The sequence below is a fragment of the Polyodon spathula genome, chromosome 18 (genome assembly GCF_017654505.1).
Source record: "Polyodon spathula isolate WHYD16114869_AA chromosome 18, ASM1765450v1, whole genome shotgun sequence".
In the NCBI taxonomy this organism is placed as follows: Eukaryota; Metazoa; Chordata; class Actinopteri; order Acipenseriformes; family Polyodontidae; genus Polyodon; species Polyodon spathula.
Window position 1 is genome coordinate 35,703,952 of NC_054551.1, and position 128,200 is coordinate 35,832,151.

The following is a 128,200-nucleotide window of genomic DNA, read 5'->3' on the forward strand; positions in this document are numbered from 1 at the left end:
GATGCTGTGCACGCCTCAGACCTCCCCATTCCACCCAGGGTTGGCTAGGAGGAGGAGGAGGCTGTGCACGCCTCGGACCTCCCCATTCCACCCAGGGTCGACTCGGAGGAGGAGGAGGAGGCTGTGCACGCCTCCGACCTCCAGTTGTTCTGTTAACTGGGTTTAATTACGAAATATCACAGGCAGGGCCGGATTCAGTGTCCTGAGTTGCTTCGGAAAATGACATACGTGGGATTGTGAGCGAATGGCAAAATCCACGACTGCACTGACAGATGCCAGCCACGGCAGGGCAGAGGGAACGCTCCTTGTGATTCTGAACGAGAGGAGCAGGGTTACTGCTGCCCTTGATGCCGCTGACAGGACACTCATTTCCAGTCACGTTCACAAGGGATGCCTTGGCGAATTTGTTTTCCCTTCTGCCCACCATATAAAAACATGAGTTGTGCTTACGGGTTGTATCTTATTTGTCCTTCAGATGGCCTCTAAGGGTGATAAAGTGAGAGTCATCCGATCCACCTTGGGCAGAAATAGGAAATGTTTCTGCAGGAGCAGCTGGTGCATAGGTCGTCTGCTGCACCCACCCAGCTTGCCAGCACCCGCCTTTCCAGCTTGCCTTCAGCCTACATGTTGTTGATTTATTTTATTACTATCATCACTATCGTCGTTAAACACCAGCATTATTATTTAACTGTGAAACAAAGCTTTGTACCATTTTTATATATCTATGTTTTTACGCTTTCTTCTTGTATATTTAAATCTTATTAAAAAGAAATGTGTCCAATGCCCTCGGATGGTTTTCTAATAAAGATCAAAACAGAACACTATTTTTTTTTTTTTTTTTTTTTTTTTACTCAATGCATATATCCAGTCTTCAAGGCTTGCACTGAAGCTCATTCAACACCGTGGATCTTAAAAACACAAACAGGAAAACATGATGAGCAGATGCAATAGCATTTCTTTAATAGTCACAATGCAACACAATGGCAGTGGGAGGGCTTTTGTGGTTGCAATTTGTACTTTAAATAAACAACAAAAATAAAATAGGTTTTTACCTTAATTGAGGATGGATTTCAGGAATTTGTAACTGCTTCCAAATTGAATCGTGGTTGTGGAGCTATTAAGGAGATAAAACTTACAAATAAATCTCTGTGAAACTACAATGTGCAAATTAGCATGAGTCAGGTGCAGTAAATGAAGTGGGATCTACAGTGAATACAATGTTCCTCCTAATGCAACAGTCATTTCTGCTTAATGCAAACCATGCAGAACAGATCAAAACTGTGCAGCAGCACAGCCAACAACACGGCACGCTTGCTAAATGCTGTAACCAGCTGAAAACACAGCCAACAACACGGCACGCTTGCTAAATGCTGTAACCAGCTGAAAACACAGCCAACAACACGGCACGCTTGCTAAATGCTGTAACCAGTTGAAAACAGCCGACAACACGGCACGCTTGCTAAATGCTGTAACCAGTTGAAAACAGCCGACAACACGGCACGCTTGCTAAATGCTGTAACCAGCTGAAAACACAGCCGACAACACGGCACGCTTGCTAAATGCTGTAACCAGCTGAAAACACAGCCGACAACACGGCACGCTTGCTAAATGCTGTAACCAGCTGAAAACACAGCCAACAACACGGCACGCTTGCTAAATGCTGTAACCAGCTGAAAACACAGCCAACAACACGGCACGCTTGCTAAATGCTGTAACCAGCTGAAAACAGCCGACAACACGGCACGCTTGCTAAATGCTGTAACCAGCTGAAAACACAGCCAACAACACGGCACGCTTGCTAAATGCTGTAACCAGTTGAAAACAGCCGACAACACGGCACGCTTGCTAAATGCTGTAACAGTTGAAAACACAGCCGACAACACGGCACGCTTGCTAAATGCTGTAACCAGCTGAAAAGGAGTTCTAACACTGGGGAACTGCGATTCTCACAACAAAACTGATGCACTGGGTATCTGATCTACTGCATAACCTCAGTGAAAAAAGAAATCACATTTCTTTTATTAGATTCTTACGGAATCTTTCTTTAATATAACCTATTAAAGCTGCCATACAAATCTCTCACTCCACGCTCTTATCTATTAACTGATCAATTTTTATAGTGCTGATGTGCCCCCTTTCCCCTCATTTTATCATCCAAAAATTCATATTATATAGGATTCTCCCTATGGAAAAAGCACTATAAAATTTGTTACAGCTGGCAAATGTGAATGAGTCAGTATCAGCGTGCGATTAAATGCTTCACAGAGACTCAAATCTGTTTCTGCAGTAAGCAGAACTGTTTAAATGTTATTTATTTTTATGCTCCAAAGAAAATATATTGTGAAGTGCAACATTGATTCAGCACATAACAATGTCACTGTACATGCTGTAGGTGGAAAATTTATGAAACCTTTGCACAACTCCTTTAATTGAATTTTCCAAATCTCTCACCACACACAAATAATCAATACCTTCTGCAGAGACGCTTGCTCAGAATTATTAGTCTTTCTTTTCAATCCTGTTGTCATCAGCACATAGTGAGCACCTGGGTCTCAGGAACTCCTGGACAGACCTGTCATTTATATCTACCACAACCCTAACAGCTCACCAGAGGGAGAATGCTTTCCAAGCTTCTGGTAACAAAAAGAATGGCTTCAAGTATGATCAGTTTACCGAATAAATACCAAGATCCAGGATTAACTCTTATTACAGGAGTTCATTGCCTTTATAAAAAGAAAACTTCTGAAAGCACTTCAGCTTCAACTCAGTTACTCTTAATGACCATCCGTGTTTAAAAGCCACATTCATTAAACAATCGACCACAGACCATGCTGCTGCTTTTAGACAACAGCCATGCAGGGGTCCGACTTGTGTAACTCATGCTTCTAGTGGGAAAATATTTTAAAAGTACAGATAGTAACTGAATCAGTCACATTCAAATTTATGGAAAAAATAAAACAAAATGTGACACACAGGATTTTAAACATTTTTTTTTTTTAATGTGGCAAAACATAATGGAAACCTGTTTAAAATATAATAGGTAATGTAACAATATTAAGGCAGGACAGGCAGCAGATTATCATGCGACAGCCAGCCCCCAGGGCATCATGAAACACGACAGGAGCAAGCGCCTGGGACTAGGATTCTCATGATAACCATCTCCTGGAGTCACCTTGCTGCTGCCATGGAGTGCACTTTCTGTTACATGCTAGGGCTCTAGGTGAATACCTGAAGAGATCAGAAGAGAGCATTGCTGCCAAATCACTGAAATACCTGAAGAGATCAGGAGAGAGCATTGCTGCCGAATCACTGGAATACCTGAAGAGATCAGGAGAGAGCATTGCTGCCGAATCGCTGGAATACCTGAAGAGATCAGGAGAGAGCATTGCTGCCGAATCACTGAAATACCTGAAGAGATCAGGAGAGAGCATTGCTGCCGAATCGCTGGAATACCTGAAGAGATCAGGAGAGAGCATTGCTGCCGAATCGCTGGAATACCTGAAGAGATCAGGAGAGAGCATTGCTGCCGAATCGCTGGAATACCTGAAGAGATCAGGAGAGAGCATTGCTGCCGAATCACTGGAATACCTGAAGAGATCAGGAGAGAGCATTGCTGCCGAATCGCTGGAATACCTGAAGAGATCAGGAGAGAGCATTGCTGCCGAATCGCTGGAATACCTGAAGAGATCAGGAGAGAGCATTGCTGCTGAATCGCTGGAATACCTGAAGAGATCAGGAGAGAGCATTGCTGCTGAATCACTGGAATACCTGAAGAGATCAGGAGAGAGCATTGCTGCCGAATCGCTGGAATACCTGAAGAGATCAGGAGAGAGCATTGCTGCTGAATCACTGGAATACCTGAAGAGATCAGGAGAGAGCATTGCTGCCGAATCGCTGGAATACCTGAAGAGATCAGGAGAGAGCATTGCTGCCGAATCGCTGGAATACCTGAAGAGATCAGGAGAGAGCATTGCTGCCGAATCACTGGAATACCTGAAGAGATCAGGAGAGAGCATTGCTGCCGAATCACTGGAATACCTGAAGAGATCAGGAGAGAGCATTGCTGCCGAATCGCTGGAATACCTGAAGAGATCAGGAGAGAGCATTGCTGCTGAATCGCTGAAATACCTGAAGAGATCAGGAGAGAGCATTGCTGCCGAATCACTGGAATACCTGAAGAGATCAGGAGAGAGCATTGCTGCTGCTGAATCACTGGAATACCTGAAGAGATCAGGAGAGAGCATTGCTGCCGAATCACTGGAATACCTGAAGAGATCAGGAGAGAGCATTGCTGCCGAATCGCTGGAATACCTGAAGAGATCAGGAGAGAGCATTGCTGCCGAATCACTGGAATACCTGAAGAGATCAGGAGAGAGCATTGCTGCCGAATCACGGGAATACCTGAAGAGATCAGGAGAGAGCATTGCTGCCGAATCGCTGGAATACCTGAAGAGATCAGGAGAGAGCATTGCTGCCGAATCACGGGAATACCTGAAGAGATCAGGAGAGAGCATTGCTGCTGCTAAACAAATAAAAACTAAAAACAAACAAGAAAAAAGCTTGCAACGTTTCTCTCTACTGGAACTCAAACCTGTTCAATGGGTTTAAATCCTTTAAACACAATCTGTTCAGTTGTACATGCTAGAAGCAGCAACTCTACAAAAAAAATGTACAATATATATTATTCATTATTACTGTCTCCTGAAGCTTCCTTTCTGATTGCTATCTGTATATTAATTTATATAAAAGACAGATGAGGGTGCAAGTAGGAAACAGAATCACTTCCCAGCTGAATGAAGCTGATCAGAACTTGAAAACGTTACCATTCACAATTGTTTTCTTGCAAACGAAGATCAGGCCATACCCAAGAACTTTAAACAAACATTTTAGCCTGTGCAAGCGAACGTCTTGCAGACATGACAGGATTTGGATTGAGACTATCTGGCCAAATTTCACGCTTTAACAAACACTGCACTGTTTCCTTACACAGTCTCGAAAAACTATTTGTTTACTGTAAATACGAGTCTCAAGGCAACAATGGCTCTATTTTGCATCCTGGTAATGGGAAAACGAGAAACGGGTCCTCACGTAGCGCCAGTCATTGAGTGGAACATGTGCTACATTGTGCTGCTTGAAGTACATGCTCTTTATGTAGAGTAGATACATTTCATGCCTAGCCATGTGATGGAAATGTGACATTCCATCTGGGACTAGCCACAAACAAACCATATTTTAAGGCTCTTGAGTGTAACTAATTAAAACAATTTCATAAAAAAAAAACTCACCAAACTCACAATCATCCCTTCATACATTTTTTTTTAAACCAAATGATCCAGTTGAATCACAAGTATAATTTGGCTAAAGGCATAGTCTGCCTGAAACAATTCAATGAAATCAATCAACCCTATAGATAGCTAGACACACTTACAGAAACATGTGCACATACAGCACTTGCTTATTTCAACTGATTTCATTTCAAGGTTAACATGTTTCAGTGTACAAAGTCATGATGTATAACCCTAAGCCTGAGGTCATATATATAGATAGGTAGACAGACAGACAGACAGATATAGTCTATTAACTAGGGAAGTAATGACTTGTAATAGCAGCCTAGCCATTTCAATAGATTACAGGTATTTGGATGAGACAGACATGGTTAACAGCAGTCAGTGCTTTGCAACAACCACTGCAGTTTTGCTCATTCATTAACGATACCAGTATTAAAAAAACACAAGAAAATGAAATAGAATAAATAAATAAATAAATAAATAAATAAACAAGCATGCATTTTCAGTTTGGTTTCGTCTTTTTGATACAGTAAACGTTTGAAAACTTTTTTTCAGCTGAAAACACATAGCTTTTATTAGGCAGCTCAATATGAAATTAACCTTTACCATCTGAACAACCTTTACATATTTTGGGGAGAAAATTCAGAAACAAAATGACCACTTTGATGCACAGCTGTGCTACCAGAAGAAGAGTCTACTGTGAGCAGCAGAACCTTTAAATGGAACAGCTCTTGAACGAACAGATTCCATTACGTGCTGCCTGTCAACCTTTAACCCAATGTAGGAATGCTTCTAAAATGAGGGGAGAGTGATCACATACTGCAGTGACGAGATTGTTCTCCAGTACCCAATGTAGGAATGCTTCTAAAATGAGGGGAGAGTGATCACATACTGCAGTGACGAGATTGTTCTCCAGTACCCAATGTAGGAATGCTTCTAAAATGAGGGGAGAGTGATCACATACTGCAGTGACGAGATTGTTCTCCAGTACCCAATGTAGGAATGCTTCTAAAATGAGGGGAGAGTGATCACATACTGCAGTGACGAGATTGTTCTCCAGTACCCAATGTAGGAATGCTTCTAAAATGAGGGGAGAGTGATCACATACTGCAGTGACGAGATTGTTCTCCAGTACCCAATGTAGGAATGCTTCTAAAATGAGGGGAGAGTGATCACATACTGCAGTGACGAGATTGTTCTCCAGTACCCAATGTAGGAATGCTTCTAAAATGAGGGGAGAGTGATCACATACTGCAGTGACGAGATTGTTCTCCAGTACCCAATGTAGGAATGCTTCTAAAATGAGGGGAGAGTGATCACACACTGCAGTGACGAGATTGTTTTCCAGTACCCAATGTGGGAAGGCTTCTAAAATGAGGGGAGAGTGATCACATACTGCAGTGACGAGATTGTTCTCCAGTACCCAATGTAGGAATGCTTCTAAAATGAGGGGAGAGTGATCACATACTGCAGTGACGAGATTGTTCTCCAGTACCCAATGTAGGAATGCTTCTAAAATGAGGGGAGAGTGATCACATACTGCAGTGACGAGATTGTTCTCCAGTACCCAATGTAGGAATGCTTCTAAAATGAGGGGAGAGTGATCACACACTGCAGTGACGAGATTGTTTTCCAGTACCCAATGTGGGAAGGCTTCTAAAATGAGGGGAGAGTGATCACATACTGCAGTGACGAGATTGTTCTCCAGTACCCAATGTGGGAAGGCTTCTAAAATGAGGGGAGAGTGATCACACAGCAGCTCAGGCAGAGTTCATCGCCTCGTCACCTTTCGGGGGTCCAATCCCAGTCTGTCTGATCCCTTTCTCAACTTGTGCCACTAAAAAAAGAAATAAAAAAAGCTTTATTCTTTTATTTCCTGGGAATAACGTTACAATTAAGCACTGCTGTACAGCGTTGATTATTTCCGTGACTATAAAACTACCTTCTGGATGATATGCAAACTTCCTACTTCAGCCCCAAACGCCTCCCCCTTGCATGCTTTACAGGTCTTTGATCGCTCGCTGCATGCATCATCTGCATCCAAAGTAGCTGCAGTTTTTGTTGCTTCTTTAAGGGACTAACAGGCGTGGAACTTTACCCAGCTCTCTGTTTCTGTGGAGTTCAGCCTCCAAGTCAGCAGACCCTCTTCTGAAGGAATTCCCCAGCTCGCTGCTGCCCTCCAGTGCCTTCCGAAGAAAATTACAAGCTTAAACCATACTTCTTTTTTTTTTTTAACTTAGGTTTGCTCTTTGCAAGTGGAATGCATGTTGTAAAAATAGCCTGGGCTGTTTTCTCTTTTGACTGCACTTTTTCTATTAGTGTTTCCATCGATTCTGAATGGAGACGTTATCACTTCATCCCTGGAAGGACACACGCATTGTAACGGTATAACTGTGGGCATCGAACACGTACAGGAAAACCACACAGTTGTACTAACTGGTTAACATTTTTAAATACCACAACATTTTATTAGATATAACAATTCCGTTTTTTTCTTTAAAAAGCAGGTTGTGTATTTACATTACAGGAAGTCATTTCTCCCCCTCAATCTTTAAAAAAAAGTAAAACAAACTGAAAGAACACAGAATAATAACAGTAAAACGTGTGCAGTGATTGAAATTCTCATTACAAAGCGCTAACACCCATTCAGTAAATGAAACGAAAGCCTGGTTTATTTACTGTGCTTTTGCAAAGCTTCACCGTGCTCATATGCAACTTCTCATGTTTTACTGCACTTTGTAATGCTGTATAAAGCTTTATAACACTTCTTTTAAAAAGGGGTGACACTTGCTCTTGTATAAATACTTGCAAGTGCTTCAGCTGTCTCCTGGCATTCTGAAACGCTTGCACACACTTTTCCACTTTGGATCTCAATGCATTTAAGCTGTGTGGGAACAAAGTGGGCTCACTATGGAAATACTGAATATAATCTGGGTTTATTTTCAAATACTCATTAATACTCACAAGAGTACATTTTAAACCCTACAAAGAATGTGCACACTGGGGGTTCAGCATGCGCACTGAACACGATTCCAGTGGAGCTAACCATGCAAACAATGCAGACGTGAGACAAAACCACGCAATGGATCCACCACACCTAGACAACATGCAAAGCCTTTTATTTCTTTGGACAATATGTCATGCAAACCATTTGAGACACACGGCCTCTCGGAATGACTTCAGTCAGCTCTGAGCTGCACTGACCTCTGCAAATCCACAAACTAGACACCACTTTGATCTGCTGACCTACGTGTCCTGTCCTATGACTCCTGCCATTAAACTTGGATTAATAAAGTAAATAAATAATAAACAGAAAATAAACTAACTGAAGCTCTAACTGAAGACAGGGAAGTCGGCACATTTTTCCTTGCGTTTCATAAAACCTACAAGGAAACTGTTTTATAAACAGCGTCGGCTTTGTTAACTATAACAAACGGCCAGCAGTTAAGAGGTGTGTGTGATTCAGCCTTCTCTTCAGAAATACTCACTCGTCCATTTGTGACCTGTGGTCCACGCTCCTTGACTGGGCTTCATCGACACCTTAAAAAGAAAAGAAAAAAAAAATTAAAATGTGAGTGAATTCTGTTTCTTTCAAAGGCTCTAAACACAGAAGCAGTTTGTTCTTGTGAGGAGCAGTGCTGTGTGACACGCTTTGTGTGGTTCATAGACTTGGGGTTTGATACAGCAAAGCTGGCTCCAACTAGGTCTCCTGGAACCAGGTTTCAAGCACAACACACAGCCATGTGCACACTGCATTCAACACCTTGCTAATCACAACACACAACCATGTGCACACTGCATTCAACACCTTGCTAATCACAACACACAGAGCCATGTGCACACTGCATTCAACACCTTGCTAATCACAACACACAACCATGTGCACACTGCATTCAACACCTTGCTAATCACAACACACACAGAGCCATGTGCACACTGCATTCAACACCTTGCTAATCACAACACACAGAGCCATGTGCACACTGCATTCAACACCTTGCTAATCACAACACACAGAGCCATGTGCACACTGCATTCAACACCTTGCTAATCACAACACACAGAGCCATGTGCACACTGCATTCAACACCTTGCTAATCACAACACACAGAGCCATGTGCACACTGCATTCAACACCTTGCTAATCAAAACACACAGAGCCATGTGCACACTGCATTCAACACCTTGCTAATCACAACACACAGTGCCATGTGCACACTGCATTCAACACCTTGCTAATCACAACACACAGAGCCATGTGCACACTGCATTCAACACCTTGCTAATCACAACACACAGAGCCATGTGCACACTGCATTCAACACCTTGCTAATCACAACACACAGAGCCATGTGCACACTGCATTCAACACCTTGCTAATCACAACACACAGAGCCATGTGCACACTGCATTCAACACCTTGCTAATCACAACACACAGAGCCATGTGCACACTGCATTCAACACCTTGCTAATCACAACACACAGAGCCATGTGCACACTGCATTCAACACCTTGCTAATCACAACACACAGAGCCATGTGCACACTGCATTCAACACCTTGCTAATCACAACACACAGAGCCATGTGCACACTGCATTCAACACCTTGCTAATCACAACACACAGAGCCATGTGCACACTGCATTCAACACCTTGCTAATCACAACACACAGAGCCATGTGCACACTGCATTCAACACCTTGCTAATCACAACACACAGAGCCATGTGCACACTGCATTCAACACCTTGCTAATCACAACACACAGAGCCATGTGCACACTGCATTCAACACCTTGCTAATCACAACACACAGAGCCATGTGCACACTGCATTCAACACCTTGCTAATCACAACACACAGAGCCATGTGCACACTGCATTCAACACCTTGCTAATCACAACACACAGAGCCATGTGCACACTGCATTCAACACCTTGCTAATCACAACACACAGAGCCATGTGCACACTGCATTCAACACCTTGCTAATCACAACACACAGAGCCATGTGCACACTGCATTCAACACCTTGCTAATCACAACACACAGAGCCATGTGCACACTGCATTCAACACCTTGCTAATCACAACACACAGAGCCATGTGCACACTGCATTCAACACCTTGCTAATCACAACACACAGAGCCATGTGCACACTGCATTCAACACCTTGCTAATCACAACACACAGAGCCATGTGCACACTGCATTCAACACCTTGCTAATCACAACACACAGAGCCATGTGCACACTGCATTCAACACCTTGCTAATCACAACACACAGAGCCATGTGCACACTGCATTCAACACCTTGCTAATCACAACACACAGAGCCATGTGCACACTGCATTCAACACCTTGCTAATCACAACACACAGAGCCATGTGCACACTGCATTCAACACCTTGCTAATCACAACACACAGAGCCATGTGCACACTGCATTCAACACCTTGCTAATCACAACACACAGAGCCATGTGCACACTGCATTCAACACCTTGCTAATCACAACACACAGAGCCATGTGCACACTGCATTCAACACCTTGCTAATCACAACACACACAGAGCCATGTGCACACTGCATTCAACACCTTGCTAATCACAACACACAGAGCCATGTGCACACTGCATTCAACACCTTGCTAATCACAACACACAGAGCCATGTGCACACTGCATTCAACACCTTGCTAATCACAACACACAGAGCCATGTGCACACTGCATTCAACACCTTGCTAATCACAACACACAGAGCCATGTGCACACTGCATTCAACACCTTGCTAATCACAACACACAGAGCCATGTGCACACTGCATTCAACACCTTGCTAATCACAACACACAGAGCCATGTGCACACTGCATTCAACACCTTGCTAATCACAACACACAGAGCCATGTGCACACTGCATTCAACACCTTGCTAATCACAACACACAGAGCCATGTGCACACTGCATTCAACACCTTGCTAATCACAACACACAGAGCCATGTGCACACTGCATTCAACACCTTGCTAATCACAACACACAGAGCCATGTGCACACTGCATTCAACACCTTGCTAATCACAACACACAGAGCCATGTGCACACTGCATTCAACACCTTGCTAATCACAACACACAGAGCCATGTGCACACTGCATTCAACACCTTGCTAATCACAACACACAGAGCCATGTGCACACTGCATTCAACACCTTGCTAATCACAACACACAGAGCCATGTGCACACTGCATTCAACACCTTGCTAATCACAACACACAGAGCCATGTGCACACTGCATTCAACACCTTGCTAATCACAACACACAGAGCCATGTGCACACTGCATTCAACACCTTGCTAATCACAACACACAGAGCCATGTGCACACTGCATTCAACACCTTGCTAATCACAACACACAGAGCCATGTGCACACTGCATTCAACACCTTGCTAATCACAACACACAGAGCCATGTGCACACTGCATTCAACACCTTGCTAATCACAACACACAGAGCCATGTGCACACTGCATTCAACACCTTGCTAATCACAACACACAGAGCCATGTGCACACTGCATTCAACACCTTGCTAATCACAACACACAGAGCCATGTGCACACTGCATTCAACACCTTGCTAATCACAACACACAGAGCCATGTGCACACTGCATTCAACACCTTGCTAATCACAACACACAGAGCCATGTGCACACTGCATTCAACACCTTGCTAATCACAACACACAGAGCCATGTGCACACTGCATTCAACACCTTGCTAATCACAACACACACAGAGCCATGTGCACACTGCATTCAACACCTTGCTAATCACAACACACAGAGCCATGTGCACACTGCATTCAACACCTTGCTAATCACAACACACAGAGCCATGTGCACACTGCATTCAACACCTTGCTAATCACAACACACAGAGCCATGTGCACACTGCATTCAACACCTTGCTAATCACAACACACAGAGCCATGTGCACACTGCATTCAACACCTTGCTAATCACAACACACAGAGCCATGTGCACACTGCATTCAACACCTTGCTAATCACAACACACAGAGCCATGTGCACACTGCATTCAACACCTTGCTAATCACAACACACAGAGCCATGTGCACACTGCATTCAACACCTTGCTAATCACAACACACAGAGCCATGTGCACACTGCATTCAACACCTTGCTAATCACAACACACAGAGCCATGTGCACACTGCATTCAACACCTTGCTAATCACAACACACAGAGCCATGTGCACACTGCATTCAACACCTTGCTAATCACAACACACAGAGCCATGTGCACACTGCATTCAACACCTTGCTAATCACAACACACAGAGCCATGTGCACACTGCATTCAACACCTTGCTAATCACAACACACAGAGCCATGTGCACACTGCATTCAACACCTTGCTAATCACAACACACAGAGCCATGTGCACACTGCATTCAACACCTTGCTAATCACAACACACAGAGCCATGTGCACACTGCATTCAACACCTTGCTAATCACAACACACAGAGCCATGTGCACACTGCATTCAACACCTTGCTAATCACAACACACAGAGCCATGTGCACACTGCATTCAACACCTTGCTAATCACAACACACAGAGCCATGTGCACACTGCATTCAACACCTTGCTAATCACAACACACAGAGCCATGTGCACACTGCATTCAACACCTTGCTAATCACAACACACAGAGCCATGTGCACACTGCATTCAACACCTTGCTAATCACAACACACAGAGCCATGTGCACACTGCATTCAACACCTTGCTAATCACAACACACAGAGCCATGTGCACACTGCATTCAACACCTTGCTAATCACAACACACAGAGCCATGTGCACACTGCATTCAACACCTTGCTAATCACAACACACAGAGCCATGTGCACACTGCATTCAACACCTTGCTAATCACAACACACAGAGCCATGTGCACACTGCATTCAACACCTTGCTAATCACAACACACAGTGCCATGTGCACACTGCATTCAACACCTTGCTAATCACAACACACAGAGCCATGTGCACACTGCATTCAACACCTTGCTAATCACAACACACAGAGCCATGTGCACACTGCATTCAACACCTTGCTAATCACAACACACAGTGCCATGTGCACACTGCATTCAACACCTTGCTAATCACAACACACACAGAGCCATGTGCACACTGCATTCAACACCTTGCTAATCACAACACACAGTGCCATGTGCACACTGCATTCAACACCTTGCTAATCACAACACACATACACACACACACACACACACACACACACACACACACATATATATATGGTGGTAATTGTGACTATACCCGTTGGTTGCTGAATACACAAACTGCTGTAAAAAAAGTAACACTCCACACAGTATTTAACTTACAATGCCCTAGACTGGCCACAAGGTGGAGCCAGAGGCTATAAATCAGCAGCCTGGAGACCCTCTCGCCTGCCCTCATCCCTTTACTGATATTAAAGGAGCGTTTAAAGGATTGCTAAACAATTTTACATGTTCTTCCTTATTATTAGACGAATACAGCCTGCTCCACACGTTTATTGCTGAAGATATTTTGGTCGTTGGGTATAGTGTACAGTGCCTACATTTGTACGCAGATGTTCCCTAAAGAGAAATCTATGGATGAAAGTTCTCTTATAAAAATGAGCCACAGTAAAAGCATCGACAAGTGTAATAGATCCTAGTGAGAGAGCTAATACTAATGTGACCCGGCTGCCTTTGATTGAGACCGTGCAGGGGGCTCGCTCCCGCTCGCTCCCGCTCCGGCTCCGGCTCGCTCCCGCTCAGGCTCGCTCCCGCTCCGGCTCCGGCTCCTCCCGCTCGCTCCCGCTCCGGCTCCGGCTCGCTCCCGCTCCGGCTCCGGCTCGCTCCCGCTCCGGCTCCGGCTCCTGCTCGCTCCCGCTCCGGCTCCTGCTCGCTCCCGCTCCGGCTCGCGGCTCGCTCCCGCTCCGCTCCTCGCTCGCTCCGGCTCCGGCTCCTGCTCGCTCCCGCTCCGGCTCCTGCTCGCTCCCGCTCCGGCTCCCGCTCAGGCTCGCTCCCGCTCAGCTCCTCCCTCCGCTCCGGCTCGCTCCCGCTCCGGCTCCTGCTCGCTCCCGCTCCGGCTCCTGCTCGCTCCCGCTCCGGCTCCTGCTCGCTCCCGCTCCGGCTCCGGCTCCCGCTCGCTCCCGCTCGCTCCCGCTCCCGCTCCTGCTCGCTCCCGCTCCCGCTCCGGCTCGCTCCCGCTCCGGCTCCGGCTCGCTCCCGCTCCGGCTCCGGCTCCTGCTCGCTCCCGCTCGCTCCTGCTCCCGCTCAGGCTCGCTCCCGCTCCGGGGCGGGCGGTATTTCGGGGTCGAGCTCCTCCTCCACCCCCCTCCCTGACAGAGAGTGCGGGGAAGCGGTGGACTCGGGACGCGCAGTGGATTTAAATAACGACGCCGTTAACAAGAGAGTAATTATAACAGCAATAACAGTAGCAGCAGCCGCTGGTTTAAAGACGCGCACAGACAGAGCCGCTCGGCGTCCGCCGCTTTGCCCAGGTCGGTGTTGTGTGTTATTTTCCCTCAGGCTGCTGAGTGGCTGGCGGGACAGGGTTCCTCGCCGGTGTTATAACCGCGTTATCGAGCCTCAGTGCTGCTCGCAGGGAGGGGTTGATTTTTGTTTGTGCTTGGTGGTTTCTTCTCAGGGCTGCAGTAGGCTGAGTGATTAGCGCCTACGGGGTCGTTTCTTTTCTTCTGTCACCCTGTGTCGTTGTCGTTTTTATTTCAATGCGTGTGTCCAGTGCCCACCTGGCCTCGGTTCTCGGGCTGTGGATGTGCCCCGGTTTGGAGTCGCCGAGTCCCGCCCAGATCCGGGGAGTGTCTCGGGAAGGGGGGGTTAGAGCTATTTCGCTGCGCCGGGTACTGTTTAAAATGTGGAAAACGGCAATACTTACTAAAACGTAAACAAAATCGGGTAACCATCCTACCCCTTGTGTAATTTAAATAAACAAACAGGTGGCATTATTTTTTAAAAAAAATCAGCTTCCGCCTGAATTAAGCAAGGCGGTGTTCAAATTAAATGTATGAATGACTTAATAAAAATGTTACGCATCAGGAGTTTAATTGTAAATAATGTTCAGTCAGTGACTGTAGTATTTATCTGAATCAGCCAGATTGGTTCCGGTGGGTTTGCGAGTCTAGGTGGTGTTTTAGCAGCGCTTGCTTCTCTACGGTCACTCTTTGAATAGACAGGAGTGTATGGATGGCCTGTAGCGGCAGGATATATTCGGGTGCACTGCACATGAAATACCAGCGATCGGTTGGTTTGATTTATTTATTTATACATACGTGTTGAAATAGCACTCCTTAATCATTTACATGCCTTAGCAACATGTTTGCTGAAACGGGACAAACTATCTCTTGTAATTTGGTGCTTCAGATATTACTTCAAGTGGCATGATGTTGGTCCTCAGACCCTGAGCTGATGCTGTAACAGTGCTGTGAATGGCAGTGTTGAGCTGATGCTGTAACAGTGCTGTGAATGGCAGTGTTGAGCTGATGCTGTAACAGTGCTGTGAATGGCAGTGTTGAGCTGATGCTGTAACAGTGCTGTGAATGGCAGTGTTGAGCTGATGCTGTAACAGTGCTGTGAATGGCAGTGTTGAGCTGATGCTGTAATGGCAGTGTTGAGCTGATGCTGCAGTGTGTGAATGGCAGTGTTGAGCTGATGCTGTAACAGTGCTGTGAATGGCAGTGTTGAGCTGATGCTGTAACAGTGCTGTGAATGGCAGTGTTGAGCTGATGCTGTAACAGTGCTGTGAATGGCAGTGTTGAGCTGATGCTGTAACAGTGCTGTGAATGGCAGTGTTGAGCTGATGCTGTAACAGTGCTGTGAATGGCAGTGTTGAGCTGATGCTGTAACAGTGCTGTGAATGGCAGTGTTGAGCTGATGCTGTAACAGTGCTGTGAATGGCAGTGTTGAGCTGATGCTGTAACAGTGCTGTGAATGGCAGTGTTGAGCTGATGCTGTAACAGTGCTGTGAATGGCAGTGTTGAGCTGATGCTGTAACAGTGCTGTGAATGGCAGTGTTGAGCTGATGCTGTAACAGTGCTGTGAATGGCAGTGTTGAGCTGATGCTGTAACAGTGCTGTGAATGGCAGTGTTGAGCTGATGCTGTAACAGTGCTGTGAATGGCAGTGTTGAGCTGATGCTGTAACAGTGCTGTGAATGGCAGTGTTGAGCTGATGCTGTAACAGTGGCAGTGTTGAGCTGATGCTGTAACAGTGCTGTGAATGGCAGTGTTGAGCTGGTGCTGTGACAGTGTTGTGAATGGCAGTGTTGTGAATGGCAGTGTTGAGCTGATGCTGTAACAGTGCTGTGAATGGCAGTGTTGAGCTGATGCTGTAACAGTGCTGTGAATGGCAGTGTTGAGCTGATGCTGTAACAGTGCTGTGAATGGCAGTGTTGAGCTGATGCTGTAACAGTGCTGTGAATGGCAGTGTTGAGCTGATGCTGTAACAGTGCTGTGAATGGCAGTGTTGAGCTGATGCTGTGACAGTGTTGTGAATGGCAGTGTTGTGAATGGCAGTGTTGAGCTGATGCTGTAACAGTGCTGTGAATGGCAGTGTTGAGCTGATGCTGTAACAGTGCTGTGAATGGCAGTGTTGAGCTGATGCTGTAACAGTGCTGTGAATGGCAGTGTTGAGCTGATGCTGTAACAGTGCTGTGAATGGCAGTGTTGAGCTGATGCTGTAACAGTGCTGTGAATGGCAGTGTTGAGCTGATGCTGTAACAGTGCTGTGAATGGCAGTGTTGAGCTGATGCTGTAACAGTGCTGTGAATGGCAGTGTTGAGCTGGTGCTGTGACAGTGCTGTGAATGGCAGTGCTGTGAATGGCAGTGTTGAGCTGATGCTGTAACAGTGCTGTGAATGGCAGTGTTGAGCTGATGCTGTAACAGTGCTGTGAATGGCAGTGTTGAGCTGATGCTGTAACAGTGCTGTGAATGGCAGTGTTGAGCTGATGCTGTAACAGTGCTGTGAATGGCAGTGTTGAGCTGATGCTGTGTTGAGCAGTGTTGAGCTGATGCTGTAACAGTGCTGTGAATGGCAGTGTTGAGCTGATGCTGTAACAGTGCTGTGAATGGCAGTGAGCTGATGCTGTAACAGTGCTGTGAATGGCAGTGTTGAGCTGATGCTGTAACAGTGCTGTGAATGGCAGTGTTGAGCTGATGCTGTAACAGTGCTGTGAATGGCAGTGTTGAGCTGATGCTGTAACAGTGCTGTGAATGGCAGTGTTGAGCTGATGCTGTAACAGTGCTGTGAATGGCAGTGTTGAGCTGATGCTGTAACAGTGCTGTGAATGGCAGTGTTGAGCTGATGCTGTAACAGTGCTGTGAATGGCAGTGTTGAGCTGATGCTGTAACAGTGCTGTGAATGGCAGTGTTGAGCTGATGCTGTAACAGTGTTGTGAATGGCAGTGTTGAGCTGATGCTGTAACAGTGCTGTGAATAGCAATTGTCAGAAGTATTTTTAGGTTGTTGTTGGGTCCATACAGTAGCTGAAGAGCCGAGCTCCTGATTGGAAGGAGAGCTCCTCAGTTTGCTGTAGCAGGAATGGGAAGTGATCCATACAACACTGCCATTCCTGATGATGATGTACTGTTTAATAAACTGGTTTCAATGGAGCACATGTGCATTATGTAATTCATGTTTGTATCCCTTCTTTTTCTTTTTAGAGTGATTGACTTTGTTGGTTATAATCATGTTCTGTTTCTGAAATAGGTGTTTGTTAAATTGAGCTTTATAAATGAAGTTTGAATTAATTGCATTAAAAACTAACAGAATTGTGTACATGCATTTCTAATTTCCCAGACGTCTGCATCTGTGAATAATGTCTGATATACATTGTATATTCCACTGTTCCACCAACAGAGCGGAGACTGAATTGATTTTTACCCCACAGTGCAAACGTGGGTATAGAGGCAGCTGCAGGGCTATTGGCATCCCCACTCTTGGCAGCTGTGAATACATAGTATGATGTGATTGGGTAAATATCCAGAAGAGGGGGATGGATTGAGACATCCTCAACTCCTCTTCCAGCCACTTCTCTACCTGTGAAAGTACACCGTGTGATTTCAGATGGTGGTGTCACGTTCTAAAACTAACAACTGCAAAGAGATTCTCTTGGGTGGATACGCAAATGCCGTAACCAAGAATGAAGCATTTCATTGATGAAAAGGATTTTAAACTTTGTAAGCAGAACATGTATTTCACAGTAAAAGCTGTCCTGAAAAAAAAAAAAGTTTCCCTTTACATGGTTGTGATGTACTGACATTTAGTCATTTTGATGATCAAAAAATGCAGATAAATGTGAAAGTAAAGACAGACTCCATTCTCAACCATGCCTGTGCTCTTGCTGTAGCCTGAACGGAGAACCCCCTTTGACAGTTCGTTTTAGATGGACAGTGTTGGCTTGCTGTGGGTCTGACCAGTGAAGGGGCAGTATCCAGAGCACAGTGAGTGCAAGGTAGATTGGTCTGTCGACAAATGTGGCATATCAATTGATAAATGCATAGCAGACCTTTCTCATTGCTTTAGTTAAAGTTGTTAGTCTTTTAAAGTGCAGATTTGCCAGCTTTTTAATATTTTACAGACTGAACTGTTGTAGTTCTAATCTCTTGCTTGAGCTAAATCATTGATCACGGCTTTGCTTTGCTGGCTATCTGGTATTGTCCCACAGTTATAATCAGATATACCTGTTCTTGTAATCTGTCCTTCATCTTAATTGCAGAACTGCAGATTGTGAATGCTTTCTATTTACATTACTTCCCTCCTACCAACATTCTGCTTTTAAATGTTAGGGAGAGTGTGAATGGAGAATAACAAGATTTCTCTGCATATTGTTTTTTTAGCTAAGTGCTGCATGAACCAGTTAAAGCTGTGTGCAAGTATTCATGTGCGTTTTCAATATTACAGACATGATCCTATTATCTGCAGCAGCGGGATGCACTCAACGTCCTCTGGAGATGCCGATTTCTTATTTTAATGTTTTAGGAAAAGACTCTGAACAAGGTACTGCATTTCTTAAATAAGAACAGTTTAGAAAAAACCTGTCCAAAGCAGGAGTGCTCAGAAATGGCTTGCCTCAGTGAGCTGACAAGTTTGAAGTTATACCTGATAAACAACCTAAATCCCCCTTTGAATGCTTTTTTACTTTTGAGCTTCAAGTGGGTGCTGCATTAGATTAAGCAGCCATTCGCTTTCTGTTGCAGTATTTGCCAGCTGTGTAAGGATCTGCCAGGTACGGAGTTTAAAAGTAAATTAATTTAAAAATGACAGCGTTTGATTGTTTTCCCCGATCCACTGGCTGTCCTTATACATCACAGAGGAACTGTGTGAAGCATTGAGCATTGCACAGCTTTTAGTTTGTTTTTATACTGAAATAATGTTTGTCAACATCCTTGTAGCTGTTTTAGGTTTCAGATTAGAAAGGAAGTAAGGGGAAAGGGGTTAGAACAGGGCTTTCCAACCCCGGTCCTGGGGACCCCTGTGCTGGTTTTCATTCCAACTGAGCTCAATTACTTAACTAAACTCTTAATTGAACTGATCATTTGCTTAATTAGACCTTTTTACTTGTTTTCAGCTCTTAAACAGTTGCAGATTTCAGGTTAGCTGTAACATATTTTAAGTAAACTGAACTGTGCAACTGTTTAGGAGCTGAGATCAATTAAAAAGGTCTAATTAACTAAATTGAGTTCAATTAAGGGTCTAGTTAAGTAATTGAGAGCTCAGTTGGAATGAAAACCAGAAGACACAGGGGGTACCTAGGACCAGGGCTAAGAAGCATTGGGTTAGAAGGTAACTACATTCACATGTCCCTCTTCACACACCCACTGTTCTCTGGTTCAGTTAAGAGAGTTTGCTACAGTATGCCCACATAAAATGTTTTCATCCATTAAACCGCAGCCGAGATTCATGGACTGATTCCACTCGATTTGTTGTAAGGCTGTCCAGTCATTTCTTTATTCATGTGAATGCAGTGGTTCTTCAGGGCATTGTAGTTGTGCTAGTAGTGATGGGATGTGTATGCTGCTAGATCCTCACACAGTAATATTGTTACATTACACTCTGTATTGTAAAAATAATGCTTCTCTTGTACCTGCTTGTGCATATGTTGCCCTCTTGCATACAAAACAGTGGAAGAGAAACCAGTCAGGATAAATACATCTACTTTATATTCCAGGCAAATATTTCTGGTTAATCAGTAAAACAGTCGACTTTTACAATTCGTTTCTTTTATCAAAGGTTTCTGATGTGTCTCACAGGAGCTGAAAAGAACAGTGCCTATCAGTTCCTATTAAGCAGCTTGTACTTGTAATCTGCTGGCTTTGCATTCTGTTGCTTCTCCCTCCCCATGAGTGAAACCTGGCAGGTGAAGGCTGTTGATGAGCAGCTTGATGCTAGGATCACCAGCTCGGATCATGGAGGAGTCCGCGGTGACGTCTGTGTGTTATTGCGCTCGCTGCTTTACGTGGGCGCTGTTTGTCTGCAGGACTGCTTCTATCACAGTGACGTCACTCGATAAGAATGGGTGCTGCAGACAGAGGTGCTTTTCTTTATCCACAGCCGCAGTTAAGTTATTGACTCGTAATTTAGGAACCCTGATCTGAGCCAAAAGTGCAGCAGACTGATGGTGTTCCAGGGGGATTTGCTGCCCTTGACCTGAAGTTTATGTAAAATATGAATTTAACCAGATGCATTACTATAGTAGACTGCTGAGAGACCGAGCTGAGAACCTTCCATTTCAAAGAAGGGGGAAGGCCCTTTGCACTCCATTATATTAACCCAAAAGAGGCCTCTGTGAAGAGGGGCGGCTCACACCTCTGTTTAGAGTGCGTAGGCTGAGCTGATGAGCTCTGGGGTTTCTCTGTGCCACATACAGTAACGCTGAGCCGTTTGTGGTTAAGGGTGTGATACACTTTCATTCTGGGTTTGTGAGTAATGTTACACAACATCCTGCTCATCTGCAGAGACTGGAATGCAGGCCTGAAGCAAGTAGCAACCTGTGTGTGTGTGTGGGAATATTAATAAAGAACAAGCAGAATCGAGGGATTGCTGTGCCGTGATGTGTTGCAGTGCTTCTCCTCTCCTCTGTTATCAGACTGTTTACAAAGATTAGACAGCTCTGCTTCAGAAATGGAGCAATGCCAGAAATACTGTGTGTGATTCAGTGGGGGGAGGAAAAATACAGTATTTCATTGTTTCTTTTGGGCTTGTTCTCCCATCCAGAAATCTTACATACACAATATAAGAAAACAAACATAATATTTAACAGGAATACATCTACAGAAGGAAATATATGTTACTGTGATTGAAGCCTAAAGTCATCTTTTTAAATGATTGTGTGTATGTGTGTGTATATATATATACTTTTAATAAAAAAAAATTCTTTTTTTTTTTTTTTTTTTAAAGGGCAGGATTTGAAATTAAAAAGATGTGTAAATGCAGTGCTCCCTCAATGATGTTTCTCTTCTTTTAAAGATACCTTGAGGACTATCAGTTATGCAGATGGGTTATGTACACATTCTCATCTTACACTGCATAGATCTGTGTTTCTCTTTTGAGAAGTCTGTGACTGACACCAGTGCAGAAAGTCTGATCTCCAGCAACATGATCTAGGAGTGTCCTACCCACTGCTCGAGCATGTTTGAATTCTCCAGAACAGAGGGCATCCTTTTCAGATTGCTAATGCAAAGATGTTGAAGTGTTGTACTGAAGACCTGGGTGACAGCAGGCAGAGTTGTTGGTCTGTTGCAGTATGTCCCAGTTAATGCTTGCACTTGTATTCATGCTTACAGAAACACTATTGAAGCTTTCAGGGAAGCTCTTTTACATGCTGCTGCTTTTTTACGAAGCCCAGAGACCTGGCACTATCCTGAGCAGGAAGACAGGCTTTCTTTTTTTTTTTTTTTTTTAACGAAGAAGAAACATTCAAGAATTGTAACTGTAAGTCTATTCCAGGGATGGAATAAGATTCCTATAACATAGCAGTTTTACCCATTCCAGGTTTTACTACAAGCTTGATTAGCCACAGTGTGTATAGGAGTCTGACTGCTCAGTGCTTGAGCTCAGCTTTGCCTTGTATGCGCCTCTTTGTTTGAAGTGCTGTAAATGGTGGTTTGCCGAGCTCGCTATCGTTTTGCATTGTTATGGTTGTGTTTGTGGTGAACTCACACGTGTGGAGACGTGCTTTGCTCCTGTCTGTTAAGCAGTTTGTTTAAATAGTCACAGCAGGCAGTTGGAGGGACTGCTTAACCTACATCTGTGCTGCACTGTCAAGCCCTTTTTATTTTCAATACCAGTTGTTTAAAGACAAAAACGCACAAAGAAAAACGGTACTGCTGCTCACTGATTTTTTTTTTTCGCTCACTCAAGCATGTGAAAATTCAGACTTTATACCAAAAGAATTCATGCCTTTTCTATATAGTAGATTGAAATAGTTTCTACATGTCTCTATTTCACTGCAGCGTAGCAATGATACAGATTACCTTTTTTCCCCAGCTTCACATGTGTTGGTATTCATTGGGAATAGAACTGTGTTCATATTCCACTCATCCCACTGTGTTACTGACCTGCAGAAATGTGGGATTCATTATCTGCAGTGATTGTCATCCACAGAGGCTGGCTGTGTGTGTGTTATTTGGAATGCAAATGATCTGGTATTTGGTATTGCTTTAACTTCAACATGGAAATTATAGTTGACCTTCATGCTGTGACTCGAGCGAGTTGTATTGCAGTGGAGTAGCTCCCTGTGGATGGAAGTTGCCTTACTTTTTATAGTGAATCAACCTCCTATCAAGAGGCTCATTTTATAATCTTCAGTCTGCTTGTTTTATATGTCCTCGTACTGGACAAAACTTTAGTTCAATAACCCTCACGTTTGAAACTGGAAAATGAATGGTTACTATGCACAGGCATGATGGAAAATACTGTAAAGTAACTGCATCTATATTTGTCACCTTCTTCTTTTATAACTCTTTTGTGCAAACTCCATGGCCGAACATGTATTTAGAAAAATAAAACTGGTCTCGGTTCTTCTCAGTGCTGTAAAAAAGCGGGTTGAAAATGTCTGCTGCGCTCCAGCAGCTACCCCTCTCCGCTCCCTAGTCATATTGAAAAGGTGGTTGACCCTGTTTTTCTGCCATTTCTACACAGTTAAACACCTCTCCTGCTATCTTGTTCTTAAAGAAACTCTTAGTCTGAATCATTCAAATCATAATCCACACTTCCTAAATATTCAATGCCAGTAATCATGCAATGAAATGCCTAGCAAGATTAATAGAATTGAAGATTGACCTGGTCCCTTAATACCTGTGGCTCAGTTCAGTCGGCCCCTCAGCTTTGACCATCACTAAAGAAAGTAAATGCATGTTTATGTTGTAATTTCTGTTAGATCAAGCTGTTTATATTGGCTGCAGTGCCCTGTTTACTGCGTTTAGTTTTCATATTGTGGCAAGTAATTGCACTTTTATTATTTCCACTGTGAATGTATGATGAAGTTTTGATCTGGTTACTTAGAGTGTTTTACAGTATGATTAAAACAAACTCACTTGAATAACACATTCCAGCTATATCTTTTGTTGAGACATTTGCTTCAATGGGGAGGATATTGGAAACATAAGCAACAGATCAGTCAGCACAGTGACCGGGCAGGGCAACAAATACAGAAGTGTGAAATGAGAAGGAAGGAGGACTGCATGGTGTCAAACTGACTCTAGTTAAAGAACTGCTTGCTGTGATAGTTGTAGGGATGAAGAAACAAAACTAAACTTCCACTTTTACCACCCATGTTTTACACACAACTACTTAATTGTATTGTAAAATATAGGCTGGCCTATTTTGTTTACATTTGAAATCAGTGTGAATATTTGTCAAACGGGTTTGAACAACCTATGGCCTTGCCTGGATAAACCACAGCTAATATTTGAGCATTTTACTGCACCAGGGATTCTCCCTGGATTACAGAAGTGGTTGGTGCATTACAGGATGATTCCCCAGTTCTTCAAAAACCAGCAGTAGTTTAACCTGGCTGTTTTATAGGTTGATTAAATCAACCCCCTGATAAGATTACTCGTAATAAAGCCATAAGAGCGCCCTTGTTGTAAGGTAGTGTAGCACTACTGTAAACAGACACAGGACAATAAGGAGTGTGAGTTTGCTCTTTTTAGGAGTAACTGAGATAATGGTGTCTGAAATGTGGAAATCCATCTCCTATGCAGTCAAAAATGGGCAGCTCTTTCCACTCCCACAGAATTGTTTTCCTTTTGTGTACAGGGGCCTTTAACCTCCACTGAACCCATCTCTCTGCCGGCTCCCTGGCACTGCCTGATAGCGGCTTGCTTTCTGACCTCTGATGCAGATGAAGCAATCCCACTGGTTGCAGTGTGGAGAAATCAATAGAGGCACACACAACAATCGGACACAAGCTCGTTTTCATCAAGGCCTGATAGTTGCTAAACAAATGATGGTCAGGTTTGTGTTTCTGTGTATCAAATAACTCAGTGTCCAGTTACCAAAAATACATTATTTTAAATTCTAAGCAAAATATAAGTACACAGATCCCACGTGATGTACATATTGGCCTGTATGATTTTACAGTCATTGCCCTCAAGTATTGCGATACAGGAAGGTTTGTTTACATTTTGTCTGGTACAGCAGTCTACTCACTGTGCAACAAAACCTGCCTTGCAAACAAAGAACTACCCAGTTCCGTATTATTGTTTTGCACATCTGTAGTGTACCGGGAGGGACATTTCCCAGTACTCTTCTTTTGCAATGCGTAATAAAAGTACGCATATGTATGAGTAATTAAAAACGTGATTCACTAAATGATCCCAACAAGTTTACTGCCGCTCCTAATGAAAGCATTTTCAGTACAGCCTTGATGATCCAGGACGCCTAATTATTAAAATACAAAACTTGTGTTGAGAGAAGAGTTGATGAGTGTATAGCGATTTGTTTATTTGTTTATGGCAAGAAGTCTCAAACTAGTACACTGCCAAATTCCACTACATGTTGCCGCTTGGATTACTCTGTGTTTACAATCGGACTGTGTATCTTCTTTGCCACATAAGTACACTGTAGTTCAGCTCCATTCATCTGGAAAAGGTCTTGTATACAGTCCTCTCACACAGGACTTATCAAATAACTTTCAAATATTCATACATGCTCTTTATCCATCAAAGAAACTCCCTCCTCATATACAATCACACAAATATGTGTAATGATATTGATAAACCCCAGCTTCTATTTCAGTTATTCTTCATTTTTGTAACAAATTACATTGTATATACCATGACCTGAAGCAGCATACTATCATTTCTAGAGATGCAACAAAATGCTGCGCTTTTATCACGCATATTTACTGTTTTGCTATGTGTTTGCTGAAACAATCTCTGTGTTATTTAAACTCCTTGCACTGAGCTCCACTGTATCTCGAACAAAATGTCCGTTAAATACAGAGCCAGCTGGACCATAACTGTCAGCTGCTCCGCCTCCGGTTACATTCCTAACCATCTCCAGACACACAAGTGCATTTCATTCCCAGCATTTCTCTGTCCGTGCAGAGCCCCTCGGTCAGGTCAAGAATCCCGTCACAGAGCTCTCTGACTGGAGCGTTTCTTTTCTGCCGGAAGCTCAAACTTCTCTTGTAGCCTGTGAGGTGTAAAGCTAGGCTGAGGGTGAAGAATCCTGTTTCTGGCTCTTGAGACACAGCAGATGATGGGAACGCCTTGCCATAGCAGGAGCTTGCTGGACTAATTAGTTAACTGTTCTGTTTCTATTTCTCGTCTCTCAATAGAGACATGTGATTAGGCATTGCTGTGAAGGAAACCAATCTTTCAGCCACCCAAGAAATCCTAAAAGATTTAGACTGCATACAGACCTAGGCAGAAAAGTAGTACAAATTTAGGATCCAAATACCAAATGGTGGGTATAGAACTGGAAAAGACTCCGCAAACAGAATGCCCAGGTATATAGCCAAAAGTGTAGAGTACAGATCAGAGGAGGTTATGATGAGGTTGTGTAATGCACTGGTGAGACCACTGTGTGTCCATTTCTGGGCACCAAGGAACCAAAGAGAATTGTGGCCCAGGATAGAGTCCAACGAAGAGCAACCAAACTAATTCCAAGGCTTCAAGGAATGAGCTACCAAGAGACTGAAAGAAATTAATGCATTTTGTCGAGACCAAAGAAGATTTAGGGGTCAGTGATATGATTGAAGTGCTTTGCAGTGCCTCAGTCTGTCCAGTCTGTAATGATAGTGTCATCTGCTGATGAACCACTCTGCATGTAAGTGACAACAGCCTGACTGTGGCAGTCAGCAGGGCAGAGCTGGGTTTGCAGGGGAGCTTACGAAGGGTTTTAGGGCAGCAGTTTTACAGACAGTGGTGACAAATGCAGTGGGTGTGGGTGTGCCTATGACTGTAGTACTGTAGCTATGTTTTATATAAAAAAAACAAAAAACAGTACAACAGAATTGAAGTCATTAGGCAAGACAAACTATTGAAAGTGTGCAGTGTACTGGCTTAAAGCTGTTGTAGCTAACAAATTCTTTTGCTATGTATGAGTTTTGAGTGAAACACAGTTTGTTGCAAGCATGACCATTTACAAATAAAAAACAATAAAAAGTACTGCAGTCGTATAAAACCTGAGAATTTAAAGTTAGAACCTGATCACGCACCTTGACTAGAAGAAAAAATCTTCTAACCTGAAAGAAAAATGTTGTGGGCTGAGCAGATGCAGTTGTATCCAGAATGTACTGTAAATGGTCAATATGTACACTATCAGTGAGGAAAGACAAGAAAGGCTAGGATTGGGATGGGTTTGATAGTGGTTGTTTTGTTGTGGGTTGTTGCTGTAGCCATTATCCAGAACAGTTGTGTGATTTTGTTTTTGGCTGAATCATCATCAGTGAGCAAAACAAACCCTCGGAGTCACCCACGTCTCGGAGCAGAAGTGCGAGGGATTTCCTCTGTGTTTCCTCTTTCAAAAACAGGAGCGTAAACATTTCTTATCTACCTCTGTAAATCTGCATGGAAAGGTAATCTCTTACTAATACCATTGTTTACATTGGCTATCTTTACAGCAATATGCTTTCCGCTGTGATAAATGATGCCAAAAAATGTATTCGGGGAAGGAAGGTAGTAGCGTGTTCAGAAATGTAAAAGCTAGTTTTTTCTTTTCAGAATTTTGTCAGCGGGATAGTCCCCTGCCTCGTACCTAATCCTGTCAAGTTAGGAGGGTGGGGTATTGGCTCCTTATGGCATGTAGTTTATAACACTGGTTGTCATTCAAGCCTTGATTGTATTGGGTAAGGTGTGACTGATGATTTGTTTATTCACAAGGATGTTTGTGTTGCTTGGTCATGGTTTCCCACTGGCTTTTGTCTTGTTCATTGAAACATAAAAAAGAAAAGAAAGAAGTACCCATCAATTCAAGTACTCCACAGCCCCAGTACAGGGATTGGAGAGAACGGATACTTTGCTTAAAGGAAGAAACGTGACCTTTTTCCTTGGCAGACGTGCTGTGTCTGAGACGGAGACGTAGAGAAGAGACACTCGCTGCTTCCTGACTAGTGGATGGGATTCAGGACTTCGTAGATTTAGTACTCATTCTGCTGAAAGACACTAGTCATGCTGTTTTACTGAGAGAATTTATTACAAGGTAATATGTTTGTTTTAAATTTTTAATTGAACCAGGGGCAATAACTCCCATCTGTTACTTATAAGAATATAAGAAAGTTTGCAAACGAGAGGAGGCCATTCGGCCCATCTTACTCGTTTGGTTGTTAGTAGCTTATTGATCCCAGAATCTCATCAAGCAGCTTCTTGAAGGATCCCAGGGTATCAGCTTCAACAACATTACTGGGGAGTTGGTTCCAGACCCTCACGATTCTCTGTGTAAAAAAAAAAAAAGGGCCTCCTATTTTCTGTTCTGAATGCCCCTTTATCAAATCTCCATTTGTGACCCCTGGTCCTTATTTCTTTTTTCAGGTCGAAAAAGTCCCTTAGGTCGACACTGTCAATACCTTTTAGAATTGTGAATGCTTGAATCAGATCGCCTCGTAGTCTTCTTTGTTCAAGACTGAACAGATTCAATTCTTTTAGCCTGTCTGCATATGACATGCCTTTTAAACCCAGAATAATTCTGGTCACTCTCTCTAGAGCAGCAACATCCTTTTTGTAGCGAGGTTACCAGAACTGAACACAATATTCTAGATGAGGTCTTGCGAATGCGTTGTACAGTTTTAACATTACTTCCCTTGATTTAAATCAACAATTTTCACTATATAGCCAAGCATTTTGTTGGCCTATTTTATAGCTTCCCCACATTGTCTAAATGAAGACATTTCTGAGTCAACGTAAACTCCTAGATCTTTTTCATAGATTCCTTCTTCAATTTCACTATCATATGGTATTTATAGTGAACATTTTTATGTGGTAGCATAGCCATGTTGTTCGATTGGATCGGGCCAAGCATTAATTTGTTCAGGCCCAGTCAAAATGCAAAGTGAAAAATTCAACCCTTTTATACTAAAACAAAACCCTTGCAATACTGCAGGCTTCACCGACTCCAAGTAGTGCAAGATTATTGCTAATCGGTTGAACAAATACGATGTCATGCTGCACAGCAAGCCAGCACTGTGACGGAGTTTCAGGTGGAAAACGTGTTCATACGTGGGGTTGCTATTGCTGAGCTTCTTACTTGTAAGCCCTGCTTCTTAACTGTAAGGAAGACTCTTCAGAGTGATTCACAGAGGTTGTGTTTTGTGGGCTAAGCTGCAGAGTGGTTGCTTTTATTTCTGTGGTGCTTGGAGGATTTCCCCAGGGTGTTTCCTGAAGGGAATGATGTCATTTCAGGCAGCTAGCCCGCTGCCCTGTTCCAGTTACTCTGATCTGCCAGGTGCAGCGGGCGGGGTGTGTAGAGGTGTATCTGGTGCGGTCTGGCCGTGTTCACTAAGCTGTGTTTTAATTTAGGTCTTCAAAGCCTCCATGGCTTGACCTCACTGAAGCTATCAGTATACAGTAGGAGCAACTTGCATATAGGTTTCAGGAAGCACGTGGGCTTTAATGTAATAAACAGATCTCTTTATTGTCTGCCTCTTTACAGCTTCCCATTCCATTAAGTGTAATTTAGATTATAAGTTGTATGATTAATGAATCATTTCAGGGGCATTTACAGACATGACTGCTTCACCTCCCTGTGACTAGTATCACTTTAGTTGTGTGTACATGGGTGACTGGTCTTCCTTGGGCTGAATCTTTTGGAACAGACTGCTAATTTGGTCTGTACAATTTGTTTTATAACATTTTTTCCCATTTGGATGCCATATGAGTTTTGTTTGTTTTTTACAAGCAGCACTGTCCACTGATTTGTTTCTATTAGAGCCTCAGTGCTCCCGCCAAACACAACGTTTGTGTCTCCCTTCTGCACTGGAGCTGTGCACCACACTGCAGTTAAGACTCACGCTGGCCTGAATAGATGCAAAATCCTCACAGCTTTTGCCTGTCGATAGCCACCCCCCTTTCAGCACTTGGTATTTGGCTGTAGGGCTGTAATGGGCACTGACTAGATGTTTTTAAGCTTGCTATTAGACACTTGTGGTCTTTTGTTCTTTAATGCCTGGAAAAGCCTCGTGTTCGTCATCTTTTTATCACTCCAGTGGTTGCTTTGTGTATTGTACATATTCTTTCCCTTTTACATTGCTTTAAACATTACAAAAAAGTCCCCTTAAAATGACTTACTTTTAAATACACACATGACTATTTATTGAATGTTTTTCATTCATTTTAGTTTCTGTATTTCTGCTGTAGTTGTGATTGTAAAATTTCACAACAGGTCCTGACTTGTACCTGCCATACATCTGTTTTCTTCAGTGTAAAGAGTTGAAAGACAGAACTGGGAGTGGAGTAAATGTGACTAATGTTTAAAGGACATATGGGGGACCAGGGAATACTGGGCTTAGATCCCCATCTCAGCTGCTGACTTACTGTTCAGCTGGAAATACGATCTGAAAGGGGTGTTGGAACAAAGATTAATGCCGGTGTCATGTACACCTTAAAACTTGCTTTAATTTTCTGCAAATGTACCTGGTAGGTATCCTGTTGTTGCTTCAAGCATTTCAGGTAATGATTTACAAAAATGTGACTGACAGGAGAACTGTGCTTTGATTTATTAGAGAATTTCAGTGCTGTGTTATCTGTGTGTCCCTGAAGTGTGTTTGAGGCTGATGAATCAGCTCACTATTAGAGGACAGGTAAGCACAGTTGACCCTTCAGTGACTGGTGATCGAGAGATAGGTGGTGTGCATTCTGTAATAGACACTGGAATTGCAGGTATGAAAGACATTGAAGAGAGACAGACAGGCACGTGCTTCGGAAGGGACTGCATGGTACCAACAGGCTGCTTGCATATCAGCTGCGTGACATTCTTTGTTAGTTTTGAAGTGTTTTATATTAGTGATGTGAAGTTGCATCTGACAGTGAGATCATTGGCAGCTTTTCAAGATGAGGTTAACAACAATATCATGTTACAAAGTGGCTGCAAGGATTGTTCCCGTTACAAAAGGATATTCTCCTTCAACATGTTTTGATTCATTGCAGTTTGTTCAAGGATAACTTACCATACATAGCATTGCTTTACTGTGACAGCCCTTGTTGTGGATTAGATTGTACAATGAGCAGGAGCCGGGATGAGTTCAATTTAATGTCAAAGTGAATTGCGGTCAGCAGGTGGCGCTAATACATGCGTTACAAAGCTACCACCTGAAAACAGGATGATCTATGACAGCAGTGCTAGACAGTACCAGTATCCTTCCTAACAAGGAGATGATCTGCTGAACAGTTCCACTCAGGCTGTTTAACACATTAGGAGATTGCCTTCTACATTTACTGTATAACGCAAGTTACTGTAGAGGGTAACCATCTTTCATGTAGGTGCATCGATCGTATCCCTCCTGTAGAAAAATACATACTCTTAAAACACACTTTGAGTAAACCAATTGTCGCATTAAAATGCAGTGCAAACTTTAAAAACAAGCTAGTGCCTTCAGAATCTTCACCTGATGCAATGCTTATAGAGATCTGTGCATGAGGCATCGGACAGCGCCCTCTAATATTATGTGGTTTACTCTTGGTTGAATCTGTGCATATGAGCAAGAAGAAAGTATATTTGAGACTAAAGCGTTCTTAATTACTGAATTGCTTTTACTCCTGTAGGACAACTGGATATGCTGCCCTGACAATGAGTTAACTGGTGCCCTCTTGCTGTGATACAAGGACACTGATGGTATGGGAATTATGGACCAAGCCAACGGGCAGTCGAGCGTTGTCCACTTCAGTGCTGCTGCTTCAGAGGTAAGTGACAGCTTTTAACAGGTGTGCAGCTCCTACCTCAGTAGAAAGAAAAGCCACTGAGCTGATTTAATTAAGAAATTAGAAAAAAGGTAGGACTGTAATTGTTTTTAATCCTGTAAAACAGTTTGTCATTTTGTATTTGTCTTGCCTTCTTGTGTTTAATCCTTTTTCTCCTTTATCGGAGACTTTGGAAATCTGCAGTTGCAACATGACCTCTGTGCTGTGCGGTAATTTTAGATTAGAAAATGATGAATCCCTTGGGACTTTACAGAGAAGCAGCAGCTCCGAGTCCCTGAGTGAGAAAGGGTCTTCTGAGCTGAAGAAGAGTTTCGATGCAGTGGTGTTTGACATCCTCAAGGTGACGCCAGAGGAATATGCTGTAAGATTTCATTTTTTATTATTTCTACTATAAACCAAGTTACCCAGTGTGTAGGGGTTCGAGGGTTTCTGTCATTCTTCTGTCGTGTGTGCATTTTCCTTACTCTGTCCTCAATCCCAGCTGGCTTTCCGCACTCACTTTTTGGAATGGTGATTGATACTCTGTTTTTGTGTTTTTTTCTCTTCTAGAGTCAGATAACTCTGATGGACGCTCCAGTTTTCAAAGCTATTCAGCCTGAGGTGAGTGGCAGGAGACTGGGCTCATCTTTCTCTCTGTGTGCTCATTAGTTTCCCGAGGCTGCCTGGTGAGCAGCACCGCAGTGCTTAGGCTTCTGCAATCTGCACAGCTGTTCAGCATGCTGATGTTATTCCCAGGTCATCGTTCACGTGAGTCCTGTAGAAGTCAAATAAACCAAGGCCCCAGAATGGCTTTCCTGGCTTTTATAGGCATCACTTGACCTGAGACCTTTGCGACTAGTCTTGATATTAAAAAAAAAAAAAAAAAAAACAACAAATGCTCATTCACTATGAATTCCAACCTAATTGTTTTGAAAACCGCATCCAGTAACCCAGAGTACTAGACCCTGCCTGACTGTTTTCAATGGCGGCTGTTGTTCTTGGATCTACCACTAGAGGGAAGTACACTTCAAGACTTGATGCACAGCTTATGAAAGGCTTTCTGCTGCTGTATGAGAGCACCAGCAGAGTTGCTCAGCTGGACTGGGATAGTGTAGCAGTTAGCCCTACAGCTTTAAAGAATAGCTGTGCTTCGTACATACAGAAACCAAACTAATCAGCGAACTAACCAGTCTCCTGATTGCTTGAAGTTGCAATGTGTGACATTATTTATACTTCAGCATACAAGGAATATGTTTAAATAGAGCTGCATTAGCGTCTGCTAGCAATGTTACTTCTAAAATGGCTTCTAATACCCACGATTGGTAGACAGTGATGACTTTGGTTTAGATGACACAGGCAGACTGGATAAGGAGGATGAAGACCCAGCGAGCAATGAGGATTTGGATGAATCCTACACACATTTCTGGTTTATACGGGATGCTGTTCAGGTTCTTAAAGGACAGTCCATTCTGTTTGTGGCGTGCAGGCTTCTGCATTCTTCAGTGTTATTGAGGGGTAGCTGTAGGCACTGGAAAGTATACAAGACAAAGCTGGATTTACAAGCCGATAAGAACAGAGACAAATGCCAAGGTTATTATCTCGTCAGGAGACTGGTTATTGCTGAGTGTTCTTCATTGGCTCCTGTGGTTATACTGCAAGTGACCGAAAAACCTTGACTGTCATTTTATATTTTAGTTTTCAGTTTAGCTTGCTTCAGAGGATGTCTTGTTCTGGTTTGTTTTAATAGGCTCTTATATTACTGTCGCTTTACAAGATGTCTGTGTTGCCTTCCCAGATACATTACAAGATTGCACTGTTTGTACTGCTCACACAGATTTGACTTAAACTGTTGGAACTCAACCTTTTTATCTGATAAATACTCTTCTGTAAACATATTAAACCCTAGAACTATTAATTGCATACTTTATGTGTGTTTTTTGTTTTTGTGTATGTGCACAGTTTTCAAATTAAACACAGCAGACTGTATGATTTAAACTAGGCCTTACTGGCACAGACTGCAACCCCCTCTTTTGCTGAAGGTCACACACATGGTCTTGTTGCCGCTAGGCTGGAGTAAGAGTGCCCTGCAGGACATGGAGGGAAAAGGTACCAAGAATCAGCAGTTCAAAGCATCTGCGTATCTGAATTAGTGAGAAAAGGAGGATCGTGATGTTTCTAAATTGAATAACAAGTATGAAAATGGTCCTGGTCAGCACTCCTTGCAAATGCAACTTTAGGTAGGAAACAGTCATTTTTATCCTATAGCAATATGATAAACCAAAAATATGGCTGTAATGTTACAGTAGAATTAGCGGTTTGAGAAATCATTACAGTAGGCCAAACTAACTATGATCGAGCTGGCTGTGTTACTGTGATCCACAGTTACTATTCGAAGCTGATTTGACTATAGATAATACAGCCCATAGCTAAGCTACCCAAAGTAGTGCCTAAATTATCAGGTCTTTACTAAGCCAGATATGTGGTTTTGAAATGTGTTTTGCTTTCTGCATGGATATCCTTGGCCAAACCAGCACTGTAGAGAAAACAAGAAGACTTCAACAGAAATGTGAGATTCATTGTAGCATTCTGGAATAAGGAGAGACTATTTAGTGTTACTGTTATTTGATGTGGTTTGAGGCACATATTCTTTTGGGTAAGAAAGTGTGCTTTTACTACAGTAGCACTGGTAGAAGTGTCCCTTTTTTCTGTTATCATCTAGCTGCCAATGAATGATATGAGGAACTCCTTTGCACATCCTCAGAGCAGGTATATAGAGCTCCAGCTTACTGTGGCAGTGTGTTCAGATGCACATATCCATTTGTCTGCTACTAAATTCCTTTGGGAGACCAGTGTGTGTGTTCAAGCACACAACTGCTATAGGGGGTTTCTGTTTTATTTATTTATTTATTTATTTATTAGATCTTGAATCATCTATTAATTCACTTTACTATAGCACATATTTTGGGACCTGTTTAGTCTCCTTACAGATTAGAGAGCAGTTGTAATTTTTTTCTTTTCTTTTTAATAAAGAGCTCCCTGGTTTGTAGTCTCTGCTTTCTTCATGGATAAGTAGTACAGTATGTTACATCTGTGGACTTGGCTGGAGTCCCTTTCTGTCTAAAAAAAGAAATGCAGTCTATGGGAGCATCCATGCTTCAACAAAACTAGGCTGACAGGGGTGAAGGAGCTGTGCTGTTCCCTCAGCTGTTCCACGAATCCCAGATTGCTGACAGCAGCCAGTGAGTGTGCCAGGACGTCTCAACAGTGCAGTATGATCCTTCCCTAGAGAGAGAGAGAGAGAACAAAATCAACTTCTTTTTATTATAATGCGTAGATCGGAAAGCTGACATCAGTGGATTATGGGGGCATTTGTGATTAACATGCATGACCAGGACCAGGGAGAACTAATCAAATAGTAATAATTCTACTAACCCATGGCAAATTGAGTAGTACATTTCCTAAAAAAAAACATGTGGAATTCCAATATAGACGAGGTAATCTTGCAGAACAACAGTTACAGATGCAGAGTCCCTTTTTTATTTTTCCTCCTGTGCTTTAGTGAATAGGGGTTAAGAATACTGGCAGCAAACTCTGCACATGATGTTTTTGTTAGGGAATTTTAAAAGCGTTCCCCCGCTTTCTCATGGTGGAGCTTGCACCGTCTCTGGCTAAAGTTTCCGATCCTGCTGCTCTCTGGTTCAGATTTATAATGGAAAACACACATATGTATTAAAGTACTGTGATATTACTTAGTGTCACAACATCATATAGTAAATAATAAGAAAGCTTTCCCAGGTCTGCAGTTACCATTACACACTGTGCATTCCATATTGTTAAATATATAGGTGCTCTGCTACCACTCTGGAGACAAACCACTACAGCTCGCCTTTAATACCAGCAGCCTCTTTGTGCTTTTAACATTGTCCTTAGGTTGAACGGATGTTCAGCCAACAAAATGATTGATGGCCAATGACTATATTGCTGTATGTGATGACAAAATTAGTCTTTAGGTTCCATTCCAGATTTCTCTTCTATGTTGTCATATTTTGGGTTGTGTTCTGCTTTGTGTCTGTGGACCTTTTCAAAGGAGGATTGTTCCTCCAGGATGGATCCTCGGTGGACAACCATACCCTGAAGACTTGACTATTTTCAATAAAATGCATTTTTTCCAGACACTGCAGTCTCCTCTGTCTCAGACCTTTTGTTAGAGAGTTACCTACATTAACCAAGATACACAGACATATATGTGAACCCCTGAAGGATGGCTGGCTTGTCATCTTTTTCTGGGGGGGGGGGGGGGGGAAACATTTTGATGATGGGGGGGCACAATTACATTTTTTTTTTTTTTTTTTTTTTTTTTTTTTTTCCCCCCCGTCTGGGTTTTTTCATTTGAAATCTCATAGAAGCGGTTGTGGATAAGTGGCGTGTTTTTAGTAAGTGCCGTCACGTTGTTAACTGTAGCAGAATCACAGCCGCTGGGCACAGGATGTAGCCACTCGTGAATGTCTCCAATCCAAGTGGTGTCCGACTCCCCAGCAGACGGTGAGTCATTTTTATTGCTCCAGCCCTAAAACTGAAGACAGTGTTACAGTCCTGACTTGCATATTGATCTTGTTTAATAAAACGGAGAACATTTTATCACGGCACCGCAATCTGGCGTTTTTTATTATTGGGAATCATGTCAGTTTTGGCAGCGGCGCAGCACAGCATTTGTTTGCAGTTTCATGGTGTAACCAATGAAACATGCTGTAAACAAACGTCGCTGTCATGTCTCTGCATGTTCTAGGAGCTCTGGGAGACAGATTGTCTGCTTCCATGGAATTAAAGGTGTCTGCCAGATGCCTCCTTCTCTAAGCAATAGCATATGCCCTAAAATAGGAAAAAGCTGATTTATAGTAATCTCATCAAACTAGTTTTGTAATGGAATAAGTTTATCTGGAATTGAATCCTGGTGCAAGTGTGTTTGTAAGATTTAAAGATTGGCGCATAGGAGCTAGTGATGGCTCATGAGGTTATGCAGCACATTGAACTGGGTGAAAGGGGTGAAACAAACTGCTTCTGCCCTTTTGCAATCCTATCTTGAGTTGAATGTGGGTCTGTCATGATCAGCTGATTTACAGAAACTGCCGTCTGTCCTTCCCAGATGTAGAGTGTGAGCTAGTTGGCACAGCCCGTGCACCATGGAGCCCCAAGTCAGTGTGATTGTTTAAAGTCTGTAGTTTTGTTCCAACTGATTTGCATGTTGTTCTTCAGCAGTCTTTTACTGTTCTTTATCCTAGTTACAAAGTGCCTGCCTTTTCACTTGCGTTTCATGAAATGGGAAAGGACTCTACCTTGACATTTGTTCTTTAAAACCCAATAATAACACGTAAAACAATCACAGGAGAATATAACAATTAGCTCAGTAAAGGAAATGTGAATAGCATGGTTTCCTTTTTGTTAATAATATAAGTAAATGGATTTGCCTTCACTTTGTTATGCAGAACATCTTCACCTGGAATGCATTCAATAAGTAAAGTGATTGTGAAATTGCAGTCAAATGTTGTTATATTCTGCAAAAGCAAACTAAACTTACTTTCAGTGTTGGAACTGGACAGCTATCTGATGATCCCTCAGAACCTGCATTCTTCTCCTGCTTCCAATATTCCCATTCTCTGTGTCGATGTTGGAATGCTTGCTCCAGTGTCTGAAAGGTGACAGCACTAACCTTTTCATCCAAGTCCAGATCACTTTTCCTTGCAGAACTTGAGCCCACAGTAATTTGTACTGGAGAAATTGTAGTAGTGTTAAGATTTTTGCAAGACACATTTTGAGTCTGTGAAGTGGGCACCCAGTATTGAGCAAATCTTCATTAATGTTTGGTTAAGGTGTAGAACACAGCCTGCTAAAAAAGAAAGAAAGGGATTCCACCTACACAAATGCTCCAAGGCTCACGTTTTTGTACTTTGGCAGCAGATACAAGGAGCTAGTACTGGGAATACTTATCTAAATCATGGGGTTTATAGCTGCAGTCAGAAGAACTGTCACATTTTCATATGAACTACATCTTTACATTTACTCTGAATTCATTCCGTTGTCAGCTCTCTAACCCTTTTAGATCAAAGGAATGTTTTGCACGCAGCATCGCTTTGGAAATATTGTATGCCACCTTTAAAAAAAAAAAAAAAGAAAAGAATAGGCTCAGTGAACTGGAACTTTTTTTCTGTACTCTTACTTTTTTTTACCCATATTTTGAAAATCACTCAACCAAATGCTGATGCTTCATATCGAACTGATTTTACAGTTACTATGGACAATGTGATGTAGGCTACAGTATGTTGACTGAGTTTCACAGTTACTACAACTGAATGTCTGACCAGTTTAAAGCCAGCCAGTCTAACTCTGAAAACTGGTTTTGAAGACCGTCTTGGAAACCAGCCTTTGCAAATTCAGTTTAACAATGTGTTCGTAAGTTAAGAGGAGTTGGCTGGGCCAAACTTAAGTAGAATCGTGCTTTTGGTGTACAATTCATCAATCACTTCCACTGTGTGCCAGTGGACAGCAGGTCCAACACTTCCCCTTCCAAGCTCCTGAGGCTCTGGGGAAGAGCATGGCTGAAGATGATGAATTCCGCTTAGATGAGATTTTCCTACAGTTACATCACTGCTGTGTCCTCAGATGTTTGGCTCTTTTCCCTGACAGGATTGCAGGCAGATGTTCGCCCTCAGCGCAGTGGATCTGGCCACTGCAGCTCTTCTTTGTAATATAATGTGACTTCGTAACCTGCTACTCTGGGGCTGGTTATTGCATTGAAAATGTATTTTAACACTCTGGGAAACTCCAGCCTGAAACTTTCGTGGAGCAATTGTGTATCCTGCCAGGCTCCACATATTTGATATCCATCATTTTAGAATTTCTATTTTTAAAACAAGCCTAGCTATAAATATTGAGATATTAAGTGCAATTCAGTGTTGTAAATGTTATTCCTGTTGAAATTGGGCTGATGTGTTTGTTTGGGTGCTTTATTAATGGAAAATAAAAATCTAAGGACATCCATACTCCTGTGGAGTAAACCCTATTGAGCAGGTTAAATAAATAAATAAAATCAATCTCGCCACTTATTTCTTTGACCTCAATGAAGTACAGGCCGTCTTTCAACCACGACATTGCATCACAATGGGTCTGTGCCCAAGCTCTGATCCCTTTGAGGCGTGAGTGCGTGTTCAGAGGGTTAGCTGCAGAGCAGTGTTGTAATAATACTTCGAGGCTAAGGATGTACAGTAATAGCATCTCAATGTGCTGTCAGCATATTAACAGTGAGTTATCAAATCCTGAAATAGCGTGGGAGAACAATAGTGAACTGTCTTTGTTTCTAATGTAAATATGATATATCTTTTTCAGGAGCTGGCGAGTTGTGGCTGGAATAAAAAAGAAAAGTACAGTTCTGCACCTAACGCTGTCGCCTTTACAAGGAGGTTTAACCTTGTAAGTGAAAGCTTTCATCTGCTTTGTTTATTTATTTATTTTTTTATTATCTATTCCTGGCTTTAATTCCCTTGGACTCCTGAAGTGTGTGTGTGTGTGTGTGTGACATTTGTATCTCTATATCTCATTGCACATATTTTTATTCACATTCAAGATCAATGTACATTTTGTTTTCTTTAGCAAACAGCCTTTAATGCGTGGTCTCCAAGGTAAACGTGACGTGGCGATGAAAGCTACAGTATGTAAGAGCTGCATGACTGCTTTCACCAGTCCTTTCATCTACACTGGCGCACTGCCACCCGGAGCTCTGAAACCTTTACAAGTGCCGTGGCCGTGTGGAAGGCTTCGGACTATTATTTATTCGCTCAATAACTGTATTATAGGGGCCAGCCCTGGACCCCTTTTTGCAGGGTTATCCAAAATGAATGGGATTCAAGAGTGCAGTTTGAGATGGGCAGCTGGTCACATAACTGCTGCCCAATAAGAATGGTGAAAAAGGGGCTAACAGGTACTTTACAGCGCCTTGTTGTTTCTTTTACAAGATATGCTTACATTTGAAACCTTACCTTGTATTACTAGTAAGAATGTATTTTTTTTTTTTTTTTAATGGAACCAATATATCATTTAACATGCTTGTTTTTATAAGTCTATAAACATGTTTATTACTACTTTGAAGGCTCAAAGTATAGCATTTTTTTCTTTCACATTAAATTTTATTAATAAAGTATGTGGAACCAAAACCAGACTGCATCAGCCAATCATTGCTTTAGAGCTTGCAAGAAACGGCTTCATTCGCCTCTGCCTTGCTCTTTCTATTTCTTTCTTTCTTTGGATACTTGAGAAACTGAGTCCAACACGGTTCTCTGTATTATAATAGTTTGGAAAAAGAACTCTTCCCATTCCTCGTCACAGATGCCTTTTATAGAGCAGGGGGACAGCCCCTGTAGGTCTAAGCTGCATACAGTATGTCGGCTGAAATTGTTGCCCAAGTGTACCTATGTGTGCTGCCTCCTCACTCTCCCTTCTCCACCACAGGCTGTCCTGTGTCATATTCCTCTAATTATTACTAGTTTTTCTGAAGAACTGATCTCATCTTCACTCAGCCAGAACTCTTCCTCATCCATTACTCGGATAAATCTTCTGAGATTTGAACATCTCTCGCCCCCTCCATTGGCTCCTGCCAGCTGTTCCACATTACTCACATCTGGTTTCCTTTTTCAAAGTATTCGCACAGCATTTCTGCGTTCTGAGCAATTGGAACAGATTTTTCCTCCCCCTGATGTTACCACATCAGGAGACATGTTCCTTAGCGACAAGAGCCCGATGTTGAATTTAAGTGTGGAATGTAGCTGTTGCACAAAAGTAAAAAGTCAGTAACTTCTAGAAAGTGCATAACAGTAGAGTTTGACAGCCTTTGGGTGAAATCAGCTGTTTGAAAAGGCTGGGAGTTTTCCTACTTGGCTTTTTACTGATAAAGTATCTGTCTGAAAAATATTTGAACATGTGGCTCCTTAAAAACACTTTGTGCTGACATCTGTATAAAACCCAGGGGTGCTCATGTGTTAGTTAAGACTGTGGCATTCATGTAGCTACATTTAGTTTTTAGACAGTCAAAACTGTGGCAGGCCTTTACTTGGATTATAAAAGTTACCCCTGATGCAGTAATGCAGGTGTTAATGGAAGCAGTTTCCTCGGTGCACAGGGAGTGTAAAATCCTTGAAAAGGTTCTCTTGCTGTAACCCATGATTAACAACAAGCAGCAGACAGTGTCAGTGACCTGGGCAATACAATGAAATGGTACATGATGTCTGGCTGGTAAACCGATAATCTGAGGTCATCCTGCCCCAGGAGGTTTTCAATTGGCCACAAAGTTTACCACTGTGTGTTTTATCCTGCAGGTCACCTTCTGGGTGGTTCGGGAAATTCTTCACGCTCAGACACTGAAAATAAGAGCAGAAGTGTTGAGTCATTATATTAAAACAGGAAAGGTAACACTGCTTTTTTTTTAAATGACTAAATTAATTAAAATGAGGAGATATTGACTATCCTGTGCAGTGAGCTTTTTCTGCATTGTTTTCATGAGGAAGCTTTAAAACAGTATGTTAATATTGTTTACTTAACCTAACCCTTTAGACATATTGGGCTATGGTTTGTAATTGTTCTTGGAAAGTTTTTAAGTTGTTAATTGGTGTTCCTATCAAATGCCCTATATGTACTGTGTCCCTAATAAGCACTCTGCCAGTACATCTCATTGTGATCTGTTTGTATCTTTCAGAAACTCTGTGAGCTCAATAATCTCCATGCACTGATGTCTGTAGTGTCTGGTTTACAAAGCGCACCGATCTTCAGACTAACCAAAACGTGGGCGGTGAGTACCAGCACCATGTTTCATTACTGCTAATGTTTGCTCTGTTTCCTGATTATAATGTGTGTGAACCGAGGCATGTTCAAATAGTGCATGCCTTGATTCCAAGCCTGGCAGTGCTTTGATTCCACCTGCCTCATGAGCTCACTCCCCCGCCCCTGTGTTACTGCCCCCCTCCTCGGAGCTCACTGTGGATCAGCTTCACTCCCCTGCCCCTGTGTTACTGCCCCCCTCCTCGGAGCTCACTGTGGATCAGCTTCACTCACCTGCCCCTGTGTTACTGCCCCCCTCCTCGGAGCTCACTTCACTCCCCTGTGTGTTACTGCCCCCCTCCTCGGAGCTCGCTGTGGATCAGCTTCACTCCCCTGCCCCTGTGTTACTGCCCCCCTCCTCGGAGCTCACTGTGGATGCAGCTGTTTTTAAATAGCGCTGCTGCCTGCTAGAGAGCTGTCCCTGGATAGCAATGTAGTTCTTGGTGCACACCAGCAGCACACTGCTTTTGTTTCTGGTCCTTTCCAAGTTTTAAGGGCTACATTTGTTACTAGTTTTATATTGTCATTTTATTTAAAAGTTTTCTCCTGTATTCTTTTTCATTTTCAGCTCCTAAGTCGGAAAGATAAAACTACCTTTGAAAAATTAGAATACCTGATGGCTAAGGAAGATAATTACAAACGGCTCAGAGAATACATCAGCACCTTGAGCATGACTCCCTGTATCCCTTATTTGGGTAAGATCAATGAAGCAATAGAATGTTTCAAATGATATTTCCACATCATCCTTAGGGGTCAGCTGTACCAGCTGTGCTCAGAGCTATGCTGTATCTTCTTATGGGTAAGCTTTAACGTTGAGCTCCAGCAGGCTTAAGCAGCCCTCCTGCTCATATAAACAGTAGAATATGTGTAACATCAGCAATTACGAGAACTGTACCCGGCTTGTAAATACCATCTCAAATCACACATGCACAGAATGAGTGCAAGCTGTCATTGCAGTGGCTGCTAAGTGTCATGTTAACTTGGTGTGAGGAGGCACTGTACTGAGGAGGGGGTTGCTGGAGCGTTAGTGTTCTGGGTCCCTCGTGTTTCCAGCCCTACTGTGTTACATGTTAGGAGCTTCGCCTCTCTGAAATTGCTTTGCCGTGTGGAGTGCTAAATAAATACATGATTCATGGAGAAGTAGTTTGCAGGTTTTTTTTGGGGGTTTTTTTTTGGTACTGTGGCAGCACAGCCTATGTCCAAGAGAAATGCATAGAAAAGCACAGAATATAAAATAACAAAAACCCATTTTGGTAGATATTCTTAAAATGCATATACATTTTTTTTTTGTGCTTTTTTGTTTTTTTGTGCTACATTCATAACTCCTGCATCTGTATAGAACAGGAATTTCTCTGAAGGCTGTTTGGGAGGGCTTAGTCAGTCTGGCATTCAGGAGAGGAAAAAGCTGCTCTCCCTGTCGTGCACCATCTCTGAAATGCATTAAAATTGCTGATTTATTTTTGTCATAAATTTGTTATAATCCTATAGAGACGATCAGGCTTTTGGCAAAGTCAACATTTAGAGCCATGTGTTTCTTCTACTGACAGGACAGCTGAGTTTTAACTGAGGGACATGGTTTTAACAGGTAAAGTACAATTGTGTGCGGAGTGACTCTCACTGGCAGACAGCTAGTGATCCAGTAGGTAACCCTTCTCTTGCAATGTACGCTATCGTAGATATACATGTGGTTCTTACCTTTACACTTGCACAAGAGGTTGATGTCAGCTTACTTATCACAGCGGATAAACTAGATATCTAAATAAACAATATGTATTTAAATAAATGTGTACCATAAGTTATTATTCATTAAAAAAAACTATAAGGCATTACCTATTGGTCTTGTTTCGTTGGATTAATTAACAAAGTAACTTAAGCGCCTCCGCTGAGGAGGTGGCTGTGCTCGCTCCAGGCAGCAACTTATTGGTTTGCAGCTCATTCTTTAATGCTGTGTGAAATACTGTACAGCATGTTCCTCCTAGTATTACTGCATTGCATCTTCTAAAAACAAGTATGTGTGTCCTGATCCTTCTGGTATGGAATGATTGCTTCCTGTTGTTGAGTGCAGTCAGATACCAAGATGCAAAGTGTTCAAAAGTGTACACTTAATTCAGTTTGCACAATCTTTTCAGTACTTTGGCTGTAGGCTTTTTGTTTGTGTAAGGCTTAGTGTACTTGTTTGCTGGCCATGTCCAACCCAGGAATATTTCTGCGGTGCAGCGACAATGGCTTTAACATAACTGGTCAGTTCATATGCATGGTTAACACCGGGGTGGGGGGGGGGGGGGGTGACTTTGGTATCTTTTAATACTGTGTGTTGCTGTTTGCATTGATGCATTTCTATAGGAGGCACACATTGAGTGAGGTCTCATACATATTGGTTTTACAAATAGAAGAAAGTAATACCAAACTGTATCATGCAGAGGTTTAATTTCATGACCCCCAAAAGAACAGAATGAAGAAATGGGATGTTTGTCATTTAAAAATCTTTTATTTTGTGATTGTATGTGGAGGCAGAGTTGGCGTTTCCGTCCATCTCCTGTCTGTGGGGTCTCTGGCTTGTTTGCTTGTGGGGGAGGGGAAGGGGGGGGGGGCTGGTGGCTGTGACTGGGTTGGAAATTCCGATTTGCTGTAAACTACGTTTACAGAATTTACAACATCACCGGAACAGTACAAACACAATCAAGCATGAGCTGATAAATAACTCAGAAAGGACGATTGCAAGCATGACAAACCAGGCCAAGTATATTAACATACCAAGCCTAGCATAATGTAGTTGAAAGTGCAGAACATAGTTTGGGATAAAACATTTAGTATTATTTTATTTAAATATTAGACGTTTTAAGATACTTGAATATAAAAACATCAATACATCAAATGCCCGTTTTTTCCTCAACCTATTTCATTCCTAGGATGAATTACAGGTGTTTTAATCTTTTTGAAAAGCATGTCACAAGCATGTAGGAATATTTCAGTGTGTGTGTGTTTGTCATTTCCTCTAGCAGAATGCTGGACGGAGGCTCCACAGCACCCAGCCCTGGGTGGGAGTGTGGAAGTTACTGTGATAATGAGCAAAGGCCAGTTGCTTTGCTTCCAGCAGAAGAGCTTGTAGCCTGAAATGAAGTTCTCTCTCTGGAACAGTAATCCAAACGTATCACATTTCCATCAGGAGGAGTACATACATTTATTCATTTTAATTTCTATTTTTTGAGGATGGTTGTACTTATATAAAACATGTATAGAGGAAGGAAGGAAGGGGGTATTATTTCAGCAAGTTGATGCTGTTGGATAGTCTCCACTCTTCAGTCAATGGGTCTGATCATCATTTGAACCTCCCTGAGGGAGTAGGACCCCCCTCGGTACTCTGCCCAGTAGATCCCGTCCTGGAACTTGCTGCGGTAGTGCCCTCCGCGGTACCACACCCCGTTTAGATTGGACTGCGCACATGAGTTGTACCACCAGCCGCCCTTGTGGAAATGGGCACAGTTACCTAGAGACAAGGAAACCGGAGAAACGTTAGGGGTGTGGTATTAAATGAGCAAACCTGAATACACAGAGGTTACTTGCAACATAGTCTTCTACAGCATGATTCCAGAATGAACCAAAAGGTTTTTATTTTTTTTGTTTGTGTCACACGTGTGTAGCGTGGGGAAGGTTTCACCCTGGATATTAGGCTAACGGAGGATCTGATGTGTTTTTACCTGAGAAAGCGTCCTTGTCCCTGTCCAGCGTAGTGAACTGCTTGCCATTGTGCAACATGAGCGAGTCCCCGGCGTTCCCTTGGTACGTGCCCAGTCGCAGCCGATAGAAATCGCTCTCGGGCTCCAGGTGGAAGCTGCTGTACTCGGCGTACACCTTCTTGTCTGTCCAGTCCTCCAGCTCGATCAGCAGCCTATAGCTCCCCTGCTTTGCCAGGTTGTAGATATTCTCCAGACCCAGCCAGTATTCATTGTCGATGTTACCAAACCCTTTCTAAAAGGAAATAAACGCTTAGTAGTACTGTACAATATCTGGAAGTTAAACTTGTTGTGAATTGATTCATTTATCTTACGTATTTAGTATTGCTATTTAATGTGGGCTTCAGTGTAACACACAGGCACTCAGTTATCACTTTAGTATATTTTGGCTCTGCACTAGGGCTAACGCTCCACTTGTGATCTGCAGTGACTGGTATGTAGAGGGTTAAAGCATACTGTTCCCGAGCCAACATGACCTCTTTTTCTTGTAGCCTTTTTAAGTGTTTTGGTATTGTTTCAATAGGTGTTCCTCTTTGTTTGGAAACTTTGATTGTTGAGATAAATGTTTCAGTGATTAGCACATGCTGTTTTTAATTTTCAGAATTATGGTTTGTCATGTTCCTGCCTGTGTTGTGTTCTAAACCACTCCATTGTTGATGATAAATAATGGAATCATTCACAAAAGGAAGGTCACAGACTTTTGAGAAGCTGTGGAAACTTTAAGTAATCCGTCTGCTTGACGAATCTGCACTGGTTACTGTTTAACTTGTTCTCGTTCCAGAATATATTTATTTGACATGTTAGTGAAAATTAGAGGGTTTTTTTCATGGTCTCATAAAAATGTGATCCAGTAAAGAACTGGACTCTTAACTCTGATCCAGGGTCAGAGAATAAAACAGATGGTCTGCTAATTCTCATTTATATACATTAGAGGCGCTCTGTGACTTCAAGGTCAGGGAATCAGGAGGGTTTAACAGTGCAGAAGATTAGCAGGAAATGTGCACCCTCAGGCAGTAGCTTTACTGACCAATGCTTAGTCCTCATTCCTTATTCCCCTAACAGCACCCCCAGAAACATTGCCCACTTTGGGAAATAATCCCAAACACTTATTTTAATCTTAGAGGTAGAATGTATTTAACTTGCTAAAATTGTGATTTTTCAATTGGTTGTCTGCTTGTTTTCACTCATTTGATATGGTTCGCTCCCTGAAACACTAAGCACAGTGCTTTGGCAGTTGATTGCAGGGCAGACCGTCTGTTTAGGCCAAGTAGTCGTACTGTATTTACTTTGGTATTTTGTACAGACTAGTTTTACCATTTTATTATTTATTTATTTGTTTATGCTTTTTAAAAATTGTAATTTGCCATCGCTAGTCTTTCTCTTTACACTGCGCAGATGGGAAGCTGTGTGGGTGTTCTGAAGAAACCACGATAACCACTAGAAGAAAGAATCCCACCTCCCCCCAAAATATGACTTCTCAGCCTGTGTAGTTTTCTGACATGAAGCAGGTGGTTTGTACTGATGTAACACAGTGGGTTCTTCTGGTATAGTAATGTCTGTGTAGTATTGTTAGTTGACCCGTTTCATGAGAGTATAGAGCAGTGTTACACATGTCATGGTGTCGGAGGGAGGAGGTAGTACATTTACCTTGTAATTGTCCCAGTTCCTGAAGAAGTTGACCGAGCCGTCCATCCTGCGCTGGATGACTGTCCAGCCCCCGTTGTCCAGTCCGTGCTCGCACCACACCTGCATCCGCACATCACTGTTGTCAGGTTTGATCAGATAGATCCCACTGGTTGTATAGCCAGCCTTACGGACGTGGTAACAGTCTTTAAAAGGGCCTGCAGGACATGGAGAAAGGGCTTCAGAAAGACAAGCACCGGAGCCACTAGTAATTAAATAAGCAATACTTTTGAAAAAGTGTCGATGCTATAAAGAAACCATGTTCAAGACTTTTATGAAGCCGGTAATATTCGTTAGCCCTCTGTTTTGGGAAGAATGGAGAATGTTGACAGTGTGGTTCTCGCTGTGTCCTCTTTTCATTTCATGAAAGACAGGAAGTAGAACTCAGTGCCAGCACTTGTTCATAGCTGATTAAATATGATATGTTCTCAGCTCGTTTCTGCAGGGGGAGTACTTTCACAAGCAATCTCATTCAATTAATACTGCCTTTGGTAAGTAAGAGCTGGTGGGGTGATTTACTCTTTTGCTTTAGAGGTTATTTCTCATACTATCCTGTCTTTACAATCTGCACTTCTCTTTACAATCAGTAGATCTGTGGAGTATACAAACGCTGCACTTCTCTTTACAATCGGTAGATGTGTGGAGTATACAAACGCTGCACTTCTCTTTACAATCGGTAGATGTGTGGAGTATACAAACGCTGCACTTCTCTTTACAATCGGTAGATGTGTGGAGTATACAAACGCTGCACTTCTCTTTACAATCGGTAGATGTGTGGAGTATACAAACGCTGCACTTCTCTTTACAATCGGTAGATGTGTGGAGTATACAAACGCTGCACTTCTCTTTACAATCGGTAGATGTGTGGAGTATACAAACGCTGCACTTCTCTTTACAATCGGTAGATGTGTGGAGTATACAAACGCTGCACTTCTCTTTACAATCGGTAGATGTGTGGAGTATACAAACGCTGCACTTCTCTTTACAATCGGTAGATGTGTGGAGTATACAAACGCTGCACTTCTCTTTACAATCGGTAGATGTGTGGAGTATACAAACGCTGCACTTCTCTTTACAATCGGTAGATGTGTGGAGTATACAAACGCTGCACTTCTCTTTACAATCGGTAGATGTGTGGAGTATACAAACGCTGCACTTCTCTTTACAATCGGTAGATGTGTGGAGTATACAAACGCTGCACTTCTCTTGTCAGACGAATCACATTCTGTACCGTTTACTTCACAACAGATGAAGGTACTTGATGTAATAAGTGATTTAATGCAATGCAAAGTCTCTTTTTCTGCCCTGTTACAAAAAGTTCAGATATAACAGAAGTCTAGATTTGGAACACATTCCTGCCTTTTGGCATTGCAATAGTAAAAGAGATTCAATGACTTTGACTTTTCCAATCAGTTTTATAATTAGTGTTTCAATGACATTTGGAATTTCCTTCTGATTGAATTCTGGTCAGGTTAAAGGTTTTACATTTTTGAAAGAACCCACACATCTCTGTAGTTTATCTTTTTAGGTGTGGTTTTTCATATTTTCACAATGACCTTTTTTTTTTCAGTTTTTTTTTTCCTTGAGTACCTTTCCAGATGTTAGTCTGAAGGTCGTGAATAGAGCTGGGCGTCGGCCCAAGACAGTCCAAGAGTTTTCTTTGGAGCTGCGTTTAAGAGCCTAACGCAAGGAAATGCTTGGCTTGTTCAGGCTAATGATTAACTTTTTTCCAGCTTGTACAGTCTCTTAAAGGGCCTCAAGATGGCTTCCCATGCACCTGCATGGACCTCTCAGAACTACATTTCCCATCATCCTCCTGCTCACACGCAACTGAGATGGATTTACTAGTGAGCAGGAGGATGATGGGAAATGTAGTTCTGAGAGGTCCATGCGGGTACACGGGAAGTGATCTTGAGGCAGGGAATGCAATTTAAAAAGTTAAAGTGGTCAAAATGTAAAAAAAAGAAAAAAAAAAGATTTTAAAACAATACACACAGCTTACGTAAACAATTGTAGCAACACATGGGAACATGTAACTCAATAAAATAAAAAGGTCCTTATGTGCCTTTTAATGTGCTGTAGCGACATTGCACAGCAGTTACTGCTGTCTTTGGAGCCAGCACTGAGGCACAGACTGAGACAGCCTGCAGTTACACCCAGCCTCTCCCAGCAAGCTGTTGGGCTTGTGAGTCTATTGATAATGGTATTAAAACTAATCAGAAGTATAGATTTGCATGTTTAAAGTGCTTCAGGATTGATCAGAGCATCTCCTTGTGTCTCATCGAACAGAAAGGGCGCGTGTGGTATGAGCTTACCATCGGAGATGGCCGTCCCCTGTGCAGGGGGGATCCCCAGAGCCACGGAGGTTGGGGATGGGTCCATTCGGATCCCCATGTCCCTGTAGTAAGCCTGGTTCTGGTCTCTCTGGATCTCGTTGCCACCATACAGGCTGCTGCTGTAGCGATTGTTTGGGGGGATGTGCTCGGGCACCACCTGCACCAGAGGAGGCATGGCAGGGAGGTCCTTCCTGGTGTAGGTGCGCATGCACTGCTCCTCCAACATGGTGATGATTACTGACTGGTTATTGACCAGCCCAGCCAGCTCCGTGTAACGCTGCTGCAGATCCTTGTAGCGGCTGCCCATCTTGAGCATCTCAGAGGTGACGTTGAGGATCTTGTTCTCCAGCTGGGAGATCTCCAGGGAGTTATCCCTCTTGCGGATGATCTCGTGCAGGAGCTGCATGTAGAGTTGGGTGACCCTGGAGTTCATGTTGCGGCTCTCCTTCCTCAGCAGCTTCATCTCGTTCACAATGTTTCCGTCCACGTCCACCACCAGCTGCAGCGTCTCAATCTCCCTCTTCTGCTTGGACAGGATCTCTTTCAGGTCCTCCAGATCCATGCGGGTCACGCGCTCCTTGTCAGGCACCGGCCCCTTGGCATTTGCGCAGATGGGCCCTGTGATCTTCTGCTGGGGGATCAGGAAGGTGTACGAGCATTTCTTATTGATCTCCTCCTCGTCGGTTGACCTGGGGTTCCTCCTGTGTGGTGATGCACCACTAGTTTGTAAATGCAGTTTTCTACATTCTACCCAGGCTGACAGATAAAATATTGCAAAAAAAGTCCATGTCAGTGGCTTCATTGTTTAAAATTTTTTTTTTTTTTTTTTTTTTTTTTTTTTTTTTTTTACAAAATGATATACTGTAGTTGGGGAATGATAAATCTGAAATGGAGAAATAAATACAAATCAGCAAATGTATTTGCTAGTCAAAGAACATGCAGAATTTGCTTACTAGTTGGGTCTTTTTTTTGTTTGTTTTGTTTTTTTTAAATAACTCTGCATGTGCCATTTAAAAAACAATTGTACTGAAAGATCAAATAAGAAGCCTGAGTAAAACCAGGTGTAATCAAGATGAGCTGGAGGCATTTATCTGTGTGGTGTTGTGCTTCACCAAATAACAGCTTGTAGTGACCCGAATCAAAAATGTGTCTCTACCAAAGGCAGTCATTGCACAGTATTTTGCTTTTATTTGGTCTTCCTCCCCCAAACACACAAATGATTTAACAGCTCGGACCACACTGCGGTGGGAACAGCTGCCATGCAGCAAAACCCAAATAAATGCAAAACACATCCAGCCACGGGCATAAGACCTCAGGATAATTCATATTTTTACACTATTAACAATGCAGATGTGAAAGCCTCCACGTTGAACATGTGTTAAAGTACTGATTCATTGTTTATTTAGAGTGGAAGGCTTCTCTTAGGGTAAATAATTCTTGTAATTGGCTGCATAGTCCATAGTTTTGATTTGATAGGCTTGGGTTACAGCTCATTTTTATTACCACACAAACTCAATTGATGGCTGGTTCTGCTGTTGTTTTTCCAGTGAAATAGATAGCTAGCTATAATATCTATCTGTCTATCTCAGATCTCCTGAAAATATGAATTTTACTACTTGAAATTTGAATAAAAACATACAGATCTAAAAAGTAGAATTTTCTGCTAGACAAGAAACAGGGACACTTTTTTTTCACATTACTGTTTAGTTTCAAGTTTGGTTGTCTTGATTTTGTGAAATAAGACTTTTTTTTATTTTATTTTTTTTCCTCTCCTACCTAACCCCCCCAAGAAAATAACATCCTCCTATGGGAGCTCCCTCATGCATGGTTTAATTGGAGCTGACAACATATTGAATGTAGTGGGAGAGCAGAGTCAGAACTCTGATGGGTTTTTAAAACCCTTTGGCACTGGCATTTCAGTAGAACACACTGTGAATTCCTAACAGATGTTTCAAATTCTGTGCTAGCCAGCTGGGGGTTACTTTTAATTCCCGTTTCTGAAGCATCAATATTCGCACATGCTTCAGGGTTAGAAACTAACAGAAGTGTGGTACTAGTCCTAAGGAGTAGTACTTTTTGAAACTTGCTAGTCCTTATGTGAAGTTCCGGAGTCGCAATCAAACAGCTGTTGGGGTCCCTAAAATAATAGGCTTGCATTTTTATTTTCCTAAAAATTGAACACACATATATAATTTTTATTTATTTATTAATACAAAAAAGATACAATAAAGATGAGTGCTCATTCCCAGATACATGGATTAGGTTTCTGCATCTGCCTTCCCCACATTCCGAGCCCTGATCACTGCCTCAGTAATGGAACTATCTGTAGATCCATCCCAGGTAACAGACACATATTTAGCATATATACAGTCCTGTGCCTATTTAAAATTTCTATAGGCTTTCCCCACATTTAATCCTTTTACCTCATCCAGGTCACACCTCCTTCAAAATCAGAATACAGCAATGCTGCTTTGCAAGGGTGGGAGCTGTTCTAAAAGCACTTCTAGCTTTAGAATCACAGAGGAGTTTCCGGTGTGTAGTGATTGTCGCACTTTTGTTCATCGTTTTTATATTGTTTTGATGTCTAAAAAGTAAATTTTGTTCATACCGAAAGTTTATCTCAAAATAGTGCAAAATTCGGCATGACAAGGGGAGATGAAGGGATGTTTCAGTTCTGAGTGACTGTTTTGTAAGCATTGTGAGTGTTTGTTCACCACTGCAAAACCTCGTTAGAATTGACTTCTCCTGCATTTTTTAAACGCAGTCCTGTAAATGAGTATATCTGTGCACTTTTTTTAAGCACTCGCCCACAGCACTACAGAGACACAGACATCAACTAGTCCTTATCTGTTTTAGTTTTGCCTTGGGCGGATGAGCGAGCGTTCGTTTCTAACCCTGTACTTGAATGTGACTGAGAGCAGCAATAATTCTGCATGAAAACAGAGTTTTAAACACTTTTTTTTTTTTTTTTTTTTTTTGTCTGTCTCCTGAGAGTAAAATCTCAGTGAAGAAACCATATTTAGGGTTCCTGTATCTCCACATGTGCCCGAGTCCAGATGCCATATTGTACAGTCTGTAATGCTGAAACTGTGCTGTGAGGGATGGGAAAGAAGTCAAGTCTGTCATGCTGTATGCAACAGGAGTCTGCAAACTAGGGCTGTAAAAGTCCGATTGCCTGGTCCTATCAGCCTCATTCCTACCAGGTAGCAGTTCATAATAATGTTGAATAATGAATCAACAACATGAATTGAAAACTCAAAACAGTCTCTGTCCATAATGGGGTACAGTTAGCATGTGAAACCTTCCGGTAATGCAGGCTAATGTCTCTCTAGTTAAACATGCGTGAGAAACCTGTGATAGGACTCTATAATAGGATCGTATTTTGACTTGGGATCCTATTGCGCATATATATATAATCTATATATACACACACACACACACACAGTTCTCCCTCGTTATAAGGCTCTCGATTTTATAACGCGCCTCGGATATAATGCTCCTATAGCATATCCCCCAATTCCCTGTACTAGTGAGTCATGCAATATTAATACAGTAAATAAAGTACCAGTGTTGTTCAGACTGTAAGCAACTTTTCAGTCTAAGTTAAGGACATAAGAACATAAGAAAGTTTACAAACGAGAGGAGACCATTCGGCCCATCTTGCTTGTTGGTTGTTAGTAGCTCATTGATCCCAGAATCTCATCAAGCAGCTTCTTGAAGGATCCCAGAGTGTCAGCTTCAACAACATTACTAGGGAGTTGGTTCCAGACCCTCACGATTTTCTGTGTTAAAAAAAAAAAAAAAAAAAAAAAAAGTGCCTCCTATTTTCTGTTCTGAATGCCCCTTTGTCTAATCTCCATTTGTGACCCCTGGTCCTTGTTTCTTTTTTCAGGTCAAAAAAGTCCCTTGGGTCGACATTGTCAATACCTTTTAGAATTGTGAATGCTTGAATTAGGTCGCCGTGTAGTCGTCTTTGTTCAAGTCTGAATAGATTCAATTCTTTTAGCCTGTCTGCATATGACATGCCTTTTAAACCTGGAATAATTCTGGTCACTCTTCTTTGCACTCTTTCTAGAGCAGCAATATCCATTTTATAGCGAGGTGACCAGAACTGAACACAGTATTCAAGATAAGCTCTTACTAATGCATTGTACAGTTTTAACATTACATACATCACATCATAAGTTCTGTTTCTGTCTCTCCCTTTTGATACAGTATCTGAACTGAAGAAAAGCTGCGCTGGCACTTTATAACAGAGACATCTTATTAAGCATTTGTTTTATAACTAAGTAAATATTAGGCCTATAATGTGGTTATCTTTCCTAATCTATTTCCTTTTTTGCTACGAGAGGAGCTCTAGCTATCTCCGGGAGACAAGACGCTTCATCCCCGCTCTGGCAGCCGAACCTGGGGCAAGCCCACTCCCTCTTTCCCTCACCCGACCTGCTCTCCTCGCACTTGGTTTGCTTGTCTTTTGCTTTGAACTGAACTCCCGATCGCCGTTTAGCCAGGATAATTATAGTTTTAAAGCTGCTATTAAAATGGTCCATGAGTGGGAATGTTACCTTTTTATTATTTTTTTTTTTTTTAATAGCGTTGATTGCATGGTGCTTTTATGCATGGTTAATTCGGGGAAAGTTACATTTTTGCTTCACTGTGCATTATAGAGAGGGAGTTATTTTGTATTTGTCAGATGTGTGGTGTTATGCGCCCCCACTCCCCAGTCCCCCCCGTTTCTAATGCTCTTCGGTTATAACGCTCACATTGTGTGTCCCCCGAGACCCGTGTTATAGCGAGGGAGCAGTGTGTGTGTATATATCACACATACTGCTGTGCAAAAGTCTTAGACATGTTGCATTTTTCTACTCTGATGAATTGAGCGTCAATAATTTACTCAAAGCCTCCACTAGTGTTTTCTACTATTATAACAACCTTGACTTGCATAAAGAAGGAAAAACATTGAGTGGAATAGCTTGCTCTCGACCAGCTCGGATGATGCTTGACTGTTTACTGCATTGCTCTCGACCAGCTCGGATGATGCTTGACTGTTTACTGCATTGCTGTCGCCCAGCCCGGATGATGCTTGACTGTTTACTGCATTGCTGTCGCCCAGCCCGGATGATGCAAACTGCTTTGAAGAGCTTTAATACAGTGCAGATGAAAGGAGCCACAGAATACCGCAGGAGTGATGGCAGCACAGGCACATGGCAGACCACAGAGAAACGAAAAAGACTCAAAACAGCCCAAATAACTGATAAAAACAAAACTAAAATAACATTTAAACAAGCAAACTGCATCTAAAAAAACATTTACTGGATAGCTGATGGTGTTCATAAATGTTACCAAACTAAACATATTTTTGGGAGAGGGGTGACACACCCCTTCATTCATTTCCAAGCTGTCAATGTTTAAGTTTGGTTCACCCCCTTCGTTACCCTAAATACAATATTATCCATGTCCTGGTGTGTCCAAACATCCTGAATGAAATCATTCATCACATTGTAAAATGCTTTCAAACTCACGCACACCTGCTATCCACACACGTGACAATGTGTTATTGTTGAAACATTATCCTCACAAAAAGAAACAAACAAAAGTATACTGATACGGGCCACTGTGGGCTGTAAAGATGATGTTTGTTACCAAAGTAAGAGAAGACTATGGATTTCCACGTTAATTGTTACGTCCCTTTTTTTCCGAAGCATGTTTTAAAGATATGCTCGTAATGTCTTCATTATTAAGTTAACATAGCATGGATTAAATCCACATTGATTTAATGCACATACCATGTATCTCGTGGCGAAGTCCGATGTGATGATCTGTGCGCTATCCATCTTAGAAGGAGCTACTGTAGTCTTTCTGGCAGTTAGAGAATCTCAGGAAATCCGAGCTGCTCTTCGGAAGCTAAGCAATATTCATATGTAAATATTTGTATTCATTTGAATGTTTAACTAATAGCTTTCCTGGCTTTGTGGAAAAATCTGGAGCAATGACATCAGATATAATGGAAGAACAGAGCTCCACGTTTGTGTTTTTGAAGTCTACACACATTTAGTTCATGAGTGTATGCTGAGCACAAGTATTTCTTTCTCTGGTTAGAATGCAATTAAAAGCATATTTTAATTGAATCTTTCTTAAAATGGAAACTGTCCTTTTAAATGTCATTCTGCACATGAGTGGTTGCTCCTGAGGAGTGGAGAGCTGTGCAGTGTTATCCTTTAATATTGCACTAAAACCAGGTAGCATTGGAAGCATTTACAATTACCAATTAAGTGTAATGAGGCATGATAACCAGTACTGTCCAGATACATGAACGCCAACAAGTCTTGTCAGATTACTCTTAATCTGAAATCTGGTAAATAAAATAACCTTTTCTGTTGAGGGTATTTGTGCTTGGCAAGACTCCCAGACAGTGGTCTTTTAGTTTGGTAATGAAAAGTACAAAAGTAACAGATTTTCAGGTTTCAAATTACTAATTGGATAAGTGACAGGGTGCTTGGATAGAACAGGAGGAATTGAATCCCGAGGTGTATTTCTGTTGCGGTCTGCTTTGTGAATAGGACATATTAGATGTATGGAGATGAACGGGTGACTGGAGTGTGAAACTATAAAAAGTAACTGTTCAATTTAAATCTTTGAACCGTGAAACAGACACAGTTGTCACAGTAAGCGCTGGTATCCATTTTGTGCAGTACAGTAATAGTGTACATAATTTTGCAGGGGAAAGGTGAAAACCTGCAAATCATTTTTCACTGAATGCTACAAAAATTCTTTCAACATGTGCTTCCAGTTATCTTGCTGTGGTGGCGCTTTTTTTTTTTTTTTGCAGAGAATGCAGCAAATGTCACATTTGTGCTTCTATTTCTGAGAGACGTTGTTGGGTTGCACATTAAGAACCCTTACAGGACAATCAGATATTCAAGGTGAAAACACAAAGCATGCAGTGTTAGTTAAATCAGAAGAAAATTGTACCTAACAGTTTCAATTATTGGTAATTAAGTAGTTTAAAACAAAACATTTTATAGCTTGTTTTATAAAGCTGTTTCGAATTTCTTACTTAAATTTGAGAATCCTCAAACAACAACATAATGAGGGATGAAGAAAATGAAACTGTGTAACTGCGTGCGGGTCCTGGTGATCTTAACAAATAAATGAAACTAAAAACAAAACACAGACCATACGTGGTGTTTAGAGTTCTAGAGAGTTCATTCTCAACACAGCTGCTCCTGCCTGAGAGGGGAAATCCAGGCCACAATGCCTTACCGGTCGCTGGAGATTTCTCGGGGATCTCTGTCCCCCAGTCAGCAAACAATTGACTCCTGCTGACAGGACAGACCCACTGAGCCATGACACCAGATAGTGCTGGATATATAGCTAGATAGATATAGCATTATGTAGAAGCTTGCGATATTACATTTAAAAACACGCTGTTCAGTATTCTGTGCCACTTGTAGTAAAATGACCAGTAGGAGTGCGGGCTGTTTGAAAGTGAATGTGTCTGGGAATGTACACTGCCCTTTGCTGCAGAACTAGTCCTTAAACACCCAGCACACAGGGTTTTTATTTTATTTTGAAAGCAAAACTACAAAGATACAATCAGTCGCACTAAGACATGAGAGTAAGCAGTTAATAATTTTATTTATTTATTTTTTTAAATTCTCACCCTTTTAATGAATTTCTAAAATACATTTAGACAAAAAAAAACACAGATGCTGATGTTGATAAATCCCTTTCAAAATAGGAATCATATGTCCGGAATTGGTTAATAATTCCATTAAAAGATCTGTCTGTGCATTGGCATTATTGACCTGGCTCCCTCTCTATGTGCAGACAGTTATAAACAGGGCTGTTCAGCACTGCAGGTTAGAAATGAGAATGGGTGTTTATTGTTTGACCCGGAGTACATATTTCAACCAAATAATAAGAAATGCGCTTTTTATGTAAAAGAAGCTCTTTTAATATGAATAGAAAATCAAAGCAAATTGATACAAACCTGTCTGTTCCCCCAATTTATTTCACTTCTGTTTCGATTTCACAATGCAGACTGCTCCAGTGATATATGTTTGCTAGTCCCATACTGTCAAATCCAGTAAAGCATAGTGTTTCATAGCGTTTATCCGTACAAGGTGGAGGGGATTTGGAGAGCTTGAATCCACCGCAAAGCAGCGGCACTGGGCTGCCTTCCCCCCGGCACTGCAGAGATCCAGACGTGGCTCTGGGCATTCACTCAGTTATGCTGACATTGTTCTCTACAGGCACCTTACGCTGTGCAGGGCAGGAGCCGGTATTGAAGGGCTGAGCAGGGTTTCTTGGTAACAGTGTGTTTTTTGGTTTTTTTCTCCTTTAAAAAGCTAAAGCACAGGAGGGGGGTGGGGGGGGTGTTGAGAGTTCGGACCGCCTCTGATGTCATTACTGCTTAAACTGATCCTGCAGGAGACAAAAACAAACTCCTCCTCGAGTTCCCGAAAAAGAACCCGACTCTGAAACAAGGAGTGATTGTATACACGTCAGAAAGGGTATTGAATGGGCAGGGGACTTCCTTTTCTGCTGTTTTAATGGAGTGCCTCTTGGACTGGACTGGTCTGGACTGGAAATTCATGTCATGTGCTCCATTCTTATCTTTCACCCTGTCAAGTTTCTGATTTTTTTTTTTGTTTTATTATTTTATTTTTATACTCCTAAAAAGAGGGTAGAGACAGTCATTCTTCACAGACAACAATAATAATAATAATTGAGCGTTGAGAGAGAGACCTCTGGGTGTGCAATAGCAGCGTGTTTCTGTATGGGTAAAGGAGAAACTGGTGGAACAGCTGCAGTTGTTTGTTTTCTAGTGGCCTAATCCAAAGTACATTTGTCCTATAATGCAAGCATGCTTGGCAGCCTTAACTTCAATATTGTATCATTTTTATGGTTGCATTTGTACATACTTTTAGGTTAAACATTTTTTTGTCCTTTTGAAACTAGTGCTTAAATCACGCTGGCTGTGCTTGACCAAAATACTTTTGCTGTATAAAGAAAACATAAAACAAGTGGAAATTCATTTAAAACTAATTTCCACCAGAGTTTGTTATGCTTTCTGCGTACAAGGTTATAAGAAAGCCTTTATTAATGATATTGCCAACACAAGTGCAATTGTTGTCAGCTGAAATACCATTCATGACACCCTCTAAGTACCTCTGTAGAGAACTGAACTAGATGTGTTTTAGTGTGCTAGCCCTGTGTCAGCTAGGGTCAGCCCCTTGGCTTAAACAGCAATCGTTCACACCACAACCCAGCAACCACAGAACACCTCAAACCCCTCCTGCCTCCCATGCTGGTCCAGGACTCTGAGCTTCTCAAACCCACAGTCTGCACAAAATGCAATGAAGTTGTTTTTCAACGAGATGTCTGTTACACTTTCAGTAAATTCTGGTTAGCGTGTACCGTAGGCGCTGCCAATCTGGGGAGACGAGGCTTTACGACAGAGCCCACTGGACAGGACAAGTTTATTTTGAAACCAGCCTGTGGGGGAAAATGAGCTATTCACAGGGAGCCCTCAACACATGATTGACAGCTTTAGCAAAACATTCACTTTCTTTTTTTTCCTAAAGGTGTGCTGTACTGCCTTCAGCACTGGGTGGATGCCCAGCAGAAATCTACAGCTTTGAAATCATCCTTGGGCGTGGCCTGCATGCTGATATTGCTTTGTCTGTTGCAGGGATGTATCTGTCGGACCTGACCTACATCGACTCTGCCTACCCCTCCACAGGAAGCATCCTGGAGAACGAGCAAAGATCGACTTTAATGAACAACATCCTGAGAATCATCTCTGACCTGCAGCGATCCTGCGAGTATGGTAGGTAGAAAAAGGAGAGACCAGTCCTAAAGGTGGAGACACACTGGGCAGCACCAACAGTCCCTGTTTTAAAGTGGGCAGCACTAACGGGTCCCTGTTCAAACTGGGCAGCACTAACGGGTCCCTGTTCAAACTGGGCAGCACTAACGGGTCCCTGTTCAAACTGGGCAGCACTAACGGGTCCCTGTTCAAACTGGGCAGCACTAACGGGTCCCTGTTCAAACTGGGCAGCACTAACGGGTCCCTATTTGTCCTGCCACGGTGATTAGCCAAAAAAAAAAATTGATTCCAAAAAATGGAAAATTATTTCAGAACTGATTTTCATAATGTTTGACTGATCATATGAAAAATAATTGAATGCCCTGTAAAATAAATAATTCAAGAGTAACAATTTCTTTGGATTGGAACCAGTATCCAGCTGCTCAGTTTGTTTTCGTTTCCTCTTCCTATATCCCTGGGCCTGGCTGCCTTTCTGATCCACACACATCTACCCTGCTGGAGATACTCCCCTGAACGGGTACACTTCGTATCTGTTTCAGTGAGCTTGTGGGTGGCAGCATGGGATCTGGGAGTCGTCCTCGTTTCTTGGCTCTCCTGGGATCCCAGCCTGACCAGCGGAGTCAAGATTCTGACACAAGCCTCAGTTTTTGTTCCACGATTGCCGATGTAGGTCAAGAGGATATATTGGGCTTTGGCCAGGGTTACTGGAAACAGTAGTTCTGGTCTGTTCAAACGTAATGAAGTCAAATGTTCAGTAAACTGCTGAGACACTCAAATTGAATTTATTCCTGAGCATAATTATTTATTTGTTTCCTTCTTAGAACATGCATTCTTACTGCTACACCGTGCCCTTTCCTTAATGTAGCCATGCTTCAAGGAATTCTTATTTAGGAATTAAATCAAAGACTGACCTCTGTTTCATCCTTAATCTAGATATACCAGTATTGCCTCATGTTCAGAAGTACTTCAACTCTGTCCAGTACATTGAAGAACTCCAGAAATTTGTAGAGGATGACAACTACAAGTAAGTCATTATTAGGCAACTCCTCTGGGGAGAGCAGCATGCACATTTGATGGTTCACCACCATTTACAGCTGAAAACTATATATTCACATGTGTGTCCATAAAAAACCTTGAACCTAGAATTGTATAGAAATGTAAAATGTCATTCCTCATGGGTGGGGGGGGGGGGCTTTCTGCAGCCGCTCATCAGTCACTGTTGATTCAAATCAGCTTGTGTTTTTGAGGCATTGTTAATTCAGTATGTCTATTCCTATTCCTGTGTTATCTGAATTGAAAGTGAAGTGAGGCTGACTGGTCCCTGGGAATATAGAAATTCAAACCCACTGTACACCTCTGAACGGCACCAGTTTCTACCGGCCTTGCTGGTGACCCTGGCTCAGTAGACGGGTGTGCCTGGGTGAGGGGAGCTTGTCCTCCTTCCTGCAGGGTGCCCTGCTTGTGGGCAACAGAACCCACATCTAAGGGAGAGGAGAGAATACCTGTCATCACTTCCACAGATCCTGTAGCATGACAGAGTGGGACTCCCTTGTGCGAGTCATAGTGCCTTTCACTCTTGAATTGGACATCCTGTCAGCACAAAGAAAACTCATCACTCTTTCCCTCTGCTGCGGTGACTACAGCCTCCAAGTGCAATAGTGTCTTAGTGACTTAGTTTAAATCCATACTGACTATAATTAAATGGATACTTTCAAAGCCTTGTCTGTGCTGCTGACGACAAGTTACCCCTGACAGTCGAACACTGATAGGACTGTATCTGTTCGTTTGTCCCTCTGTTTTTTCTGTAGTATCTAGATATCTGCTTATCAAGTTGCGTGGAAGCGTTCTTTATCACTGTTCTTCCTCCCTCTTGCAGGCTGTCCCTGAAGATCGAGCCAGCCACAAGCACCCCTCGTTCCACAGCATCTCGGGAGGATTTAGTAGGTAAGGCATCGGACATTTTAACACAGGTTTATTTAACTTGGTATAAAGAATAGAAAGGAATCCTCTGAGAACTGGAGAAGCTATATAGCAAGTCTTGATGAGAGCTGGGAAACAGGTTGGCCTGTTGTATTATAGGTGCAGACTGGGAGGTGGGATTTGCATTGTTGATGGAGCAGTTTTTAGGCTGTTTGGTGTTAGACTGGATCTTTGCAGATTTTTTTTTGTTCTTGGTTTTTTTATGAGGATGTTTCTGACCTGCCGTCATCTGCTCTCTGCTCACCCCCAGGTCCCGACGCAGTGGCCTCCCCCCAGAGTGGCCGGCGTAATGTAGCGGGAGAGGGGGGCGCCTTATCAAAAGTGCCCCCTACGCCCCCATCGCCCCGAAACCTCATACCCTACGGACACAGGAAGTGCCACAGCTTGGGATACAAGTCAGTACAATCTCTTTGCCTGTCCGTCCAGATGATAGGCTTTTAAATATTTAACATTTAGCTTGTGCCAGAATCTCTTGCTTGTCATTTTTTCCTGCTTGTAATGTGGTTCTAATTGATGGATTATTAATATACTCTGTTGGAGTCGCCCCCTTAGCAATTTCATTTATTTGACAGTTTTTTTTTTGTTTTTTTTTTTTTTTTTCATGGCTTGGCCAGCATCCTGGTGTTGCGTCTTGATGACCAAGTGATTTGTGTTATTTGTTACTTCGCCCCCTGTTGATGATTTCCCTCTGACTCAGGTTGCATTGTGTGTGTTTTGTCTCCCAGCTTCATTCACAAGATGAACACAGCAGAGTTTAAGAGCGCAACCTTCCCCAACGCTGGCTCTCGACACCTGCTGGACGACAGCGTGATGGAGATCCACACCCCCTCACGGGGGCAGGCTGAGAGCTCCACCCTCTCCAGCGGCATCTCGCTAGGTAACGGGAAAGTGGGGGCAGGGCAGAGAGCTCCACCTCTTCAGCTGCATCTCGCTAGATAACGGGAGAGTGGGACGGGGCAGAGAGCTCCTCCCTCTGCAGCTGCATCTCGCTAGATAACGGGAGAGTGGGGCGGGGCAGAGAGCTCCTCCCTCTGCAGCTGCATCTCGCTAGATAACGGGAGAGTGGGGCGGGGCGGAGAGCTCCTCCCTCTGCAGCTGCATCTCGCTAGATAACGGGAGAGTGGGGCGGGGTGGAGAGCTCCTCCCTCTGCAGCTGCATCTCGCTAGATAACGGGAGAGTGGGGCGGGGCGGAGAGCTCCTCCCTCTGCAGCTGCATCTCGCTAGATAACGGGAGAGTGGGGCGGGGCAGAGAGCTCCTCCCTCTGCAGCTGCATCTCGCTAGATAACGGGAGAGTGGGGCGGGGCGGAGAGCTCCTCCCTCTGCAGCTGCATCTCGCTAGATAACGGGAGAGTGGGGCGGGGCGGAGAGCTCCTCCCTCTGCAGCTGCATCTCGCTAGATAACGGGAGAGGGGGACGGAGCAGAGAGCTCCTCCCTCTGCAGCTGCATCTTGCTAGATAACGGGAGAGGGGGACGGGGCAGAGAGCTCCTCCCTCTGCAGCTGCATCTTGCTAGGTAATTGGGCTGGAGTCCCACTTCTCTCGTAAACGCATACAGAAATGTGTAATTGATGATGATTTCATACTATCAGGAACCAGCTAAAATACTGTGCTTGTTTCTACTGCAGGAAAGAGATGGGGTATTTTTAGGGTTATATGAACTGCAGTGAATCAATAACACTGCTCCTAACACTAGATTAGCAGCCACTGTTTAATAATATCAAGAGACCCCTATGGTGTTAGCTTACGGGTATCAGTAAAGTTAGATAAATAAATAATAATGTAAAAGTGTATTTCTTTAAACAGACTTTCCCATGTATTCTTGTTCTTTAAATTTCCTTGAAATGTTTCTGGCAGTAGACATTTGAACAGGGTTCATTATTCTAGGTGCATTTAAAGGGTTCATTATTCTAGGTGCATTTAAAGGGTTCATTATTCTAGGTACATTTATGGCATTCATAAAGCAGAAGATTGATTGCCTCCTTGTGTGTGAATGCATCTGACTGGCATTATCACATTTTGTGTGTGCAGGGAGCAGTGAAGGATCAGAGCTCAGTGAAGAGACTTCTTGGCCTGCTTTTGAGAGGTAAGGATAACAGCAGCCTGCATTGTATCCCTCATACACAATACTGACGGGCTCAGTCAGAGAGAAAATAAACTGAAAACTGGCATCTCAATACTAGAGATCCTGGAGCCTGCAAATTCAATGTAAAGTACATAAGAGCCAGCGGAAATCAAATACAGGAGACGTTAAGAACAGGCACCTTTCAGCCAGCAATGGAATAGACTGGAACAGTCATGTCCTATTCCAAAAGAGCAGAGTTTATCATTTCATAAATTGTGGTGGTTTGAAATGGGCAGGATTTTATGTTTTGTAATCAAGAGGAAAAAAAACTAATTAAGATTCTTGATCCTGTATTTTGAGAAGTACATGGAAATTCACCCTATTAAATGTTGTGTTTTTTTTTTTTAATCATTGCATTGGAATGTTGCCATATGCTATATTTCATATCTCAAGGACCTACGAGCAAGTGCATATGAATACGTATGCATTTTAATAACCTTCAATTCTACATGTATTTGTTCCCTTCAAAACATATCCTGAAATCCAACAGGCACCGCTTCTATCACTCGCTCGGCCCTGTAACAAGGGTGGCAAGGAACCCCCACCGAGGACACCAGAAAGCCAGCAGGTACAGCCCCCCCAGGCTGGGGGGAGCCATTAGTAGGGTGCTGGTTTGTTTGGGGTGCAATGAGGTGGTGGTCTTTCTCCTGTGTGATTCTGTTCCTTGTCCCTCCCATTAGTATCCTGCTAATAGTGGTGGAGGGCTCCATGCAGTGCCGTCACTTTCCTTTCCAAATGTGTGATGTTGGCTCTTTTCCTCCTCGCAGATTCTTCCTGCTGTTGCTTTTCAGTTTCAGACTGACCCGTCCCCCATTTAATAAAGGACTTGCATCCCTGAGACCAGGTTACAAGACTAGAGCAGAAAATGTGTACTCTTTCTTGTAGGAGTCAGCAGCCTTGAATTAAGCACAAAAGCTTGGCAGCACCCCGCTCTCACACTCACTCGCACACACACACACAGGCTTGACATGAATAATCTTTGCTTACTGGGTGCTGGGCTCAGATTAACCCAATATATGCAAAGTGAGGACCGAATGAAACCAGCAGCACAGCGAGGGCACGTTGGTGATGAGAAAGCAGCTCGAGTTGAATCCCTTTTGTAAGCAAAAAACCAGCAGGCAGGTAGGTACAGTGTAACAGATTGAATGCACAGCTCCTCATTCTGAAAGCAGGAGCACCCAGCGTTTTGGAGAAAGTGATTCCCCCATGCAGCTGGTAGAAATGGGGTTTAGAAGTGTACTAGTGTGAGGTAGGAAATCCGTACTTAGCAATGCACTGTGCTTTAATACCGTTCTGTGCTGCGGAAGGTTTTAAAAGTAATAATTCATTAATTCACTGCTGAAAATGTGTGTGTGTTTTGTTTGATTTTTCAATTAGTGGCCCAGACAGAACAGCCCCCTGAGATGTATGGTAGCTGTGTGAGAAGGGTCTGCTGCACAGCCACCCTACTTCTAAACAGTTTGGAGTGACTGGCAATGGAGTGACATCAGCGTTACTTGATTTTTCTGTGTCGAGTCTGCTCAGAAATCTAATCATTTCTTGGCAAGCCTAGCGAAAGTAATTGCGCTTTCTCCGCTGGCACACAGAGTACGATTCAGTCAGTTACATTCTTTTATGGTGTTATTGCACAGGCTGTTTTCTTTTTCGTCTCTTATTTTTCATTAGTTTTTTGTTGTTTTTTGCCAATCAATTCTGGTAGCAAAGTAATGTTTGACTAGGTCTTTACTTCAGCCTGGAAATGAAGCACACAGCACAAGCGCATGGGTGAATGGGGATGGGGGAGAGTCCATAGGGTAGACAGAACCACGGAGCTGTGCCTGTAGAGCTGCTCTGTTCCCTGTCCTTAAGCGAGTCCCGTCTCACCAGCTCTGCAGAGTCCGAGGACCTGGCAGTGCATCTGTACCCGGGGGCCGTGACCGTGCAGGGGGTCCTGCGAAGGAAGACCCTCCTCAAAGAGGGGAAGAAGCCAACGGTAGGACATCCCATTGAGTCACAGACTGAGTAGCTGCTGCACTAATCTCAGAATACCTTGCCTAAGGTAAGATAAAATAGTCAAGATTAGTGAGACCAGCAGAGAGAAATACCCAACATTTAAAATAAGCTTGAGCAATCCATTGAATGAGTGAGTTGTTGTAAAAATGAAAAAGAACAAAAGTACTGCCTTGACCCAGACACACCTTAGCATTATTAACACAGTCCAAATTCTGTGTTTTTCTTATAGAGACCGATGGTAGTATATCCCATCCGAAAGTACACCATGAAACAACATTTTCCTAAAAAATGTACAATTACACTTCATAAAAGGAATGAAACCAGCTCTGTTGAAACCTGGCCAGTTTTGGAGAGCAGGGCCTGGTGCACCTCTTTGAATTCAGAATCCCGTGCCATGCAAACCTGGCTTTGATTCACATTTCTAATTGCTCTGTGAAACGGGGATACTGCGTCAGCCCTGCAGTTAGTTGAAAGGTGTGCCGTAAAACAGGCTGAGCTTTTCAGTAGAACTATTTCTTATTTTTACTAGTCCCTATGCAGTTGTGCAGGAAAGGGTATTTTATGGTTAATATACTTTTATAGAAAGTGCTATCCAAACACTGCACATTTTCCAACTGGGAAAGTGTTTTGCACAGTTTTTTCTTCTGATAATAAATACAAACCCTGTCGGGCAAAAAGCACTGGTGGAAAATTGAAACCGTTGATTTACACCTGCTTTCATTTCTTAATGAACATCTCAAAGAGGATACACGGGACCTTCACGTGATCCTCTCTATAGTCATGTATTCTTTATCATGTGCTTGAAGAATAATACGAATAGGGTTTATTTCTTGTATTGAAATGTGACATTGCAGGTTGCCTCCTGGACAAAATACTGGGTAGCTCTGTGTGGGACTCAGCTCTTCTACTACCCTGCCAAGTCCCTGAAAGCCACGGAGAGAAAGCATGTAAGTGTTTCACTGCTGCGCTGCACAACCAAAGGCACAGACTTACCAAATCAGCATTCATTCCAATAAAAGCAACCCACTTACAGCATGTAGATTTATCTTCGTGTTCTGCTTGAGGTACAGTTAATGGAAAAAGCATGAAGTCCTCGCTAGGGAGAACATCTTCTTTATACATTAGACTGTGTTAACAAAGTACTGCAGGCCACACAGGGGGCTTGTCCTCCTCGGTGTGTTTTTTGTCTAGTTAGTGTTCAGAAATGACATAATGTTTACAGGGTAAGCAGCTTCAAATGAAAAAAAATATGTATATCCCCTGTGTGTGTGTGTCTGTGTGTGTGTGTGTGTATATGTGTGTGTGTAATATATATATATATATATATATATATATATATATATATATATATATATATATATATATATATATATATATATATATATATATATATATATATATATATACTATATATTAAATATTGATATATATATACCTACTGGACCGTACCTCGAAGCAAATATATAATAAAAAGAGGCAGTTAAAATAGATATATAAATAAACATAAATGTAATTTGTTACAGTGGTTCTTTAGGACAGAAGTTAGCAATTAGTGAACTTTTCCCAAGGGGTTGCCTAGAAAAATGTCAGAAATACTGTAGCTATGTTTTTCATTGCTAGAAGAAATGTATGTAAAAGAAAGTGCTCCATTTAGCAGGAGTCAAAACACAACTTTCCCAGCTGGCATGGAAACGGTTGAGTGCCTTACAGGAGCCTCTAGGGAGCAAACAAGGCAATTAATAGAGTGGTGCACTAATCTGCTCAGCCGGGTGTCAGAGTCCTCGAACAGATGTCTTTGCTCGTGCAGAATAAAGACCCTTACAATAACATCATCATCATAGTCATAGTCAACAATGTGCCAGTTTCCATTCCCAGCGTCGCTGTGGGTTAGATTACCAAGCCTGTGCGTGATCACAGTAAGCCCGGCACCCAGCTCTTTGACGGGGGCTGCTTCGCAGTAAAGCCCTTTCTCCTCATAACTGGATGATTAAGTTTCCATTCAGAACGGGGTACAAATGAGCTTTTATTAATGCACAGTCACTAAAGCATTCCCTGCTTCCTGTTTTACTTGAGCTGGAGAATAGCAATATTTATAAGCTCCAAACACCGTGTACATTATCACAGCTGCCAGCACGACACTAGCCAATTCACTGTCCTGTTATACATTAACCAGGTCAGCCAGCCGGCTGTATACAGTGTGTGTGCGTGTTTTCAAAACTGTTTATTTCACATATAAGCCATTACTGTTTCTGTAAGTTTAATGCTGTTTAATTGCTGTGGGTCTAAAATAAAAAAAATAAAACATACCTTGAATGGATCGGCAGAGTTATCCAACAGGTCTGCTGTACTTGAAAAGGCAGAACTATCACTGTGTGTAATGAGTGTTGACGTACTGAATGTACACACTGAATAATGGCTCTGATTGTGCTAATGCCCGCACCACTGCCTTGTAATGTGTTAACACTATGAGCCAGGCCTGGGGGAGCAGGGACAGTTACTCAATACAATACAGTTTCTGTACGCTGCTCGCTGCCTGCTCCATGTGCCTCTTATCCCATTGGATACGCTCAACGGGACCTGCCCACACAACCCACAGCAAAGCTCCCCAGAGCTAAGCTCTCATCATATTTAGAATTATACACAGCATTTTGTCCACCAGTCACGGTGTACTTTTAGTTTTCAACCTCTTCAGCATATGCTATACTTAGTCACATAAACTGCACATGTGTGTGGTGTATTTGATCAACAATAATGAACAATGTGTCAGTCTGTTACTGGCATGAGTGAATGCAGTGTTGGACTTGCTCCCCAGCCCCCAAGGTGATGATGCTGGCATTTAACTAACTCTCCAGTAATGGACTGGACTGTGTTTCCTGTACCCTACCATTCTCTAAAGTAATATTTGGTAAGAGGATCAGTTTCGCTGTAGACACGATTCTCAAACTGAAGCAACTTGGGTCTGCTGCACAGAAATACAGGTACGGTACATGTAGATTTGTTTTTTCAGTAAAGAATTGTTATTCTTAACCGGATGGTCTTTTATAGCACAACTCTCTGCAGCTGATTCAGCGGGTAGTTTTAAAGTGTAAATGATCGGCCGAGTTGGTGTGCTCTAGTGCTGATCCGTTGAGCTTTCAGTAGGTTGTTTTATTTTAATTTTGTTGTATTTTTTCCCAGTTCAAGTCAAGCTCCAGTAAGAGCACATCAGTGCTGGGCTGGATGGCGATGATGGCAGATGACCCTGAGCACCTGGACGTGTTCCTGCTCACAGACTCTGAGCACGGTGAGTCAGTGTGGAGCCAGGGGACGAGACTCTGTACATGGGACTGCATGCAGGACCTGGAGAACAGTGCAGACGCTTAGAAATCTGTCACACCCCTGCCACTCATCATGCACTTTAAATACAGCACATAACTATATGAACAGCCTCTGCTAACAGTGCATCCAGGCCCCAGGAGCTCCTGCATTGAAGAAGCTGATTCTATGAATACCTCCTTCACACCACGGTCTATTTGAGATTTACCTTAGGGAGGGTAACCCTGAGGCAGTTTCGTTGATATTGATAAACCCTTCTTTTAAAGCATCTATGATTTTGATTTGTTTTCTGTGTGTTTATAAAATAAATTGCATGCTGTTAATATTAAAATAATTGTAAAGTGAAACGCTGTTGTCTTGAATGTGCCCTTTCAGGAAACTCCTACAAGTACCAGGCAGGGAACCGGATGAATGCCTTGCTGTGGTTTAAACACCTGAGTGCTGCCTGCCAAAGCAACAGACAGCAGGTAACCAGGCCCTGCCTTCTCGTGCTCAGCCTTGTCAGAACAGCATGTTCAAATGGGTTGGTTCAGACTTCAGAGTTGCACCAGATTAATGCTTTTGAACTGTGTTCTTGTTTCCCCTTCTGAAGGTTCCGACAAATTTAATGTCTTTTGAGTAGCTTCTGTGAACGAAGGACCAGGTGAACTGCTGTACAGAAAAGACTGTAAGGATATTGGGAGAGACTGAGACAGCAATCACTAACAATGTGCCACAGCAGAGCCCAGCCTCGCTGAACAAGGCAACTAAAAGCACTAACATATGAAGGGGAGCTGAGCCCTGCAGCTTTGGAGGGGAGACACTGAAGACTATATCAGAACTGCCATGGACTCTGTGCCCACTTTGCACTGAACGTGACCTGTGGAACCACTGCCTTAAGGAATGAGAGGGAAACAGAACAATTAAAGAGACTTGACACCAATTAGTGTGCATGTCTGTTCCAGCAGTGCAGGTCACGGGTGTGTACGTTTACTACTGAATCTGGAGGACCTTCTCTTCAGCTCCCCTCCCTTTTTGAAGACCTGGGTGTTTTGTGTTTTAACAAAAGGGAGGTGTCTTTGTCAGACTTCTTTTATTTTTTTCTTTCTATCTCTGATCATTTGGTTGTAATCCCCATTATGCTATATTCTCCTCTGTGAATTTAGTTTCAAGCAGTATGAATGCTGTGTTGGATTTCATTTGCATTTGACACGACCACGTAACAGGCCTTATTGAGCTGGTAAGCTAACAGTCGACCCACATTCAAGTGTCTGATGGGTTCACAATTAGTGTTTGTTATTTTACATGGTTAAAACCAAGAAGTCTAGAGCCAGCACATGGTGCAAACATGTGGTTTGTGTTTTACACCAGACTGCCCTGTTTTTTTAGTTTTTTTAAGGAAAGGTTATAGGGATGGCGGGGGAATGGTATTTGATATTCAAAAGGGTTCGAATCTTACAGGATTTTATAACACATAAATATTTAAATAGTTTTCAGTTTTTGAAAACCTTTTTGTGAGCACAGGTTTTAATCACTAATGTTAGCAATAACCTGCAATCACTCACGCTGATTCACCCTCCCAGTGCAGAGAAGCACCAGGAGCTTTAACTCAGTGGGTGTTTGTTGTGAACCTCACTGTACTGTGGAGACACTAGACTGCTGCAGGTTCACTAGAGGGACAGCACTTCCACTTCTCATTGTTAACCAGCAAAGCAGATACAGGCTGGGTCTTCACTTTCCCTTTGTCTACTCCATAACTCCTCTTTAGCGCAAACTAAAAACACTTTGAGGAGTAAAAACCAATTTGTTTTCCCCGTAGTTGGCAGTATTACTGTGTAGAAGTGGTTGCACATGTCTAGGTTCTTTTTGGTTTTTTTAATGACCTGTTACAATTGATTTCCCAAGTGTTGGTTCTGATGTGTTTTGTAGCCTTCTGTTTCTCTTCTGATTGTTTGATCTTTGCTCAGATGTACCTGTAGAGTTTTTTTTGGGCCACACTGCTGCAGCTCATTTGGATTTCCAAGCTCTATTGGTGCACGTCAGCAGGGTGCTGGGTAATGACTTTGCAAAGCTTCATTCATAGAATTACTAACGCTTCCCAGGCATTCCAGCAGTGCAGTGCAGTTACATTGACATCACTTCATCTGTTTACTCATTTACCCGTGAAAGCTGAATCTATTAGCAGACACCATTCATGTTCTTACGCTGGTATTCAAACTGCTGGAATAGAAATGATTTTCACCCCCTGGAGACCACTGCAGTAACAGTTATCAAAAATACAAGCAACTGCTTGCTTCTAAACTCTGTTGTTTTTGTTGTTGTTGTGGTTGTTTGTGCGATTCACAATGTCTAGAATCCAAAAGAATTGGATTAAAGATAGAAAAGCAACTGCAGTGATAGTGGTATCCAGGGTTAATAAAAGAACAAGGTGGTCCTCATCACTATGGTAGTATGTACTTTTTCTTTCTTTGTGCCCCCCCCCCCCCCCACACACACCCCCCACACCCTCCCCCCCCCCCCACCCTTTCTGATGCTCAACATTAGCTGTGCCGTTCAGCAGCCCTGGAAGCACCCAGCTTCAGCTCTGACTTGTGTTAATATACTTTCCACTCTCACACTGACGAGCTGTTGAAACCCTGAAGAACTGAAGGACCCAGTATTGGCAAGGATGCCGTGAAATGAATTCACCTTTTTGGTTTTGTTAATTTTGACCTTTGTTGGGATTGGTGATGTGAATGTTTATCAGGCTATGAGTCTACGTAAATAGGAGGGACTGGGATGTTTTGTGGTCTGTACCTGAGAATAGTTCAGATAAGGAGAGATTGTACAGTGTTTTATGTATTGAGTGGTACCATCCATGCTAAAGTCTAATGAGACTTTGACTTTTGAGTAAGACAAGAACAATGTGAACCTGGTGACTCTGTATTCTGAATAGGCAGGTTAGAGGCAGAGGGTGAGGGAGAGAGGTGACGCATTAAGCACAAGGAGGGAGCAGCAAGAACAGTTTACAGAGCAGTGAAGTCCTGCGCTGGTCAGCCTGTCGTCAGGGTTTGTGTGTATGCGAGTGTAAATAGTTATATATAGATTTTTTTTTTTTTTTATTAAGAGAAACAAGCACATCTTTAATAGCTAGCTAGCTTTGCTATACGTGGGACGTGTGCTGATCCATGAGAGTTGTTTAAACCCCACTGGTTTAAGTATTTTGTTTTTATTTTTTTTTTTTTTTTTTTTTTTTTTTTTTTTTTTTTTAATCTGAAATGATTTCATTGCATTTGAAAGTGCTTGAATGTAAACTTGCTATGGAAAATATCTGGAAACCTGACTTGTGCAGTTTTAAAATAAGTGTGTGTCTGTGTGTAAATACAAATCTTATCCTAGATTTAAGTGAGTTTTAAAACCAGTAATTTTTGTCGGAATACATCCGCATTCTACAGCTTGGCAAAGCCCCCTGTTGATGTGACAGTGGGGTAGATTGCCAGTTCAGCTTTGGCCAAGCTAATGTAGATCACATGGGAATCCTGTGCAGTTAAACAGGCCTCCGACAGCTCTGCTCTCTGTCTGCTGTGCCAGAAGATTAGTGTTGAGACACAGGGATCATTCTCTCAGTTTCAATTGCAATCTTGAAGCAGCTTGCGGTCCCACTGCTGCATTTGGACGTTTCCCTCCTTACCCCCAGATGGGTGAGTGGCTTAGAGCACACTGCATTGCCCGCTCTCTGCTATCCAGGATAGGGTCTTTAACTTGGGCCACTGCTGCATGTATAGTAAGACCTAATGCTTTACCAAGAACTGGCCTGACACAGGCCCCTTTTAGACACTCCTCCAGGAACTCCTAATCTGAGCCAGACTGAGTTTACATTTTATTTATTGGGCTTCATCAAGTGTCATAAAAGAGCTTGTTTAACTTTGGAAAGAACTGGCTAAAGCACTGGCATAAACCAGACCCTGTTGGATTCATCTTCCAAAGATCCAGTGTCTCGTGCGATCTTTAATATCAGTGGTTTTTAATAGAACACACGTTGCTAAGAAAACTAAACCGTGTTCCCCCAGACTAAGAGCGTCCATGTGTCTCGGTCATTGAGACACGATGTGAAGTCATACTACAAGCCCTGTCTGTGCTTTGGGATTGGCAGGTGCGAATGAGGATGATGATGCTGCACTATGACCTCTGTTGTAGAGTGATGTGCTGTTTTGGGGGGTTTTGTTTTTTTGTATGTATTGGTTTTGTTTCACTATCAATATATATATATTATATATAATTATATATATATATAATATTCTATATATATATATATATATGAAGCAAGCTGGAAAGCCTGTTTGTGCGTGTGTGTGATTTTATTGTGTGTGTTTGCACATAAGCTGTCATTGGAACACTTTAGGTACTGATTTAAACTAATCTTTCCTACTGAAATAAACTACTTGAATTGTTACCCGTCTCTGTTTATTTTGATATAATTGTAGTATTTCTTTTTTCCAAGTCTGTTAAGTTACGACCTTTACTGCAAAGACCGCAGGCCCTGTGTGTGTAACCTGCAGTGATTGTAGGCCATTGTAGTTTACTGTCCGCATCCACACACAGGAATCCCTTTGGATTTATTAATGCTAGCAAATCCAGAAAACACTGAAGAAATGAACATTTAGACAGAAGTCTTAATTACTTTTTAAAGTAGATTATTGTGAAAGCTGTCTCTCCACCCCCCTCCCTGGCCCTCCATTTCAAATAGAATTCCTCACAATCCCAACAGACAAGCATTTGATCCAGGGCCTGACAAGCTGGAGCCATAAATTTCGGACCTCCCTCCCTCCCTGTACATCCAGAGTATATTTTTCCACAGGATGATGCCTGCGGTTACGTAACTTCAGAGAGAAACGTTGTGATTTGATTGAATTGTTTTTCTTGTCTGTAGGGCTCCCCCGTTCACAGATTGCACTCTCCTGTATATTCCCAAGCAGGCAGTGTAGGATGTGTGCTTCCCTTACAGTACAAGTGGCTGTGTTCATGGGCTTGGTCCACACAAACTCCAGGGGCCGTGGCTCCATAGTGCTGAACACAGAGCTCTAAACTGTGTGGCTTTACAAGAGATGGTCATAGAAAGTCTTGCATTGCTCAGTGTGTTAGCTGCAGTCCTTCATAATCCAGCCTCCTGTGCATTCCTCAGAAAGCATATTGGGATGGTTCACTGATGTTTGTTTTAACTCTCTAAGGTAGTTTAGCTGTTCAGCTGTCCTCACCATTTTAAAAGGCTTTGTCACAATATGTGAGCATCCACTTGCTGCAGAGGGAGGTTATTATAATTGAAGTCTTGACTCCAGTCCCTCAAGAAGCAAAACAAATGGTGTTTTTGGCACCATGTACTGAACAAAACTCCTTGTATTTTCTACTTGGCTTCATGTGTGTGTTTATTGGACCACTGGCTGTGGCAGTGCTGTCTTAGCATGACAGCAAAGGGTTACAAGGCATGGCAACGTCCATAGTGAGTGAAGCACACTTGGCTCATTGACGCAGGAGAGAGCTGATAATTGTACACCATGCTTAAGCCAGGAGCAGAGAAACAAAAAACTAATCCGGAGCTGATTTTCCACTGGGAACTGTCATCTGAGCCGAGGTAATAAAAGATGAGATTATGAACTATGCAAATGTATTGTTCTTTTCCTTTTTTATGAGAAATGTAGGTGACTTTTTTTTCTGTAAGGGACTTGCACCCTTGGGAGACTAAAGCCCTCTGCCTGTTTATCTACTCTCTGGAGATGAAGCAAAGGAATAAACCAAGAGGCTATGAGAGGAGACAGAGACCTGCTAGTACAGTAATACCACCCTCTGCCCTCAACTAAGCCACACTGCCTCCCTGCCAGTCCCTCTGCCCTCAACTGTGCCACACTGCCTCCCTGCCAGTCCCTCTGCCCTCAACTGAGCCACACTGCCTCCCTGCCAGTCCCTCTGCCCTCAACTGAGCCACACTGCCTCCCTGCCAGTCCCTCTGCCCTCAACTGTGCCACACTGCCTCCCTGCCAGTCCCTCTGCCCTCAACTGCCACACTGCCCTGCCAGTCCCTCTGCCCTCAACTGTGCCACACTGCCTCCCTGCTAGTCCCTCTGCCCCCAACTGAGCCACACTGCCTCCCTGCCAGTCCCTCTGCCCTCAACTGTGCCACACTGCCTCCCTGCCAGTCCCTCTGCCCTCAACTGTGCCACACTGCCTCCCTGCTAGTCCCTCTGCCCATAACTGTGCCACACTGCCTGCCTGCCTGCCAGTCCCTCAGCTCTAATCACTAGCCCACACTGCCTGCGTGCCAGTCCCTCGGCTCTGGTTTGTGCGATTGTGCCGCGCAGGGTCTCTCCCCTGCTTAGTTTCTATGCTCTTGTTGTTGATGTTGTAACCTCGGCACTGGCAGCTGCACGCTCTGCACCAGTACGCTTCGTATTTATTTTCCTTTTTTCTTTGTTAACCTTGAGATAATGTCCGGCAGGGATTTCGTGAAACATATGGAAAGGCCCTTTAAGGTTTTTTCTTTCGTGTTTTCTTTTTTCCCCTTGACAAGTTTGAGCATTTTCCTGTACTAGTAATTATGATCTGTATTGCAGAGGCAAATACAGGAAACCCTGTCCTAGCAATCCAGGTTATCATCTTTTCCTTCTGCAATTGAGGGGGGGGGGGGTGTTTCTCCCAGAAGGAAGTGCTGGAGCACATTCCCATTCCCATGCCTTGGCTTGGCCTCAACGCTTATTTTATTTTTATCTGGAGCATGACAGTTGTTGGGTTATTTTATATAATTATATTTTATTTTATATATTTTTTTTTATTGGTAGTAAAGCCCATGTTTGATACCCATTAAAGAGCTCAGTAAAATAACAGCATCTGGAAACTTTCAAAAACCAGAGAGCGTTTCCAAAGGAGGCAGGACACAATTCAGCTTTAATGTTATCAACTGGGGAAAGCTGATTAGTGGTTAGAGCTGAGTGACTGGGAGGGAGGCAGTGAGGTCTAGTGGTTAGAACTGAAGGACTGGGAGGGAGGCAGTGTGGCCTAGTGGTTACAGCTGAGGGACTGGGAGGGAGGGAGGCAGTGTGGCCTAGTGGTTACAGCTGAGGGACTGGGAGGGAGGGAGGCAGTGTGGCCTAGTGGTTACAGCTGAGGGACTGGGAGGGAGGCAGTGTGGCCTAGTGGTTACAGCTGAGGGACTGGGAGGGAGGCAGTGTGGCCTAGTGGTTACAGCAGAGGGACTGGGAGGGAGGGAGGCAGTGTGGCCTAGTGGTTACAGCTGAGGGACTGGGAGGGAGGCAGGGAGGTCTAGGGGCTAGAGCTGAGAGAGGCAGTGTGGCACAGGGGTTAGAGCTGAGGGACTGGGAGGGAGGCAGTGTGGCCTAGTGGTTAGAACTGAGGGACTGGGAGGGAGGGAGGCAGTGTGGCCTAGTGGTTACAGCTGAGGGACTGGGAGGGAGGCAGTGAGGTATAGTGGTTAGAACTGAGGGACTGGGAGGGAGGCAGTGTGGCCTAGTGGTTACAGCTGAGGGACTGGGAGGGAGGGAGGCAGTGTGGCCTAGTGGTTACAGCTGAGGGACTAGGAGGGAGGCAGTGTGGCCTAGTGGTTACAGCTGAGGGACTGGGAGGGAGGCAGGGAGGTCTAGGGGCTAGAGCTGAGTGAGGCAGTGTGGCACAGGGTTTAGAGCTGAGGGACTGGGAGTGATTTCTGATAGAGGAGGAACAGACAGCAGGCATCACATTGGGGTTTGTTTATTTCTTGTTTTGTTGCTGGCGTTTTGAAATTGTTCAGTTTTTTTTTTTCTTTTTATACCACACCTGTAATGTTATATTAAAGTATGTAATTTTATATTAAATCATTTATTTTTAAAATCCCTGCCCTGGTACACAGAGAGCCTGTGCCTCAGGAGAAATGGCAGCTTGTTCTCTAAATACAAACCCTCGACTCCTTCTGCTCAGCTCAGCTTTCTGTGAGCCACTGGTGTGCCTGTAGTCACAGCAATAAAAACAGCTCTCCTCCTTGCTCGACGCCTGCAGATGCAACGCCAAAATCTGCCTTTCCTGTGCAAGAATAGAGAGCGGGAGGGAGGGAGGAGCCTCCATCTTAGTTTTTTCACTCTTGCTTCAGTTTTCTTATGTGATCACAGCATGTTGACAAGAATCCCGAAAGGAGACAGCTTATGGAACACAGCCAGGGTGCTTACCAGTAACCCTGTGCTTTCTGAGGTCGCTGTGCCTTCTCAGCTCAGACCACTGGAACACACTGCCTCCCTCCTTTCCAGTTTCTCAGCTCAGACCACTGGAACACACTGCCTCCCTCCCTCCCAGTCCCTCAGCTCAGACCACTGGACCACACTGCCTCCCTCCCTCCCAGTCCCTCAGCTCAGACCACTGGACCACACTGCCTCCATATTTAAGTATTTACCTGTTTCACTGTAAAACAAAATCCCCCTATATAAAACATTAGTGCGTGTGCTGCCTTCTGCTTGATCAGAGTCTGATCAAATGAGGATTGTAATGCAGCAATGCCCCCTGCTGGTAGAGAGAGGTGAGGACAGTGAGCAGCCTCTGGGGTTGTCTGGACCAGTCTCTGCCCTCTCTGTGCTGGTACCCCACACTAGAGCAGGGTGTTGATTCCACCAGGAACTATGAATCAGCCATGTGTCCGTGTGCATGACACAGCACACCATCTACACTAGAAAAATAAAGCCAGTCGTTAATACACGTTAACTTAAAAACAGTTACAGTCGTCTGCATTCCTTGAAGTTATGCTGACAAAAACACGTAATATGTATTTTTGTAGTCATTTAGCAGACGCTTTTATCCAAAGCGACTTGAACTGTGCATCACAGCTGCTGCTGCAGAGTCACTTCCCAAAGTGACACGGTTTTACGTGCCATCCACGGCTTATCTAAAAACTTAAGCACGCAACACATTAAATTAACAATCCTAAATACAGGAAACAACGTTATGAAAATGAAACACTAAAACCCAATGAAAATATGAACGTTATTTGTATCGACACCATGTGACAGGCTGCAACCCTGCGAATCTCATCTGCAGCAGCTTAGGGCGCTTTTTAAAATGTCGATATCTGTTCCACCGAATATGTGATTACCGTCATCTACTGGTTAAAGTAAATCATTACACGTTTATGGCCCCAGATAAAATCAACCGTCTGTGTGTTATCCATATACAAACGAATAGTACAGCAAGTTAACACACGTCTCTTTTCTGCTGGGTTTTTCATAAGCTGAAACCAATACAATAGTTGAACATGTAAACATATTCTGATTCTCGCAAAAGAACACAATGTACAAATAACTAATGTTCCTTCAAAGGGGCGCTAGTATGCTTTACAAACCTCTCGGAAATGTGTTTTTCCCACGGTAGCATCTTCTCTCTCATTTTTAACGCGGTTGCATATGAAGTAGCGGGAGCAGCGTTTACAGGACTTGTTTTCCAGAAACATTAGCGCTATTTACATGGGAGAGACTGTCCCGCTTCATTAGTCATTCGCTTTTCGACGAGGATCACGAGTTCTTCACTTATCCATATCTTCTGGATAACATTTACATTACAATAAAACTCAACAACCTAATTCCGGAGACTTTGAACCTAAAATTAATCGCCAAAGTGCTGTTGTAACCTGCTCCCGCACTGGCTTTTCACGGAGTAACGTTTTAAATGATCCCATGTACTCTACCCAGAGTTGGTGGCACCGCTGTTTCTAACTACAGTAGTACTCCGTGGAAAGGTTTTGCGTGGGGGGACCCGCTGGCTCGGCGCTTAGGACTTTTTCTCAAAGCGGGAATCGTTTTTACCTGAGCATTTTTCACACTGGTTTCCAATTGTTACGTCGGGTTCACAAAGTTAAGGCCGGCTAGGTAGGTTGTTAATGAATAACACTGTGTCAGTTGAAAATGCCACTTCTTTCTTTTTACTGATATATAAATGCATACGTTACCCAGATGGTAACTAACTAACTAACTAAATTAATGCAATTAAGTATTTTTTTAATTTTGACTGTGTTCCCATTTTTGGTAGCAGGTGTTGCAGACGGCCCATATGGCGGGCCGAGTCCACGGTGTGTAAGCCGGACTCCAGGCGCGTCTCTGGCGCTGTGGGCAGCGTGGGCTGCAATCGGTGCGCGTCTCTCCGGTGTGTGCGTCTTTAAGAGAAGGGGCGGGGGCCCACAGGGCGCTGGAGGAGAGAGACGGAAATATACGACAGCAACGCGAAAAACAAAGTAGTGTCCTTCATAAATCCGGTCCCTTCAACGAGAAAATAAATACATGAATAAAAACCAAACGGGAGAATCTGCATCCAGACGCGTGACCGGCTGAGGCGAGGTAAGAGCTATCGACGCAAACCCGGGTGTCCTGCATGAAGAATAAACATCCTAATGGGAATGAATAACACGATCGTGCGTGGTCATGGAAATGAACCGTTACTATAGGAACTGCTTGTGAAAAGAAGGAAAGCATGCCTCTGTTGCCAACACAGAAATAAATAAAGATAATTATCAGGAGAGCTCGCCCGCGACTGTCTCCTGCAGCGCTTGTTGTTGTTGTTGTTGTTGTTTTGTTGTTGTTGTTGTTGTTAGTAGAGTAAACGCGCAGTAGTTATTACAGTGAAAATGAAAGGTCAGGGTTGAAATGGACACACTCGGAAATAAACAGTAACCGCGCTGCTGTGACAGTGAGTGGAAATCGCGGGGTGCAGCGATCCTGGATTAATTGGGTAAGATACGCGGTCGCTTTATTCGATAGCATTGCAAAGATTTGATATGAAATCCAAATGAAGCCGAGATATACGCTGAGGGCCTGGTGAAAAGCCCCGAGCAGCGACCGGAGGGGTTGATGTGGGGTTCGGGAAGAGACGCGATAGGAAAGGTCGAGGTTCCGGGGGACGGGAGGCCCCTCTCTTCATCAGCACGGTTCTCAGGGACGGGTCGTGTTGGCTCCCATTTTAACAGACACGGCGGCTCTGAAGTGATGAATTGATGAATGAATGGCTGTTCTGTGTGGGTGAGGCACAGCATGCCTGCGTGGCTGCTTTACAATTACAGGCGGTGTAGAGAGGGGGAGGGGGTGTTCTTAAAAGGACAGGCTTACATATTACAAATATAGCGGCAAAAACAATACTGTGCGCATTAACTCACTGCAAAAATAAATCAATACGATGCCATCTACACTTTAAAACATGTTGTAATTTCCACTGCCCTGTGAAATCCGTGCCACCCGTAGTAATATTCCAAAGAGACGCTTGGAAAGCTGGCTTGATTGTGATCAGCCTGGAAGGTTAATATTGCCACGCTGCTGAAGATAGTGGAAAGCACGCCTAACCGTCACTGTGTGCCAGCCTGCAACACGCCAAAGCAGCACCACAGATTTACAGCGGTTCCGAGTGCCTTTATAGGGACGTTAACAATCACTTTATTTTAGACCTTAAGGACTTTAACCCACAGTTTTCTTGTATCATAATGCGTTTTCAAGCTACAGACTGTAGAACCAGCGTCGTCCAGGGATGGGAATAAGACTCAGATTGCATAGCAGTGTGATCTATTCCTGGTTCAGTAAGACACACCTGAGCTCGTTGCTTCTACACTGTGCCTAATCAAGCTCGTATTAAAACCTGGAATGGGTGGAATGGCTATGCAATAGGAGTCTTATTATATGAAGCACAGCCCATTGGGAAGGACCATCATCTGCGTGCATATATATATATATATATATATAATATATATATAATATATATGTGTGTGTGTGACGGGGGTGTATTGTTTACATTCTGTTAAGAAGGAAGGAAGGAGAGGGGGAAGAACTGATTGTGTGTCAGTAACACTTATTATGTAACGTGTGTTGAAATGCTTTGGCAACACAGGATCACTCCTGTCATGCTAGTCAAGCCACTTGAGAGAGAGAGAGAGAGTGAGTGTATCATGAAGCTAGTGACACGCTACACCCTGAGTAACATAACTGCATACATTGCTGTGTATTGTTTGCAAGGGTAAGGAGTTAATAGACACAGAGGCACAGACACAGAAGCGCTCTGCTTTGTTCTTCGCTTGCGTTTGACCCCTCTAATCTGTTTGGTAATTGGGTTGTGGCATCTAGCTGAGTATATGCCGCTTCCTTTAACTATTCCAGCCCATAGTAAGCGCAGTTGGAGAATGAAGGCACTTGTAAGAGCTGGCGTGTCTGAGGACCTGCTGGGATTGCAGCACACCCCTGCTAATGGAACGGAATAAAGCAGCTAACATTGGATTCGTTTCCATTGCCGGAGGTGGGATAGGGTGCAGCATCAGTGAGACAACACCTCTGCTAGGGCTTGTGTTATCTTGCATGCACAAGGAGTCAATCTTTTTGTTTTCAATTGGCTGTTTCTAATAAGAGATGTGTAGATTGCATGCCAAGCTCAGTGGGGTTCAAATAAATCTCTGCCTCTGAACCAGAGCTTGTCATCTGCTGGGAAACCAGACTCCAATCCCTGTTGAACCCACATTTACATGCAGAGCTGTACAATCAATCACAGTACATACGCAGCCTGCAAGTACAGAACATCACGCAGCTGCAGTAACCCCTCCTCCAACCCTCTCCCTCCACAAGATCTTCTCTCTCGCTGACCTTCCCTGGAGATGGTTCTGATTCTCAGCATCACAGTTGGTCGCTATGGCAACCCCTCCTCATTCCGGGCACTGCATTCTGAAGCAGTGCAGTTTCACCCTTTCACACAGACACAGAGAGACTGTGACTGAGCCTGTACACTCCCAGCTACACACACACACACACACACAGACGTGTGACTCGGACGTGCGAGGGTCGATGTGTGTTCTCGTTGGTGTGTGTGTGTGTCTGACACACTGACTCGGACGTGCGAGGTTCGATGGTGCTACACACACACACACACACACACACACACACTGTGTGACTGAGCCTGCACGCTCCCAGCTACACACACACACACACACACACACACAGACTGTGACTGAGCCTGCACGCTCCCAGCTACACACACACACACACACACACACACAGAGACTGTGTGACTGAGCCTGCACGCTCCCAGCTACACACACACACACACACACACACACAGACTGTGACTGAGCCTGCACACTCCCAGCTACACACACACACACACACACACAGACTGTGACTGAGCCTGCACGCTCCCAGCTACACACACACACACAGACTGTGTGACTGAGCCTGCACGCTCCCAGCTACACACACACACACAGAGACTGTGTGACTGAGCCTGCACGCTCCCAGCTACACACACACACACACACACAGACTGTGTGACTGAGCCTGCACACTCCCAGCTACACACACACACACACACAGACTGTGTGACTGAGCCTGCACACTCCCAGCTACACACACACACACACACACAGACTGTGTGACTGAGCCTGCACACTCCCAGCTACACACACACACACAGAGACTGTGTGACTGAGCCTGCACACTCCCAGCTACACACACACACACACACACAGACTGTGTGACTGAGCCTGCACACTCCCAGCTACACACACACACACACAGACTGTGTGACTGAGCCTGTACACTCCCAGCTACACACACACACACAGACTGTGTGACTGAGCCTGCACGCTCCCAGCTACACACACACACACACACACACACACAGACTGTGTGACTGAGCCTGCACGCTCCCAGCTACACACACACACACACACACAGAGACTGTGTGACTGAGCCTGCACGCTCCCAGCTACACACACACACACACACACACACAGACTGTGTGACTGAGCCTGCACACTCCCAGCTACACACACACACACACACACACACAGACTGTGTGACTGAGCCTGCACACACTCCCAGCTACACACACACACACACACACACACACACAGACTGTGACTGAGCCTGCACACTCCCAGCTACACACACACACACACACACACACACACAGTGTGACTGAGCCTGCACACTCCCAGCTACACACACACACACACAGACTGTGTGACTGAGCCTGCACACTCCCAGCTACACACACACACACAGAGACTGTGTGACTGAGCCTGCACACTCCCAGCTACACACACACACACACACACTGTGTGACTGAGCCTGCACACTCCCAGCTACACACACACACACAGAGACTGTGTGACTGAGCCTGCACACTCCCAGCTACACACACACACACACACACACACACTGTGTGACCGAGCCTGCACGCTCCCAGCTACACACACACACACACACACACACACAGACTGTGTGACTGAGCCTGCACACTCCCAGCTACACACACACACACACACACAGACTGTGTGACTGAGCCTGCACACTCCCAGCTACACACACACACACAGAGACTGTGTGACTGAGCCTGCACACTCCCAGCTACACACACACACACACACAGACTGTGTGACTGAGCCTGCACACTCCCAGCTACACACAGAGACTGTGACAGAACCTGCACATTCCCAGCTACACACAGACACACAGAGACTGCACACTCCCAGGTACCCACAGAAAGACTGTGTATAACACACACACTGAACTGGGCCAGGCTGGAGTCTGTGGGGTCACACAGTGAGCAATGTCATTGTGTGAGGTAGTGAAAAGACAGCGAGAGAGGTTCTGTCTGTTAGTTATATCTGGTGAGCCTCCCGTTCTCACCTGCCTGTGATCTTTTCCTCCCGCCCCTAGCAGAGAGAGACACCACAGTGCCACGTCAGAACTGCCACGCCCTGATCCTTACCTCGCCGTTCCTGATCTCAGCAGACCGACTGACTGCCTTTCTCACTGAGGTAGGAGAGCGACAGACAGACAGATTGATGCAGTTACAGTCCAGCCCAGTCTCCAGTGCTTACTGTCTATTCACAGAGCAGTTACAGTCCAGCCCAGTCTCCAGTGCTTACTGTCTATTCACAGAGCAGTTACAGTCCAGCCCAGTCTCCAGTGCTTACTGTCTATTCACAGAGCAGTTACAGTCCAGCCCAGTCTCCAGTGCTTACTGTCTATTCACAGAGCAGTTACAGTCCAGCCCAGTCTCCAGTGCTTACTGTCTATTCACAGAGCAGTTACAGTCCAGCCCAGTCTCCAATGCTTACTGTCTATTCACAGAGCAGTTACAGTCCAGCCCAGTCTCCAGTGCTTACTGTCTATTCACAGAGCAGTTACAGTCCAGCCCAGTCTCCAGTGCTTACTGTCTATTCACAGAGCAGTTACAGTCCAGCCCAGTCTCCAGTGCTTACTGTCTATTCACAGAGCAGTTACAGTCCAGCCCAGTCTCCAATGCTTACTGTCTATTCACAGAGCAGTTACAGTCTAGCCCAGGATCCAATGGGGGCGGTTTTGAGCAGGGGTTTGGTCCAGGAGGTCCATTCCAGTCAAGTTCTAAAGGAGTTCATTGACAGCTGACTCATTACTGTGGTGAACTTTTATAAAGGTGGAGCCTGGGCACACCTGCCAGCAAATGGAAGCTAACGCTACGGTGACTGGGTGGTCCAATGAGAGGGGCTGTGAGCTCAGCAACAGATGCGTGACTCGTCATGCTCGTTAGCAGTGAGAGGCAGTGTTATCATGTCAAACACACTTCATTAGGCAGGATTCCTTTCAGCAGGACTCGTTGGGGTAATTAGAGCCAGTAATAATTATTCAATCTCCTGAGAGCTGCTAATTGAAGCTGGCTTGTACCTTTGTGCGGGACGTTGTTCTGCATTTATTAAAGCTTAACGGAAATAAACGGGGGGCCTGTCTCTGTGTGAGTGCCGCTCAGCCTCTCTGCTCCTGAGCTGCCTGTCTCTGCGGGAGTGCCGCTCAGCCTCTCTGCTCCTGAGCTGCCTGTCTCTGCGGGAGTGCCGCTCGGCCTCTCTGCTCCTGAGCTGCCTGTCTCTGCGGGAGTGCCGCTCGGCCTCTCTGCTCCTGAGCTGCCTGTCTCTGCGGGAGTGCCGCTCGGCCTCTCTGCCCCTGAGCTGCCTGTCTCTGCGGGAGTGCCGCTCGGCCTCTCTGCTCCTGAGCTGCCTGTCTCTGCGTGAGTGCCGCTCGGCCTCTCTGCCCCTGAGCTGCCTGTCTCTGTGTGAGTGCCGCTCGGCCTCTCTGCCCCTGAGCTGCCTGTCTCTGCGGGAGTGCCGCTCGGCCTCTCTGCCCCTGAGCTGCCTGTCTCTGCGGGAGTGCCGCTCGGCCTCTCTGCCCCTGAGCTGCCTGTCTCTGCGGGAGTGCCGCTCGGCCTCTCTGCCCCTGAGCTGCCTGTCTCTGCGGGAGTGCCGCTCGGCCTCTCTGCCCCTGAGCTGCCTGTCTCTGCGGGAGTGCCGCTCGGCCTCTCTGCCCCTGAGCTGCCTGTCTCTGCGGGAGTGCCGCTCGGCCTCTCTGCCCCTGAGCTGCCTGTCTCTGCGGGAGTGCCGCTCGGCCTCTCTGCTCCTGAGCTGCCTGTCTCTGCGTGAGTGCCGCTCGGCCTCTCTGCCCCTGAGCTGCCTGTCTCTGTGTGAGTGCCGCTCGGCCTCTCTGCCCCTGAGCTGCCTGTCTCTGTGTGAGTGCCGCTCGGCCTCTCTGCCCCTGAGCTGCCTGTCTCTGTGTGAGTGCCGCTCGGCCTCTCTGCTCCTGAGCTGCCTGTCTCTGTGTGAGTGCCGCTCGGCCTCTCTGCCCCTGAGCTGCCTGTCTCTGCGGGAGTGCCGCTCAGCCTCTTTGCTCCTGAGCTGCATTAGAAGCACTCCTTTAGACTGAGGTGTGATTGCTAGTTTTTCATTTATAATTTGTATTGAACCGTTATTACTGTGTCTGTGTCTGGCAGGCAGGTGACATGCTCATGCACCAGGGCTAGACCGCGGAGAGGAGGAGGAGGAGGAGGAGATGAAGCTGAAGCAGAGGGTGGTCCTGCTGGCCGCCCTGCTGGTGGTCCTCATCCTGGCCAAGGTGTTCCTGCTGGACGGGGGCGAAGGGTCGGCTGCGAGCCGACAGGACCAGCGTGCCTTCCAGCGCATGGAGGCGGGGCTGCGGCTGCGGAGGGGGGCACAGCTCGACCACACCCTGCAGTCCCCCTGGGAGGTGGCGGCGCAGTGGGTGGGGCCGCGTGAGGTGTACCCCGACGAGACCCCCGAGCTGGGGGCAGTGCTCAACGCCATGGCGACGGGCCGTGTGGAGCGTGCCGACGTCGGCTACAAGGGCACACAGCTGAAAGCGCTGCTGGTGCTGGAGGGGGGACAGAAGGTGGTCTTCAAACCCAAGAGGTAAGAGACACGGAGTGGGAGCACGGCCGCTCACTTCTGTTATGGGTTAGTGCCACAGCAACTGATTATTTGATTATTCACACGGAGCTCTCCACAGAAAGCAGGGGCCAACAGTCAGGGGAGGGTCGCTGGGGCCGATCGGGCTGATTTACCATCCAGAGTGAACAAATAGCTGCTTGGGTTTGTGGTGATCGCGGCTTTAACTCTGTGGAGAACAGCGATCCACACAAACCCAAGCAGAAGTTTGTTCGCTCGTTTTACTTTTTTAATGGTAAACTAGCCTTATCAACACCACCAACCCTACCCTGATTGTCAGCCCCAGATTTCTGTGCAGTGATCAAAGTGAAGGGATGTCTGTCTGTCTGTCTCTCTCTGTGCTGTGATCAAAGTGAAGGGATGTCTGTCTGCCTGACAGTGCTGTGCAGTGATTAAAGCGAGGGGACGTCTGTCTTTCTCGGTGCTGTGCAGTGATCACAGTGAAGGGATGTCTGTCTCTCTGTGCTGTACAGTGATCACAGTGAAGGGATGTCTGTCTCTCTGTGCTGTACAGTGATCACAGTGAAGGGATGTCTGTCTCTCTGTGCTGTACAGTGATCACAGTGAAGGGATGTCTGTCTCTCTGTGCTGTACAGTGATCACAGTGAAGGGATGTCTGTCTGTCTGTCTCTCTGTGCTGTGCAGTGATCACAGTGAAGGGATGTCTGTCTGTCTCTCTGTGCTGTGCAGTGATCACAGTGAAGGGATGTCTGTCTGTCTGTCTCTCTGTGCTGTGCAGTGATCACAGTGAAGGGATGTCTGTCTGTCTGTCTCTCTGTGCTGTGCAGTGATCACAGTGAAGGGATGTCTGTCTGTCTGTCTCTGCTTTGCAGTGATCACAGTGAAGGGATGTCTGTCTGTCTGTCTCTCTGTGCTGTGCAGTGATCACAGTGAAGGGATGTCTGTCTGTCTCTCTGTGCTGTGCAGTGATCACAGTGAAGGGATGTCTGTCTGTCTGTCTGTCTGTGCTGTGCTGTCTGTCTGTCTGTGCTGTGCAGTGATCACAGTGAAGGGATGTCTGTCTGTCTGTCTCTCTGTGCTGTGCAGTGATCACAGTGAAGGGATGTCTGTCTGTCTGTCTGTCTGTCTGTGCTGTGCTGTGCTGTGCAGTGATCACAGTGAAGGGATGTCTGTCTGTCTGTCTCTCTGTGCTGTGCAGTGATCACAGTGAAGGGATGTCTGTCTGTCTGTCTGTCTGTGCTGTGCTGTGCAGTGATCACAGTGAAGGGATGTCTGTCTGTCTGTCTCTCTGTGCTGTGCAGTGATCACAGTGAAGGGATGTCTCTGCCCTTGTCTCAGGTACAGCCGGGACACCGTGGTGGAGGGAGAGCCCTATGCCGGGTACGACAGACACAACGCTGAGGTGGCCGCCTTTCACCTGGACAGGTACCTAACGGAGGAGGAGTGTTTCATACAACGCACCCTGTTTAACCAGACCCCCCCTTTCTTCATCACATCATCACACAGGAACGTATGGACTCCAGTCACTGGCTGACAGTGCCCTGTGCTTTCTCACGGGACTCTTTACATCTTCTCTGTTTAAACGGGGCTTTGCTTTTTTTAAATAAACTAATAAACCCTCTAAAGTAAGAGCTGTGGAAGGTTTCATCATGAACCGCAAATTCAATTTAAATAATCAAAATGGGCTTTAAAAAAACAAAACAAAAACAAACAGTCCTTGCCAGAAGCATTCTTCAAAGCAGTCCTTAAGCATTCAGAATAGCGCCCACTGTCCTATTAGAAATGTCTATGCTTTCCAGACAGTGAGGCTGCCTGTGCTGCTAACTAGCGCAGTCATTGGGATCCTTTCAGACTCGGTCTGACAAAGGTTTTGAGATCAGCCAGCTACTTGGAACCGGTGTGAATGGCCTCCTCTCATTTGTAAATGCTCTTCTGCTCTGTGTCTCATGCAGGATCCTGGGTTTCCGCAGGGCGCCCCTAGTGGTGGGGAGGTTCATGAACCTGCGGACAGAGATCAAACCCGTCGCTACTGATCAGCTCTTGAGCACCTTCCTGATGCAGGGTGAGAGGGCTGCATGCTACTCTGGGTCTGTGTGGAGAATGGGGAGCCATGCTTCTCTCTGGTACTCGGGGTCTGTGTGGAGAATGGGGAGCCGTGCTTCTCTCTGGTACTCGGGGTCTGTGTGGAGAATGGGGAGCCGTGCTTCTCTCTGGTACTCGGGGTCTGTGTGGAGAATGGGGAGCCGTGCTTCTCTCTGGTACTCGGGGTCTGTGTGGAGAATGGGGAGCCGTGCTTCTCTCTGGTACTCGGGGTCTGTGTGGAGAATGGGGAGCCGTGCTTCTTTCTGGTACTCCATGTGGTGCAGACGCAGGGATGGAAATAAGACTCCCATTTCATAGCAGTTTGATCCATTCCTGGTTTTACTGTGAGATTATTAAGACACACCTGTGCTTGTTATCTGTACACCCTGTGGCTAATCAAGCTCGTAGTAAAACCTGGAATGGGTGCAAATGCTTTGCAATAGGAGTCGTCTTTCCATCCCTGAACACACAAGACATTAAACTCAACTTAAAATAACACAGCAACTTTGAGTTTCTTCCTGTCTCCCAGGTAACAACACGTGTTTCTACGGGAAGTGCTATTACTGCCGGGAGAGCGAGCCAGCCTGCGCGGAGGGGGAGGTGATGGAGGGCTCCGTCACTCTCTGGCTGCCTGACGTGTGGCCCTTGCAGAAACACAGGCACCCCTGGGGCCGCACCTACAGAGAGGGCAAGCTAGCCAGGTGAGCTGGGGGTAAAAATTCCAGGTCTGTAGCCATTGATTGAAAGATACCAAGAAAAGCTGCAGGATTGTGGCTCTCCAGGACCAGGGTTGGCCACCCCTGCACCAGAGGGATGTTTTAACCTGGGCACCTGGATGCCACTCAATACATTTCTTCCTTGTCCATTAAAAGAGGATTACTTCTCTGGATCAGTGTGTGTGTGATGGATGTAACCGTGCTGAGTGAGGGGTCTTGGCTGTGTGTCTGTGTCAGGTGGGAGTACGATGAGAGTTACTGCGATGCTGTGAAGAAGACGGCTCCTTACGACTCCGGCCCGCGGCTCCTGGACGTCATCGACACAGCCATCTTCGATTACCTCATCGGCAATGCAGACCGCCATCACTACGAGAGCTTCCAGGACGACGGTGGAGCCAGCATGCTCATCCTGCTGGACAATGCGAAAAGGTACCAGCCCAGGGTGGGAACACAGCAGGGTTTCCCATTCCAGGCTTTACTACCAGCTTCATTAGCCCCAGTGTATAGGTAACAAGCTCAGGTGTGTCTCATTAAACTCAGTAAGCAAGGAATGGATCAAAGTGCTATACAACTGGAGTCTCCTAGGACCCCAGCCCAGTCTTCCCAGTGTCTAAACTGGGAGACTTGTAGGGCGACACCTGGGTAAATCTTAGAGGAAACTGGTGGCAACAGCTGAGTAGTTTGTCTGTTTCCTTGGTCATTAAAGGTTTTCGTACATTTGATTGGTTGTTTTGAAGTTATTGAGACTCTGAGGGTACCGGCAAGATTTTCCAAATTCTTCTTGTATTTCTTCTGGGTATCTCGCAAAGATTAGAGAGCGGGCTGAGGAATTCCTCCCTGTTCATGAGGAAATCACTGCTTTGCATCCTTAACACAACAGTGAGACGATTGCAATTCTATACACCCTTTTGATATCGGTGGCAAATAGTCTTTATAAATACAGTCCAGTGTGTGACGGAGCTGAAGACAGTGTTTGTATTATTATTACTTCGCTGGTGCTAAAAGCGGGTTTTATTGTTCTGGTTTATTGATGTCTGTTATGTTTGTGTTTATTATAGTTTTGGCAACCCTACCCAGGATGAGAGGAGTATCCTGGCCCCAGTGTACCAGTGCTGTATGTGAGTATCGCTCTCCTGCCCAGTTTACAAACCCTGAGACAATGTCACCCTGCCCCCCAGTCTCTACACTGACCCCCTCACTGTCCCCCATTCTCTACACTGACCCCCTCACTGTTCCCCAGTCTCTACACTAACCCCTTGCTCTCCCTGTCCTCCAGTCTCTACACTGACCCCCTCACTGTCCCCCAGTCTCTACACTAACCCCTTGCTCTCCCTGCCCCCCTCGCTGTCTCTGTCCCCCAGTCTCTACACTAACCCCTTGCTCTCCCTGTCCTCCAGTCTCTACACTGACCCCCTCACTGTCCCCCAGTCTCTACACTAACCCCTTGCTCTCCCTGCCCCCCTCGCTGTCTCTGTCCCCCAGTCTCTACACTAACCCCTTGCTCTCCCTGTCCTCCAGTCTCTACACTGACCCCCTCACTGTTCCCCAGTCTCTACACTAACCCCTTGCTCTCCCTGTCCTCCAGTCTCTACACTGACCCCCTCACTGTCCCCCAGTCTCTACACTAACCCCTTGCTCTCACTGTCCCCCATTCTCTACACTGACCCCCTCACTGTTCCCCAGTCTCTACACTAACCCCTTGCTCTCCCTGTCCTCCAGTCTCTACACTGACCCCCTCACTGTTCCCCAGTCTCTACACTAACCCCTTGCTCTCCCTGTCCTCCAGTCTCTACACTGACCCCCTCACTGTCCCCCAGTCTCCCAGTCTCCACATTGACCTCCTCTGTCTCCCCTCAGGGTGCGTGTGTCCACGTGGAACCGGCTGACCCTGCTGCGTAACGGTGCTCTGAGCGCGGCGATGCGGACGGCCATGGCGCACGACCCCCTGCACCCCGCGCTGACGGAGCTGCACCTGTCTGCGCTGGACCGGAGGCTGGAGAGCGTGCTGACCACCGTGCGGCAGTGTGTGGAGACACAGGGAGCCGAGAGCGTGCTGACCGAGGATCGCATGAAGCTCTCTCACTCCTAACCAGCAGGGGGAGACACACCGACCCACAACACTGGGAACTGCTTGTTCTGTTTAGACCCCCCCCCCTACCCACATCCCCCTAAAAACTCTGAGAAGTGGGGGGTGGAGGGGTTGGGAAGGGAGGACCTGCTGTAGCATTAATAGACTCACTTTTATTTTGAAAGTCTGGAAAAGTTAAAAACACTGAAGACCAGTGCTGTTGAGTTCACAAGAGAGGAGAACTCTGTGCAAAGATTAAAACCCGAGCCTGACGGTCGGGGTGTATGGGTCGACTTTTAACTGCATTTGCAAGAAAAGCCACAGCATGATCCACTCTGCAGCCAATGGAGCTGGGAGGGGCCGGCCGGTCTGTGTGCTCACATAGCTAGAGATGCACTGGAAATACAGCACAGGATCACAGTGGAAGAGACTGGGAGTAGCAGCACTGCTGTATAGTGTGGACAGCGGGGTCACTGCTGTATAGTGTGGACAGCGGGGTCACTGCTGTATAGTGTGGACAGCGGGGTCACTGCTGTATAGTGTGGACAGCGGGGTCACTGCTGTATAGTGTGGACAGCAGGGTCCTTACTGAAGCTGCTGATGGGAGGGGGGGGGGGGGTAAATCAAGGGTTGAATCTGGGATAATAATACAGAATGGGTCGGGATTCTTGCTGGGACAGAGCTGGATTTTCTTTAATAAATTGCTGTGTGACCTTTCGAGTTTAATCTGTGTTGTGTGTTTTAGGGATGGAAATATGATTCCTATTGCATGGCAGTTTCACCCAGTCCAGGTTTTACTACGAGCTTGATTAGCCCCAGTGTGTATAGGCAACAGGCTCAGCCCTCTGGGGTCTGGTGTGTCTTATTAATAGTAAAACCAGGAATGGGTCAGACTGCTGTACAGTGGGAGTTTTATGGTGTTTGTCATGAGTATTCTTGTGTTTGTATTGTGATTGGCTGGGGGGCCCCCATACTTGCTATGTAGTTGTTGCTCATTCTGCAGCCCCCTGTGCTGCTGGACCTGGTTTAAGAACTGGCTCTATTCTCAAAGTCTCAACTCTTCTACCCTATTTCAGCTCTGGGAATGAAAACCAGGCTGAGCCTAATCAAGCTGTTCTTGTCTGTCTCTTAAAAACAAAGCCAAAGACAGACAAGATCACTTCCATGAACATCAAAGGTATTCCAGTGACACTCCTTAGCAACCTGCTGTAAAGGCTTGTAACCAGGAGTGCTCAGTGGTTCAAATCCTGGCTCACTCGTTGACTCACTGTGTGACCCTGAGCAAGTCACTTAACCTCCTTGTGCTCTGTCTTTTATGTGATGCACAGTTCACACACCCTCGTCTCTGCAAGTCACCTTGGATAAAGGGGTCTGCTAAATAAACAATTGTTTTGGTGATGCCTGTAATGGACTCTGATGGAGGTATAAACTAATATTCCACTTTCACACATTGCTAGACTTTTATTGAAACAGTTGCTAGTGAACATTAACACTGAAATAGGCTCCACATTGCATGCCCTTAGTCTGCACACACACACAGACAGCCTGCTAGCATGCTTATGGGGATTTGCAACCAGCAAACTAGGGGAAAAAAGACGAAATACTTATAACAATCAACACCCACAAGTACTCTAGAACAAACAAACCCCGCGAACGAGAGAAATGCAAATTAAAGCAGAATGTCTTTTAGTGTAGTTTTCATATTTAACAGACCAAAAACACGTTGCGCAGCAGATCGTTGCGAGGAATGTCGACAGAGAAACAAGTAAGCAGGGAGCTCTGATTGGTTAGTAGCGCAGTGAGAAGGGAAATACCCAAACTGCAACGAGCGGTGAGTAAGAAGGATTGGGAAGAACCGCACTTCTGCTCTGAGGTGATCCGGTCAGTGGTTCAGTCCCATAAAACGGGATTCCAGGCAAGCCTTGTCTGTAGTCCCGTGAGATTCCAGTGTGATTTCCGATAGCTTGTGGAACATAATATAAACCTTGAGGTCCCGCCAGGACTGAAAGTGTTAATTTGGAATGGAGCCCAGGCACAGGAATGCAGTGTAACTATGGAAACAGAATAAAAACGATTAATAAGAATTACATAACGAAACAAAGCAGAGGTTGTCGCATAGCAACTGTGGGACTCCATAGCGACTTGTCTGTGGTAAAGCGGTAGGCAGGCCTCTAATGTGGCTGCAGTGGAGCGACTGAGCGGGGAACAGGGCAGGGAACCGGGCGACTGAGCGGGGAACAGGGCAGGGAACCGGGCGACTGAGCGGGGAACAGGGCAGGGAACCGGGCGACTGAGCGGGGAGCTGAGCGGGGAACAGGGCGAACCGGGCGACTGAGCGGGGAACAGGGCAGGGAACCGGGCGACTGAGCGGGGAACAGGGCAGGGAACCGGGCGACTGAGCGGGGAACAGGGCAGGGAACCGGGCGACTGAGCGGGGAGCTGAGCGGGGAACAGGGCAGGGAACCGGGCGACCGAGCGGGGAACAGGGCAGGGAACCGGGCGACTGAGCGGGGAACAGGGCAGGGAACAGGGCGACTGAGCGGAGCGGGGAACAGGGCAGGGAACCGGGCGACCGAGCGGGGAACAGGGCAGGGAACCGGGCGACCGAGCGGGGAGCCGAGCGGGGAACAGGGCGACCGAGCGGGGAACAGGGCAGGGAACAGGGCGACTGAGCGGGGAGCTGAGCGGGGAACAGGGCGACCGAGCGGGGAGCTGAGCGGGGAACAGGGCGACCGAGCGGGGAACAGGGCAGGGAACAGGGCGACCGAGCGGGGAGCTGAGCGGGGAACAGGGCGACCGAGCGGGGAACAGGGCAGGGAACAGGGCGACCGAGCGGGAAGACGAGCGGGGAGCCGGGCGACGTGATGGCTTCCCATATTAGCGAGTTGGAAGCGGCCAAGAAAAACCTTAGCGAGGCGCTGGGAGATAACATAAAGCAGTAAGTACAGAACTAGTACTAAGTATTCTGAAATGAATATCGGCCCGCATTCAGGAAGGGGAAAGTAGGCTGAAACGAACAGGATCGATGGAGGCCTAGCGAGCACCGACATTTCCTAGCACGGACAGCCGGGTTATAGCGCTGATTAATTTAGAGTCAAGACTTGGGCAAAGTTTTCGGTCCCTATTTATTTAGTTAGCACAGTAATTAATCTGTTGTATGCATTGCATGTGTTTAGTGTTGTGTGTGGTTTTGTTTAAATAAAAATGTAAAAAATATTAATGTTTCCGCACTTTCTGTAAAAATGCTCGGGCTTTTAGCCGATAGATATAGATATATTGACGCCGACTAATTTATAATTTCACCCTCCGTTTCAAAAGCCATACAATGTTGTCACGTTCGATTATAATATACCAGATTAACAAATTAAAGCAAAACTACACCACAAGCCCCCTGTATATGATAATAATATAATCCTCAGAGATTTCATGCCAATAGCATAGTAACCGTCGCAGGTGTCGGGTGGGGGGTGCGCACGCACCCGTGCACGGACGCCACGACCGGCCACAGAAACGTGTCTGCCGGGCACCGACGATATATAATATTTTGGGGCACCGCAAAGAACGTACAAAGAAAGAGCTGCCACAACCGCGCACAGTGATACCGTGCCACCGAAAAAAAAAATACGACCCCCGTGCCACGCAGATCTTACGTATATATATATATATATATATATATATAACGGAACAGACGCGCATTCTATTTAACAAGGACCGCGACCGGCGACACAGACAACGAACGAACACGGGGGGGCGGCACAGAGGGACCGCCCGCAAAGCTTGACCGTGCCAAGATATACGACCCCGCACGTGAACGCTCACGATGTTCGCACGACCCGCCTATCAGCCCCGGCACAGAGCACGATCCGGCAAGTGTTGCACGGTGCTCGGGCGTGTCTTGCACGGTGCTCTGGCGTGCTGGGCGTTTCTTGCACGGTGCTCTGGCGTGCTGGGCGTTTCTTGCACGGTGCTCTGGCGTGCTGGGCGTTTCTTGCACGGTGCTCTGGCGTGCTGGGCGTGTCTTGCACGGTGCTCTGGCGTGCTGGGCGTGTCTTGCACGGTGCTCTGGCGTGCTGGGCGTTTCTTGCACGGTGCTCTGGCGTGCTGGGCGTGTCTTGCACGGTGCTCTGGCGTGCTGGGCGTGTCTTGCACGGTGCTCTGGCGTGCTGGGCGTTTCTTGCACGGTGCTCTGGCGTGCTGGGCGTGTCTTGCACGGTGCTCTGGCGTGCTGGGCGTTTCTTGCACGGTGCTCTGGCGTGCTGGGCGTGTCTTGCACGGTGCTCTGGCGTGCTGGGCGTGTCTTGCACGGTGCTCTGGCGTGCTGGGCGTGTCTTGCACGGTGCTCTGGCGTGCTGGGCGTGTCTTGCACGGTGCTCTGGCGTGCTGGGCGTGTCTTGCACGGTGCTCTGGCGTGCTGGGCGTTTCTTGCACGGTGCTCTGGCGTGCTGGGCGTTTCTTGCACGGTGCTCTGGCGTGCTGGGCGTTTCTTGCACGGTGCTCTGGCGTGCTGGGCGTGTCTTGCACGGTGCTCTGGCGTGCTGGGCGTTTCTTGCACGGTGCTCTGGCGTGCTGGGCGTTTCTTGCACGGTGCTCTGGCGTGCTGGGCGTGTCTTGCACGGTGCTCTGGCGTGCTGGGCGTGTCTTGCACGGTGCTCTGGCGTGCTGGGCGTGTCTTGCACGGTGCTCTGGCGTGCTGGGCGTGTCTTGCACGGTGCTCTGGCGTGCTGGGCGTTTCTTGCACGGTGCTCTGGCGTGCTGGGCGTTTCTTGCACGGTGCTCTGGCGTGCTGGGCGTGTCTTGCACGGTGCTCTGGCGTGCTGGGCGTGTCTTGCACGGTGCTCTGGCGTGCTGGGCGTTTCTTGCACGGTGCTCTGGCGTGCTGGGCGTTTCTTGCACGGTGCTCTGGCGTGCTGGGCGTGTCTTGCACGGTGCTCTGGCGTGCTGGGCGTTTCTTGCACGGTGCTCTGGCGTGCTGGGCGTTTCTTGCACGGTGCTCTGGCGTGCTGGGCGTGTCTTGCACGGTGCTCTGGCGTGCTGGGCGTGTCTTGCACGGTGCTCTAGCGTGCTGGGCGTGTCTTGCACGGTGCTCTGGCGTGCTGGGCGTGTCTTGCACGGTGCTCTGGCGTGCTGGGCGTTTCTTGCACGGTGCTCTGGCGTGCTGGGCGTGTCTTGCACGGTGCTCTGGCGTGCTGGGCGTGTCTTGCACGGTGCTCTGGCGTGCTGGGCGTGTCTTGCACGGTGCTCTGGCGTGCTGGGCGTGTCTTGCACGGTGCTCTGGCGTGCTGGGCGTTTCTTGCACGGTGCTCTGGCGTGCTGGGCGTTTCTTGCACGGTGCTCTGGCGTGCTGGGCGTGTCTTGCACGGTGCTCTGGCGTGCTGGGCGTGTCTTGCACGGTGCTCTGGCGTGCTGGGCGTTTCTTGCACGGTGCTCTGGTGGCAGTTCCTCCGGTAGCACTAGCAGGATCCACATAATTGTAACTGCTGTGGAATCTACATTCCAGCCAGTTCAACGACTTTTTGGGTGATCAGAAATGCACGCAGAGTTGTATTTGTTTGGATTAAACTAAGACATGCAAGCAGCAATGTGTATAAATACACCAGAACAATCCGTGCTCAACTTTTATAGTTTTAGTTTTTTCCTTTCACTCTCACAGCTGCTTACAGCCCCATATGAGGACATGAGCATGAAAGAGCTACATGTGTGCTTATGTCATATCTTTCTAATTACTGCAGCCTATTCATTGAAAGCATATTGTTCTTGGAAGACAGGGTAAGAACATAAGAACATAAGAAAGTTTACAAACGAGAGGAGGCCATTCAGCCCATCTTGCTCGTTTGGTTGTTAGTAGCTTATTGATCCCAAAATCTCATCAAGCAGCTTCTTGAAGGATCCCAGGGTGTCAGCTTCAACAACATTACTGGGGAGTTGATACCAGACCCTCACAATTCTCTCTATTTTCTGTTCTGAATGCCCCTTTGTCTAATCTCCATTTGTGACCCCTGGTCCTTGTTTCTTTTTTCAGGCTGAAAAAGTCCCTTGGGTCGACACTGTCAATACCTTTTAGAATTTTGAATGCTTGAATTAGGTCGCCACGTAGTCTTCTTTGTTCAAGACTGAACAGATTCAATTCTTTTAGCCTGTCTGCATATGACATGCCTTTTAAGCCCAGAATAATTCTGGTTGCTCTTCTTTGCACTCTTTCTAGAGCAGCAATATTTTTTTTATAGCGAGGTGACCAGAACTGCACACAATATTCAAGATGAGGTCTTACTAGTGCATTGTACAGTTTTAACATTACTTCCCTTGATTTAAATTCAACACTTTTCACAATGTATCCGAGCATCTTGTTAGCCTTTTTTATAGCTTCCCCATATTGTCTAGATGAAGACATTTCTGAGTCAACAAAAACTCCTAGGTCTTTTTCATAGATTCCTTCTCCAATTTCAGTATCTCCCATATGATATTTATAATGTACATTTTTATTTCCTGCGTGCAGTACCTTACACTTTTCTCTATTAAATGTCATTTGCCATGTGTCTGCCCAGTTCTGAATCTTGTCTAGATCATTTTGAATGACCTTTGCTGCTGCAACAGTGTTTGCCACTCCTCCTACTTTTGTGTTGTCTGCAAATTTAACAAGTTTGCTTACTATACCAGAATCTAAATCATTAATGTAGATTAGGAATAGCAGAGGACCTAATACTGATCCCTGTGGTACTCCACTGGTTACCACACTCCATTCTGAGGTTTTTCCTCTAATAAGTACTTTCTGTTTTCTACATGTTAACCACTCCCTAATCCATGTACATGTGTTTCCTTGAATCCCTACTGCGTTCAGTTTGAGAATTAATCTTTTGTGCGGGACTTTGTCAAAAGCTTTCTGGAAATCTAAATAAACCATGTCATATGCTTTGCAATTATCCATTATCGATGTTGCATCCTCAAAAAAATCAAACAAGTTAGTTAGACACGATCTCCCTTTCCTAAAACCATGTTGACTGTCTCCCATGAATATATAAGACCCTTAAACCAGAGGTAGTATTCGCATTTTGCAAAAGCATTAGTGTCCATTAATCGACCATAAGTTTTGCATATAATAGAAGTCAGGCTTACTGGTCTGTAGTTACCTGGTTCAGTTTTGTTTCCCTTTTTGTGGATCGGTATTACGTTTGCAATTTTCCAGTCTGTCGGTACCACCCCTGTGTCAAGAGACTGCTGCATGATCTTGGTTAGCGGTTTGTAAATAACTTCTTTTCATTTCTTTGAGTACTACTGGGAGGATCTCATCCGGCCCAGGGGATTTGTTTATTTTAAGAGCTCCTAGTCCCTTTAACACTTCTGCCTCAGTTATGCTAAAGTTATTTAAAACTGGATAGGAACTGGATGACATGTGGGGCATGTTGTCAGTATCTTCCTTTGTAAAAACTTGTGAAAAGTAATCATTTAATATATTTGCTATTTTTTTTCTCTTCATCTATGATTTTGCCATTTTGTATCTCTTAGACAGTTAATCTCCTCTTTGAATGTTCGCTTGCTGTTGTAATATTGGAAAAACATTTTGGAATTGGTTTTAGCTCCCTTAGCAATGTTCATTTCTATTTCTCTCTTGGCCTTTCTAACTTCCTTTTTGACTTGCGTTTGCAGTTCTGTGTACTCTTTCTGCGTACTTTTTTTTTGGTCCTTTTTTAATGCTCTGTAAAGTGCCTTTTTTCGCTGAATATTTTTTTTTAATTGATCTATTAAACCATTTTGGCAATTTAGTTTTACATTTAGATTTGTCTACTTTAGGGATGTAATTGTTTTGCGCCTCTAGTACTACATTTTTGAAGAACAACCATCCTTCTTCTGTGGGTGTTTTCTCTATTTTACTCCAATCTACTTCTGTTAGTCTCTGTTTCATACATTCATAGTTTGCTTTTCTAAAATTGTAAACCTTAGCTTTAGTCATGACTTTTGGGGTTTTAAAAAACACTTCAAATGAGACCATGTTGTGGTCTGAGTTTGCCAGTGGTTCTCTGACCTCTGTTTTAGTTATTCTATCTTCGTTATTTGAAAAGACTAAATCAAGGCATGCCTCCCCTCTAGTCGGTGCCTTGACAAATTGTGTTAGGAAGCAGTCATTTGTCATTTCCACCATTTCTATTTCATCCTTCGCGCTACCCACCGGGTTTTCCCATTTTATTTGGGGGAAGTTGAAATCCCCCATTAGTATGGCTTCTCCTTTGCTACACGCATTTCTAATGTCATTGTATAACAGATTATTGTGCTCACCTTCTGAATCTGGCGGTCTATAGCATGCTCCTATTATTATGCCCTTTGAATTTTTGTCCGTTATTCTGACCCATATTGATTTGGCTTTATTTTCTTTGTCCAGGTTTAACACCTGGGCTTCAAGACTGTTTCTTATGTATAGCGCTACCCCTCCTCCTCTTCTGTCCTGCCTGTCTTTCCTATACAGTGTATACCCACAAATATTATATTCGTCCCCATCACTCTCAGACAACCACGTTTGTGTAACACCTATCACATCAGAGTTACCTGTTAGTGCAGTAGCTTCAAGTTCTAGAATTTTGTTTCTGGGTAGCAATTAACCTTCATCGGTTTTATTTTCAAGGTACTGGGCTAACCTGAAGCTTTGGTTTAAACAGAAGATCAGTAAAGAAGAGTTTGATACAGAGGCCAGGAGACTCCTCTCACAAGACAAGGGTTTGTAGAGTAGCTACAACAGCCAGCCTTTAGTTCTGCACTGGGGGTGTTGCATCCTGAATCTTCCTGCAAACTCCTCTCCTGTCTGCTATTTAACATGTGTGTGTTCCCAGCAGACCAGACAGTGTTTTACTCCAGTACAGACTGGGTTTTCTTTCTCGCAGTGTTCTAGTGACAGCAGTGGTTTCTGCAGTATTGTCTGTGGTTTAGAGTGCAGTGAAGCCCCTGTTTGCCACGGATGAAGTCTAATAAAGTTTCACACTAGAAAGCCTCCTCAAGGGGTCTGCTGTAAGTGAGAATCATATGCAACTTCTCCAGGTAACTCTGTTAAATGGAGAAGCTGTATGAGTCTCATTTACTGCAAGTATCATCTGTAACTATGAAACACTCCCAATAGTGCTGACATTTAAATACTAAAGCCTTCATACACTCAGTGACAAGCCTTCTTGTAATGTCTTTTCTTTTCTTTTAGCACTGTTGGAGAGTTTAATGGGGGGTTGTGGGGTTCATTTATCAGTGATACTTTTTCTTGTTATTTAAGCATGGCTTGTGTGTCTCTCTTTATTTTGAAAGTGTTTTCTGCATTGCTCTACCTTATCTTTATCCTTATCTTGTAAACACACTGTGCTGTGTGTGGTGATGTGCTTTCCCTTCTCTCTGCAGTGCACTTCCACAATGACTTCCTTCTGGCCATCCTCACACGCTGTCAGATCATGGTGTCTGTGCCAGGTAGGTATCCTCATCCAGGCCACGGTATGGGAGAGAGGGGCACAAAGAAAAGCATTTCTCAGTCCTCGCTGTGTTGGAGTGCAGACCTCTAACAAGCCACAGTGAGCCCGCTGTGGTCAAAACTACACATTCATTTATATTCAGTTAACAAGTGTGGACTGAAAACCAAAGGCTGCAAATACAGCTTCCCTCAAGTCTAGTGACTAGTATATCCACCGCATGATAATAAACCCCAAACTCAATCCCTTTTCAGATTTACATTGTTTCTTTTCCTTTGTCAGGTACAACCCCCCCCCCCCCCCCCCAAGAAAGAAAAAGAATATCCCCTGCACTGACCCTGACCCTGAATATCCTCTGCACTGACCCTGACCCTGAATATCCCCTGCACTGACCCTAACCCTAAATATCCTTTAAACTGACCCTAACCCTGAATATCCTCTACACTGACCCTGACCCTGAATATCCCCTGCACTGACCCTGACCCTGAATATCCTCTGCACTGACCCTGACCCTGAATATCCCCTGCACTGACCCTAACCCTAAATATCCTTTAAACTGACCCTAACCCTGAATATCCTCTACACTGACCCTGACCCTGAATATCCTCTGCACTGACCCTGACCCTGAATATCCTCTGCACTGCGCCCAGGTTACCTGGTTTTAGTGAATATGGTTAGTACAGGACTGAAGTGCAGTTGACTTAAAGGCTAGCATCTTCACCACATTCAGGTAATGCAATGCAAGTTGTATTTTTGCCTGAAACCATGAAAAAAAAAAAAAGAGCTGGACAGACGAAGCTATTGGAATACGCTGAACAGCTTTTCTAATGTTAAGGCTGTAGTTAGAAAGTGCACAGTGATGCAGTGGGTAAGTGCAGTGCCTAATGTCTACTGTGCTTGTCAAGTGGCTGAAATGCCTGTTACTTATTTTGCCTTTTTATTGTTAAATGCTTAATACAGTACCTCTCGCACAGTTATTTGTATTGAATAAACTGCTCTGACTTGTGGAGGACTAGTTTAGTGCAGGTGGGAATTATAGCAAATTGATTTAATTAAGTGTTTGTGAGTAAGGTCACTGCTGTTTGAGAGAAACAAATCAATCAGCCAACACAGGGCCTTCATCTACCTAGCCAGTGTTGTTTGAGGAGCGAAATCCTTTCTGAATTGCGTGGGGTTCCTGGAATGGTTTTAGCAGCCAATTCCCTCTTGTTCCCACAGAGGGTGCTGGCTCCTTGCCCTGGGCAGGCGGGTCTGCCTGCAAACCTGGGAAACCCAAAGGGAAGAAGAAGTTCTCCTCAGTGCGACAGAAATTTGACGTAAGTGTGCCTGTGATTGGGGGGCGTGCATATTGTCTGTGAAGGACACTGCAGCAGTGGTACTGTAGTTGTTGCTAAAAGTAAATGTACACAAAAATAATGCTTCGCCAAAGGTCCATTCAGAGGTGTGTTTTTTTACACTGATGATAATGTATCGATATCGGCCTAAGTCCAAGATGTTTGTGTTGATGGGTCTAATCCATAATACAGTTGGTTCAAAACATCTTGGCATTGCCAGCAGTTCGACACTGACAATACATTTTGACATAGAATCGCCACAGTGGTTTCAAAACAGGTATAGCAGTGGAAGTATGTTCCGCTAACAGTAGTGCAGCACATACCAATTATTGAGAAATCAGGTGAGGGTCGCTGGTGTTGATCGGGCTAATTTACCATTCAATGTGAAACTATTGAAGAAACAGCTGCTTGGGTTTGTGGTGATCACTGTTTCTCTTAGACTCTGGAGAACAGCGATCCACACAAACCCAAGCAGCTGCTGCTTCACTTGTTTTGGTAAACTAGCCTGATCCACACCAATGACCCTCGCTCAATTCGAATAATGGGTTGGTGCAGCACTGCCAGTGTGTGTGACTCTCTCTCTCTCTCTCTCTCTCTCTCCAGCACCGCTTCCAGTCCTTGAACCCCCTCTCCGCAGCCCAGCCCCTCGTGTCGAAGGACCCCCCTGAGGAGGAGGTGGAGGTGCGGCTCAGTGCCCACACGCTGCTGCTCCCCTCCAGAGGGCAGCTGGAGGCCAGGATGATGGTGACGGCCTTCGAGCTCGGCCTGGACAACGTCAGCGAGGACGCGGTCAGCATGCTCGTCTGTGCCGTCGAGGTACGGGCTGTGTCGCGGGGGGATTAATGGGGCTGGAGCAGGCAGGGGTGTCTTTTAATAAGTAGAGCGAGAGGATGGGAGTGAAGTCTACTGAGGGCTTATGTTTTATTGAGTGCTCTGGTTTCAGCACCACCTGAAGGACATTCTGATGGCTGTGATCTCCAGGCGGAAAGCCTATCGCCTGCGGGACCGGCACTTCAAATATGCCTTCGGCAGCAACATCACCCCTCAGCCCTACCTGAAGAACAGCATGGGGGCTTACAACAGCATCCCTGACGGGTAAGAGCAGGGAGAGGGGGTGGGGTTGGAGATGGGTGTAAGAGCAGGGAGAGAGGGTGGGGAGAAGGGGTGCGGTTAGAGCTGGGTGTAAGAGCTGGGAGACCCAGAGGGGGCTCCCCCGCCCAATCTCGACCCTTCCCCCGCCCCAATCTCGACCCTCTCCCCGCCCAAGACAACTCTCCCCTGGCTCAAAGCTCAATCTTGACCCACATTCTCGTCGCTCTCCCCCACCCCAATCTCGACCCTCTCCCCGTCCCTCTTAGAACTCCAAATCTCGACCCTGTCCCCCGTCCCTCGCTCACCCCAATCTCGACCCTCTCCCAGGGGTGGGGTTACTGGGAGAGGGGCCAGGAGAGGTCTCGACCCTCTCCACCGCCCCAAATCTCGAATAGGAGTGACCGAATCTTTGGAGACGACAAACTAAAAAGATGACATACAACATTATTTAGACTGCAGGGGTGGAAATAAGACTCCCATTGCATAGCAATTTCATCCATTCCTGGTTTTACTGTATCTACCAAGACACACCTGAGCTTGTTACCTTTTCACTGTGGTTAATTAGGTTTGTATAAAACTAGGAATGGGGGGGGAACTGCTTTGCAATAGTAGTCTTATTTCCATCCCTGAAAAATACCAATTAAGATCTGTTGCAACTAGTGTCTTTCAGATTGTGGACCAAGTGATGCTTGCATTCATTCTTGTGTACTTGCATTACTGAAGGAAGTGCAGCTGCTGCATGTAGCCACGGTGTAAATAGTAGTTGAATGTGTGTGTGTGTGTGTGTGTGTGTGTGTGTGTGTGTGTGTGTGTGTGTGTGTGTGTGTGTGTGTGTGTGTGTGTGTGTGTGTGTGTGTGTGTGTGTGTGTGTGTGTGTGTGTGTGTGTGTGTGTGTCTGCAGGCTGCCCCCCAGCGCCTCCCTGCCCCCGGGTCATCCTCCTCAGCTCTCCCCTGATGAGGCAGAGCAGCAGGCTGCCCTCCTGTTGGCCTGCTCGGGGGACCGCCTCCCGGCCGCCCCGCTTCCAGTTAGCATGTTTGACCTCCTGGAGGCGCTGCAGGTACTTCTCCTCCTCTTTTAAATTCACTTCCATCCAGAATGCATCACACACTTTCTTGTCTTCCTTTGTTTTCCAAAGACATTGAATCAGACTTCCAGTTGAATCATTTCTCATTGATTTTATTAAGGTTTTATTTTTATTCATTTTATTTAAAAATTCAGTTACAAAAAATCAATATATGAGGATCCCTGTCAAAGACATTCAGAGCCTCCTTGGCCCACTGGCTGATGAATGTCTTGGTTTGGAAAGGAGGCTGTGTGGTCCAGTTAGTTTCTTTTAGTGGTTAAAGAAAAGGGCTTGTAACCAGGAGGCCCCTGGTTCAAATCCAAGCTCACTCGCTGTGTAACCTTGAGCAACCTTGACCAGACTTATTCCAGGTTTAAAAGGCATGTCATATGCAGACAGGCTAAAATAATTTAATCTGTTCAGTCTTGAACAAAGAAGACTACGAGGCGATCAGATTCAAGCATTCAGAATTCTAAAAGGTATTGACAATGTCGACCCAAGGGACTTTTTCGACCTGAAAAAAGAAACAAGGACCAGGGGTCACAAATGGAGATTAGACAAAGGGGCATTCAGAACAGAAAACAGGAGGCACTTTTTCACAGAGAATCGTGAGGGTCTGGAACCAACTCCCCAGTAATGTTGTTGAAGCTGAAACCCTGGGATCCTTCAAGAAGCTGCTTGATGAGATTCTGTGATCAATAAGCTACTAACAACCAAACGAGCAAGATGGGCCGAATGGCCGCCTCTCGTTTGTAAACTTTCTTATATTCTCAAGTCACTTAACCTCCTTGTGCTCCGTCTTTTGGGTGAGATTCTGCATCTGATGCATAGTTCACACACCCTAGTCTCTAAGTCGCCTTGGATAAAGGCATCTGCTAAATGAACCAGTTAATAATAATAGTAATAAGACCCTGTCTGCTGCTCCTTAGTTATTGACTTGCTCTGTGTTCCTAGAATGGGACTGGTCACTGCCTGTAAAAGACTGCTTTAACTTGGTCTGTTGACTTGAGCGGTTGTTGTTACAAGTAAAGTTAGTGGGCCACATTCTCACTGGCCCTTCAGTGTCTCAGCCCAGGCAGGTGCAACAGGGTGGTGTCTGGGCACCGAGCGGTGAAAAAGCTGGGCTCGTCTGCATTTGTGATTGGAGAGCTTTAACCTCATCTCACCAGCAGGGGTCAGACTCTGTGATGGCCATGCTTCATACAACACTGCTAATTGTAATTATATACACAGGGTGATTAGAAAGTAAGTTTACCACACCAACACACCATAGCATTGATGTGGGGAACTTACTTTCGAATCATCCTGTATAATATATGTGTGTGTGTGTGTGTGTGTGTGTGTGTGTGTGTTCGTGTTCCCACAGGTTCACCGCGAGGCGGTACCCTCACACACAGTCTACGCCCTGAATGTTGAACGCATCCTGGCACGGCTGTGGCACCCCAGCCACAAGGAGCTGGAGCAGGACCGTGTGCACCAGCAGCGACTGGCAGCCAAGGAGGGACTGGTCCTCAGCTGACACCGCCCCGCCCCATAGACTCTCACTCAATTCAGTTTCCTTTATCAGAGAGGTCCTGGGGACATGCAGCAGGCTCGTACTGAGCTGCAAGAGAAGACTTGCTGTGTTAAATGGAGAATAAATGCAAATATGTTTCAGTTTGTATTTGGGTCTCCTGTCTGTGTTTTGAAGTGCCTTGCTGGAGACGCACGGCTCCACGTTCACTCAGCAGACGCCTTGTCCTGGAGAAACTGGCTTCAGGATCTGGTGATGGCAGAACTCAAGAGAACTTGAATAGAATTAAACTAGTGTATCTAACAGGCTTCCTCCTGTCACTGTGGTACAGGCAGCTGTGCATTCAGTGTGTGGCACACCACAGTATCTGCTGTCACTGGTGCTGCCTTTCTTTTAATGCTGTTGGTGTAAATTAACATACAGAGCTGAAGTAACGTAGCAGAGCTGAGCTGTGAATATCCTTTAGGGAAGAAACCAAGTGCAACTCGCAGCAGTTTGAGAGAGACACAGACAGACAGACAGACAGACAGACAGACAGAGGCAGCGTCTGCACACTGCTCTTGATACCGTGTTTGAACGTTGTGTCTGAGTTTCAGACTTTTTCTTTTTGGTTTTGTGTACTACAACCATGACAGTAGGAAACGAGCAGTAATTTATTAGAGTTGAAATGTAAATACTGCAGCAATCTATTAAAAGAGCATATTTGGTCTCTTGCTTGTTTTTCTTTATTCTTTGCAGTCATTTTTAAAGATCCTGCCACTAGGTGTTGCTAGATAGCCAGGTTTGCAGTTTCTCACTCTGTCTGTAGGAATGGAAAGTGTGAGATGAGCTGTCTTCCCACTGCAGAATGGGACTCTGTTCATTCTTTTCATTTTTATCTTTATTAATTTATTTTCCATAAGTAGTAAAGCGCAGGTGCTGCTGTGATGGGAAACGGTCACAGGCTCAAGCCTCATGGAAAGATGCAAACTGTAATCCCACCGCAGCAGGGCTTGTGGGGGCTTTGTGATGTCAAAGGGACTCTCTCTCTCTCTCTCTCTCTCTCTCTCCCGTAGTTGACACTGTGGTCTCTACAGATAACTCCTCTTCCCCAGCCACCGCGTGGTTGAAGAAATGCAGGCAGAGTGAACTGCCCTGTATCCTTCGTCACAGCTTCCAACACTGGCTGCTTTTTCATGTTGCCCAGAAGAAAAAAAAAACTTGCTCAATAATGGTAAATTTATAAATACTAAAAAAAAGCTTCTAAAGTAAATAGTTTCTCAATAAATATTACAACTAGTGTGTGTTTAATGTTGTAGATCTCTCTAATAAATGTAACAGTAGACGCAGCATCGTTTAAAGAGTGAATGTGATCTATTAGCGAGTTTTCGAATGAGAAATGTTACAGTGCTGCCAGCTACCGGACTGTGATGTTAAACATGTGTCCTCGTGTTAAAGGATACTCTCTTTTAAATACTAACAGCTGTGGTTTGTTTGTTTGTTGTTGTTGTTTTTTTTTTATTTATTTATTATGAAAGGAAAACAATATTTCCTAAAATCTGGCAAGTCTATCACATGCTCCTACCACAGAAGGGAGCTGGTCTCTGCTCCTCCCCTTTAACTGTGTCTGACTGCATCCGGCTCTTCACCACTAATATCTCAGCAAACACATCAGAGGGGCTTCATAAGACCCTCTGGGGCACAATCCAGTTGCACCCTTTACAAATATTAGTTATGACATGTCACTGTTAACAGTGGTTATGGGATTGTTTGGACATTTAGAAAAATGACCTCTGTGTGTGTGTGTGTGTGTGTGTGTGTAATACAAGTAAGAAGCAAGCCGCTCCAGGGTATGCAGTAAGACAATTGTTACCGCACGCTTCAACCTCCCAGGAAGTGCAGATTGAGTGATTTAAATGCTGGTTCACTTGTATGCTGACATTTTTACCTAAAGAAACGCTTGTACTATGAAGACGACTGTTACTGTTAAGGGTTAGTAATATTTATAGATCAGGTAAGTAAGATGGTCTGTGATGTCATAGCTGTGGGATAAGACAATTCTTTCTTCACGGTCATGTGATCTTGTTAAGCCAATCACAGCACAAAATTTATCCAAGCCATGTTATAATATAATATGTATGCAAAACAAAAAAAAGTAATTGATAAACTGAAAACTCACTAGTTTAAAAATGAGCTACAATGTTTTGGCTTCAGCATGCATGGTAGGAATAGGCGGGTAGCCTGACGCTGATGTTTGAAAGCTGCACAGTGACTAGAGTCTGGTAACCCCGAACTACACCACAGCTGAACCTGCTCAGAGCCTGTCTCTACCCACCACACAGACACGGGGGACGGGGGGAGGGGGGAGGTTCAATAGGGACTGGAGTCTCATAACCCTGCCCTACACCACAGCTGAACCTGCTCAGAGCCTGTCTCTACCCACCACACAGACACGGGGGACGGGGGGAGGGGGGAGGTTCAATAGGGACTGGAGTCTCATAACCCTGCCCTACACCACAGCTGAACCTGCTCAGAGCCTGTCTCTACCCACCACACAGACACAGGGGACTTGGGGTTCCTAGCAGCCCACATCCTTAGTAATCTACTCGAATGAGACGTGAAGCATTCAGAACAGGAAGCAGTGTCTGATCACAGGTGCGTTGTGCATTGTGTGGTCAGCAGTTTAGTTTACAGAGCTCAGCTTCACCTGTGCAGAGCCAGCACTCTGTGCATCATGACCTACCAGGTGCAGAGGAATGGACACCACTCAGTGAAATCATTGCACAAGCTAATCCAATCCAATTCAAGCTCCCTGTTTGAGGAGTAGATATGACAATCTCCTCTGTATACCCTGCATGTAAACCAGTTTGGAGCTGGAGTCAGTTTGGGAAGGGTTTGATGGGTTTAGAAGTATCCATTCCAGCTGAACACCGCTGAGCTTGGCATGCAAACTCTTCACACCCGTTTGAACAGGTGCGGTTCAAATTCGGTAAAGCTTCTGATTTAGCAAAAGGACATCCCATCACAAGTGTGGCTTCACAAATCCCCTGCCCTCATGAACAGTGAAGTCCCTTTAACCTTTTCATCCATAGCACCCCAGTAGTGACCTGGTAGCAGAACAAACAATGAACAAAGAGAATGTAAGAAAACAGGAACAGGGCAGAGTGGACGCCAACTGATTTCAATGCAAGCTCTGTACTAACTAAACCACACATAACGATCCTGATTTCAACGCAAGCTCTATACTAACTAAACCACACATAACGACCCTGATTGCAATGCAAGCTCTATACTAACTAAACCACACATAACGACCCTGATTTCAATGCAAGCTCTATACTAACTAAACCACACATAACGACCCTGATTTCAATGCAAGCTCTATACTAACTAAACCACACATAACGACCCTGATTTCAATGCAAGCTCTATACTAACTAAACCACACATAACGACCCTGATTTCAATGCAAGCTCTATACTAACTAAACCACACATAACGACCCTGATTTCAATGCAAGCTCTATACTAACTAAACCACACATAACGACCCTGATTTCAATGCAAGCTCTATACTAACTAAACCACACATAACGACCCTGATTGCAATGCAAGCTCTATACTAACTAAACCACACATAACGATCCTGATTTCATATTTCATTTCAATACAGGGTACAAGAACCTCGTACGCATTTTGCTTGTTACATCATCCAACAAAAACAGGAACTCGCCTACTTGATTAGAAATATGGAAAGGCTTGTAGTTCAGTTTTCTGACACAGAATTGTGAAGTGGATCTTTTTAAGTTCAGTGGCAAAGTGGTGACGACATTCGTGATGAAGTGACACAGGTCAGGTTTGTAGGATTGCGTTCCTCTGTTTTTGAAAAGGGAATTCGGATATGCGTTCTTTCTGCGTAACAGGAAGCTCAGGGATTCTGTTATTCTAACACAGGGACACACGTTTTCCTTTAAATACAGAATGCATACTGACCCTTCACTTCCCACTGGCATAGTCTTCTATAGTTCATGTACAGCTGTGATCGCATGTTTTGCATCACCTATAGAATGAAGGAATTAACTAATTTGGCATTTTCAAGTCGAATGAAACCTGATGAATAACGTGTTAACACACCACTGTGTAGTTTTCCTTAAACATTACGAAAAACTGACAATTGAAAAATATGATATTTCAAATCTAACATGAAATAATGTACTACTGTTATGGCTTCCAGTACACTTTTGCACTTTCATGTAAATAAAGAAACTACGTACATGTTATATACTTACAGAAACTTTGACAAAACCGAAGGTATTGAAAACGTGAAAGTACATTATTTCTTTGATGTTTGGTACATTTATGTAAAACCCTATATATATATATATATATATATATATATATATATATATATATAGTAGATTTAATTTTTTTTTTTTTTTTTTAGTGATAGAGCCGTGCAGTGGTCAGAGATGGCATACCATGGACTGGCGCTGACCTCGTCAGGGTTCGGCATCGCTCCCGCGATTACTTGAGTTCCAGTAGATGATGTGCCCGCATCGGGCGTAGCTCTCCGAGCCAGCGATGATTTTTTAATAAATAAATAAATAAATTTTATTTATTTATTATTTCTTTAAAACCTATATTTACCTTGAACTTCTGATATTTCGCCAGGTAACCTTCCGCTGAGGAAAATAGCCCCTAACATAATTAGAACAGAAAAGCAAACCACACATAGAGAAGAGCGTTTTTATTATTATTATTATTATTATTATGGCATTGAGTTTAAATGCCCGGCAGCATTGTTGAATAGTCTGTGCAGGATAGAGTCGGACTCGAGACCTGTCGTTGGAGGCAGGGAGTGGAGTGGCTTGTGCAGAAAGGCCTGAAACATGTTCAGCAGTTTGACCGATGCTTTTGAGTGAGGGTGTTGTTTCGTTCCAGCTGATGACAAAATTGTGGACCAATCGTGTGTTTTCAGCTGATTTGCTTTCCAGTAGCTGCGAATTGAGCCGTCATTACGGTGTCCAGTCGCAGAATGTCTTTACGCGTGGATGGATTGAATTGACAGTTCAGCACTTCAGCGCTCCCGCGGACATCTATCGAAATAGAAGCCCACTAGATCTGGAAGCTGATTGGCTGTTCACACTCGATCGTTTTATATATATATAATCCTAAAATTCTAGGCGATGCAAGTCTTTTGGCCCTAGCTGTAAAATGATTTTTAAGAATGCCAAACTCATTACCTCCCACTGGGAAATTTTGCAGCACACGTTTTCTGTTCAATACTGTACAAGGTAGACCCAGCATTGCCTCTGTTCTCATATTAATTGTATTATTATTATTTTGTACCTGCTGTGTAATTGAATTTTGTACATGAAACATTAATAAACACTTGAAGTATGTTTGTAGTTGTAGTTGAGTGACTTGACCTGATGTGTTCTGTATCCTGAACACCTGCTTCAATTGTTTGAAAAAAGTCCCCTGATTCACATATAATACAGCAGCCCTGGTGACGAGCCCCAGTGACCCAGATAAACATGCCCAGACACATCCCGTAAGGGCCAGCACCACACACACAGGCTGTGTTTATCACCACCAGAACTCAATTCTTCTCCAGCGCTCACAGAAGACAATCGCCATAGAGGGAATTCCCAATGTGCACAGCTCAAGCAGCAATACAGACTGCACGATGATTCAGAGCAATTTAAAAAGGTCACTCACACACTGTAACTGTACCCTCCTCAGTGTTGTCATCAAAAAAAAATACATTCCCATTACTCTACTGGCATGCAGAGACACCGGCATACAGAGACACTTACTCCACTGGCATACAGAGACACTGACTCCACTGGCATGCAGAGACCCTGACTCCACTGGCATGCAGAGACCCTGACTCCACTGGCATGCAGAGACCCTGACTCCACAGGCATGGAGAGACACTGACTCCACTGGCATGCAGAGACACTGACTCCACTAGCATGCAGAGACCCTGACTCCACTGGCATGCAGAGACACTGACTCCACTGGCATGCAGAGACACTGACTCCACTGGCATGCAGAGACACTGACTCCACTGGCATGCAGAGACACTGACTCCACTGGCATGCAGAGACACTGACTCCACTGGCATGCAGAGACACTGACTCCACTGGCATGCAGAGACACTGACTCCACAGGCATGGAGAGACACTGACTCCACTGGCATGCAGAGACACTGACTCCACTGGCATGCAGAGACACTGACTCCACTGGCATGCAGAGACACTGACTCCACTGGCATGCAGAGACACTGACTCCACTGGCATGCAGAGACACTGACTCCACTGGCATGGAGAGACACTGACTCCACTGGCATGCAGAGACACTGACTCCACTGGCATACAGAGACAGAGACACTGACTCCACTGGCATGCAGAGACACTGACTCCACTGGCATGCAGAGACACTGACTCCACTGGCATGCAGAGACACTGACTCCACTGGCATGGAGAGACACTGACTCCACTGGCATGCAGAGACACTGACTCCACTGGCATGCAGAGACACTGACTCCACTGGCATGCAGAGACACTGACACTGACTCCACTGGCATGCAGAGACACTGACTCCACTGGCATGCAGAGACACTGACTCCACTGGCATGCAGAGACACTGACTCCACTGGCATGCAGAGACACTGACTCCACTGGCATGCAGAGACACTGACTCCACTGGCATGCAGAGACACTGACTCCACTGGCATGCAGAGACACTGACTCCACTGGCATGCAGAGACACTGACTCCACTGGCATGCAGAGACACTGACTCCACTGGCATGCAGAGACACTGACTCCACTGGCATGGAGAGACACTGACTCCACTGGCATGCAGAGACACTGACTCCACTGGCATACAGAGACACTGACTCCACTGGCATGGAGAGACACTGACTCCACTGGCATGCAGAGACACTGACTCCACTGGCATGCAGAGACACTGACTCCACTGGCATACAGAGACACTGACTCCACTGGCATGCAGAGACACTGACTCCACTGGCATACAGAGACACTGACTCCACTGGCATGCAGAGACACTGACTCCACTGGCATGCAGAGACACTGACTCCACTGGCATGGAGAGACACTGACTCCACTGGCATGCAGAGACACTGACTCCACTGGCATGCAGAGACACTGACTCCACTGGCATGCAGAGACACTGACTCCACTGGCATGGAGAGACACTGACTCCACTGGCATGCAGAGACACTGACTCCACTGGCATGGAGAGACACTGACTCCACTGGCATGCAGAGACACTGACTCCACTGGCATGCAGAGACACTGACTCCACTGGCATGCAGAGACACTGACTCCACTGGCATGCAGAGACACTGACTCCACTGGCATGCAGAGACACTGACTCCACTGGCATGCAGAGACACTGACTCCACTGGCATGGAGAGACACTGACTCCACTGGCATGCAGAGACACTGACTCCACTGGCATGCAGAGACACTGACTCCACTGGCATGCAGAGACACTGACTCCACTGGCATGGAGAGACACTGACTCCACTGGCATGCAGAGACACTGACTCCACTGGCATGCAGAGACACTGACTCCACTGGCATGCAGAGACACTGACTCCACTGGCATGCAGAGACACTGACTCCACTGGCATGCAGAGACACTGACTCCACTGGCATGGAGAGACACTGACTCCACTGGCATGGAGAGACACTGACTCCACTGGCATACAGAGACACTGACTCCACTGGCATGGAGAGACACTGACTCCACTGGCATGCAGAGACACTGACTCCACTGGCATGCAGAGACACTGACTCCACTGGCATGCAGAGACACTGACTCCACTGGCATGCAGAGACACTGACTCCACTGGCATGCAGAGACACTGACTCCACTGGCATGCAGAGACACTGACTCCACTGGCATGGAGAGACACTGACTCCACTGGCATGCAGAGACACTGACTCCACTGGCATGCAGAGACACTGACTCCACTGGCATGCAGAGACACTGACTCCACTGGCATACAGAGACACTGACTCCACTGGCATGGAGAGACACTGACTCCACTGGCATGCAGAGACACTGACTCCACTGGCATGGAGAGACACTGACTCCACTGGCATGCAGAGACACTGACTCCACTGGCATGGAGAGACACTGACTCCACTGGCATGCAGAGACACTGACTCCACTGGCATGCAGAGACACTGACTCCACTGGCATGCAGAGACACTGACTCCACTGGCATGCAGAGACACTGACTCCACTGGCATGCAGAGACACTGACTCCACTGGCATGCAGAGACACTGACTCCACTGGCATGCAGAGACACTGACTCCACTGGCATGCAGAGACACTGACTCCACTGGCATGCAGAGACACTGACTCCACTGGCATGCAGAGACACTGACTCCACTGGCATGCAGAGACACTGACTCCACTGGCATGCAGAGACACTGACTCCACTGGCATGCAGAGACACTGACTCCACTGGCATGCAGAGACACTGACTCCACTGGCATGGAGAGACACTGACTCCACTGGCATGCAGAGACACTGACTCCACTGGCATGCAGAGACACTGACTCCACTGGCATGGAGAGACACTGACTCCACTGGCATGCAGAGACACTGACTCCACTGGCATGGAGAGACACTGACTCCACTGGCATGCAGAGACACTGACTCCACTGGCATGCAGAGACACTGACTCCACTGGCATGCAGAGACACTGACTCCACTGGCATGCAGAGACACTGACTCCACTGGCATGCAGAGACACTGACTCCACTGGCATGCAGAGACACTGACTCCACTGGCATGCAGAGACACTGACTCCACTGGCATGCAGAGACACTGACTCCACTGGCATGCAGAGACACTGACTCCACTGGCATGCAGAGACACTGACTCCACTGGCATGCAGAGACACTGACTCCACTGGCATGCAGAGACACTGACTCCACTGGCATGCAGAGACACTGACTCCACTGGCATGCAGAGACACTGACTCCACTGGCATGGAGAGACACTGACTCCACTGGCATGCAGAGACACTGACTCCACTGGCATGCAGAGACACTGACTCCACTGGCATGCAGAGACACTGACTCCACTGGCATGCAGAGACACTGACTCCACTGGCATGCAGAGACACTGACTCCACTGGCATGCAGAGACACTGACTCCACTGGCATGCAGAGACACTGACTCCACTGGCATGGAGAGACACTGACTCCACTGGCATGCAGAGACACTGACTCCACTGGCATGCAGAGACACTGACTCCACTGGCATGCAGAGACACTGACTCCACTGGCATACAGAGACACTGACTCCACTGGCATGGAGAGACACTGACTCCACTGGCATGGAGAGACACTGACTCCACTGGCATGCAGAGACACTGACTCCACTGGCATGCAGAGACACTGACTCCACTGGCATGCAGAGACACTGACTCCACTGGCATGGAGAGACACTGACTCCACTGGCATGCAGAGACACTGACTCCACTGGCATGCAGAGACACTGACTCCACTGGCATGCAGAGACACTGACTCCACTGGCATGCAGAGACACTGACTCCACTGGCATGGAGAGACACTGACTCCACTGGCATGCAGAGACACTGACTCCACTGGCATGCAGAGACACTGACTCCACTGGCATGCAGAGACACTGACTCCACTGGCATGGAGAGACACTGACTCCACTGGCATGGAGAGACACTGACTCCACTGGCATGCAGAGACACTGACTCCACTGGCATGCAGAGACACTGACTCCACTGGCATGCAGAGACACTGACTCCACTGGCATGCAGAGACACTGACTCCACTGGCATGCAGAGACACTGACTCCACTGGCATGCAGAGACACTGACTCCACTGGCATGCAGAGACACTGACTCCACTGGCATGCAGAGACACTGACTCCACTGGCATGCAGAGACACTGACTCCACTGGCATGCAGAGACACTGACTCCACTGGCATGCAGAGACACTGACTCCACTGGCATGCAGAGACACTGACTCCACTGGCATGCAGAGACACTGACTCCACTGGCATGCAGAGACACTGACTCCACTGGCATGCAGAGACACTGACTCCACTGGCATGCAGAGACACTGACTCCACTGGCATGCAGAGACACTGACTCCACTGGCATGGAGAGACACTGACTCCACTGGCATGCAGAGACACTGACTCCACTGGCATGGAGAGACACTGACTCCACTGGCATGCAGAGACACTGACTCCACTGGCATGCAGAGACACTGACTCCACTGGCATGCAGAGACACTGACTCCACTGGCATGCAGAGACACTGACTCCACTGGCATGCACTGACTCCACTGGCATGCAGAGACACTGACTCCACTGGCATGCAGAGACACTGACTCCACTGGCATGCAGAGACACTGACTCCACTGGCATACAGAGACACTGACTCCACTGGCATGCAGAGACACTGACTCCACTGGCATGCAGAGACACTGACTCCACTGGCATGCAGAGACACTGACTCCACTGGCATGCAGAGACAGACTCCACTGGCATGCAGAGACACTGACTCCACTGGCATGCAGAGACACTGACTCCACTGGCATGCAGAGACACTGACTCCACTGGCATGCAGAGACACTGACTCCACTGGCATGCAGAGACACTGACTCCACTGGCATGCAGAGACACTGACTCCACTGGCATGCAGAGACACTGACTCCACTGGCATGCAGAGACACTGACTCCACTGGCATGCAGAGACACTGACTCCACTGGCATGGAGAGACACTGACTCCACTGGCATGCAGAGACACTGACTCCACTGGCATGCAGAGACACTGACTCCACTGGCATGGAGAGACACTGACTCCACTGGCATGCAGAGACACTGACTCCACTGGCATGCAGAGACACTGACTCCACTGGCATGGAGAGACACTGACTCCACTGGCATGCAGAGACACTGACTCCACTGGCATGGAGAGACACTGACTCCACTGGCATGCAGAGACACTGACTCCACTGGCATGGAGAGACACTGACTCCACTGGCATGCAGAGACACTGACTCCACTGGCATGGAGAGACACTGACTCCACTGGCATGGAGAGACACTGACTCCACTGGCATGCAGAGACACTGACTCCACTGGCATGGAGAGACACTGACTCCACTGGCATGCAGAGACACTGACTCCACTGGCATACAGAGACACTGACTCCACTGGCATGCAGAGACACTGACTCCACTGGCATACAGAGACACTGACTCCACTGGCATGCAGAGACACTGACTCCACTGGCATGCAGAGACACTGACTCCACTGGCATGCAGAGACACTGACTCCACTGGCATGCAGAGACACTGACTCCACTGGCATGCAGAGACACTGACTCCACTGGCATGCAGAGACACTGACTCCACTGGCATGCAGAGACACTGACTCCACTGGCATGCAGAGACACTGACTCCACTGGCATGCAGAGACACTGACTCCACTGGCATACAGAGACACTGACTCCACTGGCATACAGAGACACTGACTCCACTGGCATGAGAGACACTGACTCCACTGGCATGCAGAGACACTGACTCCACTGGCATGCAGAGACACTGACTCCACTGGCATGCAGAGACACTGACTCCACTGGCATGCAGAGACACTGACTCCACTGGCATGCAGAGACACTGACTCCACTGGCATGGAGAGACACTGACTCCACTGGCATGCAGAGACACTGACTCCACTGGCATGCAGAGACACTGACTCCACTGGCATGCAGAGACACTGACTCCACTGGCATGCAGAGACACTGACTCCACTGGCATGCAGAGACACTGACTCCACTGGCATGCAGAGACACTGACTCCACTGGCATGCAGAGACACTGACTCCACTGGCATGGAGAGACACTGACTCCACTGGCATGCAGAGACACTGACTCCACTGGCATGCAGAGACACTGACTCCACTGGCATGCAGAGACACTGACTCCACTGGCATGCAGAGACACTGACTCCACTGGCATGCAGAGACACTGACTCCACTGGCATGCAGAGACACTGACTCCACTGGCATGCAGAGACACTGACTCCACTGGCATGCAGAGACACTGACTCCACTGGCATGGAGAGACACTGACCACTGGCATGCAGAGACACTGACTCCACTGGCATGCAGAGACACTGACTCCACTGGCATACAGAGACACTGACTCCACTGGCATGCAGAGACACTGACTCCACTGGCATGCAGAGACACTGACTCCACTGGCATGCAGAGACACTGACTCCACTGGCATGGAGAGACACTGACTCCACTGGCATGCAGAGACACTGACTCCACTGGCATGCAGAGACACTGACTCCACTGGCATGGAGAGACACTGACTCCACTGGCATGGAGAGACACTGACTCCACTGGCATGCAGAGACACACTGACTCCACTGGCATGAGAGACACTGACTCCACTGGCATGGAGAGACACTGACTCCACTGGCATGCAGAGACACTGACTCCACTGGCATGCAGAGACACTGACTCCACTGGCATGCAGAGACACTGACTCCACTGGCATGCAGAGACACTGACTCCACTGGCATGCCACTGACTCCACTGGCATGCAGAGACACTGACTCCACTGGCATGCAGAGACACTGACTCCACTGGCATGCAGAGACACTGACTCCACTGGCATGGAGAGACACTGACTCCACTGGCATGCAGAGACACTGACTCCACTGGCATGCAGAGACACTGACTCCACTGGCATGGAGAGACACTGACTCCACTGGCATGCAGAGACACTGACTCCACTGGCATGCAGAGACACTGACTCCACTGGCATGCAGAGACACTGACTCCACTGGCATGGAGAGACACTGACTCCACTGGCATGGAGAGACACTGACTCCACTGGCACACTGACTCCACTGGCATGCAGAGACACTGACTCCACTGGCATGCAGAGACACTGACTCCACTGGCATGCATAGACACTGACTCCACTGGCATGCAGAGACACTGACTCCACTGGCATGCAGAGACACTGACTCCACTGGCATGCAGAGACACTGACTCCACTGGCATGCAGAGACACTGACTCCACTGGCATGCAGAGACACTGACTCCACTGGCATGGAGAGACACTGACTCCACTGGCATGGAGAGACACTGACTCCACTGGCATGCAGAGACACTGACTCCACTGGCATGCAGAGACACTGACTCCACTGGCATGCAGAGACACTGACTCCACTGGCATGCAGAGACACTGACTCCACTGGCATGGAGAGACACTGACTCCACTGGCATGGAGAGACACTGACTCCACTGGCATGCAGAGACACTGACTCCACTGGCATGCAGAGACACTGACTCCACTGGCATGCAGAGACACTGACTCCACTGGCATGCAGAGACACTGACTCCACTGGCATGCAGAGACACTGACTCCACTGGCATGCAGAGACACTGACTCCACTGGCATGCAGAGACACTGACTCCACTGGCATGCAGAGACACTGACTCCACTGGCATGCAGAGACACTGACTCCACTGGCATGCAGAGACACTGACTCCACTGGCATGCAGAGACACTGACTCCACTGGCATACAGAGACACTGACTCCACTGGCATGCAGAGACACTGACTCCACTGGCATGCAGAGACACTGACTCCACTGGCATGAGACACTGACTCCACTGACATGCAGAGACACTGACTCCACTGGCATGCAGAGACACTGACTCCACTGGCATGCAGAGACACTGACTCCACTGGCATGCAGAGACACTGACTCCACTGGCATACAGAGACACTGACTCCACTGGCATGCAGAGACACTGACTCCACTGGCATGGAGAGACACTGACTCCACTGGCATGCAGAGACACTGACTCCACTGGCATGCAGAGACACTGACTCCACTGGCATGCAGAGACACTGACTCCACTGGCATGCAGAGACACTGACTCCACTGGCATGGAGAGACACTGACTCCACTGGCATGGAGAGACACTGACTCCACTGGCATGCAGAGACACTGACTCCACTGGCATGCAGAGACACTGACTCCACTGGCATACAGAGACACTGACTCCACTGGCATGCAGAGACACTGACTCCACTGGCATGCAGAGACACTGACTCCACTGGCATGCAGAGACACTGACTCCACTGGCATGCAGAGACACTGACTCCACTGGCATGCAGAGACACTGACTCCACTGGCATGCAGAGACACTGACTCCACTGGCATGGAGAGACACTGACTCCACTGGCATGCAGAGACACTGACTCCACTGGCATGCAGAGACACTGACTCCACTGGCATGCAGAGACACTGACTCCACTGGCATACAGAGACACTGACTCCACTGGCATGCAGAGACACTGACTCCACTGGCATGCAGAGACACTGACTCCACTGGCATGCAGAGACACTGACTCCACTGGCATGCAGAGACACTGACTCCACTGGCATGCAGAGACACTGACTCCACTGGCATGCAGAGACACTGACTCCACTGGCATGCAGAGACACTGACTCCACTGGCATGCAGAGACACTGACTCCACTGGCATGCAGAGACACTGACTCCACTGGCATGCAGAGACACTGACTCCACTGGCATACAGAGACACTGACTCCACTGGCATGCAGAGACACTGACTCCACTGGCATGCAGAGACACTGACTCCACTGGCATGCAGAGACACTGACTCCACTGGCATGCAGAGACACTGACTCCACTGGCATGCAGAGACACTGACTCCACTGGCATGCAGAGACACTGACTCCACTGGCATGGAGAGACACTGACTCCACTGGCATGCAGAGACACTGACTCCACTGGCATGCAGAGACACTGACTCCACTGGCATACAGAGACACTGACTCCACTGGCATGCAGAGACACTGACTCCACTGGCATGCAGAGACACTGACTCCACTGGCATGGAGAGACACTGACTCCACTGGCATACAGAGACACTGACTCCACTGGCATGGAGAGACACTGACTCCACTGGCATACAGAGACACTGACTCCACTGGCATGCAGAGACACTGACTCCACTGGCATGCAGAGACACTGACTCCACTGGCATGCAGAGACACTGACTCCACTGGCATGCAGAGACACTGACTCCACTGGCATGCAGAGACACTGACTCCACTGGCATACAGAGACACTGACTCCACTGGCATGCAGAGACACTGACTCCACTGGCATACAGAGACACTGACTCCACTGGCATGCAGAGACACTGACTCCACTGGCATGCAGAGACACTGACTCCACTGGCATGGAGAGACACTGACTCCACTGGCATGCAGAGACACTGACTCCACTGGCATGCAGAGACACTGACTCCACTGGCATGCAGAGACACTGACTCCACTGGCATGCAGAGACACTGACTCCACTGGCATGGAGAGACACTGACTCCACTGGCATGCAGAGACACTGACTCCACTGGCATGCAGAGACACTGACTCCACTGGCATGAGAGACACTGACTCCACTGGCATACAGAGACACTGACTCCACTGGCATGCAGAGACACTGACTCCACTGGCATACAGAGACACTGACTCCACTGGCATGCAGAGACACTGACTCCACTGGCATGCAGAGACACTCTCCACTGGCATGCAGAGACACTGACTCCACTGGCATGGAGAGACACTGACTCCACTGGCATGAGAGACACTGACTCCACTGGCATGCAGAGACACTGACTCCACTGGCATGCAGAGACACTGACTCCACTGGCATGCAGAGACACTGACTCCACTGGCATGCAGAGACACTGACTCCACTGGCATGCAGAGAGACTCCACTGACTCCACTGGCATGCAGAGACACTGACTCCACTGGCATGGAGAGACACTGACTCCACTGGCATGCAGAGACACTGAACTCCACTGGCATGCAGAGACAGACAATGACTCCACAGGCATGCAGAGACACTGTGCAGACAGGCATGCACAGACTTTCTCTCCACTTACTGGAATAGAGACATTTCTCCACTGGCAAGAGATCTCTCTACTGGCATGTAGATTGACTCAGGTCTCTCTTTCACTCTAGTGCTGCTCTAATGACATGAACCTGTGCTGGCCCTCCACCGGCTTGCAGAGACACTGACTCTCTGACATGCAAGACACTGACTCCACTGGCAACATAAATGACTCCACTGGCAAGAACACTGACACCATTTGCAGAGACACTGACTCCACTGGCATGCAGAGTCATCTGCTATAGAGGGGGGGGTCTTGGTGAAGGTAGAGCTGACTTTTGCAATATAGAGGCGGGGGGGTGTTGGTGAAAGTAGAGCTCCGTAACCGCAAACGTTGCGTGAACTTACCTCTCTGTATCTGACCTTTACAATGTCTATATCGTCAGGTATCTCTATTTCTCCGCTGGCAATTCTCTGATTTATATAAATATTATTAATCAAAATGTCACTATAATATCAGCAGTTGCCGCATAAAGATGGTAATCATTATTAGAAGTCTCAATGTTTTCTGTCAGCTTAGAAAAATAATAATAAAGAAGAAGAATTAAGAATATTTAGAGGTTCCCATATTCTGACTTTAAAACTTCAAAAGATACTGAAAACTATTTCAACTTAATTTGTGATGTGCAAAAACAACAATGGTAACAAACAGCTCTTGGTATTCAGTAAATGGAACACCTACAGCAAAGAGTCGTTAGGGTTACACACATCTTTAGTCATACTGTAGCCTGTTTCATTCCCCTAGTTTAATAACTAGTGGGTGTTTCCTTCACTCTAATGTAATGCTCTCCAGACCTCGAAACTGCTGCTAAGAATACGCTCAACGGCTGTATTAAAACCAGCTCCAACTTTTTGGCATAAATTCTAAAAGAACAGTTCATTTCTCTCTCTCTCTCTAAGATCTCTTCTCGGAGATCAGTCTCGACTAAATAGATCTCGGGAAGGGGTAAGGCAGTAGTGGAGTTACGAGTGGGATCTCTAAAGAGCTCCCTCTCTCTCTTTTGAGAAGAGAAAAAGTGAGATATATTAAAGAAAGAAGTTATTTTATGAAAAGTCGTTAGGCGCCCTGGAGGAAAAGAGAGGGAGGCCTCTTTCTCTCTAAGAAAGAAAAGAGAAAGAGTGAGGAGGCTAAGGAGGAGAGCGCGAGTAGTTACCAGAGAACAGGTAAAGGAGAGAAAAAGGAGAGTGGAGCGAATAGCCACAGAGGAAGAGACTCTAGCTACCTAGTCTCTTTAACCTCTGTCTCTCTCACTCTCTCTCTCTGTCTCTGTCCCTGTCTCTTTCTCCCTCTCTCTCTCCCTCTCTCTCTCCCCCTCTCTCTCTCTCCCTCTCTCTCTCTCATCTCTCTCCCTCTCCCTCCCTCTCTCTCTCTCTCTCTCTCTCCTCTCTCTCTCCTCTCTCCTCTACTCTCTCTCTCCTCTCTCTCTCTCCCTCTCTCTTTCTCTCTCTCTCTCTCTCTCTCTCTTCTCTCCCTTTCTCTCTCTCTCTCTCTTCTCTCTCTCTCTCTCTCTCTCTCTCTCACCTCTCCTCTCTCTCTCTCCCTCTCTCTCTCTTCATACCCTCTCCCCTCTCTCTCTCTCTCCTAGCTTCTCCTCTCTCTCTCTCTCTCTCCTCTCTCTCTCTCTCTCTCTCTCTCTCTCTCTCTCTCTCTCACCCCTCTCTCTTTCTCTCCCTCTCTCTCGCTCTCTCTCTCTCTCAATAAAGAGATGCAAGGCTTTCAGTGTCAACAAAGTCAGTGTGAATGAGGTGCAAAGACCGTGTCTGTACACAATGAATAAAGGCTTTCAGTGTCACATCATTTCAGTGGAATGAGGTGCACAGACCATGTGTTACTTATTCATTGTAGGAAGCTTTAGCCTCAATGTTTGCAGTTTCCCTCATAAATGGCCAGAAATGATTACAACAGAGGATTCCCACATCTCAAATCCAGCTACCAGACGGACAGAGAATTATACAAGCGCACACAGAGTAACTCAGCTGACATCATTCTTCCAAACACTCCTGACAACAGACTCGGAGGAGACTGAGAGAGCCCGTTAGGGCAGAGCAGGTTTACCAGGGCATAGTCATGACAATAACAAACATCGGGACTTCTGAAACTCAGGGTTTTTGAGGTTTTTATATTTCGGAAAATTAGAGATTTCATCATTAACAGTAAAAACACCATGATTTTAAATGTCACGGCTCTGCTGTGTAGATACAGATCAGACCACATCACAGTCATGTTATTTGTACTGCAGGTTAATATTCAATCAGAGGATTGATTCACCACTTGATCTGCCAACACAGCCTCATGTTTCACCCAGCTCTACTTAAAACTCAACCCTCATAGCCCCTCTGCCATGGTCTGGCTCTCTGCCTGCATTCAAGACTTCGTGGCCAGGATGTCTGCCAATTTTCTTAAAATGAGCACTAACAAAACCTTTTACATCCAACTAGAAACTAAAAATGTAAAAAAGCATTGGTCTCACTTGAAGTGCGTTTATGTGTTTCTGGATATCCTGTGACTGCGTGTTCAGTCACAGCTGCTATGTCCTCCACTGAAGCAGTCTGTCATTTATTTATTTTGTAATATTTAGTTATATATATTATTATATTTATATATATAGTGTATATATATATATTCATAATATATCTTTATATATATCTATATATATAATATAATATATAGTACGATTATGTATATTATCTATACTATAATAATATATACAGTGTATATAAATATATATTCATATTCTGCATCTTGTTTGTCCTAGTAAGTAATACAAGCCCAGGTTTGCACGCTGCAGAATAGCCCAGTTACCAGCCTGGTGCCTCACTGGAAACTCAAAACCTCGCCTCCCAGTCCCAGTGAAAGTATCAGACAGGAAACGAGATGCACGCGGCTCCTGGAGCTGGTAACTGATGCAACACAGGAGCACAAGCCAGCCAGCACTCTGCCTGCAAACACACACTCGCACACACCCCAACTAACCAGCACACTGCCTGCAAACACACACTCGCACACACCCCAACTAACCAGCACTCTGCCTGCAAACACACACTCGCACACACCCACAACTAACCAGCACACTGCCTGCAAACACACACTCGCACACACCCCAACTAACCAGCACACTGCCTGCAAACACACAATCACACACACACCCTACTCTAACCAGCACACTGCCTGCAAACACACACTCGCACACACCCCAACTAACCAGCACACTGCCTGCAAACACACACTCGCACACACCCCAACTAACCAGCACACTGCCTGCAAACACACACTCGCACACACCCCAACTAACCAGCACACTGCCTGCAAACACACAATCACACAATCACCCTACTCAAACCAGCACACTGCCTGCAAACACACAATCACACAATCACCCTACTCTAACCAGCACACTGCCTGCAAACACACAATCACACAATCACCCTACTCAAACCAGCACACTGCCTGCAAACACACAATCACACAATCACCCTACTCTAACCAGCACACTGCCTGCAAACACACATTCACACAATCACCCTACTCTAACCAGCACACTGCCTGCAAACACACAATCACACAATCACCCTACTCAAACCAGCACACTGCCTGCAAACACACAATCACACAATCACCCTACTCAAACCAGCACACTGCCTGCAAACACACAATCACACAATCACCCTACTCTAACCAGCACACTGCCTGCAAACACACAATCACACAATCACCCTACTCAAACCAGCACACTGCCTACAAACACACAATCACACAATCACCCTACTCAAACCAGCACACTGCCTGCAAACACACAATCACACAATCACCCTACTCAAACCAGCACACTGCCTGCAAACACACAATCACACAATCACCCTACTCAAACCAGCACACTGCCTGCAAACACACAATCACACAATCACCCTACTCTAACCAGCACACTGCCTGCAAACACACAATCACACAATCACCCTACTCTAACCAGCACACTGCCTGCAAACACACAATCACACAATCACCCTACTCTAACCAGCACACTGCCTGCAAACACACATTCACACAATCACCCTACTCAAACCAGCACACTGCCTGCAAACACACATTCACACTCCACAGTTTGCTGGAATTCTTGGGCTCCTTCTCTTCAATATCTACATGCTTCCCTTGGGTCACCTCATCCACCAACACAGCCTCATGTTTCACTCCTATGCTGACGACACCCAGCTCTACTTAAAACTCAACCCTCATAGCCCCTCTGCCATGGTCTGGCTCTCTGCCTGCATTCAATACATCAAGGCCTGGATGTCTGCCAATTTTCTTAAACTGAACACTAACAAATCTGAACTCCTTCTAGGAGAATCTAAAACTCAACTTAACAATCTCAATATAGCTGCCCTGAACCTTAGAAAACTGTCTGCTGCTGCCTTCCCCTGCAGTACGAACCCTTGGGGTACTTCTTGACAGCAACCTCTCCTTTGATGCCCACATCTCCTCGGTGGTCAAATCTTCCTTCTACCATCTTCGAAATATCTTCAAAGTCCGTCCCTACCTTTCCCTCCCGGATGCAGAGATACTTTGTCATGCATTTGTCTCCTCTCAATTCAACTACTGCAACTCTCTGTATGGTGGTCTCCCAGCACACACCATAAACCAACTGCAGCTAGTTCAGAATGCTGCTGCCAGGATCCTTCCCACATGTAAAAATCGTGATCACATCAGCTCCCCATCTCGCCCAGCTGCACTGGCTACCTGTGAAGTTCAGGATTATGTTAAAAACTCTCCTGTTCACCTACAGTGCCCTTCATCACATTTGATTTCTCAGCAGGAATAGATGGCTTCATTGATGCCCAGGCACCTGAATTAGAGCGCTATGTACCATTTTCATAACAAATCGGTAAATGTAAATTAATTCTTAAGTCAAGGTTCTGCGCAGTGGCCTAACTTTGGTTTCAAGTGTCTGTGGGGGGCAGCCTCTGCAGCTGGGGCGTGCATGAAGATTATTCTATCTGAAATAATAAAATATGTTACAAACAAGTATAACGAAGCATTGCATCCCTTGTATGTCTAATTAAAAGCTCCAAAGACATTCCTGCGCAATCATTCAAAACAACACATTGCGGGCACCATGTTGTCCTGAGTGAAGAGAGAGTCAAACAGCTGTGTTGTTCAATCACTTCTATGAAGCGCACTGAAGCTCCGATCAGCTCGAAGCCTGGATGAAGGATCAGATCCTTACAACCGGCCCCTGAGGCAGTGTTGAGCGCTACAGCGAGTGTGGCTGTGTATCTCATGGGCATAGCGTACACTGAGGCGACCGGTAAAAATCGGCTAGGTACATTTTTGAAAGAAAAATGTTTTAAAAAGTACAAATACATAAGTAAAGATTTTATTTTTTAATAACGTTACACTTACATTTTTAATAGTGGCATATAATCGACATGTTCTCATATTATTATTTTTTACTTGCCATTTATTTCTTCGTAACATTATTGTGATCTTAAGCTGTATTTAAATGTAACAGCCGGGGTGGCCACACAGACATGTCAGTTTCCCTCGTTACGCCCTGTTTATGATCTGACGCCAGTGAATTCGGATCCGATCCCGTCTTTGCTCTCGTTAGTGCAGCCAGCCCCTGGAGCAGCGGGTAGTCCGGTATATTATTTAGTGGACGGTTCGGTACTGTACACACTCAAAGATAAAACCAATCTGTAACGCTTTTCTTTCAGAAGACGCCAACTCTGGGTACGAACAATTATGTTCTTATGTTCTTATAAATCGGTGTTTTTCTTGCGCAATGGCAACGCCTTCCCCCTCCCCGATATTACAGCATCATCTTTAAACAGCTTGATCCGTGGAAACCGCAACCATGACTGGCAAACTCTATGTAAAGTAATGCTTTCTAAAGCAGTGTTTTTAATCGTTGCTTCATACTGTCAGCAGTTCAATCAGTCTTGGCACTCGTATCAAAAATCTTACCAGCAGTGTCAGGATCAGTCTTACCAGTCCCAGCAGTGTCCACACCAGTCTTACCAGTCCGGCAGTGTCCGCACCAGTCTTACCAGTCCAGCAGTGTCCGCACCAGTCTTACCAGTCCCAGCAGTGTCCGCACCAGTCTTACCAGTCCAGCAGTGTCAGGATCAGTCTTACCAGTCCCAGCAGTGTCCACACCAGTCTTACCAGTCCCAGCAGTGTCCGCACCAGTCTTACCCGTCCAGCAGTGTCAGGATCAGTCTTACCAGCCCAGCAGTGTCAGCACCAGTCTTACCAGTCCCAGCATCACAGTCCTAGTCAGAATCCTGGTCAGGGTCCGTCACCAGGGATGGTCAGCAACAGTAGGGGGTCGTACAGGCCCATGCAGTGTCAGAATGTTGCAGGGTCGTACAGGTCCGCAGTGTCAGTCCACCCAGTTATACCCCGTCCCATTTTGGGGGTTGCACCAGTCTACCAGTTACAGCAGTGGCTCAGAATGGTGTCTTCTACCATTCAGGCACAGCAGTGTCAGGAAGAACCAGTCTTAACAGTCCAGTCCCGCCCCACAGGCGACCGTTCTTCAGGAAGTGGTCAGTGGGTCGTCAGCAGGCGTCTTGTCAGAATTGGTCAGGGTGTCAGCAGGGCGTCGGTAGAAGGGTCAGGGTCGTCCAGCATCGGACGGTAAGAATGGTCACCTCGGTCAGTACAGGCTTGGCAGAATGGTACCAGCAGTGTCAGCACCAGTCTTACCAGTCCCAGCAGTGTCAGCACCAGTCTTACTAGCCCCAGCAGTGTGAGCACCAGTCTATCCAGTCCCAACAGTGTCCGCACCAGTCTCACCAGTCACAGCAGTGTCAGCACCAGTCTTACCAGTCCCAGCAGTGGCAACATCAGTCTTACCAGGCCAAGCTGTCCGGGACCTTGCCCCCTAGGGCGGCCCACGGGACCCCGTCCCAAAGTCGTTCCCTAAGTCTTACCAGTCCCAGCAGTGTCAGCACCAGTCTTACCAGTCCTAACAGCAGTGTACTCAGGACCAGTCTTACCAGTCCGAATTGGGCACCCCGGGTCGTCAAAAGCGCAAGGGCTGGCGTCCGGACCAGTTTTACCAGTCTCAGCTGTGTCAGCACTAGTCTTACCAGTCCCAGTAGTGTCAGCAC

General features: G+C 45.6%; 4 protein-coding genes across 11 annotated transcripts; 3 read left to right on the plus strand and 1 right to left on the minus strand.

Moving 5' to 3' along the window:
• The first annotated feature begins 14,584 nt into the window (after window positions 1-14,584).
• LOC121331065 (ras-specific guanine nucleotide-releasing factor RalGPS2) lies at window positions 14,585-69,657 on the plus strand. Of its 4 annotated transcripts, none has more exons than XM_041278215.1 (20): window positions 14,585-14,867; window positions 31,586-31,723; window positions 31,995-32,102; window positions 32,291-32,341; window positions 39,101-39,184; window positions 41,083-41,172; window positions 41,460-41,552; window positions 42,150-42,276; window positions 59,032-59,169; window positions 60,103-60,193; window positions 61,046-61,113; window positions 61,400-61,544; window positions 61,875-62,026; window positions 63,180-63,234; window positions 63,764-63,841; window positions 65,140-65,245; window positions 66,120-66,212; window positions 68,443-68,548; window positions 68,956-69,047; window positions 69,173-69,657. In XM_041278215.1, exons 2-20 carry the CDS (start codon window positions 31,658-31,660, stop codon window positions 69,200-69,202), a joined length of 1,773 nt encoding a protein of 590 aa, XP_041134149.1. In that variant the 5' UTR covers window positions 14,585-14,867; window positions 31,586-31,657; the 3' UTR covers window positions 69,203-69,657. The 4 variants fall into 4 exon arrangements, with proteins under 4 accessions (XP_041134149.1, XP_041134152.1, XP_041134151.1 ...); XM_041278217.1 differs by lacking the exon at window positions 14,585-14,867 and adding an exon at window positions 27,347-27,408; XM_041278216.1 differs by lacking the exon at window positions 14,585-14,867 and adding an exon at window positions 27,881-28,031.
• Window positions 44,054-57,669, minus strand: LOC121331066 (angiopoietin-related protein 1-like). The gene is made up of 5 exons (XM_041278219.1): window positions 57,328-57,669; window positions 49,314-50,217; window positions 46,963-47,156; window positions 45,280-45,550; window positions 44,054-45,068 (listed from the first exon to the last, which is right to left on the minus strand). Exons 2-5 carry the CDS (start codon window positions 50,134-50,136, stop codon window positions 44,881-44,883), a joined length of 1,476 nt encoding a protein of 491 aa, XP_041134153.1. The 5' UTR covers window positions 50,137-50,217; window positions 57,328-57,669; the 3' UTR covers window positions 44,054-44,880.
• An 8,347-nt stretch (window positions 69,658-78,004) lies between the features above and the next one.
• Window positions 78,005-91,342, plus strand: LOC121330985 (glycosaminoglycan xylosylkinase). 4 transcript variants are annotated; one of them, XM_041278044.1, is made up of 10 exons: window positions 78,005-78,428; window positions 78,592-78,893; window positions 83,244-83,344; window positions 85,327-85,762; window positions 87,098-87,184; window positions 87,712-87,821; window positions 88,371-88,542; window positions 88,795-88,986; window positions 89,616-89,675; window positions 90,415-91,342. In XM_041278044.1, the coding sequence occupies exons 4-10, from the start codon at window positions 85,386-85,388 to the stop codon at window positions 90,644-90,646; spliced, it is 1,230 nt and encodes a 409-aa protein (XP_041133978.1). In that variant the 5' UTR covers window positions 78,005-78,428; window positions 78,592-78,893; window positions 83,244-83,344; window positions 85,327-85,385; the 3' UTR covers window positions 90,647-91,342. The 4 variants fall into 4 exon arrangements, with proteins under 4 accessions (XP_041133978.1, XP_041133980.1, XP_041133977.1 ...); XM_041278043.1 differs by lacking the exon at window positions 78,005-78,428 and having other exon boundaries at window positions 78,599-78,893; window positions 83,247-83,344; XM_041278045.1 differs by lacking the exons at window positions 78,005-78,428; window positions 78,592-78,893 and adding an exon at window positions 79,188-79,284.
• A 1,826-nt stretch (window positions 91,343-93,168) lies between these two features.
• On the plus strand, window positions 93,169-105,767 carry LOC121331253 (transcriptional adapter 1-like). Of its 2 annotated transcripts, XM_041278523.1 has the most exons (8): window positions 93,169-93,563; window positions 99,237-99,328; window positions 99,992-100,057; window positions 101,275-101,372; window positions 101,994-102,206; window positions 102,334-102,485; window positions 103,384-103,540; window positions 104,913-105,767. In XM_041278523.1, the coding sequence occupies exons 1-8, from the start codon at window positions 93,490-93,492 to the stop codon at window positions 105,063-105,065; spliced, it is 1,005 nt and encodes a 334-aa protein (XP_041134457.1). In that variant the 5' UTR covers window positions 93,169-93,489; the 3' UTR covers window positions 105,066-105,767. The 2 variants fall into 2 exon arrangements, with proteins under 2 accessions (XP_041134457.1, XP_041134458.1); XM_041278524.1 differs by lacking the exon at window positions 99,237-99,328.
• Window positions 105,768-128,200: the final 22,433 nt, after the last annotated feature.

Coding starts and splice junctions, on each gene's coding strand:
- LOC121331065 (XM_041278215.1), top strand. CDS start 31,658: ATGGGAATTATGGACCAAGCCAACGGGCAGTCGAGCGTTGTCCACTTC. Junction 63,235..63,763: donor TCTTGGCCTGCTTTTGAGAG/GTAAGGATAACA, acceptor GAAATCCAACAG/GCACCGCTTCTATCACTCGC. Junction 69,048..69,172: donor GCCAAAGCAACAGACAGCAG/GTAACCAGGCCC, acceptor CCCCTTCTGAAG/GTTCCGACAAATTTAATGTC.
- LOC121331066 (XM_041278219.1), bottom strand. CDS start 50,136: ATGAAGCCACTGACATGGACTTTTTTTGCAATATTTTATCTGTCAGCC. Junction 47,157..49,313: donor GGGGACGGCCATCTCCGATG/GTAAGCTCATAC, acceptor CATGTCCTGCAG/GCCCTTTTAAAGACTGTTAC. Junction 45,551..46,962: donor GGAACTGGGACAATTACAAG/GTAAATGTACTA, acceptor ATTTCCTTTTAG/AAAGGGTTTGGTAACATCGA.
- LOC121330985 (XM_041278044.1), top strand. CDS start 85,386: ATGAAGCTGAAGCAGAGGGTGGTCCTGCTGGCCGCCCTGCTGGTGGTC. Junction 87,185..87,711: donor GCCGCCTTTCACCTGGACAG/GTACCTAACGGA, acceptor TGTCTCATGCAG/GATCCTGGGTTTCCGCAGGG. Junction 89,676..90,414: donor CCAGTGTACCAGTGCTGTAT/GTGAGTATCGCT, acceptor GTCTCCCCTCAG/GGTGCGTGTGTCCACGTGGA.
- LOC121331253 (XM_041278523.1), top strand. CDS start 93,490: ATGGCTTCCCATATTAGCGAGTTGGAAGCGGCCAAGAAAAACCTTAGC. Junction 93,564..99,236: donor CTGGGAGATAACATAAAGCA/GTAAGTACAGAA, acceptor TTTATTTTCAAG/GTACTGGGCTAACCTGAAGC. Junction 102,207..102,333: donor TGCTCGTCTGTGCCGTCGAG/GTACGGGCTGTG, acceptor CTCTGGTTTCAG/CACCACCTGAAGGACATTCT.